The 144179-nt window shown below is 39.9% G+C and overlaps 1 long non-coding RNA gene across 1 annotated transcript; it reads right to left on the bottom strand.

Annotated features, from left to right (window-relative positions):
• Window positions 1-47806: 47806 nt before the first annotated feature.
• LOC139161116 (uncharacterized) lies at window positions 47807-140755 on the bottom strand. Its single transcript, XR_011558070.1, has 3 exons — window positions 140621-140755; window positions 51492-51553; window positions 47807-47988 (listed from the first exon to the last, which is right to left on the bottom strand). It is a non-coding gene; the product is annotated as an uncharacterized lncRNA (long non-coding RNA).
• Between the last annotated feature and the right edge of the window lie 3424 nt (window positions 140756-144179).

Below are 144179 nucleotides of genomic sequence, written 5' to 3'. Positions count from 1 at the left end.
ATATACTGTATAAATACAGCCTACAGCTTCAGTTACACCTCCAGAGTTATGATTTTTATTACCTCATCACCACAAATTTCAGGATGTCTGTCATTACTTTCTGGTGGTTTGAGGCATCCTTCCTTAACTTCTTATGGACATTGGGTGGTTTTCATTTAAGCACCTATTTTGGCTCAATTTCATCTTTGCTACTGATTGATATATACAAAGGGGTGTATTCCACCAATGAATCCATTGGTGAAAGAAGTTAAGATAATTAACTAAGGTTGATTATATAGTGTAAAAAGGATGGCAGGCAGGCAGAGATAGAAACAATGTTCTTAAAATATATAAATCAGATGTTAAGAGAGAAGCCTGGGTGCCCAAGGAGAGTCGAATAACACTGAAGGATTCCCAAATCACCAGTTTTGGGAATCTGACGTGGCCAAGATCCTTGGGTTATGAAATGGCTGAATTAAAGGGACCATTGGCCTTCATGGCTGAATTGAAGGGACTCTTGGTCTGATCCTCGGAAGACCCTTTGGTTATTGTCACAGCCAGATTTGCCACTCAGTCCTTCTCCGGGCAGGGATCCAATTTGTTGTGGCAAAACCAAAGCAGCCGATTAGGATTCTTCTGCGGGGCGGCTCTATGCAGTTGGCAGTGCCAAGGCCATTTCCTATTCTGCAATGGAAGAGAAGGGCCGGAGCCACGTCGGTGGCGGTTGATCTCACGTCGTTTGAATTGTTTGGCACACCGAGAAAGGAAAGCAAACCTTTCATTGGCAGGTTAGAGGGTCGGCGCTACAAAGCAGCTTTTATTTTCCCCTTAATTTAACACTATAACGCGGCCTTTTGCCGCGCGCCGTCGGGATGTTAGGAAGGGAGGGGGTAATTAAAACGCAGGAGGAGGAGCCCTCTCCTTCCTGCACCGTTCATTAGCGAAAGTGACATTGATGCAGACAGGCAGCCTAAAAAGGCAGCTAACCGCTCCCTCGTCTGGCAACCCCCGCCGCTGGTTTCCCTAGCAACGGCAGGCAGGAGGAGAGAGAAAAACGCCAGAATCCGTCAGATGGAAAATGTCAATTACGGCGCAGCGGCCCAGGCGGGCGGGAGAAAGAGGGAGGGGGGGAGGAGAGAAACAAACAGGGAGGAGGGGCGGCCAGCGGGAAGCATGCAGGGCCGGCGAGCGACCGGCGGTGCAGGCGATTTGGTGGGAGGAGGCGGCGGGAGCAGCCAATATGTTAAAAAAAAAAAAAGCGAGGCTGCGACGAAGCGGAATGAGGAAGGGCAGGGAGGGACAGGGACGCTGCAAAGGAGGAGGAGGAAGAGCGTTCGCCAACGAAGCCGACAGCAGCGTCTTCCCAAGGACGCGAGCGGGTTCTCAGTCCTTGACTCGGGCGGCCGCTCTTCCTTTCGGACGCAGCCCGTGCAGCAGAGGCACGGCGCCCCCACGGTTCAAAATGGCTTCTCCCTCTTTTTTTTTTTTTTAAAAAAATTCCTCCCGCCAAAAGGGCGGCCAAGGCAGCAGTCGTGACTTTCGGAGCGGTCGCGCCCTTGCTGGAGCTGGTGCCGAGGCGCGCGCTTGGCGTCCGCGGCGGCAACCCTGAGGGAGGGACGCGAGCGAAAGCCAGTCGCGAAGTGGCAGGGGGGGTTGTTTTGTTTGCGCGGTTCTTTCCGGAGGAGAACTTGACGCAGTCGAGCAAATCTCCTGCTCCATTGGTGGGGAAAGGGCAAGGCCGCCCCTTCCTAGGAAAGTAAAACCGAACCACCTCTTCCCCCCGCCCCACCCTCGGGCTTTGCTCCTGAGACAAAGGAGGGAAGGCAGATTAGGGCTGGAGACGGTGGAGGCTGAGGGTCTTTTTACTGCAGGCGCCCCCCTGGTTTTTTGTGGGTCACCCTGCTGTTTTTGCGCCCTCCTGTTCTCTCCCCCCTCCCCCCCTCAAGCTGTGCTTCCCACTTGGCAGTTGATACCTAGTGATATTTGCATGGCTTTACCTTGTCTTTTTGGGGTTCTGTGGATTTTAAGATTGGATTAATTTGACTGTTGTATCAGGTGTGACATGATAGCAGGGTTCCACTATTTTGAGGGGCTGTCCCGGAGAGGGAGGGGGCGTTCAACCTGTTTTATCCAAAAGCCAGACAAGGAACAATGGGTGGAAACTGAGTCAACCTAGAAATTAAGGAGAATATTTCTGACAGTGAAAACAATCCACCAGTGGAACAGCTTGCCTTGGGAAGTTGCAGGAGCTTCGCCATTTAAAGAGACTGGATAGCCACTTGTCAAAAATGATACAGAGCAATGGTGGTTAATCTTTGTTCTCTCGAGTGAAAGTGCACATGTGTGTGCTGTCGTAGCTGTCCGTGTGCCCATATCTATAATGCAATAATGCCCAGAGTCCGTAAGCAGCTGGGCGGCATACAAGTCGCAATAATAATAATAATAATAATAATAATAATAAATGCCACTCCTGTGCGTCCCTCCACCTGCAGATGCGAACTCAACCCCACTGAATGTGCACATGATCTCCCTATTTTTACTTCACATCCCAAAACAGTGCTGGGAGGGGGGGAAAGCCTCCCATCCCAAACAATGCTTGGAGGGAGTAAAAGGCTCCCATCCCCAAATGGCGCTGGAGCGGGGAATCTCCAAAGATCTGGGAAGGCACAGGGGGCAAAAAGTGAAGAGAAAAAGGTACCCCCTCCCATGCATGCATGCACATCTCCCACAAACAGGGCAGATCTGAAAATCAGCTGGCTGTTGGGAGGCGCTTGCATGTGTGGTGGAGATGAGCTGGAGGATGGGCTCACATGCCCACAGAGGGCTCCGTGTGCCATCTATGGTGTATGGGTCTCCTTGTTTGAGCAAGGGATTGGGCTAGATGACTTACAAGGTTCCGTCCAACTTTTATTCTGTATTCTGTACTCTTTCAGCCCTCAATCTGACTGGACCGGAATGTAGATTGACCCCTTTCAGTCTGCTGGCAACTGTATTGTCTTTCAGATTTACTGTCATAGCTTGGTTAGTACATTACTGATTCTTCTGTTGATTGCCTTGTTTCTGTGGGTATTCCTACAGCCTTTCAACTTGGTATGAACAGGTATGCTGATCTGACTTTCCATTTTTCTTTTTATAATTTGATGCTGCTCTACCTCATTTTAGCAATATTGTAATCAGTTTTATTTCTATGCATTCTTGTCTGGTGATGTCCATATATAGATTCATCGTTTTGGTTGAAGATAATGTTAGCTATAAAGTAATCACTGGAGTGGCAGAATGATTATGTCAGTCCCTTGCTTTATTTCAATTTCCTAAGCCATACAATCCAACTACATTTTCTTATTTAATATTTCCAACTTTGGCATTTCAATTTCCACCCACAAGCAACGCATCTTGCTTGGATATTATATTGATTTCAAATTGAATTGAATCATAAATCTCTTATTTTGCATTGATAGTTGCAGCATAAATGTGGATGATTAAAAATCATTTAAATGATTAAAAGGTTGTCCACAAAGTCTGTTCATTAGTATGTGGTCATTAATTATATTATAGGTAAGTAATATTCTTGCCCTACCCTTCCTAACCATCAAAGCATAATTTTTAGTTTTTCATGTCCCGAGTAATAAATAATGTGCCCTCCTGACTTTAAATGTCCAATCCCAGTACCTAAGATATCAATTTGTAGTCATTTCATTTAATCTTCCACTTTATTCAGGTTTTTGTATTTATACTTTTAACACTCAGTATTTCTACCACAATTCTGTCTTTGTAGCTTCAGATTTTCTTGTCTTGTATGGCAACATCAAAAACTAGGTACTCTAAAGTCTTTAGTCATGTCCTAGACATCATTGATGGTCCAAAGATCCTCAGTTCTTTCTCAATAGCATATTGAGTGCCGTTCAGCCTGAGGACTCCATCATTTGGCATTATATCATCAGTCATTTTATACTCTGCTCATGTGGTTTCCAAAAAAATTGGTTAGAAAAGACATGATATCTCAGAAAAACTCTAGTAGACTTTGTCTTACATCACCAGGCAATATGTCATATATAGAGTGAGAATTTGCATATGGTTGTAGGCCAAGGCAATGGCCTACAAGTCAGTCACTTTTAGTCATGCACACTTTTACCTGCCTTATGGGGATACAAACCTGCCTTACAGAGTGATGGTTTCTGGCAACAGATGTAAAAATTACAGCAAGGTAACACGTAAGCTATGCTTCATAAATCCAGTGTGCTTTATAAATTGACTTCATTCTTTCAGATACTTCTTACAGTTTTCTGCATGGAGATCTATCACTCAGCTGTGCGAGGTTGCTCACAAGGTAGCAATAAATATTGCCTGCTGGGCCCCTTATGTTCCCTTCCCAAATTTTAAATTGATGGCTCAGTTTCATTATGGGAACGTCATTAATAGGAGATTTCTATTATTACCCTATTTTCAGAGTATAAGACTTTTTTTCCTCCTAAAAGAGACTGAAAATTTGGGTGTGTTTTATACACCAAATGTAGCCCTGCTCAATTGTCAGCCCTTACCCTTCAGCCTCCATGTGCCCTTTTCTTGGCTGCAGAGATTGCCACTGATGATGGCTTGTGATTTTGGGCTCCGTGCATTTTGAGTCTCCAAATGCTCGTGTGATACCCAAAATGGCTACCTGGAACAATGGTCTTCTCTTATCCCTTCCCTGTTTTGCCTGCTTTACTTACTGGAGCTCCTCTGAGGATCAGATTTGCTTTTGAAGCTGTTTTAATTGTTTGGCAAAACACCCACACAAAGCAAACTGACACACGCCATAAACACATAGCCGGACCACAAACTTGGAGCCAAACCAAAACTCTGGATGTTACACCACAGACATACATTACAAAACAGCTGACTAATCTGCAAACATCAACTCCAACAAATACTCTGGATGTCACCCCTAATCTGCAAACATCAACTCCATTAACTATTCAAGATGTTCCCCCATCAACTAATCAAGATGTTACAACACATCCAATCAACCCACTTACAGCAATTAAGCCAACATTCCACACCCACCCACCAATATTTATAGAAAGATGGCACCTCCAACTACGTTTTGTTTGCCCTAGCACAAAGCTAAAAGCACTACCCTGAAGATGATGAGTGGGATCTCATCAAAATGTTGCCAAGATTCTATCAATCTTACATGAGAAAAGACCCCAATATGCCAAGAGCTATGTACCTATACCTGTGAAAATCTACAAAAACAAGTATATAATATGTGTTTATGTGTGTGTGCATATATAACAGGGTGTTCACCCTGGCACAAGGACAAAAGCACCAGCCTGAAGATGACAAGTGGGACCTCGTCAAAATGTTGCCAGAAATTTCTGAAACTTACATGGGAAGAAACCTGAATATGCCAAGACCTTCATATATGTAGGTATGGCTAGCTGATGAGGCCAAAATAAGGCCGAAATAGATCTATCCTAGTCTCCCTTAATTTTCAAATTCAGCAAAAAAACGTGACATGTGTATATATATATATGTATGTATGTATGTATGAATGAATATATATACACACACACACATATATATATATGTATACAGTATTCCTTCATACATACATATATACATACAGTGGTAACTTTACCTACGAACGCCTCTACTTATGTACTTTTCTAGATAAGAACCGGGTGTTCAAGATTTTTGTTTTTGCCTCTTCTCAAGAACCATTTTCCACTTACAAACCCAACTCTCCGAAACTGTAACCGGAAAAGGCAGGGAGAAGTCTCTGTGGGGCCTCTCTAGGAATCTCCTGGGAGGAAACAGGGCCGGAAAAGGCGGGGATAAGCCTCCATGGGGCCTCTCTAGAAATCTGGGAGGAAACAGGGCCTCCACCCTCCCTGTGGTTTCCCAAATTGCACGTATTATTTGCTTTTACATTGATTCCTATGGGAAAAATTGCTTTTTCTTACAAGCATTTCTACTTAAGAACCTGGTCACGGAACGAATTAAGTTCGTAAGTAGAGATACCACTGAACATACATACATGCATATTGACAAAGAAGCAAAGTTGAGCAGTATCCAGAGATAACTAAAAAAAATAGGAAAATAAAACAGTCTGCCAGGAAAACCAAACAGGCTATCTGTGCAAATTTGTTTTTTGAAGATTGTATCCTCTTTGTACCTTATGGGTTCAATACCATTTACGTTAAGGGTGAAGATAAAGCAGAGGCTGCAAAACCTGCAATTCTTATTTGTAAAAATGTATACTCAAAACAGAGAAGTATTGAGTTCAGAGGCCAAGGATAGTTAAGTTAAAGAAAAAAACACATTTCAGATTTAGATGAAGTTTAAGAATCTGTCCCAAACTCTTGTTGTCTACATGCACTTTTCAATATTAGCTAAGTGCTGCCATCTAGCTGGGTTAGTGACATATCTAGCACTTGGTATTAGTTGACATACTTATTGCCATAGGTGCAAGGGTCATCTAGGACCTGTGGAGTCATGTGGTATTTCTATTGAATGAATGAGCAGAAAAGTCATCGTTTTAATCTGTGACCATGAGGCAGTTTCTACCTTTCTGTTCTAGGGCTATTCTAACTTCAGCCAACCATCTCCACACAAATATTGTGTCTTTCCCTGTAGAGAACCCATACCAGAAGTTTGCATTGCATCACAATTTTGATTATTAGTTGAATGTGGAAGAAGCTGAGGAAACTGACTCATATGCCAGTTTTGATTAACTTTAAAATGGTCACTAAATGAATTGTTGCAAATCAAGGACCACCTGTACCTTTCCCTATACCTAAAGGAAGCATACATACTTTCAAATGAAAAGTCAATTTATTCAAACTGACCAAATTCATTTTTCAAATCTGAATCCCTAAATTCCACAAGGCATATTTGTGGCAAAATAAGAAATGTGCCAGTGTGGATACAAATCTCTTGTACCTTTGAAATATCTCCTCCCATCCAATATCTTGATGAAAGGTCTTGTGGAATTTCCTTATAAGATGCTCTGGACCTCCCCAAAGAAAAATATGAGAAGGATACACTAAATCTATCCCTAGGTCAACCACCGGCCATTCTGACTAGATATTTTGGACATTGCTGTCCAACATGTTGAAAGGCTTACTTTAAGAAAAGTGGCAATAATGTTGTTTTTCTGTCCCCGGATCTCATTAAGATAGGATTTCTTTTTAAAGGTCCTTTTAACTGAATTGTATGGATGCAGTATATCCATTTGTGAAATAATTTCTGGCCTTGTTTTTTCATGCATCCAACTTTATGTGACATAATTGCAGCTTTTGTTTCACTTCAAATACAATTCTCAATCAAAATGAAAAAATGTCATAATTTAGGTCCAGACTGATCTGACAAGGAAGCCCAAATGGCCTTTACTGTAAAATGAAGAGAGATTTAGTCCTGTCACAATAAAAGTGGCCCAGAACCTGAATAAGACACTTGTGTCAGGAAATTGAATAAAAGTGGTCCAGAGCAAAATTTGTTTGAGCTCTCTTCTTTTATGATCATATAATCAAAATTTCCTTCAAATCCTGGTTTGTATTCTACACTGTGACATGGGCAACTAAGGATAATAGCAAACAGCCATCACTGAAATAGTTTGAACTAGTGAGAGCAAAATAAGAAAGCCAAGCATCTTTGGTTCCTCAATTTGTTGTTAGTTTAAAACCAAATATCCCTCTCATCTCCTGGCCTCATATAAGGGCCGGACTGACAAATGCTGCAGATCAGCAACATCTGGAAGACCAGATACTCCACAGTTATGATTCAGTAGAGGCATCATGGTTTTAATCCATCTGAATCAATTTTTCATTCCACACCAATTATCCCACACATCTTTTTTAAAAACATACACATCAACCACTATTACCTGAAATAAATCAGCACTATACCAGGAGCTTGTAATCTGTAAAAAGTTTTCCCTCAACACTTGCTTTTAGCCTCTTATGTTAGATGTGGTACACTGAGAATATGGAATAGATACAAACCCATGTTGTGTCTAAAAAGACACTTTTGTGGCTCTGAACACAAAACCTTTTTATAGACGAGAAAAAACTAGGAAACACAAATGGCTAACTTATTGTGAGATAGTAGAATTTTGTCAAGGGGAATTTAAAATAGAATCAAGACAAGAACTGGGGCAGAGGAATATTATTGTCAGTGTTTTCTTATTTGCAATTATTAGATTTAAAGTAAAGAAATGCGTTTATGGTTTTGAACATTGCAAGATTCAGTTTGAAATAGAATTGTGTACAAATGATGAACATGTAATTGTTAAAAAGTCTAAACTTTTATTGAAATTCCAAAGCTTCTTGAAGAAGAAAAAACACGATAAAGTGAGCTAAAATACTTGTCATAATATGCAGATGGAAAATATGTGGTTGAGAGGATTGAAATTTATACTATGCTATAAATCTTAAAGACAATTTTTGTAAAATGATGTCATGTTAGGATATGTCACTAGAGAAATTATCTAGAATATGTAAATTTATGTTGGAAATGTGAATGAGGAGATAAATGTAATCATGTTTGGTAGACAGTTAAAAAATTGAAAATTTTGGATATTAATACATATAATGATTTGGAAGATTTTAAAGATTAATATATAAACTAGAAGATTTACCTTTGAGATTGATGGACAAACTATTGGAAAATAGTCATGGTACCGTACTTTGTTTTTTTCATGATAATTGCATGTACTGTATGTACAAAAATGGCAAGATTCAGCATTTCACTTCATGGAAGAATGGTTGCTAAAGATGATGAATCTTGCTGAAATGTCTAAATTGACCATTTTTTCTTTGATCAAGGAAAAAACAGGGTTTAAAAATATATTTATTACAGACTTGTTGCATTTATTATTTTTGCATAAAACAGAAAAAAAGTAACTTGGTTTATCTTTTTGATGATTAAGCAGGCTAATATAGAAAGAAGAAAGTTATGTTATAACTGGAGAGTAATTTGTAATTAAATTTGTAATTGTACTTTCAACTGCTATAAAGAAGAGTGGAAGCTATATCTTTGTATCTGTTTTTTTTCCTTTTTATTTTTCTTTCCCCCTTTATTGCACTTTCTGCTTTCTCTTTGTTTTCTTTCTTATTCTTTCCTCTACTTCATATTAGTCTAGATTAGCTTTTATGTTCTTTTTCTAAAATCTTTAAATTGCATACACAAATACATACACACTTGCTTTTAGCCTCCTGGTACCAATCACTAAGAAACTTTTAAAAAAATCATATTTTTATTTTTGCTTTTATTTTGGTTACCTTGAGTATCTGAAAGATGACACAAATTATAACTATGTACATAATAAATAAAAGAAAAAAAACCTGAGTGAGAAACTCATGGATATGCAGATATTTTTGATTTGCAACTCCCAGAGTTCTCTCAGTGCTGTACTATGGATACTGCAAGCTGCAATTCAGCAACATCAGACATTTTAACCATCATGGGCTTAAAAAAGAGACATAGGGTATAGAATAAGTAACAAAGCAATGGAATAAAAAACAAAAGTGATGGTTGGGGGGGGGGAGTAGGAGGTGCTTAGGAAAGAAAAACCAGAAGAAATATGGTTCAGAGGTCGAAGAAAACAAACAAAAGAGAGAAGAGTGAAAGATCATGAGCAACAGCCAAGATTTTTATTTCTTAGAGGAAGAAAACTGACATTCACAAATTGATTTGAACTACTTAATGAGAAGTAACATGAAATCCTCAGATACTATACAGAATAGAATAGAATAGAATTTTATTGGCCAAGTGTGATTGGACACACAAGGAATTTGTCTTGGTGCATATACTCTCAGTGTACATAAAAGAAAATCATAAATTTATCAAGAATCATGTGGTACATCACTTAATGATTGTCATAGAGGTCAAATAAACAATGAAGAAACAATCAATATTAACAAAACTTTCAGGATACAAGCAACAAGTTACAGTCATACAGTCCTAAGTGGGAGGAAAAGGATGATAAGAATGATGAGAAAAACTAGTAGAATAGAAGTGCAGATTTAGTAAAATGTCTGACAGTGTTGAGGGAATTATTTGTTTAGTAGAGTGATGGCATTCGGGGAAAAACTGTTCTTGTGTCTAGTTGTCTTGGTGTGCAGTGCTCTGTAGCGACGTTTTGAGGGTAGAAGTTGAAACAGTTTATGTCCAGGATGTGAGGGGTCAGTAAATATTTTCCCTGCCCTCTTTTTGACTCGTGCAGTATACAGGTCCTCAATGGAAGGCAGGTTGGATGCAATTGTTTTTTTGCAGTTCTGATTATCCTCTGAAGTCTGTGTTGGTCCTGTTGGGTTGCAGCATGAAACCAGACAGTTATAGAGATGCAGATGACAGACTCAATGATTCCTCTGTAGAACTGTATCAGCATCTCCTTGGGCAGTTTGAACTTCCTGAGCTGGCGCAGAAAGAACATTGTTGTGCTTTTTTGATGATGTTTTTGATGTTATGTGACCATTTTAGGTATTGAGATATGATAGAACCTAGAAATTTGAAGGTCTCTACTGTTGATACTGTGTTGTCTAGTATTGTGGAGGGTGGAAGGGTTTCTCTTAAAGTCTACCACCATTTCTACGGTTTTGAGTGTGTTCTGGTCACACCACAAGGATAGTTGTTCAACTTCCCATCTGTATGCGGATTCATCATTGTCTCGAATGAGTCCGATCACTGTTTTATCATCTGCAAACTTCAGTAGTTTAACAGATGGATCATTTGAGATGCAATCATTAGTGTATAGAGAGAAGAGAAGTGGTGAGAGTACACAGCCTTGGGGGGCACCTGTGCTAATCGTACATGTATCTGATGTGATTTTTCCTAGCTTCACCTGCTGCTTTCTGTCTGTTAGGAAGCTTGTGATCCACTTACAAGTGTGTTCAGGTACTGCTAGCTGATTTAGTTTGGTTAAGAGAATGTTCGGTATGATGGTATTGAATGCTTAAATGAAGTCTACAAAGAGGACCCTAGTGTAGGTCATTGGAGATTCAAGATGTTCAAGGATGTAGTGTAGAGCCATATTAACAGCATCATCTGTTGATCTATTTGCTCGGTATGCAAATTGCAAGAGGTCTAACAGTGGCTATGTGATGGTTTTCAAGTGGAACATCACTAGCCTTTCAAAGGTTTTCATAACTACAGATGTTTGAGCAACTGGTCTGTAGTCATTCAGTTCCTTGATGGAGGGCTTCGTCGGCAACGGGATGATAGTCAAGCATTTGAAGCATGAAGGAACATAGCACAACTCTAGTGATTTGTTGAAGATTTGGGTGAAGATGGAGGCCAATTGGTCAGCACAGACTTTTAAGCAAGAAGGAGTTATCTTGTCTGAGCCTGGTGCTTTTCCAGGCTTCTGTCTGTGAAATAGATCTTTCACTTCCTTTTCTGTGATCACTAGGGGTTATAAACCCAATGGGATGGGTTCAGTTGTAGAATATAGTTTCATTGTAGAATATAGTTTCATTATTGCAAACTTTCTTAAATACATTGTCTTTTACTGTATCCATCTTTTGCTAATGGTTTTGTTTTGACCTGAAGATTTGTGCATCACCAACCCAGTTTTATTTTTTTTCCACATTTTAGAAACTTTGAATATAACCACAACTGCAAGCTTTTCTTTGAATTGACTAGAAAATCTCCATGATCCTTCCAAAACTCTGTTATTCTGTAAATGGGGGGAAAAGTTACAAAATAACCTGCAAAATATTCTTTAACATTTCTATCTGCTAGGGCTACTATATCTGGGTGGAAAGAATCCAGACAACAAATAGATATTAGCAAAGAAGTACAAAAATTATACCCTCCATGGTATGCAAGATGATCAGTTTTCAGTAAAGTAAAGTTAATATAAAATAAAGTCAATATACTCATTGTTCACCTGGCTTTTAAAAAGGGTATCAAGCTAAACTTCAAAAAAATTCCTACTTTTCTTATACCTGTAATATATGAGAATTCACAATTACAATTTGCTTTTGTTTTGTCACTTTGAAATCAGAGCAGAGGCATCAAGTTGTGAGACATAAAAAAGCATTTTCCTTTGCAATTCTCTTGGTTTATGTTGAACTATATTCCCACCTACTCTTTGTAATCCAACACAGGACATCAGGCTAAGAGAGACAAAATTCCCCAAACTATTATCATATGACAGCATTAGAAAAGTTGTTATTGTATTTAAGGCTACCCATCTCACAGCAGTAAATCTGAGTGGTGTGCAAAATTAAAACAAAAAATTAAACCAATCATAATGATTAGTCTAAAGTTGCAAACAGAAAACTCCAACTTCCTACTACTGTATCCTGCATGAAAATACAATGATACACCATTTCAAATTTATTGGGGAAAAGGATGGGATATATATATTTTCTACTAATAGTATTTTTCATTACAAATTTAACAGATGCATAGAGATACAGTAAAAGGTGTCCACTCCTAGCATAGATGGGATGTCAAATTCTGCTCTGTTTTGAAAATAGCAGAGAAGAAATCCTTTCCTGTATTGTCAAAACCCAGTACAAAATTAAACTAAGAATAAGATCCAAAGAAGCTGAAGTAGAGGTTACATTGTGCAGAAGCAGAATGAGGAAAGCTTCTAAAATTGAAGATTTATTTGATGCATCCACTCCAATACAATAGAATTTCAAACTATTAGGAACAACAGCACAAACTAAAGAAAAAGAGAAATAAATGCTGAATTATTAGCAGTTGTCCACATTTTTTGGGAGACAGAGAATACAGTAAGTACTCTTTCTCACAGCTTAGGTGTCTAAATTCTGAATATTTAAGATGTTCAGAACATGGTTTTTCTTTTAAGGTGCATTACTGTATTCTTTTCAACAGTCCAGCATCCTGAATCAATCTCAGTTCATAAATATGTTGTGGCAACTATCCATAAATTTTTTTTTTCAGAGTACCAGTGTGAAAAGTGCTTCTCAGCATTGAGCTTGCATTTCTTGGTATTGGAATTAGGTGACTTTAATAGACCGTTTCTCTGCTTATTTGATTAATCTCTTTTAAATGCATGTATGCTGGCTGAATTCCATATCTTGATAATAATATACGGTATGTGAACAACTGCATCTCTTTGCTTGTTTGAACTTAATTTTTGATTCTCCTAATCAACTGGATGACCCCTAGCCATAATGTTTATAAGGTAAGAAATAATAACTTCTATTAATTCTTCCAAACACATTCCTAATTTTGTAAATCTCTGTGACATTCCCCTTTATGGTATTCATCTTTTATGGTTTCCTCTTATAAAAACCTTCCATTCCTTAAACTTCCCTTTACAAGAGAGTCCATGCCATGTCTTTTTTTTTTTTAGTATATTTTGGTGTATTTGAGGGCTACAATTTGAGGTTCACAGTTGGAATAGGCTATGGGAAAGGAAAGATTCCAGCTGGGACACTTCCCACACTCCTGGCTGTACATTCCATTGTATAATCAGACATCCAGGAAACCACAGTCTGGGCAGAACCTCTAGCCTTATTGAGAAGTCTTAGTACATCAAACAGAAAATGTCCAAACCTGCCAGAAGAAATCTTGATTTTTGCTTTGTTATGTAGAATTGTGGAATGTTCCAGAGAAGGGTAATATGGTAGCCTTATATATTAATAGCTGTTCATGATTTCCATTAACAAAGATGCCTTCTTTTTCCTTCTTTCAAGATCAGGCTACGAAAGTTTTTAAAAAAAAAAAAATCTTAGGAAGCCAACTGGAAAATATCTGTATCTGCTTCAGACAAGCAGTGCCTACTTTTGCTAATTTTTGAAGTAAGAAAAATGCCAAAGGAAGTGGTAACCCTAAGAAATATATTTGATGTAGTTTCTTAACAAGGGCTCCTAGTTTTGCTTATTATGTCTTCCTCTTCTTAACATATTATTTTTGAAGCAAACCTGGGGAAACAAGGGAAAGATTCCACAAAGGATATTAGTAGAAATACTTACATGAAGTGAATGAGGCAGAATGGTTGCAAACCCCCCCCCCCCCCAATTTTGGGAGGGGGAATAGGCTCATTTTGTCTGGCAGGCTTTGGGAAGCAGCTGGTTATCAAACTGGACAAAACTGAACTACGTATGGTAGTGTCATAGGTTCATAATAGGTTCCTATGTTCAGCATACTATGTATAATGCAACTTCTGCACACAATGTTCATAAGGCATTAATGAAAAACTTACCATTATAAGTAGCCCTTGACTCTTTCTGTTGTTAAGTGAGACTTTTGTTAATTGAGCTCTGCTCCATTTTATGGTTTTTCTTGCTACAGTTGTTAAGTGAATTATTGAAGATGATAAGTTGTTGTTGTTGTTATTATTATTATTATTATTATTATTATTATTATTATTATTATTATTTATTAGACTTGTATGCCGCCCCTCTCCGGAGACTCGGAGTGGCTCACCAGGAAGTGAGGAAAATTCCCCATCGACTGCTTGTTAGAAGGTCAGAAAAGGTGATCACACATGACCCTGGGACACAGCAAAGGTCCTAAATATGAATCTGTTGCCAAGCATCTGAATTTTGATCACATGATCATGATGCTGAAAAAGTTGTAACTAAAAAACTCAGTCACAATTTTCAATGTTGTAACTTTGAACTGTCCCTAAAATAAACTCTTGTAAGTCAAGGACTACCTATACTATTGTTGATTCAGTTCTAGCGTTGGAAGATTGGACAGTATGAAACTTTATCAGGAATCAGCAAACTTTGGCTAATCAGAAGAGGATTTTTTTTTTCAGTTGTTGGGGTTTTTGTTTTTTTTTGTGGTTAGGGAAGACAAGGACTTAAACAGGCAGGGCAATTATTTTGCCCAATAATAACATTTATGAATAAGTGGGACTTGGAGGACAAGTTATATTTTGAAGAGCGTTAGTCACTAATTGAAAAAAATTACAAGATATTTATTTGGATTAGAAGACCTCCAAGGTCTTTTCCAACTATTCTATTCTATTCTATTCTATTCTAGACATTTGCTGCTGAATTTTGGTGTTGCACTATCTGAGGCTTTCAAGGGCAACCTATAATATGTAGTTGCCTACCCTTAGTCTTTGCTGCAAGACAGCTTCAGATGAAAAAAGTATTTGATGTTGACTCTCTCCCAAGGTCCCTTTTAAAATAAAGTAAGCATTATGCAATGGGTACCAAAATATTTACAAACAACACTGCTAACCTATTAATTGGCACATTGACCAAAAACTAATATTGACAGACATTATTTAATTCTGCTTTATGGAACTAACTGTATTTAATCATTGTAGTATTTGTTATGATTCAATAAGCTGCAATTATTTTCATTGTGCAAGTTAATCTTGGGAAAACAATGGGTCTTTCTTCTCTACCAAGTTATAGCACAATCCTCCTATCCTTGAGTTGGCAGACACACACACACACACACACACACACACACACACACACAGGGGTGTGTGTTTCTATATAAATTTGATACCTCTGCTTTATTTATGCAATCATTTATGCATGCAAAGCAGAGCGTCAAACAATAGCAATGCTGTTTGGAAACTTTGACAATTCTAAGACCTTTCCCTGCTGCTTAATTGAACTGCTCTTTACCCATCTTTGAGCCTGAAAAACGATTCTACCGGCATGAAATTGATTATCCCTATTGTCAATCCCTTTTCTTGCCTTTGTTCCCAGCCACTGATAGTCACTAAATTCCTTCGGAGCTTAATAGATAACAAGTCCTAATGAATTTGAGGAGGCTCAGGGACCATAGCAGAACAAGGGAGAAAGTGTTACTTTTACAACTAAGGAAGTCTTAAATCTGAGCTGGGGATGAGATGAGAGCAATGTAATGGAGCAATGGCAGGGGAAAAAAAGCTACCTGGGCATGGTTAGGTACAAGTAGGAATGTGACTACAGCCTTAAAAGGCAGCAATGAAATTGATTTAAGTAAATAAAATATGCATGCACAAAATATATTTCTATGTCTATGTGCTTCCTATTTCTATGTGCTTCCTTAACAAAGTTTTCAAAAATAAAATGTAAGTGTTTAAAAACAATAAATGATAAAAACAATAATGATAACTGAGAAGAACATTACTATAATGAAATAATAAATAATAGTTTACATGCACTGTTATTGGTGGCATTTTCAGCAATGGTTGGCTTTCTCATCATTCCTATCACCATTTTTCTCCCACTTAGGACTGTATGAACGTAACTTGTTGCTTGTATTCTAAGATTTTTATTAATATTGATTGTTTCTTCATTGCTTATTTGAACTCTATGACAATCATTAAGTGTTGTACCACATGTATCTTTTTCTTTTATGTACACTGAGAGCATATGCACCAAGACAAATTCCTTTTGTGTCCAATCACACTCAGCCCATAAAGAATTATGTTCTGTTCTGTTCTGTTCTGCTCTACTCTATTCTATTCTACTCTACTCTATTCTACTGCCTTCTCCCTGGGGTTGAAAATGACTGGCCCAAGGTGACCCATGTGGCTTTCATATTCCTCCAAAGCAGTTCTAAAACTCAGATTTCCCTACTTGTAGTCTACCATTTAAACCATTAAAACAGCCTGGCTTGATTATAATCAATTAAGACATACAAATAAAGATAAATTTAGATGCTATGCTTTTTTAAAAAAAAAATTATGTATGAAACATTTCCATAGCATTTAATTGATATTTGACTGAAACAAATAAAAGTGGACAGGCTGTGGTAAACTAACATTATTTTTAAAATAATAAAATACAATAATTAAAGAGGTCCCTCTGTAATGGGAAGTAGGAATGACCTTGAGGAATAGGTGGAAGAGCTGTAACCAAATCAATGTCAGATAAAAGAAATTTGAGTCTGAGACAAAAAAATTGATTTGGGAAAACATTTCAGACTTGCTCATGAATATAAAGGACGAGAGGGAGGAACTGTACTCAAACTTGCAAGATTCTGTTTTTTATTAGTATTGCATTCATAACTTTGCCTTCCAATCCAGTCTATCTAAAATGCATTACATCCCAAGCATTCCAGAACCTGAGATGCATGCATGGCTGGTTGATTGGATGAATGGATGGACAGACAGATTTTTTAAAAATGGGAGAATGAAAATAATATTTATCTCCTGATATTGTTTTCAGTCAGAGTTTCACCTAGCAAAATGGCAAGAAATGGAATGGTTTCAAAGGAAGCACGGTCAACTGCACTAATAGAAAAATCCCAAAGGTCTCATAAATAATATCCTCATTTTTGTAAAAACTGGAATATGGAACAATGCTTTCCATGACATGCAGCTATGAGAATGCAATACAATCATATGAAAGGTAACTCAGAATCCCAAAGTAATACATTGCCTTGTAAATGGAAAGAACTTTGTGGGAATGTTACTGGTTAGTGTCATATAAGGAACAGGTGCAGTGGTCATCTAATTTAGTCACAACACAGGTAAGCATACTAATAGTTTTAGTAGACCTTTAGAGTGTTTGATGCAGTCTCTATAGACCTGATCTCTCATATATATATACAGTATATATATATATATATATATATATATATATATATATATATATATATATATATATACTGTATATATATATATATATATATACTGTATATATATATATGAGAGATCAGGTCTATAGAGACTGCATCAAACACTCTAAAGGTCTATATATATCAAGAATAGTCCTAAAAATGCGAGTTCCAGGTATATGTGTGAATGATGAGGCAGCAGCCATCTCGATCACCGGAACATAAAACTTTAATAAAACAACTTAGCTTTCGTTAGCATGCTGCTAACTTCGTCAGAGTATTAAAATGCCATGGGAGACAATCACATTTATAAAGCATTACTCAGTCTGCTCATAGCCCGCGTCACTGGGCCACACCCTTCCCTCCCCTCTGCAGCAAGCCTAATTGTAGGCTTAATCATGCTGGTTAAAGGGGGAACTACCGCTTTTACTCGTGTCTGTTGCCTATTTCCCTCCCCAAGGGAGGAGTTGGAGTTACGAGGCAATGCTTTGGAGGTATTTGATATTTCTTTCTTCCCCCAATTATCGTTGTTACTTTCTATGGTGGTACATGTCTGCTCTTGCAATTTTTTTGCCCATGCCCTCGTCCTAGGTCTGCACTGTTCTAATCCCCCCTTGTCCCCTGCGTTAAACCTGCATTGTGCCCCTCCCCCTCTACCTCCGTGTTGCTCCAGTATGTTCCCTTGTTTCCCACTAGGGGTTGCTCCACCCTCATTTAGCTGGTTTCTATGCCTGACCTGGAGAATTCTGTTAGGGGCTTTATCCAATCCTAATGACCTATCTCCTTTAAGTCGTTGTTGGTGCCTTAAAGCCTGGTATGCTGATGGCATATCAATATGTCTATTTAAAGAATTTTCGTTGGAGAACCAGGCTTCTTTTAGGAGGCGACCTCCCTTGGTTTCATCTCGCGCCAGAATCTCAGTTCCCTGGAAATCGAAGCCATGATCCTGCTCCTCCATGTGTGTCCAAATCTGGGAGCGTTGTTCCTGACGTCGGACCGCCAATTTGTGTTCGTGTATACGAGTTCTCAATCTTTTAGCCGTTTCACCCACATAGTGGTGAGCACAATTATTGCAGTTTATACGGTAAATTACTGAGGAGGACTCCTCCTTCACTAAGGTTTCCTTCGGGCGCATTACTGATTTTCTCAAAGTTTGATCCGGCCTATGCGCTACTTTGACCCCATGGGGTGCCAGTATGCGTGCGGCTGTTTCGGATACCCCTTGGATGTACCCCTTGGATGAGGAAGTGATAAGAAGGATCCGTCCGAAAGATTCAGCCATGGCACGATTCTATGGCTTACCCAAAATTCATAAGGCGGAGGTACCCTTACGCCCCATTGTTTCTCTCCGTGGTACCCCTACATTTGGTTTGGCCAAATGGCTACATGGCCAAATACAATGTCTGATTGAAGGGACCACCACCACCGTATGTTCGGCTACAGACTTTTTAGAACAGCTTAAAGGGGTGGTGGTGGAGGAAGATGAGGTAATGGTATCATTTGACGTTATTTCACTATTTACATCTATCCCCCAGGATCTAGCAATTCAAACTATTAACAATTTATTGGCAACAACAGAACCAAGACATTGTAAGGCCCCCAGCACGGATGACCTCATCCAGTTATTGAAATTCTGCCTAAAAACATACTTTACATTCAACGGCCAGATATACGAACAAGTAAAGGGCACACCGATGGGATCCCCAATTTCGGGCGTGATTGCAGAAGCAGTTCTCCAGCAATTGGAAAGAGAAGCCATGGAAATATACAAACCCAAGTTCTGGACACGCTACGTCGATGACACGTTTACCATCATTAAACAACGTGATAAAATTAGGTTCATGGGAATTCTCAATTCCATATATCCGGATATTCAGTTCACGATGGAGGAGGAGGCCAATGGTAAACTGGCCTTTCTGGATGTACAGATCAACCGGAACCCAGATGGAAGCATCGACACGGAGGTATACCGGAAGACCACCAGCACGGACCGCATGTTACACAACGAAAGCAATCACCCCAACGCACATAAAGTCAGCTGTATACGGACATTATTTAACAGAATCAATACTCACTGTAGCACACGGGCAGCCAAACAAAAAGAACGAGCGTATCTTTACCAAACTTTTATACGTCATGGCTACTCGAGAGCTTTTATTCAACGGTGCACCACACCCAGACCCCGACAACCTACTGAAAGCGCAAACGAAACATCAGCGTGGAGGGTACTCCCGTACATACAAGGGGTATCCGAAACAGCCGCACGCATACTGGCACCCCATGGGGTCAAAGTAGCGCATAGGCCGGATCAAACTTTGAGAAAATCAGTAATGCGCCCGAAGGAAACCTTAGTGAAGGAGGAGTCCTCCTCAGTAATTTACCGTATAAACTGCAATAATTGTGCTCACCACTATGTGGGTGAAACGGCTAAAAGATTGAGAACTCGTATACACGAACACAAATTGGCGGTCCGACGTCAGGAACAACGCTCCCAGATTTGGACACACATGGAGGAGCAGGATCATGGCTTCGATTTCCAGGGAACTGAGATTCTGGCGCGAGATGAAACCAAGGGAGGTCGCCTCCTAAAAGAAGCCTGGTTCTCCAACGAAAATTCTTTAAATAGACATATTGATATGCCATCAGCATACCAGGCTTTAAGGCACCAACAACGACTTAAAGGAGATAGGTCATTAGGATTGGATAAAGCCCCTAACAGAATTCTCCAGGTCAGGCATAGAAACCAGCTAAATGAGGGTGGAGCAACCCCTAGTGGGAAACAAGGGAACATACTGGAGCAACACGGAGGTAGAGGGGGAGGGGCACAATGCAGGTTTAACGCAGGGGACAAGGGGGGATTAGAACAGTGCAGACCTAGGACGAGGGCATGGGCAAAAAAATTGCAAGAGCAGACATGTACCACCATAGAAAGTAACAACGATAATTGGGGGAAGAAAGAAATATCAAATACCTCCAAAGCATTGCCTCGTAACTCCAACTCCTCCCTTGGGGAGGGAAATAGGCAACAGACACGAGTAAAAGCGGTAGTTCCCCCTTTAACCAGCATGATTAAGCCTACAATTAGGCTTGCTGCAGAGGGGAGGGAAGGGTGTGGCCCAGTGACGCGGGCTATGAGCAGACTGAGTAATGCTTTATAAATGTGATTGTCTCCCATGGCATTTTAATACTCTGACGAAGTTAGCAGCACGCTAACGAAAGCTAAGTTGTTTTATTAAAGTTTTATGTTCCGGTGATCGAGATGGCTGCTGCCTCATCATTCATATATATATATATATACATACATACATACATACATACATATATATACATACACACTGTATACATATATATATATACTGTATACATATATACATATACATATATATATATATTTCTTCCCGTGTAGGATTTGGAAATTTCTGGCGACGTTTCGACGAGGTCCCACTCGTCATCTTCAGGCTGGTGTTTCTGTCCTTGTTCTTGGGCGAACACAGCGAGACCTGAGCTGCCTTCCTTCTATAAATACTGGTGGCTGGGTGTGGTTTGATGGCTCAGCAATTGTCTGCTGTGTAGAAACTTCGCGGTGAGTAAGTGGGGTAACCCCTGGGGTCGTTGATGTAGCTGAGGTATGCTGATTAGTTAATGGTTGTAGATTAGGCGTGATATCCTGAGTAGTTGGAGCTTGCAGGCTACTTGATTGTTTTGCAATGTGTGTTCTGAGTCTGGTTTCTATGGCTGGGATACGTTTGAGGGCTGGTTTCCAGATGTCTGGTAGGCGGGAGGTATCATCCCGCTTGTTCATATTTTGGGGATGTTTTTCTATCTCGGCTTCCATGATTACACACACACATTTCTTTCTTTCTTTCTTTCTTTCTTTCTTTCTTTCTTTCTTTCTTTCTTTCTTTCTTTCTTTCTTTCTTTCTTTCTTTCTTTCTTTATTCTTTGTCCAATATACAATACATATGGAATGAAATAGACATTAAGTAGTATATATAGGGATAGTAAGTAAAAAAGAAGAGGAGTGGATGAGAGGAGAGAATATATAGGATATATGAGAAAAGGAAAGGTAATTGGACAGGGGACGTTAGGCACATCAGTGCACTTATGTACGCCCCTTACTGACCTCTTAGGAACCTGGAGAGGTCAATTGTGGAGAGTCTAAGGGAGAAATGTTGGGGGTTGGGAGTAGACAATATAGAGTCCGGTAATGAGTTCCACGCGTCAACGACTCGATTGTTAAAGTCATATTTTTTACAGTCAAGTTTGGAGCGGTTAATATTAAGTTTGAATCTGTTGCATGCTCTTGTGTTGTTGCGGTTGAAGGTGAAGTAGTCGTTGACCGGAAGGACATTGCAGCATATGATCTTGTGGGCAATACTTAAATCGTGTTTTAGGCGCTGCAATTCTAAGCTTTCAAGACCTAGCATAGTTAGTCTGTTTTCGTAAGGTATTCTGTTTCGAGTGGAGGAGTGAAGGGCTCTTCTGGTGAAATATCTTTGGACGTTTTCGATAGAGTTGATGTCTGAAATGTGGTGTGGGTTCCAGACAGATGAGCAGTATTCGAGGATGGGTCTGGCATAAGTTTTGTAGGCTCTAGTCAGTAGTGTGAGATTGCCAGAGCAGAAGCTACGTAGGATCAGGTTAACAACTCTGGAAGCCTTTTTGGCGATATAGTTGGAGTGGGCTTTAGCACTTAGGTCATTTGATATTAGTATTCCAAGGTCTTTTACTGAATGTGGGTTGGCTGTGAGGGTTTGTTTATTCAGTTCATATATGAGGTTTGGATTCTTTTTGCCAATGTGGAGGGTAGAGCATTTGTTGGTTGATATTTGAAGTTGCCAGGTGTTAGACCTCCCTCCCTCCCCCCTCTCTGTAGTATTAGAGTTGGAAGGGACCTTGTAGATCATCTAGGTCAACCCTTCCCCCCAAGAATTTCCTACACCATTTGAGACAGATGGCAGCCCAATCTCCCATTGAAGGTTGCAAGTGAATAAATCTTACTAAGTAAGGTTACTTTCTTCAGCCAAGAGGGCAAAGATTATTAATACATGTATATTTCTCTTTGTTTGAATCTTCTTCTAAATGTCAAGCAATCACAGAGTGAGAGGATTATGACAAAAACTAGCATATTAAATAATCAGGAGGTGTATAGACAATCTAATTAGATCTTTTTCCTGGACATTAAATGCATATAGATCTTCATTAATGGCAGCTAAACATCATTTCAAGATCAACAATGAAACTACCAAAATCACAATACAGTACTTGGATAGAGAAATGTCAAAACATACATTCAAGTTATTAACTACAGAGAGGGGCGGCATACAAATTTAATAAATAATAAAAAAAAAATAATAATAACCTGAGTGACAGTATTCCCCAACTTGGTTTCCAGATGTGCTGGCTGAGGATCATGGGAATTACGATACCAGTAAATCTGAAGATATCCAAGTTTTGAAAAATGTAATAACTGGCCTTTTTTGTGACTTCAGCACACATTTATGAACCAAAGGATTACAATTAGAGTATAAAATGGTTATGTCAACATTCTGGCTTTTAGTTCTAAAGCTCAGGTATATGCTGGTCTCAAAGGTATTTATTCTGGCACCTACCTTATCTGTATCCTTAAAAGTAAATATGTCCTTCACTTTTGTCACCTGCTGTATCAGACACTCCCATCAAATGAAGCTTGAAAACCCATAAATTACTGCACAAACCATTCCAAACAATAAAAGCAATTTTACTTACTGAACCATTAAATTTACATACTTAAATTAGACTCAACCAGACGTTGCAAGGGAATGTTTGCAGCCAGACAAACAATGAATTTAGAGAAAGAGCTGCTATGTACTTCCCCACCTCTCACATGAAATTAATGAGGTGCTTCAATTTAATTATCATTAAAATTACATCTTTATTTAGTTACCTAGCAGAGTTTGACTCTGTGGCATGCGACAGACTGTCTGGTTGCCCCTTTGATAATAATCTCTCTCATGGAATGGAGGGTTAGTTGGGTAACTGACATACTTGCCATCCCTTTGAACTTTGCATAGCATAGAAACATAGAAGACTGACGGCAGAAAAAGACCTCATGGTCCATCTAGTCTGCCCTAATACTATTTCCTGTATTTTATCTTACAATGGATATATGTTTATCCCAGGCATGTTTAAATTCGGTTACTGTGGATTTACCAACCACGTCTGCTGGAAGTTTGTTCCAAGGATCTACTACTCTTTCAGTAAAATAATATTTTCTCATGTTGCCTTTGATCTTTCCCCCAACTAACTTCAGATTGTGTCCCCTTGTTCTTGTGTTCACTTTCCTATTAAAAACACTTCCCTCCTGAACCCTATTTAACCCTTTAACATATTTAAATGTTTCGATCATGTCCCCCCTTTTCCTTCTGTCTTCCAGACTATACAGATTGAGTTCATTAAGTCTTTCCTGATACGTTTTATACTTAAGACCTTCCACCATTCTTGTAGCCCGTCTTTGGACCCGTTCAATTTTGTCAATATCTTTTTGTAGGTGAGGTCTCCAGAACTGAACACAGTACTCCAAATGTGGTCTCACCAGCGCTCTGTATAAGGGGATCACAATCTCCCTCTTCCTGCTTGTTATACCTCTAGCTATGCAGCCAAGCATTCTACTTGCTTTTCCTACCGCCTGACCACACTGCTCACCCATTTTGAGACTATCAGAAATCACTACCCTTAAATCCTTTTCTTCTGAAGTATTTGCTAACACAGAACTGCCAATACAGTAGTCAGATTGAGGATTCCTTTTCCCCAAGTGCATTATTTTACATTTGGAAACACTAAACTGCAGTTTCCATTGCTTTGACCATTTATCTAGTAAAGCTAAATCATTTACCATATTATAGACCCCTCCAGGAATATCAACCCTATTGCACACTTTAGAGCATAATTGTAAGAAAGTAGAAAAAAGTCAACTAAATATTTGAGAGGAAAACAGGACATGGAGGTTGGGAGAAAGAAAAAGAGTATTAACTTTTCCTAAATAACTTTTTTTTTCAAATTTATATCTGCTGAGAATATCAGAAAAATAAATCACAGAAGATGAATATAACCTTTGATATGAGAAGATTACCAAGTATATTTTGTAAAAATCAAATTTGTTTATCAGTTTTCTATGACATGATCTGCTTAAAAAAAGCTTTTGGAGTTTTGTTTTCTTTATAGATGATGTTAGACATAAAATTTTGGTGTCTGATTGAGAAGCATTTTTCTGTGATTTAAAGAACAAGCTTGACTAAATATTTAAAATATAAAATAAATAAAAATATAAAAATATATAAAACAAAAAGATGTAACCTGGGCAATGAGATATGATGATGTTCGAAAGTCGGAGACATTTCAAAGTACTTTGTAATATTTACAAGAAAAATGTGAAAGAAGAAATGTGAACATTTATGATAAGCTTAATTGGAATTTAAATCCCAAGAACTAAGAGACAAAGTTAGGTGGTATAGAGAAGATTGCATTTTAATTCTCTTTCCTGCAACAGGTTTATATAAGAGCTTCTTTATAAGTGGGGATATAAATAGAAATACCAAGCAAAGACTTAAATTCTTCTGCACTATTATTACTGAAGATGTCTATTCTCTTCTATATGTATTGTGTATTGGACAAAATAAATAAATAAATAAAAATAAATAAGATCAATTTATTTGCTCTGCATCTATAATATTTAAATAAATACCAGGCTAAGTTTACAATATTATGGATATTTACCATACCTCATTAAATAGAGAATAAATGATCTAAATCAGTTTTGTGTAACCTGTCCCCACCTCATCCAGATGAAGTGAATTTCTGCTTCTATATTCTCAGCCAGCACTGATTGTTTCTGGAATGCATCTATATGAGGAAGACTTCGCTAGAAGATCATTTAAGTCATTCACTGTTCAATTGTGAGGACATGGTTTTGGGACTGGATTACTGAGTTTGCTGGCTTTAGCTGCAAATTCTGGAGGAAACATTATCGTTTTCAAAATCAGTGGTCTAGCACTGAGGTTAAAATTTATCAATTACATATTTAAAGAGAGAAGCAAACATTTCAAAATCAAAATGTTCTATTTAACTTCATGTAAGACAGAAATAGTTTCTAAACTATTTAAAAATAATTACTATAATATAGTAGTTTTTCCTTTTTATGTACAGGTCATGAAAAGGGATGAGAAGCAAACTTGACACAAAATTGATAGATATAATTTATCTATTTTAAAAATGCAGTGTCAGCGGTTAGGGTCTCAGGAGGCTCAATTCATCAATTCCAGGGTTCACGTTGCTTGAAAGCTGTATAAAGGTTATACAAGCACATCACTGATATACTGTGTGTATTTAGCAGGGCTGGTCAACCAGTTTAAAATACACAGACACTCTGCCTTGGTAACTTTCTTCCAGGCTTCAGCTAAACGGAGAAATGAAATGTTATTAAGCAAGAAAAATAAGACCCTTCCTTCAAATAACTTCAGTTCATGCAAGCAACCTGTAGGGAAAAATAACCAAATGCCACAATTTGGGAAAGGGGGGATATTGAGTCATTCACATACATAATGATTAATGGCTGAATTCCCAAATGTAAAATATGTTCAGAAATCATATCTTTGTTACATGGCAGTGTTCCATGCCTTGCAAAGGTCATAGATGATAAGATTACAATAAGTAGCAGGTTCCTACCAGTACGAATAATTGCACGCAGCTTCATGTCTCTGGTGTGCACACATGCATCTCAATGAGATTTTGCTCCTGCGCATGAGCAGGAAGCAAAATGTCACAAGGGGACAGACGTGTACGTGAGATTTTGGTGATTTTTTTTTGCTTCCAGACATGCACAGAAGCAAAAAAATCTTGGGTGTGCGCATTCCCCCGTGAGACTTTGCTTCTTGCACATGCACAGAAGCAAAATCTCACTTGGACACACATTGGCATGCTGGAGACACAAAGCTGCATGCAATTATCTGTACCGGTATGAACCTGCTACTGAAATTGAACGGGTCCAAAGATGGGCTACAAGAATGGTGGAAGGTCTTAAGCATAAAACGTATCAGGAAAGACTGAATGAACTCAATCTGTATAGTCTGGAAGACAGAAGGAAAAGGGGGGACATGATCAAAACATTTAAATATGTTAAAGGGTTAAATAAGGTCCAGGAGGGAAGTGTTTTTAATAGGAAAGTGAACACAAGAACAAGGGGACACAATCTGAAGTTAGTTGGGGGAAAGATAAAAAGCAACATGAGAAAATATTATTTTACAGAAAGAGTAGTAGATCCTTGGAACAAACTTCCAGCAGACGTGGTTGGTAAATCCACAGTAACTGAATTTAAACATGCCTGGGATAAACATATATCCATTGTAAGATAAAATACAGGAAATAGTATAAGGGCAGACTAGATGGACCATGAGGTCTTTTTCTGCCGTCAATCTTCTATGTTTCTATGTTTCTATTACAATCCCGATTTCTTTAGTAAACATGCTTAACTTTGTAGAACACAGCTTGCCTCCAAGTTCATTGTTGCATCTCCAGCATTGCAATGTACGAAAATGCAGAGATCCTGTCAGCAACCAAAGAGCTCTCCAAGTTAGGAGACACCATTAGTTGCTTTCAATAGAGTTCCTAAAAAGTGCCCTCTTTCCTCAGAACTAAACCCCATAGTGTTTAATAGTGTTTACTCCCAGGAAAGGCATGCACAATGCTAGTGCTTTACATTATACATTTTTCTTGATTGTTACTATTTTTAGACAATTGGAATGTTTGAATGAAATTATGTAAAACAGGGGTGTCAAACTAAAAGCCTGCAGGCCAGATACGGCCCATAATGTGGTGAGATCCGTCCTGGTCTATCAAATGCAAAGAGGAAAGATCCAGCTAACATAGCTTCGACCTGGTCTACCCAGGCCAGTAGTTTGGGGAGTGGGGTCAAGCTGGCCATGCCCACCCAGTTGGCCACACCTACCCAGCCCCCTGAGGCCAACCACAGTCCTGATGCAGCCCTCACCGAAATTGACTTTGACACTCTTGATGTAAAGGGTCTGGGATTATGTTTACCCATCAACGAGATAGCTCTCCAAAAACTGAAGTGGCAGAAAAAAGAACAAAAAAAAATTGGAAATAGGCTGACTCAAACCAAGAGCTGCAGGAAAATAATAATAATCTGGCCCCTAACATGTCTGATATTACTACTCTGGAAAAATCTGGTTCATTGGTCTTGTCCCTACTCAAAGTCACTCATACCCTAGTCCAGGGGTAGGAAAGTTGGCTCTTCAATGACAGGTGAACTTCAACTCCCAGAATTCCTGAGCTAGCATGATTGGCTCAGGAATTCTGGGAGTTGAAGTCCACAAGTCATAGAAGAGCCAACTTTGCCTACTCCTGCCTAGTCCCTTCCCGACTTGACTATTGCAATACACTCTACATGGGGCTGCCCTTTAAGAGCATCCATAAGATCCAATTGGCCTGCATGGTTTTGTGCAGACCCTGGTGTGCACATGTATCACCTCTCCTGCAGGAACTGCATTGGTTGCTGATTTGTTTCCGGGTGCAATTCAAGGTGCTGATTGTCACCTTTAAAGCCCTTCATGGCTTAGGATCAGGTTATCCGAGGTACTGTCTCTTGCTGGTCACATCTACATGACCTATCAGAGCGGGGAGGCAGGAATGTTGCGGGTCCCATCTCCAAGGGAGATACATCTGGTGGGACCCAGAAGAAGGGCCTTCTCCATGGTGGCTCTCTCTCTGGAACATCACTCTGGAACAGACATTAGAATTGCCTTTTAGTACTCTTCTAACACTCTTCTAAAAGGCACTGAAAACCTGGTTTCTCCAGCAGGCCTGGGGAACCCAGAGCCGGATGGAGCCCATTAAATGATGTGATCTGCTGTTGCCGGGTGGGAGGTTGTAGGAGGAAAGTGATTTTGTTATATTACACTATATTAATTTATTTGATTCTTTTTGTTAGTTTTTATTGTTTTAAATGTGTTTTTTTTAAAAATTCTGTAAGCTGCCTTGAGTTGCCATGGGCGAATAGGCAGCAATATAAATTGAATAAATAAATAATAAATAAGCTCCGGCCCATCCTGCCTATTATACAAATGAATTAAGGCAGGTATTGAATGTTTTAGGCACACAACAGGCTGATTTTGCATTGGTGAGCGGGTTTTGTTGTTTTTACCAGCAAGAGTGCATATCATACTGAAAATATTTTGTTTAGCTATTCTCATACCATAAATCTAAAAAAAAATAAATAATAATCTTGAACTTTCATCAGTTAATTGATGAATAACTGCTATTCCAGCTTAGCACATACCAGATGGGAATGTTAAACTCATAAGAGGCCTGTAGTAATGGTCAGATAGATTTAATGCCTGGTGTGGTTTAGGCTTGTGGTTCCTTAGTACACTAGACATTTGTGTGATGGAAAGGGGTTTTGTTTGTTTGTTTGTTTACTGAGCACTTTATGGAAAGAGCTCAGAAGTGATGGTGCCAGAGCCAAGATATAAGGAAGGACTTGGACTTCTGAAGTAGTTTGAGAGTCAGGAAATCAGAAATGAAAAGAACATTTTATCCCAATGATGTGAACCATGATGACGAACCTCATACCTTGTGAGGCAAAAATAAGCAAAGGAGAGGTGAGAATTCTGTAGTTTTCCAGTTGTTGAATTAAGCTACAACCACCAGCATCCCACATAATTGGTCATGCTGATTGAAACTGCTGGAAATGTAATTCTTCAATATCTGGAGGTACCCAGGATTCTCCCTCTTAAATTAAGGGCAAAGGAGTATATATTCCATTTTGCTTTAAGGCTCTATCCCACCCTCAGATAACCAGGGAAAAGTGAGTGACCTTTATATGTATGTTTTAGTTTTACAAGAAAGCACCCATTTTTCTCCCTTCTTTTGACTGAAGAGAAATGAATGCTGGGTTCCAGTTCATAAGCATGCAAGAATGAGGCAGTCACATCTAGCTAAATGCCATTTGAAAATGAGGAGAGAGAATACCATTTAATTGCTGGAGTAACAACCAACAAAGCAATGCTAAATGCAGAGCTGGACTAGTGTCATCTGTTAGTGTCATTTTAAAAAAATGAATTTATACCAGTTTGGAATCTTGTTACATGTTATGCTATGTTATGCTATGCTATGCTATGCATTGCATTGCATTGCATTGCATTATATGTTATGTTATGTTACATTACATTACATTACAGTACATTATATTTATTTTATTATATTATTATTATAGATTTCATTCACTCATTGTTAAATTAAGTGCTTTTAATTTAATTTCATGTACTCTAAAGGCAATGCCTGTGCTCTGGAATGATGTGTCCCTCAACATCTGGATAGCCCCCCCTCTTGCATCTTATGGTGTTTCAAAGGGCCTTGAACACCCAGGCCTTTGGCAAGAATGATTGAAGCTCCCTTTGAATTGTGTGGGCCTTCTTTTTCAGTCTGGTTCTGGTTTTGTCATCTTTGTGATCTTTCACTGCTTTATTTCTGTTTATGATTTTTTTTAAAAAAAATGTTTTATTTTTTTTCCTGTCAACCACCCAGAGCAGTTGAATGGGTATATAAATCAATACATTAAATTATATATTTTAAAAACATTTTGTGAGTAGTTTAATCCACCTCTGCAACATCTGCAGCATACAAGTCCAATTAATAAAAATAATAAAATAGTGTCACTCACAAGGCCCCTAGAATTTCTCCAATCCACCTTCTCAATGTTACTTCTTCTTATAATCACTTCTTCCTCTATACTCTACTCTTTTAGGTCTTTGGGTGGATTGCAGCTCCCAAGGAATAGAAAATAAAAAGGCCTTTTAATTCTTGGAGTGATTTGAATCATTTTCAAGAGAGAGGACCTTAACCTCTTAAAACCACCTCTCTGCATACAAGTATGGAAATGGAAGAAGAAGCTGGACAAAGAATGGGGCATCAACCTTGAAAACAAAAGAAAGTGCTGGATCCTTGGGGCACAGCAAGAAGTATAGTATTTATTGTATCTCAGCTGTAGCAAATGCAGAATGCCAGCCGGCACCAGAAAAGCCACTTTTAAGGGCTTGCTTTGGAGGAGGCTGGCTTTTGACAGCCATTCAAAACTTCCACTCACAGCTGGGCCAATCAGCGAGCGACATGTAAATTTAGACTACTGTTAGTACTATGTACAAGACAATTGGGTTGACAATATATAAACAAGCTAACAATGAATGCTTGCATGCATTGAAGTACTATAGCTTTAAGAGGCAGTATTGCAAATTGCCATAAGAGGGAGCCAGAAAGCATGATTCGCTCTCTCTGTTCTTTCTGCTGATTCACTATGACTGATATAAGTTAGTTTGATGGATTTGTAATATGTAATGTATGTCTAACATGTAAGACAAAGACAGGCTTGTAATATTATTATATTGAGAGATATTGACTAACTTGACTGTGCTATTTCTAAAGTAAACAGTATTTTATACACTTTAATGTATTTGTCTTGTATGATTGAATAATTACTCATATCTCCTGGATATCTGCTAGAATCCCATGTTTTCCTCTGTGCATGTCCTTGATAACTCCAGGGTTCTGCACACTCCTTAATACATACCTCAGTATGTAACAAGTTTCATCTATAAATGCTAAGAGTAATAGGGAAACAATAGAGTTCTTACACGGGGCTCATTGATAGTGAAGCTGAAACATTTTGCCCTCCAGCGATCCCTTCAGGGGAAATTGCTGTGTATATTTAAATGTCTAAGAAAGGGAGACATAAGCAGATTGTCCCCTTCAGAGAGTATATGTGGGTGTTCAAGTAGCAAGTGTGGGTGTTCAGCTTCATCCCTGCCACTCCTTTCCCCTCGGTGCCCAAGAGTTCAGAGACCAGAAACAGGCTGGTGGCACCTTTTCAGACTAACACATTTAATTAATAGGCATGAGCTTTCATGAGCTACAGCTCCTTTCATCAGATGCAAGACATGGCTGACCTGATGTAGGATTTATCCACTCCACGCAACTGGCGAAGGGAGTTACAGTTCTCAAATCATTTAATAAAGTACCTTAGTCTGAAAAGTACTACTAGCCTGTTTGAATTAATGCCACCCAAACAATGTAAATGCATTGCACGGTCTTTATAGTCAGAAACAACATTCAGTTATAACACACAACTGGAAAAATTATCTGGAAAAATTATCACTGCCATTTTTTGTGATTTGGGAATCTGGAAGACTAAAAAGAAAAAAACCCACTGCTGTTGCTAATTACAAGGAAGCATCAAGCAAGACAAGCATTTCTCAGCACTGAATTTTGCTATGTTAATGAGAACCAAGTGAAATGTTGATATTTTATTTGGAAGAGAATATGTGTCAGGGAAACAAAGCCATATGCATTAATATTGACCAAAGTATTTTAAAATCTCAGTTCTTCTCTTTTAATTATTTGGCATGTTTTTCAGAGGCTTGGGTGTGCATTTCGTTTTGATTTTCCAAACCCCTGCCCCCCCACCCATCAGATAAATCATAAAGAAATGCAACAACATGAGAGAGCCTATTTTGTTCTAGCAATATCTCCTTCTCTGTCTCCCTCCCTCCCTCCCTCCCTCCCTCCCTCTCTCTCTCTCTCTCTGTATGGGGTGGGATGGGGAGAGAGTTTAAAACTTTGATGGAAAAAATCCTTACCTATCTCCTTGAAAAAAACATTATTCTGCTATTTGGGTGTCAAAGGCTCAAACCAAGACCTTAAAGAAAGTTTAAGTATTATATCTTAAATGGTAAGATAAAATGTCTCTCTAAAGTCAAACTTCTCTCTCAAGTCAAGACTCCTAATGACTAGCCAGACAGGTTCATATTGTTGTCATGGCAATGTTACAGGAGCAGTTTTTCTTCTTCTGAGATGTTTTTTGATTTCTCAATTTAATCATGATATGTCTTACGGCCTTCCATCAAGAACTAAGGCTGCCTTCAAGATGCATGTATTAAATTTTGTTGCAAAAATGATATCAAGTGGAAATAAAGATGTGGAAAGCATACCCCAGGTACTAAGACTATTGTAAATAAGCAGTGTGTGGGAATGAAAGAAATATTTCAAGTAGTGGATCGCATAGAACTGAAACTGGAAAATATAATGCAAAAAATAACAAAGGCAGTTCAGACAAAAGAGGAAAAGATGGAGAACTTTGAGGAGTGAAAGAAACAGAGGATTCAAGAAACCAGCCACAAGAAAGAAAATATAACAAGGGGATGATTGAAATACAAAGAGTGAAAAAGGTAGCAAAGCAGAAGGGGAAGATCTTTGGTATGGAAAAGATAAGGAAGGATCAGAAAACTAGAAGGGGAAAAGAAAGAAAACTAGAAAAAATGAAAGCAATATCAGACAACAAATAGAAAAAATAAAAGAGAGAAAAATAGACTCAAGGAGTTAAAGATAGAAAAGAGCAAAAATAATGTGGGGATATGAGACTGAAACTTTCAGATGCTAGGTTCCAGTATATACCTTAATTCACCTGAACTTCCTCCTTTTACTTGCCCATCTCTTGTGATCAATGAGGGAAGAGGGGAGTTTGGTATTATAGAATGGATTTGATTGGCTCAGTTTTCAGAACTTGGGCAAAAGCTGAGAAGGGAGGGAAAGAGAATCATTGGGAAAAAGTCTTTGGAAAAAGAAAAGTTGCAGTATAAGCCTTAGAGAAAAGAGAAGAAGGCATTTTGTGTAAGGGCATCAGGGAAGAGAAAACAAAGAGCCTAAATGCAAATAAAACATTGGTTTTCCAATAATGTATGTAAAGTATGGCAATCATCCATCCATCCATCCATCCATGAAATTCTTTCAAATGTTATTTCTAAATGCACAAAAAACAATTGATGAGCCATCTAGCTGGAGTATTTGGGCTGGGACTTGTACACATTTATACCCTCCTCGACAGGCATACAAGGTTTTAGCCTGACTGCATACAAAGCAGCCATGAATCATGATTGCCTAAGATCAGTACATTTGAACCTGAAATGTGCCTTGGCCTATCAGTGCACGATTCACCTTCTCAGATTAGGAATGCTGTTTCTTGTTTTGTGACCAGTTCATAGTATTACTAAGCACAGGGATGGACAGGTGCTTGTTCACATCAGAGGTAATGGTTCTAAGGTGTCTGTTTCTGATATCAGAGGATGTGAATTAAGTTCTGATTCACAGGTTAGCATTTCACTGGTGTGTCAAAACCAATTTCACAAATTTTCTACTTTCCGGGTTCCTCTTTTGTATTACCAATTTATTTAAAATATTTGTTCGGTGCCCTCCATATCAGAGATCCCAGGGTGCTGAGACAACAAATAGATCATAGAGTATTAAAATATGTAATACAGATATCAGATTAATGAGGTTTAGCAGAATATTTCAGAGAAAGGGCAAAACTGCTTGGTCAGGTTAGCAGAGCTCCAGCTAGAAAGAGGGACCAGGGAGGGAACCAAAAGGATTTTTGGATGAAACCATATTACCCAAATTTGGTAACTGGCACATAATTGGCAGAGTGATTGATCAGCTCTTCAGAGAAGAAGGTTAATCAAGTAATAGGCATGAAAGTGATAATGCTTACTTGTCCATGAATACCATTAATTAGTCCCTCCCCAGGCAGCTTAATGGGTGGGTCCACAAATGGCTAATTGGAAAACAAAGAGATGGGATAAATATTATTATTATTATTATTATTATTATTATTATTATTATTATTATTATTATTATTATTATTAATGTTTTTGTTGTTGTTTTGTTGTTATAATAATTATTATTATTATTCTTGTTATTGTTATTTATTAGATTTGTATGCCTCCCCTCTCCGAAGACTCTAAATATGTACCAACTCACCATGAATGGGACTGCACAAAAGCCACACCCACATTTAAGTAGTAAAGATTGAGCCAGTTCTTAGATGGAGCCATATTTCAACGAAAAGAGAAAGGGAGAAAGAATGCTGCCACGGAAAAGAAGCTGTCACATAAATAATACATACCAGGTTATATATAACTCCCTGGGTTATTCTATTGACTGGGCTACAAGTTATCTCTTCCTAACAGCACATTTATCACTTGCAACTGCAGATGGAAATCTCTATTCCTTCAGGGGCTTGTTTACACTGTCAGAGATCCCAGTTTGCAGGGAAGCTAATATCCCTGAATCAACAGTCTCCCAGGGCAAAGAGGAAGATGTGGCTGATTCCAAGGTAACAGCCCAAAGGATTGTCAAGCTACTGTAATAGGGTTGATTCAGGAATTCGGGGAGAGCTCCAGAGAGCAGCAACTGCAACTCAAGCCATCTGCCTCTGCCTGTTGTGTGGGAGTATAATAGCTGCCATGATTATACTGGTCCTAGGAAAGTAAGTGTGCGTGGAAGAGTGTCCCTCAAGGCAGTTGGCACAAAAAGCATCTGCTATGCAAGCTTGTCCCAACCATCTTCTAATACATGGACATGAATGCCCCTCTCCAAGCATGAGTCTACCTTTAGGTTTGTCTCCACTCCATTTTGCTAGGTTCAATATCCCAGGGGCATTCGCCAATTCAATTCGCTCTTTTTAATGTGACCTAACCTGAGAATTGAGCCTGTGCCTATTTGAGTGACAGACTCACGCATCTTTCTCTCTGTCTTTTTGCCACAGCTTCTCTTACTGCCTACTCCTCCTGACCCCATTTCCATCAAAAATATGTCCAGGGAAGTAAGCAGCTATCCTCTCTGCCTCTAAAAGGCAGCTTAAGGTCTTGCTCTTTCTATCTTGATATCAATCAGCATAAACAGGAGAGACAATCGCAAGAAGAGGATCACTTTGTCCTCCAGGGTCTATTCAATCACCCCAGCCTTCTTAATCGCAAACAGATTAAACACACACAGCCAGAGAAAGCTGAAATGAAGGGTAAGAAGGATGACAAAACACACACACACACACACACACACACACACACACACACAAATGCAGTGGATGTCAGCTTCTACTTATTTTTTAATTTCATCTTTTACAAGCCTTTTGCAAGCTAACATGATTAAGTTCTTCACACAATTCATTAGCATCATGTTGGAAATCCAGTACATATTATGCTCTCTGAGTAATCCAATTAGCAAAATGTATTTATTTAACTGGAATATTAGCAGATGAAGTCTAGCCCACCATCCCCGAGTTTCATTTTGCAACTCTGGGTCCCCCCCCCCCCTTTCTATAGAGAGATTTATACAGATACAAACAATGCTGGCATTCTTGCTTTAAACGAACAAAGGTGATGTGAAATTTTCTTCTCAAATACAGTTTCCAGCAACAGAATGGGTTATTGCTGGGAGACTGATTTTTGATCCCTCAGCTTTGAATACATTTGCTTCATAATCCTCCATTTTTTATATGCATATGCATGCTTGTCCATACATTGACAACTACATTTTAAGTGTTGCAAGGGCAGATTCTCTGCTTCATTGAAAAAAGTCATTTGTACACATGTCTTTTGGGTTATTCCATGTTGCACATCATTCACCAAGCATTGGCGGAATTTGCTAAATTACCATAAAATGAAAAATGCATTTTTCAGTTTTATTTAATTTTTACCATTTCCACCACATTCCATCTGTATTTAACAGATCTGGTGATGGTATCTTTTTAGGAAATAATGAAGATTTGAATCCCTTTAAGAAAAGAAAAAAAAGGTAGAATGGTAGCTGCTGTATATATGGTAATTTTCCTTTTGAGAAAACAGAAATGTTGCTGAGTCTTAGAGATACAGTGGCACCTCTACTTAAGAACGCCTCTACTTGAGAACTTTTCTAGATAAGAACTGAGTGTTCAAGATTTTTTTGCCTCTTCTTAAGAACCATTTTCTACTTAAGAACCCAAGCCCAGAAAAATTTCCCAGGAAATTTGAGAGAATTCCCAGGAAATTTGAGAGCGGCACAAAGGCCCGGCCAGTTTCCTGCCATTCCTCCTTTAATCCCGGCCAGCTTTTCTGGGCTGCCAGAGGAGCCTTTTGGTGGTGCTTAAGGTGGCTTTGGCAGTCCAGAGCGAACGAAGCATTTTCCTTTCTCTGGGCGGTTGGAGAGGGAATAAACCTCTGCCAGCGCCCAGAGGAAAAAAACGCTCCTTTCACTCTGGTTTCTCTCTCTGGCACACTGTATGGGGGGCAGCCTCGCACCGGGTGTATGGGAGGTGCATGCTCCTCCTTGCCGCCTCAAAGTCCCTCTTTTTTTAAGCCTTAAAGTTTTGGATTTTTTTTTATTCCCCTCACCTCACCTTCTTCCTTCGGCAGCGACTGTCCTCCTCCTCTTCTTCCTCCTCCTCCTCCTCTCATCTAAATTCCGAGCTTTTATTTCTTCCCTAATAGGTTTGCATGCATTATTTGCTTTTATATTAGTTCCTATGGGAAAAAAGTGCTTCTACTTACAAACTTTTCTACTTAAGAACCTGGTCATGGAACTAATTAAGTTCTTAAGCAGAGGCACCATGCAGAGTTTCTTGGCCATAGTAGAGAAGTAGGCTTTTTCTGGGCTGATTTACAATCTCCCACTCTAGTCTTTGCCAGAGATGTCCTTAAAGTATGATTTTTTTAGAAAAATCAAGATTGCAGCTGCAATAGGGCAATTAAAGCTTTGACTATTTTATTATGCTGATTCAATTACCCATCATGGCTAACATATTGGCTTTTTTATATACTTTTTTTTGGTAGTATAAGAGGCACCTTTTTACCCCCAAAAGAGGATGAAAACATGGGTCTGTCTTATACATCGAATGTAGCCCACCCAGCCACCCCCACCCTTTGGTCTCTGCCTCCCAGCAATTTACCTCCTTGTAGCAAGCAGCCCAGAACCTGATTAGCACAAGCCACTGATTATATGCCTCTTGATGCTGAGCTGATTGGTTGAAGCTGCAGGCAAGCCCACATGCTAATATGAAAGTGAAACTAAAGCTGCACTAAGGCAAATTGCTGGCAGGGAGAGACAAGGCAGAATGTTATTTTCTCAAGCTAATCAGACTGTGCTGAAACTGGCTGTTTGTTGTTTGCTACAAGAAAGTAAGTCAATAACTATAAATTCCTATAGAATGTTCAAATCATTAACTTATTTTTAAAAGAGTACTTTATTTTTGTTCTAGACAACTTAACAAAATGAAGAAGCTTTTTAAAATAAGTGCTTGATCTGAAGAAGCCCAGTGTTATTGTATCTTCTTTTAAATAGTAGGCAATAACTATACTTCCAGAAAGCTGGATCAATTTTAACAGCATCTATACAAGTATAGTCTGAAATGTAGCAGATCTTTCAGCAAATAGCCAAATGTACATGAAGTACACTTAGAGGCGGAAGTAGGTATCACTCAGCGGTGGGTTCTGGATTCTTCTACTGCCGGTTTGTTTAGGAATGAACTGCGCAGGCACAGGCAGCTGCACGCACAGTACTAAAAAACCAAGATGGCACCACCTATGGCGCCACCAAGAGAACCAGCTTGGGGGCATGGCAGGCCTGGGTGGCTGCCATTTCCAGTGACCCAGGCATCCAAGTTACTAACAGTTCTAGAGAACTGGTCTGAACTGGTAGGAACCCACCTCTAGTATTACTGTGTTTTCCTGAAAATAAGACCTCAAAAATAAGCACTAGCATAATTTTTTTTCAGGATCCTCGTAATAGAAGCCCTATCCCCAAAGTAAGCCCCAGTTAAGATTGTCAGCCAGACGTATGCATTTAGCGGTGTATTTCCCCCAAAATAAGACCTAACTGGAAAATAAGCCCTAATACAGAGGCCAAGGTGAATCTCAACATCAAGCACTAGCGAGCAGTGTTTCAAGCTGCTGATCTCAATTCTTGCCTAAAATCCTAACGACTCTACTAGCTGCAGATATAAAATCCTGAGGTTTAACCCTTTTCTCTCCATCCTTTGCAATGCCTTCAGGTCTCCTGCTGACATATTGCGGCCTCTAGGGGCAATTAGCAGATGTCAATTAATGGCTGAAGAATGGGATGGCCGGGAGGCAAGCAATCTCCCATTTTTCATTAAATGGGGACATGTGGGAGTGTTTATCAGAGTGTCTTCATTTCAACCAAGGCCCCCAATATTGGTAGAGAAGGGAACTTCCTTTCGCTGGGCTTTTGAATAAACCAGCCAACTAAAACTAGCTGAGCCTGGAATAGTTAACTCATTTTCCTCCATCCTTAATGACTCCGATTAATTTCTTTCCTCCTTTAAAGAAGCCCTGGAATTAGCAATATGCTTGCATACCTCTCTCTCTCTCCCCCCTCCTTCTTGATATTTGCAGATCAGGAAATTAATTTCCCCACTCTGAGCTGCCCTATTCAGCAGCCAGGCAAACTGTCAGAGAGTCCAACTTCCCTTCTTTATGGCAACATGGCAAGGCTCTGGAAGATAAAGAAAGCCATCTTGCTATTGTCTTCTTGCTCATATTTGCAGCTCAGGGACATTTTTTGTTTTATTCCCCCTTTTTATTATCATTAGGCGAGGGATTTTTTTTCACCCCCTCCTCTGTCCTCCCCCGTTTTCCTCCCTGGAACTGCCAGCGAGACCACGAGCCAGGCCTGATTTATGGTTATTAAAACCAGACAGTCTTTGGCAGAAGGCAAGGGAAGAACAATGTGAACACGCTTCCCCGTTGACGAATACGCAGGGTGCGCTTCCCTTAATACCGCTGGTCTCTTTCTCTCTCTCCACCCCTCCCAAATCACCACCGCAACGTCAAAAGCAAAATGTAGGGATGGTGAGTGTTTGTGCGGCTTTCTGTAGGTCTGCCCTCCCCTCCTGCCTGGAGGGAGTTCTGCCTATTCTGCATATCCATTTTCCTCGCTGCTGCCCTGCTCTGAAATCTGCAAATGCAGCAGAGGGGAGGCAGAAAGCAGACGGGGAGTCTCTAAGCTCAACCTGGGAGGTTCAGCTCTCCTTGCACTCCAACCCCCACTTCGCCTCCCTTCCCGTGGCTAATGGGCATTGCAGTAGGATCACACATCAAATGGGAGGAAGCTGGGGGGGGGTGTCTCTCCCAACTCCCCGCCTCATTGTTTCTTCTCATTCTGCCTTCTTCCCTCTTGCCCTTCCCCTTCCTGGGCTTTCACTGCACTTCAACAATGTCTCTCTCCATCCCTTTCCTTAACTTCTTTTTCGGCTGCTTCTGTGTCCCCTTGAGACCCCCGAGAGAGAAAAATGTTTCAGTCCTAGCCTTTCCCCATCCATCAGCCTGGGATCGTGGTCTACTGAGTTGCAGTGCAAGAATGTTGTACTCTGAAGGTATTTCTCTCCATTTTAAGAATTGTACACATTTACTTTCAGGCTTCTCTAAAAAAAAAAAAAAAAAAGCCTCATTCCCCGGAATATATTTACTATCGGGTGCTAAAGATTCTAATTTCTAATCTTCTGCTACTATGCAGTTAAAAAGGCAATTACTACTAAGAAGCATTAATTAAACATTTTAAAACCATTGGAATTGCGCAGGAAGAGCTGTTGAAATGACTTGTATCACCTGCCCTGTCATGTGTTAATAGTGCATTAAGCTCCATGAGCTACCAATTACTGGCCAGCAGCATCTTCCAAGATTCAAGGGAATTTGTCTCCCCCCAACACACATACACACTCTTTGCAATCACAAATATTGCTCGGAGCCAACCAACTTGCTCATTCAGCTATTGTATTCCAGTTATCCATGTAGGCAGGATTGTTAGGTTGTTGGGCCTCCCAAGTGAAAAGCTAACTACACGTTGAATGAAAACACATTACAAAGACTCGATAGTTTATTAAAAGGGAGGGGGTGGAAGTTTTGGCTAAAGAAGAAGGAAGAAGCCGCTTTATTTTTCTGACATTTCATGTTGCAAAATGAGAACAATAGCTTTATGCCTTTAGAATTCTAAATATATCAATTGGTTTATTGGAGATGCTGGGTTAAAATCTGACATATAACCTTAGAGCTGCTGCGCTTTAGCAGGCAGGTTGTATAATTTCAGTGGTGAAATATCTAACTAATGCTTCTTTTATCCTATTCACTCTTTCCTCTTCACTTCAATAGCAATAGCACTCAGACTTATATACTGCTTCCCAGTGTTTTACATCCCTCTCTAAGCGGTTTACATATTTACCATATTTACCCAACAATCTGGGTCCAAACCTCTGGTGAAATCCAATTTTTTTTTACTACCAATTTCATGGATGTGACTTGGTGGGCATGGCTGGGAAAGGATACTGCAAAATCCGCATTCCTTTCCCACCCCTGGGGGAAGGATATTGTAAAATTTCCATTCCTACCCCATTCTGGTGCCATCCAGAGGTGCTGTTTGCTGGTTCTCGGAACTACTCCAAATTTCCGCTACCGGTTCTCCAGAACCTGTCAGAACCTGCTGCATTTCACCTGTAGTCCAAACATTTTACCATGTTTCAACAATCCCTCATCTGCTTTAAAACAATTCTTTCTTTTATTAATTAAATTTATTTACTTAACATCTTCCTGTCCCTGTTCTGACTCTCTTAGAAACAACATCAAATTGTGGCAGTAAAACAACTGGGTTTTTTTAAAATCACATGTTTCAGCTCAAACTAAGTAATTCAAGGCTCTTCTGAAAGCAGCCCAAATGTCTCAGAACTGAACTCAATTGTTATGGTTTACATGTTGTTTACTTATGGTTTTTTAAATTTTTTTTGAATGGGCTACTAAAGAATAGGTAAAAAATGATGGAGACTGATATTTCCTGCTCCTCATTTAATTGACTGGCTGGAATTTATTCTTCCACTTTAGCAAAGCCAAACATGACATTTTGGTACCTGATTCAATGGACAAGTGAATAGGGAATAACTTTGACTTCCTAGTTATGACAATCATCAAGTGTTGTACCATATGATTCTTGACAAATGTATTTTTTTCCTTTATGTACGCTGTACATAAAGTGTGTCCTATCACACTTGGCCAATTAAAAAAATTCAATGAAATTCCAGGTAGGTTTCAGGGTAGACATAGATATTGCTATAATAATTTCTTATGGCATGATACGTGTCATCTAAGGCAGTGTTTCCCAACCTTTTTTGAGCCGCGGCACATTATTCACACTTACAAAATCCTGGGGAACATTGAGCGCGGGGGGGGGGGGGGTAAAATGTTTGGACAAAAAATCCCTCTCTTCCTCCCTTTCGCCCTATTTCTCTCCCCCTCTTTCTTTCCCTCTCTCTCCATCCCTCTTTCTTTCTTCCTTCCTTCCTCTCTCTTTTGCTCTTTCTCTCGCCCTCCTTCCCTCCCTCTTTCTCGCTTTCTCTCTCTTGCATTTTTTCTCTCTCTCCGTCTCTCTATCTATCTCTTTTATTCTTTCTTTCTCTCTCCCTTGCTTTCTCTCTCTCTTTCTCTCTCTCGCTTTCCTTCTCTCTTCCTCTTTCTCTCTTGCTTTCTTTCTCTCTCTCTCTTGCTTTCTCTCTTTCTCTCTCTCTTCCTCTCCCTATTTCTTGCTGTCTTTCTCTCTCTTGCTTTCTCTCTCAGACACACTCTTTCTCTTTCTGTCTCCCTTGCTTTCTCTCTCTCTTGCTTTCTCTCTCTCTTTCTCACTCTTGCTTTCCTTCTCTTTCTCTCCTGCTTTCTCTCTCTCTCTTTCTCTCTTCCTCTCTCTCTCTTTCTCTCTTTCTTTTTTCTTTCTTCCTTGCTTTCTCTCTTTCTCTCTCTTGCTTTCCTTCTCTCTCTCTCTTTCTCTCTCGTGCACCCCGCCGGCAACATAGAGAGAAAGAGAGAGCGGAGAGAGAGTGGAGGGCGGCTTGCCGGTCCGCGTCCTCCTGGATCAGCAGCCCCACATGGCCCCAGCGCAAACTCCGTCGTTGCCTTCGCCTCCGCCTAAGAGGCAGCAGCCACATCCAACCCTTCGCCCTCCCAGGTGTCTATAGTGCTCAGCGCCCGGCCTTTTAAATGCGGCGCTTTCCCAGGCAGCCGGCTTGCTGGCCGGAGAAGCGAGCGATCCGGGACTGCATGGCTTTGCGCCGTGATGACAACGGTGCCGTGGTGGCCTCCAAGTGCCGCCCTTCGTGGCACCCCACCACCCGTTCCTGCAGGTAGAAGTCGGGCGGGGGTACCGGGAGGCAGAGGCGGTGTGTGGCCGGGCGCTGAGCGCCATAGACACCTGGGAGGGCGAAGGGTTGGATGTGGCTGCTGCCTCTTAGGCGGAGGCGAAGGCAACGGTGGAGTTTGCGCTGGCTTTTCAAATGCGGCGCTTTCCCGGGCAGCTGACTTTGCTGGCCAGAGAAGGGAGCGATTCAGGACTGCGTGGCTTTGCGCTAATTCAAAAATTTCTGCGGGGGTTTTTTTTCCTAATGACTGTGCGGGCGCACGCCCACACAGTTTAGAAGCAACAGTGGCCGGCGCCCTCCCACCAAGCTCCAAAAGCTCACTTCCCGTCACCGCCAGGGAAGCTCCAGCCAGGCCGGGCTCGCGGCACACCTGACCATGTCCCGTGGCACACTAGTGTGCCGCGGCACACTGGTTGGGAAACACTGATCTAAGGCAGGAGTGGGTTCCACTTACTTTCGCCACCAGTTCGCATCATGATGGTTTGTGTGTGTATGCATCCACCCATGAAATTTTGCATCCATGCATGTTCTGTAGTATGAATCAGCTTGAAACACAGTTGAGGAGCTGATCAGCTGTGCTTCCAGTGAAGGTCAGTATAAATCTAGAGTCAGGTGGGAGGGCCATTTTACAAGCAGCAGAACATGAAAACACTTCATAACAGTAAAAAGAATTGCTAAAAATTCAAGAAAAGAGAGAGAGATGGTAGCGTTTACAGACTGGCATCGGCTGATCCAGTTAAGTGACGTCACCAGCAGGTCACTACTGAGTTCGGGCAGTGTTGAGTCTCGGTGGCCGGTGAGGTCCCATAGAGTCGGCCTTCTCCAGGAACCATCAATTAGACAATGTTGCTTGGCAGGGCCTAGGGGAAGAGCCTTCTCTGTGGGGGCCCTGGCCCTCTGGGATCAGCTCCCCCCAGAAATTTGTACTGCCCCCACCCTCCTTGCCTTCTGCAAGAGTCTCAAGACTCATTTATGCTACCAGGCTTGGGGCCATTAGACCTATCCCCCTGGCCAAACAAATGTAGTGTATGTTTGTTGTGTGAATGGCATTGACTGAATTTTAATACTATTGGGGGTTTAGATTAACTGTTTTAAATTAATTGGATTATGATGTCTGCATTGGTTGCCGATCAATTTCCGGTCACAATTCAAAGTGTTGGTTATGACCTATAAAGCCCTTCATGGCATCGGACCAGAATGCCGCACGAATCCCAGCGACCGGTTAGGTCCCACAGAGTTGGCCTTCTCCGGGTCCCGTCAACTAAACAATGTTGTTTGACGGTACCCAGGAGAAGAACCTTCTCTGTGGTGGCCCTGACCCTCTGGAACCAGCTCCCCCCGGAGATTAGAACTGCCCCCACCCTCCTTGCCTTTCGTAAAGTTCTTAAGACCCATCTCTGCCGTCAGGCATGGGGGAACTGAGACATCTCCCCCGGGCCTATACAGTTTATACATGGTATGTTTGTTTGTGTGTATGTTTGCTTTTAATAATGGGGTTTTTAGTGTTTTTTAAATTATTAGATTTGTTCTTACATTGTTCTTGTTATTGTTGTGAGCCGTCCCGAGTCTACGGAGAGGGGCGGCATACAAATCTAATTAATAATAATAATAATAATAATAATAATAATAATTGTTTTCCTATATTGTAAGCCATCCGAGTCCTCAGAGAGTGGCAGCATATAAATCCAATAAATAGATAAATAAATTTTGGAGGAACCCACCCCTGATCTAAGGCAGCTATCTATTTCCACCTAAAATACTAGATTGCAATACATTTACTGAATACCCTCCATTCTCCCCGTGAAAGAATGAAGAAAGTAAACATCATTGGCCAATCTGTCACATGACCTCCCAGATACAAAAACTACTTAAAGGAGGCAACCTAAGTTTTCAAAAGAACAAAAATAAGTTTTATATACAGAAGGTATGTCATTGAGTCAAAGAAGTTGAAAATGAACTAAAAAGCTAGTAAAATAAAGGGGGAAAATCCCGGTGGGAATTAGGCAGTCCTTGATTACTGAAGACATACAGATTTCAAGATGAAACGAGTGATTTTAAACCACCAACGAGATACTGGCACAGAGGTCATAATATAAGACAGATGACAGTTTGAGATCAGTCTACCTTGTGCAGATATTCAAGGGGAAAAAAGAGGATCTGAAGATGCTGGAATGAAAATCCTGGTTTTGCTAGCCATGACAGCTTGCCAACTTACTTTTAATTGGAACCCTTGATTAACTCTTTGGGGAATTTAATTGCGGCTACGTTTTAGGATAGGCACACTGTCATTTTAGCAGAGTTGCTATTATTGCAAGTGGGGAGAGAATTAATCTTGGAGTGGTAGAGCAATTAGGTCACAAAGAAACTGGCCACTTTCTATCTTCCTGTGAAGGAGACAATGGAAGTGGGGAAAGGGACAGAGAACAGTATGCCTGTTTGTATGCATTAATGGCATTACTTAATTATCAAACTGGAAAAACCAGTCATTCAAACACTAACACTAACAACAACAACAACAACAACAATAACAATAATAATAATTTATTAGATTTGTATGCCACCCCTCTCTGAAGACTCGGGGCGCCTCACAACATAATACACAATGTACAATTGCAATATTAAAAACAGAATAAAACCCTTATCATAAAAAATTAATCACACAATACAAGCAAACCAAACATAAATCATAGTAGCTAAGGGGCATGTCAACTTCCCCATGCCTGGCGACATAGGTGGGTTTTTAGGAGCTTGCGAAAGGTAAGGAAGGTGAGGGCAGTTCTAATCTCCGGGGGGAGTTGATTCCAGAGGGCCGGGGCCGCCACAGAGAAGGCTCTTCCCCTTGGTCCCGCCAGACGGCATTGCTTAGTCGACGGGACCCAGAGAAGGCCAACTCTGTGGGACCTAATCGATTGCTGGGACTCCTGTGGCAGAAGGCCTTTCTCTTCTCTTTTCTACTACTAATAAAGGAAAAAGTCCATACAAGTCACTAGAAGACCACTGTTATTACACACACACACACACAATTCTGAAAACTCATGATATTGCCCTTCATGTTTAAAGAAACCAGGCTTCTTTTAAAATACTAGTAAATCACAGAGATAGGCTATACAATGATTCGATTAGATCCATTGACCACAAAGTTCATCATGGGAACAACATAAAATAGCTGTACCGGAATGAAATTTGCATGCAAGATCAAGATGCATGAATGAATGAAGCCACAGAAGTCAATGCTTCGTTTTAACCATTGCTTTAAAAACTATTTTATTTTATTCCCCTCCTCCTCTCAAATAGCCAGTCATTATAGTTCTGGGAAGGTATATCATATTCTGAGATTTGCAACTGTTTCTGTAGCATTCAATAGATGTAGTGGTGGGGGAAATGCAAACCTGCTGAGAGGAATTGACCAGAGTAATCTTTTTAGGGTGACTGGTGGCATATACATTTAATAAATACATAAATTGCATAAAGAAAGGCTTTATAGAGAGCCAATAGGGTGTAGTGGTTAAGATATCAGGCTAGAAACCAGCAGATTGTGAGTTCTAGTCTTCCCTTAGGCATGGAGCCAGATGGGTAACCTTGGGCCACACTTTCTCAGCCCTAGGTAGCAGGCAAGGGCAAATCTCCCCCCCACACACACACACCCCAAATGAAATGAAATGGAAAACCTCAGCAAGGAAAATTGCAGGGATTTGTCCAAACAGTGATGGGAGTCAATACTAAATAAACACAAATAATGATTTTTATAAAGAAACCTTCCTCAATGCAATAAAATTGATCAGCTGTGTGTTTGAAAAGGAAGTACAAAGGATTATTTCATTGGCATTTTTCATAATGGAAATAACTATTTAGATCAGGGCAATAGCCACACAACTACTCAGAATGAGGGAGCACTAAAATCAAGGGGGTAGCTAATAGTTCAGGATCACTCTGATTTGAGGCACTTCCTTTTGGTCTCTCCTGATTCCCAACAGGTTCACTGAAGTCAATGTAGCACTGTAGCTCACCTCCAGATTCCCACAAATACACACTTTTAAAAATTCTTGTATCACTTATTAAATTAATTCTACCTTGAATATAATGGGAAGTCCATGGATGTCAAGTTTGGAAACTTCAGATCGTGCAGAATGCAGCCACAAGAGCCATTGTGGGGTTACCCAGGTTTGCCCATGTTTCTTCAATACTCCGTGGCTTGCATTGGCTGCTGATCAGTTTCCGATCACAATTCAAAGTGTTGGTAATGAGCTATAAAGCCCTACATGGCATCGGATCAGAATATCTCCGGGATCATCTTCTGGCGCACGAATCCCAGCGGCCGATAAGGTCCCACAGAGTTGGCCTTCTCCGGGTCCCTTTGACTAAACAATGTCATCTGACGGGCCTTCTCTGTGGCAGCCTCGGCCCTCTGGAACCAACTCCCCCCAGAGATCAGAACTGCCCCCACCCTCCTTGCCTTTCGTAAATTGCTTAAAACCCACCTATATCGCCAGGCATGGGGGAATTGAGACATCTCCCCCGGGCTTATATAGCTTATGCATGGTATGCTTGTGTTGTATGATTTTTAAATGATGGGTTTTTTAAAGATAATTTTTAATATTAGATTTGTTACATTGTATACTGTTAATATTATTGTTGTGAGCCGCCCAGAGTCTGCAGAGAGGGGCAGCATACAAATCTAATAAAACTTATAAACTTATAGTACGCCTGCTTAATTTTTGTATTCTGGGAAATATTGAATTGAAATATTATTATATATATATAATATACATATATATGTCACATGGTTTTTTTGCTGAATTTGAAAATTAAGGGAGACTAGGATAGATCTATTTCCGCCTTATTTTGGCTTCATCAGCTAGCCAAACCCACTGGGACTTGAACCTGCAACCTTTGCCTTGTAAGGCAGAGAATTATCCTCTAGGCTACAGTATCCAATCCCTTCAGCTCTGCACCAGGGAAGGGTTACATATTTTTGTGTCGAATCACCCTGGTGTATTGAAGGAACATCACAGCTCCTTATTTGCCTGTCGGCCGAACCCAGGGCCATTTCCAAGGCAGTTAATTTTATTGATAGCCGACAATTCTATCTGTATGTGTCACATGTTTTTTTGCCAGAAATTTCTGAATCCTACACTGAAAGAAACCCGAATATGCCAAGACCGTCATACCTGTACCTGTGAAAATCTACGAAAACACACACACACATACACATATATATTTCTGTTGGATATATATATCCTAATATTGTTTTATATCATTTATAAATTTTATTTAGACATTATTTCATTTGTACTGTAGTGTAGTTTAGTGTACTGTAGTATTGTATATATATATAAAAATATGTAACAAATATTTTTAAAACATTGGAGTAGTTTGCCTTGTCAGCTGAGAGAAGCCTAACACTGGCTCCCCGACCCATCTAGAGAAGAATTCGTCTTTTCAGATAATCCTTGGCATGAAAGAAGGCACCATTTTCTTTCCTAGCATTGCAAAAACAGAAAAGAGGAATTCGTTGGAAGTTGAAACATTGTTTATGTGCATGTGAATGTTCCTAAGAGCAGGAATCTGACCTAAGCAATCATTAGTGAAGAAAGAAGGCTTATTTACAGGCAACATATTATAGGGTTATGTGAAGGTAGGTAAGAAATGCCACGTTCTTTGTGCTCTGTGTGTGTTTGTGTCAGGGGTGGGTTCTGGATTCTTTTGCTACCAGTTTGCTCAGGGTTGTGCTGTGAGCGCAGGCTTGTAGCAATCAAAAAATAGATCCAAGATGGCAGCGCCCACAGAGACACCAACAGAAACAGCTCCATGATGTAATCACTAAGTTACTAACGGTTCTAAAGAACCAGTTAGAACTGGTAGGAACCCACCTCTGGTTTGTGTGCATGTGCCTGGGAAGGAAGGCAGAAAGAAACTATGTCAGTAGGTCGTTTCTCATCAGTTTCTTTGACAAAGAGCAAGCAGAGTCTTAAATAAAGAGGGGGGTTGCACAGAATAAACTCTGAACTCTCTGTCTATCCCCTAGTATTCCCCTGTGGTCACTAGATCATGAGATGTTGAGGAGTCAGTGTTATTAGCCTAAGAAAGCCACTCGAGACTCAATTTCCTCATTCATTAGTCAGTATAAGGTAAATATTCATGTTTCCGCTAAAGCACCTTCTCCAGTCAAGCCAGAGGTTTCTGTTAAGATATTTTTTCCCCAGCATTGAGATTGTGGGTTTCTGGTCAAGTACCAACCAAGTCCAAAATGATTTAGTTTTTTCAGCATCAGCCAACATCTGGAATTGTCATCTCCATTCTGCTGGGAAAAATGTTATTATAACCATAATATTAATAACGAGTACTTGATATTGTAATGGGCCACTCAAAGAATATCTGGCCACAGCATAAATCTTAGCAACTTGCAAAAATGGAAAATCATTTAAGTCTGACAAACTTTACCCATGCCAGTAAAAGCATTTGCTGCAGCACTAAACTATTTAATTTATTATCAGTGCACCAATGTAAAACTATTATTGTTGCCATGTCACTAAATCTGTGGTGTTTTTACTGCAGCGTGTAAGTAGTTTGTTACCTTTGGATTCTTCACAGCTGGCCAGGGAAAAGAAATACAAATCTATAACATTCATTGCTGACATGAACCTTGCTCATTGTTACAAAGATAAAAAGAACATTGGCTTTTCACACAACAGAGTACTGTGTTTGCACATATAAATGGCAATTACAAGGTGACAGAAATTATCTCTTCCTTCAATATTACAGTGAAATCATTGTTCCTTTCTCCACAACTATGTGATCAGCCATACTTACCCAGCAGCATAACTAAAGAATTAAAAACCAGTCAAGTACCTGTCCCTCCATGTGATCAGTAATCAGAACCTCAAGCTAAGAGACATTTATTCCAGAACAATACTGCAAGTGGGATAGGATGCCAATTTTCCCTTTGAAGCAGAACTAAAGGTGAGCTAAGCCCCTCTAGTTAGGTCAAGCACAGTTTTCACCCTTCAGATTCATATCTGAAATCAGTCATCAGCTCAAATCCTTGAAGCTTTTCCACAGACAGTGCTGAAGAATCACTTATTTCTCATCATTCTCTTTCTCTCTTTTACAATAGATTTCACTACAAAAATCTTGTTATTTAGCAGCTCCCACTCCGTGGATATCTATCCCCTCCCCTCAATGTTTTTCATACTTCAGTTCTAAAGTTGACCTGGATGTAGGCTGTTTTTCTTCTTTTCTGCACTAAGTTTCATAATTTCAATTGCCTGCAAAATAGTAACACTTTCTCCCTCAGTATGAGAGCTGGAAACTTGATTTTCACAATGGAATATTAAAAATCACTCTAATGTCACGTCACAGAATATGAATAGACCTGGAATGGATTCAACTCCACAGAACCAGCTCTATTCATGGCCTAGTGAAGAACCAAAATCTATGCAAAGAGCAAATGTATATGCAGATATAATTTCAGATCTATTTATTATTTGATTCATCGCAATAATTTCTATGCCTAAGTGACTCTTGGATGAGTCATTCAAATACAGACATGACTGAAGTGTTGAATTAAAACAGACCACACTCAACAGCTTATATTTTTTAAAGTGCATGCTTCTCTCTGCAAAGGAAAAAGATGCCTGCAAAGCTAACAAAGGAAGTCTGCTGCTCCGAAAAATTTCTCTTAACCCTTGGCTCAGTTAGAATGACGCAATTTAGATAAGCAAGTACTAAAAGGAACCTAAGAGAAAGAGATCTCCACAGAAACACAAATGAGATGCTGAAAAACATTGGAGAAAAAAGTAGCATTTCCCCCCAGATTTTTTGAGGAAGAAACCCCTAAATTGGACAAAATTTGTGCCCCAATAACTTGTTGTCCAAAGCAGTCTTGTCCAGTCACAAATTAGAGAGAAGTGGTCACATTTCTAAAAAGAGCAGTAAACACAGCTATACGGAATGCAGATTTATTATTTGGGCATGATCGAAACGAATTGCCTTAATTTTGGCTGTCTTCCTCTCCATTTAAGAGAAACAAAACTAACCTTTTACTGAGATTCCATGAATTCTTATTTGCCCAGGGACACAATTTATAGGAACGCTCTGGAAAAGTTTGAAGTTGGGTGAACGCCAAGTCTTAGATTTATGGAATTCCTTCTGCATATGGAATGCTCATCTTGAACTTTTCCCTGTCCAAACTCTTAGGGGGAACCAAACTTCTGTACAGCATCTAGGCCAGTGATGGCAAACCTTTTTTTTTTGCTCGGGTATCCAAAGGGCATGCTTGCCCCCAATAGCGCGCATGTATCGGCCCATTGCACCCATAATGCAATGCCCTCCTCCCACGCATGCATGCACACACTCCCGCTACCTTATGACACCTCACTGAAGCCTCTAGAGCCTCTGGGTGGCCAAAAACGGGTGAAATGGACCTACTGAAAGTTCATTTCTGAAACTTTTGATAGACCTGTTGTGCCATTTTTCACCTTCCCAGGCTTCAGGAGGCTTTCTTGAAGCCTGGAGAAGATGAAAACAGCCTCCCGCCATCCTCCAGAAAGTCAAAAATCAGCTGGCCAGCACAAACATTTGTGCTGGAGCTGACATAGTGCAACACCCCTCTTGCTCTCAGATATGGCTCCACATGCCATCCATGGAATCCATGCCATAGGTTCGCCTAGGACCTCTTCCTGACACTGTCTCTTATCTACAGACCCAAACACATAACATTAATGACTCAGTGCACTTTAAAATATGAATGAGAAGTCTCGCAACTCATATGCTGTGCTAGATAGATCCCCCCCCCCCTTGCTTAAATTTCCCATTAGGCCAGCAGCAGCCCTTTATCTTGATTCAAAATGATCCACCTTACAGGCAAAACCATGATGAGAAATTACACCGTATGACAGGACAAAGACGTTCTTGAGCCCCTGTGTCATCGTAAAACACACAAGCATTCTTGTCACTTTGATGTTACACTCAGCGAAATCCCTACCTGCTCTTGACTCCTTCAAAGGCTACCTTCTGGCAAGGACATAGCTGACAGTTTATTCGCTGCTGAAAGATAGAGGGAAAGGAAAATGAAACATTGAACTCACACAAAGAAAGACAGTTTACTCCAATGTAAATATTGGGAATGTTTTTTTTTTTAAAAAAATGTGGACAAGGCAATATATGAGGGTAACGAGCTCAACATTTTAAAAACAAATACAATGTGGCACAAACCATCATGTGTATAACAGTATTTTAATGTATGAATTGTGTAAATTGTGTCACCATTTGCATAATAGGATTAGGATGCCTATGATGTCACTTTCTATCCTCTCCCCCATCTTTGAAATCTCTTCTAGGAAACCTGATTCCTTCACTCCATTCTCCATATACAGTGATACCTCGTCTTACGAACTTAATTCGTTCCGTGACCAGGTTCGTAAGATGAAATGTTCGTAAGATGAAACAATTTCCCCGATAGGAATCAATGTAAAAGCAAATAATGTGTGCAACCCCATCCCAAAAGTCATCCCTTCCCTTCATTTTTGCTGGTGCTGCTTTGAATCCCAGCGAGGGAAGCCTCAGGGGAATTCCCGCACTTCAGCTGACAATGGAAGTCCAGAGGTGGGGTTTCCCAGTGAGGAGACCCTCAGGAGAATCCCTGCGCTTCGGCTGATAATGGAAGTCCGGAAGCGGGGCATCCCAGTGCCAGCGGCTCAGGTTCGTAAGGTGAAAATAGTTCGGAAGAAGAGGCAAAAATAATCTTAAGCACCGGGTTCATATCATGAAAAGTTCGTATGAAGAGGGGTTCGTAAGATGAGGTATCACTGTATAGCTCCATCAAGAAATGAGGAGTGTTTATTCATAAAGGTCTAAATTAGCCAGAACAATAATTCTATTTTCAGATGATAGTTCAATTGAGTTGAACTTGGTCAAGCTGAATCTGGCAATTTTAACCGATAAAATGGGATATTCTATTCCTTTTGGAATAATTCCCTAGTTTTTAATCCTCAATTCAATTCACTAGCATGTTCATGCAAAGACAAGCTTGCCCAAACCTTAAAAAATATATTACTGGACCTCTTAGATTTCTCCAGCCATCATGAAAACTGGAGCCTCATTATTGTAGCTAATCTAGAGTCTTTAATATGAACTTGTTTTCAAATGTATTCGTTCGTTCGTTCGTTCGTTCATTCATTCATTCATTCATTCATTCATTCATTCATTCATTCATTGGATTTGTATGCCACCCCTCTCCATGGACTCGGGGCGGCTCACAACAAATTTAGATTTAGTTGTTGATCACTTATTTCCACAAAGAATTTGGGACACTCTTTGGGTAGCCTTAGAATTACCAGCCCCATATGCTTTCAAAATAATAACAATAATACATTTAATATATTAAATAACATCTGCCTAGATAAAAGGTGGATAAAAATGTCAAATCCAGTCTAAAACATTTGACTGTGTAGCCAATAACTACAATACTAAATCTAGAGCCTTCTTGAAAGCAAATGATTTCCTATCTCAAGAGGCAGGGGATCACAAAGGGCAGCTGTGAGTTGCTCCCGTTTTGGCCTGGTTCTATGTACCAGTAGCAGTGGGGGTGGGAGGCTCCGTCCACCCACACAGGACAGTTCTGTGCATGTGAGGAACTGTTGCACATGTGAATGAACATGCATGTAAACCTCACTTCTCATTGGTTGTGGATCTAACCATTCTTTCCCTCCAAGATTACATAGGCTAACTGCATTGGGGCAGAAAAAGTGATCAGGTAGATTTTTCCAAGCTACTGAAGCTTTTGGGTCATTTTAAAAGGCAGCACCATGCAGAACCTGTTAGTTCTTTTAAAAAAAATCCAGACAAGAAACACAACTAGGAATACTAACTCTATTTTTATTGTAAGGTTATATGAAAAGAATCATGCAAGATTTAAAGTATTTTCCCTCTTCCTCTCCTTTTACTTCCTGGAAACTTGGGAAGGTTCCTTCTGAAATGCTTCCTCTATGGGCTAGATACATAATGTTGTCCAGTCTGTGGCTGATCCTCCTGCCTCCCAAGGTCATTCCCACATATCATGAAAGTTGCAACAGTCTACATATGACATGAGATATTCTTGGCAGAGCATCCTGTGTCAGGAAAGCGTGCAACTGATGGACCAGCATCTCTGTCTATTGTTCCTGTTGTAACAGAAGCCATGAATCCAATAGGACTCTAAATTGTCAACCTACTTCTTTGGAAGGAGTGAAATGCAGAATCAAAGTTCAGGTAAGATTGATCACTGACCAAAAGCAGTTCTGTTTGAACATTATTTTTATTAATATTTTTTTTACTAATCTAGATTTACAGCCTTTACACATGCAACCAGGATTGTGACATCACTTCTGCCAGGCCTGGAACTGGGTATCATCAGCATAACTGGGTATCATCAGCAAATGGAAAAATTCTATTCCTTATTTTTAGTGGGTTGAAACTATTTTATTCAAAAGTGCATAATGTTCATTGTGATAATTTTTAGCATGTACTTTAAATAACATATGAATTCCTATCCTTATCCATTCTCTGCCAATATATAGAATTATAGCATTCAACCTAATTCTTATTAATTCATGAAGTCTTATATGAAGTGCTTTCTTTATGAGATACTAGAAAATTACCAGAGGGTAATTCAAAACTGATTTAAATAAAACAGTCTTCGAAAAGGGGCAGCATACAAATCTAATAAATTATTATTATTATTATTATTATTATTATTATTATTATTATTATTATTATACTAACAGTGAACATTGCTTTGGGAGGGTGGCACAATAAAGCATCTAAAAGCTTGAATCAAAATAAATCAATGTCAAAGTTTAGTAAGATATTACCAAGATATTGGTGGGAAAACATGTTTACAGAAGTTACAAAACAAGTAGTTTCTACTGGAAATAAATTGATAGAATATAACAAACTGGGACTTTTTTGGTCACTTGTGTCAAGATATAGTATATCAAATGTATGAAACCAATGGTTGAATTCTGTTAGCTGTTTCAGGTAAGACCAGGTCAAGAAACAGACACTATTAGAACACTACTATATTGATATAGACCAAGATAACAAATTCTTTAAAAATATCCCTCATATGTTAAAGAGATGTGGTAGAGCTGGGGCTACCTTGATCGTCCTTCTTAACCCCTCATGTCTTTCTGGGCTAACAGCTGCTACATATCTGCTTTAAGTCTATCTCCATAATGTTCTACAGGTTTATGATCTGTCAGCCACAAATAACCAGGGGCATTTATTGAGTTCAAAGCAAGAAGAGTTTATTATTGTTAGCTATATATAAGAGTATAGTCAACTAATGGTCAAAACTTAACTGGTGCTAGATAAGGGTCAATTGAATTCACAGGAGCTGGACTTGGGTCTCTTATGGTAATGCAATGACTTTAAATCAATGATACATATAACTCTACCTTTCAGTTCAACTTGCTTTTTTCCTATAATATCATGCTAAACCATAGTATGATTTGTTTGATTACACTTAACAGGGTGTGTGAATTCAGCCACTGTGTATAATTACCGTATGTAATAAAAATATCCAAATGGACAATATTGGGAATATTCATAAAGTAATATCAAGAATATAAGAATCTAATAAAGTATTGACTGTAAGAAACCGTATAGTAACTATGGATTGGAAAGGTCCAGTGAAACCATTAAATGGAATTTGGAGCAACAATATTTGGAATCAAGTTAAAATGGAAAAGATAACCAGTCCATGCTCAATAATATAATATGATATGATATGAAAATAATGTATGATTTTTAAATGATTGAAAATTGACTGAGCTCTGCTATAGTGTGAAGTATTGTTATATATGCCTAAAATATTTCTGTAAATAAATATGCTAAAAGTTTTAGAAAAGACCACTTTATGTATCATTAGATGGACTAAAATTACATTAAATAAGTGGGATTAAGGTTATTAACAATTAATGTTATTAAAATAAATATTGCTCTCCAACTGGTTTATGTTTAAGGTTTAATCCAAATATGTAATTTTCTTTAAGAGATTTCCCCCTAAATCTCCAAACACACACAAACACATAAATATAGAGATTCTTTTTAAAAGTCACAGCTCAGAGGACCAGCCATATGAGTTAATGACCCTTCATATTGTTTACATTCCTAACAGAGAAAATCTGACATCCATCCTTTCCACTATATTCTTTGGGGTGTCCAATTTTTAGTACAGAATCTTTTGATGATTCATTATCAATCTTAAATGCAATGAGACCTGTTTAACATTTTTAAAGATTTGAAACCCTTGATGTTGGTTATTTCAACCTTTATGTCAAGGATTTCAACATTTTAAATATTGCTCAATTTTTTATCCAAGTAACGGATAGATTTGATTTCAGAAATTAATCCATCAGAAAGATAAGCAGATCAGATTTAAAAACAGATTTCTTTGAAGCAGCTAAAGGCTAGGTCCATACTGAATGGTCATGGTATGGTTACCTGAAATAAGACTCTGAAATCTCTTATTGGTTTCAAAATGTCAATATTATGTTGAAAATCACTCCAAACTTTAGGGATTTGACTGTTTTTGTGAACTATGGCTATGTCAGGTATAGGGAATAGCTAAGAGAATTATTTTAAGAAATTAGAAAAAATATTACTCTGGGTATTATGAATTCAGCATATTATCAATGTTTGAAAAGTCAATGATACACTGTGTTTCCCTTGACAAACAAATTCACAATATTTAAATGAAGTCTAAGTGGTATTATAATTTTCTTTTTCTTTTTATTCTGTATTTAATAGAGATTGGCATTTTTGGTGATGGAGTAGGGGAGTTTAGTCAACCAGCTACACAAACATACCAAAACAAATCCTAGGAATGCTTGGTTTAAGGTGCTACAATTATTCAGGTGCCATAAATTTGTTCATATAATTGTTCATCCTGGCTGTTATTCCTAGAATTACTCAGAAACCAACCCAAAGGTGATTTTTCAAGAGGCAATCAAAAAGTCCAATTGCCCCTCGAAAAAGTACCTTTGGGACAACCATGACCTGGATGACTGAGAATCCCCATAGACATTCCAAAACCAATCTATCATGTAGGGATGGAGGAAACCAGAGGTGGGCTTCTAAGATGGAACGGTGACGTGTGCTTGCCCCAGTGTAGCAGAATTGCACTGGACTCCGCTAGCACTTAGAGACATAGGGGTGAGCAAACGTCACCGTTCCACCTTAGCAGCCCACCTCTGGGGGAAAGTAAGTGCTGCTATGTGTGTCAACTGCCAGCAATGAATGACTCACAGTATTTTAATCAGTGGTGATAGTTTCTTACATAAGTATACATTAATTCTGCTAGCAGGCCAAGATGATATCAGGAACAATGTTTCCATTCAGGTAATCAGGAATATTTTGGCATAGAAATTGTCTTTCTCTCTCTCTCTCTCTCTCTCCCCCCCTTCATTTTTGCACCAGATGGCTCTCTAGTACTAGGTAAATCCAGCTCTCTTAGGCTTTAACACAAAGAGGATTAAAATTAATTAGTAGCTCTATTTTAAAAAAAATACAAAGCAGTTGCTGTGATAAAAAGAAGTGTGACAAAGGAGACTGATTATGATTTTTTCTGTGCTTTTAGGCCAAAGGGATGAATTATAGCTTACAAAAGAGGTGATTTTTATTCCATGGAGAGGTTAAAGGTATTTACAAGCTGGTGCTTTGATGCTGCTTTGTTTTAAGGCATTTGCAGAGCTGTTTCAGATTCAGACAGATTCAGCAGCATCACTTGGAATTCAGTCTTCTCCAGAATGAAAATTAGAAGAAAATTGGTTTTCTCACCAGAATAATCAACAAGAAGTCAGGCAGTTTATGGTTGCCTGGTGACCAGGAAAAGAGCCATTTTCCTTATTCAGGATCAGTTTTGAGCTGGCATATCATGCTCCATGTTAAAGCTAAATGCAACAGGAAAGGTGAATTCAATGGGATTCAGCAGTTCAAGAACAAGCATTCCGGAAAGTTGCATTGATCCCTTTAAGCACAAAGAAAACATCATTGGAGATTATGGCTCATAATCTTTTATTGCTCACACATCAGTCAAATTATGCCACATTATTCTAGTTGGGATCATTGAAAACAAGCTCTTTTTACCTGGTTGGGTAAGAAATTACCCAAGAAATAGAGGAACAAAAACCAGCTCGAACTGACAAGATGATTTTGGAAAACCAGCAAGAGAAAGAAGACAATTTCAATGTAGCTTGAACTGATTACAAGAAATCATTCAACTCCTTGCTCCATGATTAGATAATCAAGTGCCTATAAATCAGTGTTTCCCAACTTTGGCAACTTGAAGATATCTGGACTTCAATTCCCTGAATTCACCAGCCAGCATTTGCTGGCTGGGGAATTCTGGGAGTTGAAGTCCAAATATCTTCAAGTTGCCAAGGTTGGAAAACACTGCTATAAATGACAGGAGTCAGTAGAACCATTGAAAACATTGTGCAAAGATTATTAATATGGAAGACACAGTGCTGGTAGATGCTGATAGATTAGGAGAGGTTAATCTTTCAAGGAGACTCACTATCACTACTACTGTTTATTATTGCACTGATTCCTCTGTCAACAATACTCAACAAGTGAGGCTATGACTACCAAGCATAAAAATCACCTGCCACCATTTCACTTCCTTCACGTGGACAATTGGAAACTATATGGATAAACACCACCTAAAATAGAATTGCTGTTCTACAACTGTCCATTTACACAGTCAAGATATTGCCAAGGGGTTTTGACTGCCACCGTCATCATCAACAGGGGAAAAACAATGAAAACTGAAGGAATAAGAATGCCTATGGAAATAATATCAAGAGTCTGGATGATCACTACACATATTTGGGCATCAAGCATGGGTTCCATTTAACTTCATCATTGGTTCACATTGCGATGTTTTGCGCACACATCCCCTCGTGCAATTTCATTTCTGTGCATGCTCAGAATGTGGATTTAGAATGAAACACAGCTGAGGAGCTGCTCAGCTATGCTTTGGGTGAAGAAATAAAGGTCGGTATTAACCCAGAGGTGGGCAGAAGGGCTTTTTCCCAAGCAGAGGATGAGGATCACAGAAAAATTCGCTGGAAATTCAGAAAAAAAGATAGCGGCACCCATGGACCAGCATCGCCCGAACTGGATCTATGATGCCATTGTCACGTCACTAGTAGATCGCTAACGATTTGGACGATCTGGTCCAAACTGGGAGGAACTCACCCCTGCTGGGCATCCTTCAAGCTGACAATCTCAAGCACATTGAAGTCAAGGATAATATTTTAAGTGAATACATCATGAAAGCAAAGAAGATCTTAAAGTCCAAATCCAGTGGATGAAATTTTATCACAGCAATTGACGCCTGGGGAATTCCAGATATTAGATGCCCTGGTGGAATGGTGGCCCAAAACTAAAGCAGGACTAGAAGCTCTGTATAGGAAAACCAGAAAATTAATGACAATGAATCATGCCATTCATCCATGCAGCAATGTTGACAAACTTTACTTATCAAGGAATGTAGGTGAAAATGGAATGTTGCAAACACATCTGATAATTGGGGGAAAACAGGCATTGGAAGAATATCTAAAGGATGTGGGTTTCCCCTTACGTTTTCTCATGTTGCTCTGCCAGGCCTGTGATGGGTCTAAGAAAAGCACTAAATCTGTGTTCAGAAACAGCTTGATTGACAGGTAGCAGCACACAACAATCTGACTTGGGCAGCTAGGCAGATTGTTAAATCAGCCATTCTGTGTATCTGGTTTTTATAACACTCAGACACCAAAAGGAATAACCAATGCTTATTTTTCCTGCTATAAGTGGCACCACATTCTCAGTGGGGGAAGAAAGAGGAATCTACTAATCACTTTCCTCCACGTGTCACACAATAACACAGTGAAAACACATTTTTACTGGCTCACAGACCAGAGGAAAGTATTTTCATGCAGCCATCTGGCTACGCCCACAGAGAAGGTATAGAAAGACAGTAGAGCAGTTGTTTGGGAGGCATCCTCCTCACATGTCTTTTCTGAGAGGCATCCTTTTTCCCTTGTAATGTCCAGTTAATTCAGTCCAGCTACCTTCTTGTCTACTTTAATGTTTTGTCATATACAATCTGACGATTAGGTAAAATATTTCAGCAGAACTGCTGAGCTGGGATTTTTTAAGGGCATTCCCACCTGGTGTTTGGCACTATACCAACTCCCTGGGTTTTCCCACCATTGTTTGCATTGAGCAGCTGAGCGGATTTATCCTTGGTGCCGCTCTAGCATAGGAGACCCTGGAAATCTTCTGCTTGACTAAGTCACAGACACACAGAGAATCTGGGAGAACATTGCCTTCTGAATCCTGAACTCTTCCCCCTGCCAAAGGGCAGATTCAGTCCCCCTCTTCATTTTTATTCAGCACAAAATCTCACATAATCAGAGGGGAGCGAGGCGGGGAGGCGCTTCTGTACTGTTGAGGCTTGCTATCCACATGACAAGAACTAGGTGGGTTCTACTTATCTTCATCAGCGGTTTGCATCGTGATATTTCACACAAGTAAACTTATTTAAACTTTATATTAACTGCTCCAAACTTGACTGTAAAAGATATGAGTTCAGTAACCGAGTTGTCGAAGCGGGGAACTCATTACTGGACTCCATAGTGTCATCCCCAAACCCCCAACACTTTACCCTTGGATTATCCACGGTTGACCTATCCAGATTCCTAAGAGGTCAGTAAGGGGCGAGAACAAGTGCACTAGAGTGCCCTCCATCCCCTGTCCTATTGCTCTCCTATATCTCCTATACCTTTCTTCTATTCCTATATCTTTTCTTCTATTCTTTCATTGATATGTTCTATTACTATATCTTCTTTTCTATTATTTCATATATATATGAAATATATATATTTGTTTTCGTAGATTTTCACGGGTACAGGTATGACGGTCTTGGTATATTCGGGTTTCTTCCAAATCCTACACGGGAAGAAACCCGAATATACCAAGACCGTCATATATATATATATATATATATATACCCACTAAAACTCCTCATTGTGTATTGGACAAAACAAACAAAACAAACAAACAAATAATAAATAAATAAATAAATAAATTGCTCTGCTTATGTGCACACGTCCCTTCATGCTAATTCAGTTTTACGCATGCCTGAAACACTGAAGATCAGCTGTGTTTTGGGTGAAGAAAGCAGAGGATGAGGAGAAGCCAACCAAACATCAAACAGAAAAATCACCGAAAATTCTGAAAAAACGATGGCGGTGTGCGCTGACCAGCACAGACAGAACTGGACCCATGACGCCATCTTCACATCACCAGCAGGTTGCTAATGGCTCAGGTGATCTGGTCCAAACCAGGAGGAACCCAGCCCTGAAGGGAACTCAAAAAGCAAGTTGTGGGGAAGTGGCACTTGGTTTTGAATATTTAGGAAATCCAGATAGAAGTGACTTAGGTCTTGCAAAATGCATAGTCAGAACTCCAGGATAAAAGGACCTACAGAGCCCTACATGGCATCGGGCCAGATTATCTCCAAGACCGCTTTCTGCCGCACAAATCGCAGCACCCAGTCAGGTCCCATAGAGTCGGCCTCCTCAGGGTCCCATCAACCAGACAATGTCATTTGGTGGGGCCTAGAGGAAGAGCCTTCTCTGTGGGGGGCCTGGCCCTCTGGAATCAGCTCCCCCTGGAGATTCACACTGGACCCACCCTCCTTGCATTCCGTAAAAGTTTAAAGACCTATTTATGCTGCTAGGCTTGCTCCATTAGATATTAGCCCCCTAACCAACAAGTGTTTTAGTATGTTCTGTTGTATGAAAGTTGATGAATGCGTTTAAACTATATTGGAGTTTTTAAAGTCTTTTTAATCATATTAATTGGATTTTTAGATGTATTTGCTATGTTCTTTTGATATGTTGTGAGCCGGCCCGAGTCCTCGGAGAGGGGCAGCATACAAATCCAATCAATCAATCAATCAATCAATCAATCAATCAATAACTGTACACTGTCTTGAATCTCCCTGCTCTCTCTCTCTCTTTCTCTCTTGGACAATGCTTTGTCATCTAAAAGGGGATCCTGGAATAACTCTGGAATAGGTTTCTGATAAATGGTAATATGCTTCTTTCGCACACATGCACACTTATATTGATGCAAGCATTAGGCAATTTTCCCATTGATATTCTTAGAACATAGTGTCTACAATCAGGTCTTTGCAGTACTGGAGTACTGGATTTCAAGGAAGGAAGGGAGGGAGGGAGGAGGGGAAGGGGAGGAGGAAAGGAAATGATTTAAATAGGTAGTTCCTGCTTGTGAGTTAAAGCTAATTTGCAGATGTTGCCTGAGAGGTAAATAGTAAATTGCTTATGGATATTTCCTACAGAATGAAGGCAAATCCTTCAAACAAATTTTGATATGAATTTTGTCTTTAGCTCTAGGGAACCAGATAAGATTCTGAGTTATTAGATATCAGCCCAGAGCATTCTGATAACATTAGATATTATTTATCATTAAACCCGAGCAGGAGAAAAAGCCATTTTCTTCTGCAGGAGAACAACATGCATTTGGAATAAGAAAAAGGCAGAATTGGGGGCTGGGAAGAAGAATCACACACAGCCCTAAAGTGAAAACTTCCAGTAGCATTCCCCATTTCATTGCTTGAGCCCAGAATGAAATTAAGACATTTCGTGTTCAAGAGCAATATACAGTATTAAAGCAGACCTTCTTATCTTTGATAAAAGACCTAGGAATTTTAAGATAAGACGTGAGAAACAATGCATTTTTAAAAAGAATAAAACTAAAAATAGGCTGTATTAATCTGTGGGTCATGGATCCAAGGAAACCCCCCTCCCCCAACGAAAGAAAACGCTGATGCTTGAATTTCCTCAAAGTTCCATTTTATTAGACATGTCATATTGGCACATTTGGGAAAAGCTGAATCTGAAAGTTTCTGTTTTCCACACCCCAAAGAAAGTTCAAGTCCCTGTCCAGCACCCACATGGAGATGCCTCCCAGGAACACCCCTCTATGTGCAGGGCATGATGACCTTGACTCTCGTAGAAAGGAATGTTATTTTGACTATATCTCCCCAATCACACAATTCCTCCCCCCCCCCACGCCCCAGTTTCCCACAGTACTAAAAGTGGCAGGCCTAAAGATCCAGGGCTCAAGATGGCTTCCAGGCCTGGCACTGTGTGCATAAATGATGTTTTATTTCATCAGAGATCATTCATGTGTAGCTAAAATAATTTGAATGGTACGGACTACTCTAAATGTTAAACAACAAACCAGGAAATTACAAACTTTAGGGGCCAGAACAGCTACTTAAAATGGGGGATAGGTGGAAGAGAAAGGCCATGATAGGAGCTACAGTTAGTGGGGCAATGATATAAAATGGGCAGGATTTTTTTCCATTGAATTTTTGATCAAGGAAGTACCTTGATCAATCCCACAGTTAGGACTGAATTTTTGATTGCTAAGAAATGTGGTTGTTACACAAATCATCCCACAATCAGACCTGATTTTACAACCATTGTGAATCATGTGATCGCTTGGTGAGTCCAAGCTTCCCAATTGACTTTGCTGGCTGGGAAGATCCCAAATTGCAAATCAAGTGATGGCTAGACACTGCGACATTCTAAATGTGAGCTGGTTTCCAAATGTTAATATTGAAACCATGGAGGTGTCCAACAGTCACAACCTCAAGTATGTAAGGGGTATTAGCCACTTTTTATGATACTGTCATAACTCTGAACTATTGTTAAATGAATAGTTGTAAATCAAAAACTACTTGTGAATTGTCTCCTGCATACCAGGAAAGTCCTGTAGATTTGAGGAAACAGGACTCAAATTCCTTGGAGGAGAACGGGCAGAGAAATAGCACAAAGAAATTGTCCAATCTTACCACATACCAACAAACTCTTAAGAATGAAATTTCTGAGATTTATAGGAAAAGGGCATCGCAATATAGTCTTTCTCCTAACTGTAATTAGATCTGGGGAGATGTGGAAACAAAGTTCAGCTTGCGTTGGATTCAGAAGAACTCAACAGGGTCTTTTGCATGCATACACAATACCGGTCATCCTTGACTTATGACCACAATTGAGCCCAACATTTCTGTTGCTAAGTGAAACAGTTATTAATAGTGATGGGCGAACCGATCCGGGTCCATACCGAATTTTGTGGTGTTCAGTATGCCAAACACGAATCTGAAATTTTTTGAAACTTTGGGCAAAGTTCGGGGTTGCGTTTGGCGTTCGGAGCTTTGACGTCAGTGGCAGGTTGCTAAGGACGCCAAGGTGATCACTTCCTGTATTCCATGGAATCCAGGAAGTGATCACCTTGGCATCCTTAGCAACCTGCCAGTGACATCAAGGCTCCGCCCCCAGAATCTCTTCATGGTAGGGATTCCCCAGCTCCTTCAAAGGGAGGTCTTCATGTAAAAATAAACATTGTTATTTTTACGTGAAAGGACACCGCAGCGGCACTGCAAGCAAAGGGCGGTCCTTTCACATAAAAATTTGGCCGAACCCGAACGGGGAATCCCACCAAGAGACGTTTATTAAAAATAAACATGTTTATTTTTACGTAAAAGGACCGCCCTTTGCTTGCAGCGCCGCTGCGGCATCCTTTTTCGTAAAAATAACAATGTATATTTTTACATGAAGACCATCTGGGACTCGACCAACTAGTAACTAAAAATACCAGACATGATAACTGTCTGGATCTCATCTTCTGTAACAGCAAAAGTACAATATATGGCTTACAAATAACAGAACCATTTTCCAACAGCGACCACAGCATGATAAACTTCAGTCTCAACTTAAGCCACACTATGAACCACCAAAATAATACAACACCAAAATTCAATTTCAAAAAAGCGAACTATGAACTCATTGAAGCCCACCTCTCAACATTAAACTGGAAAACTCTATTCTCTGAATGCTACACTGCTGATGACCTCTACAACACATTCCTACTCGAAATGAAAATTATCGTCAGACTTCATGTACCTCTAACATGTACCATAAACAAAAAAAATAACCTCCCCATCTCAATAAGAAAATTACAAACAAGAAAAAAATCTCTCTGGAGGAAAAACAAAAAAGGACAAGTTTCCAACTTCAAAAGCCGATATAAAAGCATTTGCAATCAAATAAAAGCAGAATGCCTTAACTACTACAGCAAACAAGAGGAAAACCTCCTACGCACCAAATCTAATAGAGCTTTCTACAACTTTGTCAACAATAAACTCAAAGACTCTAGACCAATCCCACCTCTCAAAGGACCCAAAAACAAAGAATACCATGATGATTCATCCAAAGCCAACCTCTTCAACTCTTTCTTTGGCTCTGTCTTTGTTAACAGCAATGGCTCATCCCCCAATTTCATCAATCGCACCTCAAACTCCCTCAACGACTTAACCCAAGTAGACTTCACTAAAGACCAAGTTGAAAAAGCATTACGTGACCTTAAACCTTCTCTATCAGTCGGACCAGATGGTCTATGTGCATACTTCCTAAAAAAGCTCTCCTCTGCCATAGCTGAACCACTAAGCATAATTTTTGAAAAATCCTTCAGAACTAGCACACTTCCTAAGCTATGGTCGAAAGCAATGGTCATCCCCATCTTCAAAAAAGGAGACCCCTCTCTTGTAGATAACTACAGACTAATTTCACTATGCTGCGTCCCATGCAAAGTCATGGAATCAATTATAAACAAATCAATTACTCTCCATTTAGAAACTAATAATTTGCTCTCTAACAAGCAATTTGGTTTCAGAAAAAAACTATCCTGCAACCTGCAGCTCCTCCACTGCAAAAATATATGGACAACTCATCTAGATCAAGGGAAATCTACAGATGCAATTTATATTGACTTCTGCAAAGCCTTTGATTCAGTGGTCCACGACAAACTACTCCTAAAACTCAAATCCTATGGCATCTCAGGATCCCTCCACAGATGGTTTACAGCATTCCTGTCAAACAGACAACAAGTGGTCAAAATAGGAAGCACCATATCTACCCCTGTCCCAGTTAAAAGCAGTGTTCCCCAAGGTAGTGTACTGGGACCAGCGCTCTTCATTCTCTACATCAATGACCTTTGCGATTACATCACAAGCAACTGTGTCCTCTTCGCCGATGATGTAAAACTCTTCAACACCACCGATAACACAACTACTCTCCAAAAAGACCTTGACGCTGTTTCTGAGTGGTCTAACACATGGCAACTCCAAATCTCAACTAGCAAATGCTCTGTCCTACACATTGGGAAGAAGAATCTGAACACCAAATATGAACTGAATAATCAAATTATCACAGATAATCCCCACTCGGTTAAAGACCTTGGTATACTAATAACAAAAGATTTAAGTGCCAAAGCCCACTGCAACAATATAGCCAAGAAGGCTTCAAGAATTGTAAACCTAATCATACGTAGCTTCTGCTCTGGAAATCTCACACTACTTACTAGAGCTTACAAAACTTTTGCCAGACCCATCCTCGAATACAGCTCATCTGTTTGGAACCCATATCGCATCTCAGACATTAACACTCTTGAAAATGTTCAAAGATACTTCACCAGAAGAGCCCTTCACTCCTCCACTCGAAATAGAATACCCTATGAGACTAGACTTTCAATCCTGGGCCTAGAAAGTTTAGAACAAAGATGCCTTAAACAAGATCTAAGTATTGCCCACAAGATCATATGCTGCAACGTCCTGCTTGTCGGCGACTACTTCAGCTTCAACCACAACAACACAAGAGCACACAACAGATTTAAACTTAATATTAACCGCTCCAAACTTGACTGTAAAAAATATGACTTCAGTAACAGAGTTGTCGAAGCATGGAACTCATTACCGGACTCCATAGTGTCATCCCCAAACCCCCAACACTTTACCCTTAGATTATCTACGGTTGACCTATCCAGATTCCTAAGAGGTCAGTAAGGGGCGAGTACAAGTGCACTAGAGTGCCTTCCGTCCCCTGTCCTATTACTCTCCTATATCTCCTATATCTCTTCTTCTATTCTTTCATGATATACTCTATTCCTATATATATATATATGTATATGTATATATATATGTATATATATATGTATATGTATGTGTATGTATATATATATATATATATATATATATATGTATATATGTATGTGTGTGTGTATATGTATATATGTATGTGTATATATATATGTATATATGTATGTATGTATGTGTGTATATATATATATATATATATATATATATATATATATATATATATATATATATATATATTCTGTTACTATATTCTATATATTCTATATATTCTATTCCTATATATTCTATTCCTATATCTTCTTTTCTATTCTTTCTTAGATATATTTTACTATGAGTATCTCCTCTATAAACTTCATCATGTATTTTACTATGTGTATATTGATATATACTCACTAAAACCCTCATTGTGTATTGGACAAAATAAATAAGTAAATAAATAAAAATAAATAAATCCCTCCCACGAACAGATTCCGGGGGTGGAGTATTGACGTCACCGGCAGGTTGCTAAGGATGCCAAGGTGATCACTTCCTGGTTTTCCATGGAATACAGGAAGTGATCACCTTGGTGTCCTTAGCAACCTGCCGGTATACGTGATGTCAAAGCTCCGCCCCCAGAATCTCTTGGTGGGATTCCCCATTTGGGTTCGGGTTCGGCCAAATTTTGCATAAAGTTTGTCTGAAATTGCCAAACCCGAACACCATTGGGTTCGCCCATCACTAGTTATTAAAATAATTTTGTGAACCATTTCGAAAATCACCTTTTTTGCCCCAGTGGTTAAACAAATCACTGTAGTTGTTAAGGTAGTAAAACAATTATTAAGTGAATCTGGGTTCCCCATTGACTTTTGTTTATCAGAAGGTTGCAAAAGGTGCAAAACATGACCCTGGGACAATGCAATTATCATAAATATAGATCAGCATGTGTCTCTTTGCAAAATTTTGCTTCCTGCACATGCACAAAAGCAAAATCTTGAATGTGCGTGCATGCACGCCAGAGATGCAGACCTGTGCACACAGCTCAATTTTTGCTACCGGTGGCATCAACCACATTGGTAGAAATCTGCTACTGGCGCTGGTCCACTTCGCTTCTGCCTGATCTATCCAGTGTGAAGAGTAAACATGCCAGCAGCTCGGGGAGTGGCATCAAGTTGCCCGCGCCCACCCAATTGGCCACACCCACCCAGTCAGACACGCCTACCTGGTTCCCTGAGGTCAACCAGAGCCCTCATGTGAAATTCAATTTGACACCCCTGCTATAGGTTTTTGCACTCTTGTATCACTACCCATCAGCTTCATTTCATTCTGAGTATTTTTTCCCCCAAATCTTTTTATTGTTTTATAGATACATATATCACAATTTGTTTATACAGTTTACAGGTCTTATCCAACTTTTTTACCGGTTACAGTTGTTATATAGATAACATTAACTTAATACTATGCAATGCAAAACATGGTAAAAACATTCAAATGGTATTTTCATTTTTTTTAAGGTTTGTACTGCTATTTTGTATAGAATTATACAAATCTTTTCCTTTGAATCCACTCGTGCCAATTGTTCCACATGCTTTTAGTTTCATTGATTCTGTTTCCCTTAAGTAGGTTTGTCATCTCGTCCATTTCTGCACATGTATATATCTTGTCTATTATTAAATTTACATTGGGAGTCTGTTCGTTCTTCCATGTTTGCGCTATTGCAATTCTTGTAGCTGTGTTTATGTGAGTCAATAAAAAAAGGGTTTGTTTAGAGTATGATCTTTTCCAAATTCCAAGGAGCATCCCCTCCGGTGAGTACTCTATTTCCTCCTTCCTAATTTCCTTTAACCATTTGTAAATTGTTTCCCAAATTTTTTGAATTTTAGAGCAGGACCACCACATATGGAAGAAAGTTCCTTTTTCTTTATTGCATTTCCAGCATACGTTTTGTAGTGCTGGGTAAATTTTGGCAAGTCTTGCCGGTTGTAGATACCACCTGTAAAATAATTTGTAATAGTTTTCTTTATAGGCTGATGATAGGGTGATTTTAGTTATTGTATTCCATGTTTTCTCCCATTCTGCTATATGGATTTCCCTTTGTATATTTTTCTCCCAGGCTACCATTGGATTTTTAATCATCTCTTTTTCTTTCTCCTGTTCTAGTAAAATCTGGTACAGTTTGGTTATCTGTTTTTCCACATTTCCTGTTAAGATCTTGTCCAGAGTTTGGGTGGAATTTGCTATACCTGGTGTTTGTTTATCCTTATTATAACTGGATTTTATTTGTATATATGTCCACTCGTCCATCCTATAGTTTTATAATTCCAATTCTTGTTTAGTTTTAAGTTCTCCATTTGGGTGTAAGATATCTTTATATTTTATGGTCTTGGTTGGGTCTATCAAATTCGGATATACTATGGCTTCCATAGTAGATAGCCATCTAGGAATTTTGTTATAAAATTTTCTTTTAGTCTCATACCAGGTTTTAAGGAGAGATTTTCTTATCATGTGTTTATTAAAGGCAGTTTGTTTTTGTTTATCGTCTCTCCATAAATAGGCGTGCCACCCCATCTGTAGATCATGGCCCTCAAGTACCAGTACAGTAGTCCCTCACCTATCGCTGGTGTTATGTTCCAGACCTGGCCGCGATAGGTGAAATCCGCGATGGGGAATTAATCGACTGATAGTACTTATTTAAGTATTTATATTGTAATTGTTTGGTAAGTTTTCATTGTTTTAAGTGTTTGTAAACCCTCCCCACACAGTATTTATTTTAGATACAGTATTTAAATACAGTATTTACAATTTTAGATATATATTTTTTTTGAAAAACCTGCCGATCAAGTTCGGCGGGCTGTTTAAATCTGCCAATCGGCTTCCTCAGAAACCCGCAATGAAGTGAAGCCGCAGTAGGTGAAGCGCGGTATAGCGAGGGACTACTGTATTCTTTTATTAGTGAGATTAATCCACTCTTTTAGCCATGTTAGGCACGCTGCGGTGTAATACTGTTTCAAATCGGGGAGTCCTAATCCTCCTCTGTTTTTGGTGTCTTGGAGGTATCTGAATTGAATTCTGGGTTTTTTATTTTGCCAAATGAATTTTGAAAAAGTATTCTGAGTATTTTTAAAGCAAGAACGTAAATACTAGGACTGTTCACTTAATATCTAGCAAAGGCAAACAGTCAGGAACCCAGGCATTGACGGATACAAAGCCTGAAATTTAGACAAACGATTTATTCCAACACGTTTGCAGACTTTTCACAGCACAATAGTAAGCAGTTGCCTGGTAATTGAGGAGGACACATCCTTTTTATGATATTGAGTCTACTGTGAATGATGATGATGGCAAGTTAATTAATTATCTCCGGCATTGGTTTATTTGAACGTTTTCTTTTTCTCTGCCAGCTTTTTAAAAGAAGCCCAATAGAGGGCTTGATTAGGGGGATAATGAAGGAAATTTTCCATAGATTATATCATTTTTCATCTATTTGCAGCCATTGTTAACATGGATTGCTCGCTCCGTGCTAAGCTTCATGCCAAGAAAATTTCAAAAGCATGTAAATCTGTGTTAAATGGGATATTTAAGGATAAATTCAAATAATTGCATGTTTATCATAATTCTGTCAAAGTGATAGGAAAGAGATTCTTCAGCAAGAGGGGTTATTTTATGTGCCCAATTCCCTTTTGGGCCATCTATGATATGGAATATTTTTTTTAAAAAAAAATGTTTTAAAAGGAAATGTTTTCCTATCATTAAAAGATACTTTGCTACATTTGCTTTGGCAAATATGGAAAGTAAATAACCTCAACAATGTGATACTGATCTATGCTTTCAAGACCTTTTCAGACAAATCCTGTATCTGGGGAGGTGGGGAAGGTACCCCTATAAGTCCTTGTTTCAAGCCTGCTACATTCCTATTCTTGTCCCCCCCCCCTTTTTTTAAAAAAAAACAAAGACGGTCCATGCATAAGAAAGTTGGACTTCAGGGCTAGGCTTCTCTTCAAAAACCAGGCAGAAAAGTTCTTTTTAAAAAATGTAGGTGGTAAAGTGTGGCACCATTTTACAATCCTTTCAACTGAGTATTTCCCTAGGATTGTCTGCCTTTATTAAGCTTTATATGGGTAGGACTATGACTAAAACCATAGCCCACCTAAAGCGCTAGGCCAGATGTATTGAAAGCCAACTCCTTTGGCTGCGAGTAGTTTTGTAGTTGAGGATTGCTAGCCAAATTAAACTGGTTTCTTGACTTTCAGTTTCCATTATTTTGATATACAAATGCATTTGATCTTAAAAACAACTTTTCATATTCTAGTATTCTCCAATAGCAAAATTATCCTGGATCAGAATTACATAATTTGCAAAGAGCAACTATTCTAACTTCTCTTTCCCTAATGCAGGGCCCAATATGATAGCAGTATTGGTGAGAGAGTTATAAATAGAAGGTGGTGTTACCTGGTAATCTTTCCCTGTAGTAGCATGTGGAAGCCCATTGCATTTCAATTAGCATAGTTACATCTTTTGGTTTCTCCTTCTAGAGAATTCTAAAAGTTTAGAAATTATTCTGAGTTACAAAAATGTTTTAACTTCTTTGTTTTACAGTCTTGCTTGGTTAAAAAAAAAAGGAAAGGGAGGAATCTTCACACAGGAGTAAAAAAACTCAAGATTATTTAGGTTGGCATCTCAGGGTTTTGTCAATTTGCATGATAAACAAATGCATTATCTAGTCAAGGTCGGGTCCTGCAATCTCATTACCATGGAAACAAAGTCATGAGGTTTCGATATCAGGTTTTGATAAATGCCTGGTATTCCCCTTTGAGTTGGGAGCTTCGATACTCACCTAGTGCTCAGTAACTTGGATGCTTTGGGGTCTCTGTGGTGATTCACTGGGGCTCCCAATAGCTGACTAGAAATTTGTTATCATCTTCTTGGCAAATCTTTCTGTGTCTGTTTAAGTTTGTCTGATAAAGTTAATACTAGTGCTTAAAATCTTCTTGCTTGTTGGTGTTTTATTGTCTCTAGATCCTCAAACAACCATCTTATCTGAGTCCCGGCCATCACTTGACATTTAGCAATATACTCCCATCTGTCTGTGAATGAGGCCAGAAAACTACAAACAAGCTTTATCTTATTTTCAGATGTGAGGTTTTTTCTATCCTGTTGCCCTTCATGAGGAACAAGTAGGTCAGGTCCAGCACTAGCAAAAACCTTTTTTCTAAGTGGTAGAAAATCTTAGAGTTGACTGGACCTCAGTATGAATAGAGTCATTCAGCCGATGTGAAGTATAAAACATTGGGAAATTATTATCTCAAAGTGAATATTTAAATAGAGTAGCTGAATTAACTACCACAGCAAAAAAAACCCAAACAATTAATGTATGCATTGTGGTATGATTAAAGTATGAACTATAATAAATTATAGCCATCAGATCAATTTTTGGATGAATGGCAGTCAGATAACATGCCTGTCAATAATAATAATAATAATAATAATAATAATAATAATAATAATAATAATAACAATAATAATAATAAAAAATTAGATTTGTATGCCGCCCCTCTCCGCAGACTCGGGGCGGCTCACAACAACAACAACAAAACAATATATAACAAATCTAATAATTAAAAATCACCAAAACCCCCTTATTAAAAAGAAAACATACACACAAACATACCATGCATAAACTGTATAGGCCCGGGGGAGATGTCTCAGTTCCCCCATGCCTGGCGGCAGAGGTGGGTTTTAAGGAGTTTATGAAAGACAAAGAGGGTGGGGGCAATTCTAATCTCCAGGGGAGCTGGTTCCATAGGGTCTGGGCCGCCACAGAGAAGGCTCTTCCCCTGGGTCCCGCCAGACGACATTGTTTAACCGACGGGACCCGGAGAAGGCCAATTGCCCCCGGAGGCGGAGTAAAGACGCTGAGACATGGATTGTGGATTAATTAAGAGTCATTTATTAATTAACATATTTAAATAACTTTAAATAACTTTAAATAAATTTGAATAAATAAATTGAATATTTAATTCAAAACAAACTAAGGACCTGCAGAGCCAAAACTAACGGGGCGGAAATTCCTACCATAAAATTCTTTGGCAACATTGGGCAATAACTCCTTGCTGAACCAGGTGAAGGTACCACCTTCACCTGGATCCTAGCCACGCCCCTGCGTGTGGGAGGAGATCACCCTCCAATCCCCGTGGGACATTGGATCCGGTGATTCCCATGGACATCCTCTCTCCAATCCCCGACGTTGCTCGAACCTCTAGTTCCTGGAGAGAGGCGGTCCATCACCCTTTAATGATGGCCGAAAGGAGCATGCGCAGTTGCTTCTAATTGCCCATTTCCGCCCCAAACCTGCCAAACCCCAATGACCAAAGGGAGGCCTATTTATTATCTAAATGCGCCACACCCCCTAACCAATCCAATCCGCACCTGTCAGTGTGGAATAGGTGAAAAAACGGCTGCCTCTAAAGGGGAGGCCGCAAAAAATTCCTATTCGGCCCCGAGGCGACCTCTGGAGGACACACCGGTGATAGCGGAGGGTGGGCGGGTGTTCGCTTTAAAAAACAATGTGGTTCCAATGCAGATCACCCTTAAATAGGGCGATCTGTGGACCCGCCTCAGCAAACCGGCAGCGCACTCTCATTGGCGTGCTGCCAAAAGCCGAACTTCCGGTTTCCAAAGAACCCGGAAGTTCGCAGCTCGAAAGAGCTGATTCACCGTCACCCCCGCCCCTGAGGCAATTTTGGCCGACGGCTAAAAAACCGTTGGCCGGGTATCTCTGTGGAAACTAACCGGTCGCTGGGATTCGTGCGGCTGAAGGCGGTCTCTGAGATATTCTGGCCCGATGCCATGAAGAGCTTTATAGGTCATAACCAACACTTTGAATTGTGACCGGAAACTGATCGGCAACCAATGCAGACTGCGGAGTGTTGGTGTAACATGGGCATACCTAGGGAAGCCCATGATTGCTCTCGCAATGTTTCCAGCAGGATATAATGAAACATTCACCATTATTAAAAGTCAACAAGATACATCCAAAATGGGTATTTGTCTAAGGGAAGAATTTTTTTGGAAAAATGCATTTGCTTATATAAAAGCTTGACTTACCTCAAAATTATGACAATAAACATGATCTTTTCCCTTTTAATTTAGCTATATTCCATGTGAAGTGAAATATGCACATCAGCCCACTCTAAAGGACAATATGATTAGATTATGTTTGCTGCAAAAGGTGAATCTAACCAGTTCTGATTTAAGCAAAATGTAGTTTACATACTTAACTTGCATATCATATTAAACCTTTTTGTTTAATCATGATTTGTTGCTTGAGAAAGGCACAATTACCTGGGTTTGTACATACAAGTAATTTACAAATTATGAGGATTAGATTCATGCCAGATGCTGAACCAAACCCAAGCCACAGTTTGGCTTACCATAATATGTAGGGTGAGTTTTCTCTTTTCACTTTCATTTTGCTGTGGCTCTCTAATATATATTCCATAAATGTTAAGAACATAAGAAGAGCCGTGCTGAATCAGGCCAAAGCCCATCGAGTCCAGCATTCTGTGTCACACAGTGGCCCACCAAATGTCCATGGGGATCTTGAGCAGAAAGAGAAGGCAAGGCCCTCCCTTTCCCTTGACCCCCAACAAGAGGTACTCAAGGGAAATATAATGCTACAGCATAATTATTTTGCTTATAGGTACAGCCTCTTTTTGATACCTCCAATAGGCAAGGCTAGTGGTTAGCAGAAATGAATTCCTTTTAGCCATGACACATTGTGAACTCTGATATATGCATACTAGAACTAGGGCATGGTAGCTCTCTAGCTGTTGGAGATATAAGATGTTAAGGTTTCCTGGATATATTAAGATACATATTAAAAGTTTTACTTGATGCCATATATACTTATTTTGTACTGCTTTGTTTTCATTATTTTTATGTTTTATGAAGTACACCACCCAGAGTTACTTTTTAAGATGGACAGCTATAGAAATCTAATAGTCTATATCAGTGATGGTGAACCTATGGCATGGTTGCCACAGGTGGCACGTGGAGCCATATCCACTGGCACATGAGCCATTGCCCTAGCTCAGCTCCAATGTGCATGTATGTGCTGGCCAGCTGATTTTTGGCTCTCACAGAGGCTCTAGGAGGGTGTTTTTGGCTTCCAGAGAGCCTCCGGTGGGATGGGGGAGGCTGTTTTACCCTTCCCAAGCTCCAGGGAAGCCTTTGGAGCCTGGGGAGGGTGAAACATGAGCCTAATGGGCCCATAAGGAGTTGGGAAACAGGCCCTTTCTGGCTACCAGATGGCCTCCATGGGGCGGGGGAAGCTGTTTTCACCCTCCCCAGGCATTGAATTATGGGTGTGGGCACTTCCGCATGCACGGTAGCAAGTGCCCACTCTCTTTCGGCACCCAAGGGAGAAAAGGTTTGCCATCACTGGTCTATACTATATGGCTAGAATGCCATGTGGAAAATATACCTAGATGCCTGCAGGGTCATCCAATCTGCAATGGATCTTCTTCCCAATTTTTAAAAATATGATTCTGTGTATTTCCTAATTTAGGAAACTCTGAAGAGGACTAGCCATCTCAAAAAGTGTTTTAAATTTAAATATTATGATGAATCACTTGCTAGCTGACAAAGCTGCCTATTGGGCAAATTGCCACTAAACTATAAATAAATAAATGATTTCAGATCATATATGGACATTTGATGATAATTTCTTAGCAAGTCATAAAGAATTATAAAGTGGGCATAATCAGTTTTACAATGCTAAATATTTTTCTTGTTGTTGCCTATGAGTTATCAGGGACCTGGGAAATGGAGGGAAAGCTATATTACAAAGGTTAGAAAGAGATAAAGAAAGTGGAAGAACCAACTACATATGTTCTCTTTGAGTCTGGAATCCCATCTATTAGTAGTAATTCCAAGAAACGCTTAGATGAAATCTGATCTTGTTTTAATGGCGAAGGAATGGGGGAGATTCAAATCTTTGTACTTCTGCAAGATAACTGAATTGTCCAGTTTTTTATCACTGACTGATCTATGAGCAATTGTATTAGAAAATGACTAGACTAGAAATGGGAAAGGGGAAAATGTTAAATGTCCCTGCCTAAAGGAAAGCAGTTTCTTCTGTTCTTCTGCCATTTTCTCCCAAAGACTTATCATCTCCAGATGGGATAAAATAAAGCTCTATTTAATTGAGATCCATTTAAACTGAATCATGCTAACAAGATTACTTAACCAAGGCTAATTCTATATTTACACAAGTGTCACATCCAGGGAGAATGCTCCATGTGCTTTGGTTGTAACAGATCTACACTCTGTTTGATCGATGCCATAAGGCTATAAAGCATTAGCTGTTTCCCATGATCTCCACTGTTTTTAAATACACTTTCAGAAAGAACTTTGATGCTGTCCATTGAATCTTTGGGAGAAGAATTCTTTAGATCAGGGCTGTCAAACTCATGACCTGCAGGCTGGATTTGTCACGCACTGGCCATGCCCATGCCCAGTTTAGCAAAGGAGAAAAAAGTCCCGATACATCACATGATGGCACCATGATGGCAGGAGTTTGACACCCCTGCTTTGGATAGAGAGGCAGTGAATTAATAGAAGTCCTCTAGGTTTGCTTACTAATCAACTGAACATTAAAATACAACATAATATCTTAAGAATGCTTAAACTCAAACACAGAATTTAAAAACTCATTTTAAAGCTTGTCTTCTAAAGTCTCGTCTTCAAGAGTGCCTCCCATTTGCATGAAAAAGAGACATAGGCTTCTACTATTACCGTGTTTTCCCAAAAATAAGACCCTACCTTATATTTTTTTTGAACCTTGAAACAAACACTTGGCCTTATTGCCAAGCACTCAAAAGCCCAATTGGGCTTATTATCCGCGGATGTCTTATTTGGGGGGAAACAGGGTATCAGACAGATAGTTCAGATTGCTTTATTGAAGTGCTAGATGTAAGAACAAAAGGACCATCTGAATAAGATTTTCTAATCCTGCATCCTGAATCTCAGAATTGCCATCCAAATCCCTCTAAAAAGTGTGTAAAAAAACAAAACATGGAAGTAGTTTAGAAGGCTCTTCAACAGCTAGTGTTCATTTGCATACCATCTGTAGAATCTTTATAGCCTATGTTAGAACTATTCTTTGTACATTTCTCTAATTCCATTTTTAAGCCATATAAAGGCCATCATTACAGCTTATAGCAGAGAATTTAATGAATTAATTATATGTATAAAGACTGTTCTGAATCTTTTTTCTAGATGACACTAATTTCCAGTATTGTTAGCTAATTTCCCTTTTTAAAGCTGAAAATGTACTTGCAGCTATTGACATACATGTGCAATTAAGTAATGTATAAATATATTAATATATAATAATGTGTGCATACACACACACACACACACACACACACCTAAGAGAATACCTACCACTCTTAAATTTACATATAAATTCTGATATGTAGATTAATCTTAGAAATTGAATTAACTAAAAATAAACTAAGATAATATTGGTAATATTTCAAGGCAAGTTCTGACTGAGACGTTTTCATGTTATACTATATATCAATATATGATCTGTTTTACACAGTACTCTAATCTAAATTGTTGTTTTCAGATTAAGGTGTAACAGCAGGGTGTCAAACTCATGGCGTCGTCATGTGACATATTGAGACTTCCCCCACTTTGCTAAATCAGGAGTGGGCATGATGGAGTTTGACAGCCCTATGAACCCATTGATTGGGATTTATAAGTCATAGTTTATGGTTCAACCTTTAATGCAAACCTGGGTAATTGTGGTTTATTTGAGAATCCATTACTAAACAAAACATTGCTGAAAGAAAAATATAATCCTATTTGGTTCTGGCTTAAAATGATATTCAAATAGTAATCAAGTAAAAGTTAAAGATTTTTAAGAAAAATACTACAATGCAGGTTTATTTTCTTTATTTAGTAAAGTTTTCTCACATTTCTACATTTGGCTCATCTTCTGACTATTGGGCAAAGGCATGATAAAAACCATTGTGATATCTAGTAGAGACACTGGCAATAATCTACAGTGTATTTGCATATCCTGAAATAATGACATCATCCTTCAAGTGATGCAATGGTATAATATGCAGCAAATTATACAATTTTTGTCATGAGGAATGATTAAAATTTGTGTGAATATCTCTAAATTTTCAATGTATCGAGAATGTATTTATTTATACAATTCAATGTATAAATAAATACACATGGTAAATATGTATTTACCAATATGGTAAATGATTTAGTTTTACTAGATAAATGGTCAAAGCAATGGAAACTGCAGTTTAATGTTTCCAAATGTAAAATAATGCACTTGGGGAAAAGGAATCATCAATCTGAGTATTGTATTGGCAGTTCTGTGTTAGCAAAAACTTCAGAAGAAAAGGATTTAGGGGTAGTGATTTCTGACACTCTCAAAATGGGTGAACAGTGCAGTCAGGTGGTGGGGAAAGCAAGTAGGATGCTTGGCTGCATAGCTAGAGGTATAACAAGCAGGAAGAGGGAGATTATGATCCCGCTATACAGAGTGCTGGTGAGACCACATTTGGAATACTGTGTTCAGTTCTGGAGACCTCACCTACAAAAACAAAATTGAACGGGTCCAAAGACGGGCTACAAGAATGGTGGAAGGTCTTAAACATAAAACGTATAAGGAAAGACTTAATGAACTCAATCTGTATAGTCTGGAGGACAGAAGGAAAATGGGGGACATGATCAAAACATTTAAATATGTTAAAGGGTTAAATAAGGTCTAGGAGGGAAGTGTTTTTAATAGGAAAGTGAACACAAGAACAAGGGGACACAATCTGAAGTTAGTTGAGGGAAAGATCAAAAGCAACATGAGAAAACATTATTTTACTGAAAGAGTAGTAGATCCTTGGAACAAACTTCCAGCAGACGTGGTAGATAAATCCACAGTAACTGAATTTAAACATGCCTGGGATAAACATATATCCATCCTAAGATAAAATACAGAAAATAGTATAAGGGCAGACTAGATGGACCATGAGGTCTTTTTCTGCCGTCAGACTTCTATGTTTCTATGTTTCTAATGTATATACAATTTGGTGAAGGAGAAAAACAAGCGAGGACAATTGTTCTACTTGCAGAATTCTAAACCATTTTGAGATCAAGGCCTTTAATGAGGATGGGATTCCAACGTCAGTAAAGCAAGTTCTCTAATGGAAGATTGTCATTTTCCTCCGTAGGCAAATGAGCTCTATTTTTGATGCCAGAGGTTTAGCAATCAAACTTCAAAATTGTTCAGCAGCTGGACTTATTTTGTAATGACTTCAAACTTACATCTCAAAAGAGCCAGCTGGTTCAAACTAGATAAGCTATTATGGAAAAGAGATTAACATCTGGATGCATATTCAGAAACAAAGCCCATAATATATGTTCATTCAGACTTCCTGGCAAAGTTCCATTTTACTAGATCCCTTAGGAGAAACTACCCTGACTAGCGTTAGAATATCGGGATACATAATATTAGATTTAAAAATGACCAGTTACCAATATAATTATTCAATTTTGAACTCTCCCTACCCATCTCTCATATAATTAAACATTGGCAACTTTACTACTGATTATTGAAGAACATTTGCAGACATTCCGCTTCTGTCAGCTCTCTGCTGCCAAAATTTACAACACTATCACACTTATAAAGACACGCCAAGAGGAATCGTTCTAACTTCCCTTTTCTGCATAAGGCCTGGCATATTCCAGTAGATTATTTATTATTCTATGGCTAGGCTTAATTAGTTTGTTATGTTTTCTTAAATCTTGCCAGATTTGGAGTGTCTGCTATTTTGAAAGGGATTTTTGGGGTGAGGGAAAGAGCAAGTCATTTTAATGATAGCTTCATTTTTCTTTAAGGCACCCACATACTGTATTGAAAAATTCTCAATATTCAAAAAAAAGCTAATGCTGAGATCTGGAATTATTTTACAGCTGGTCATTGTTATTATCAGATCTATTTTTAGTTTTCTAAATAAATCATCTGTTTCACAGACAGGCAACCTAATGGCCTCCAAGAATATTGCACTTCAGCGTCCATCAGGCCCAGGAAGGTTGACAACAGTTTTAATTCAAAATATTGAAGTCGAAGCTTTGAATATCAAAAGGAATCATATCACGCACCTCTTCCTCCTTTTCTATTCATGTAAACTGTGTAAGAAATTATTTGCAGGAGCCTGATTGTTGGGGAAATACTAACGTTTCCCCTAACAGTGAGAAACAATGTGTTGTGATGTTTTGATTTGGGGTGATCCTAGCACCCCTACTTTATTATCATTCCTATTCTAGATGTTTCCCATGGCCAGATTTACAATTAAAATTAAGCGCTAATGTGGTTTGTTTGATTTGGCTTCACTTATTCACTTTTAAACTCAGCCATTGTGATTTGTTTATGACCTAATGTGCAATATCAAAACAGCCAATTGCAGCTTATTCAACAAGGAAATGGTGAAATAAGCCATAAGTTAAGACTTTTTCAAGTTGACTTTTAACCCTGGTAATCACATGGATACATCCAAGTGAACTTCTTAGCACCAATATGGAAATGGCTCATTATTGTCATTTTCTGGGACTTTTATTCTTTTGAAATATATATATTTTAGTTTACTCTACAGCCCTGATATTTACTTATTTAATTTATATCATAAATTAAAGCTGGGGTGGTGCAGTGATTAGAGTGCAGCACTGCAGGCTACTTCAGCTAACTGCTAGCTGTAGTTCAGCAATTCAAATCTCAAGTTGACTCAGCTTTCCATCCTTCCTAGGTGGGTGAAATGAGGACCCAGATTGTTGGGGGCAATATGTTGATTCTGTAAACAGCTTAGAGAGAGCTGTAAAAGCACTGTGAAGCAGTATATAAGTCTAAATGCTATTGCTATCATGTGCCTTTATTATTTTTATAAACAACTGAAGGCAATAAACATATATATATTGCTATTTCTTCCTCCGCAACAATAACCCTACAAAGTAAGGTCTGGTTGAGAAAGAATAACTGGCCCAAGGTCACCCAGCAGGCTTTCACTGCTATGGTGGGATTTGAACTCACAATCTCCCACTCAAACTCCTGCCATCATGGTGCCTTAACCACTAGACCAACCTAGCTTCCTATCCAAATAGCAACCAGATCCAACAATGATTATTTTCCAGTAATATTTTCCATGGTTGACTTCTCCAGATTCCTTAGAGGTCAGTAAGGGGCGAGCATAAGTGCACTAGTGTGCCTTCTGTCCCCTGTCCAATCGTCTCTCCTATATTTTATATATCTTTTCTCCCATCCATATATCCTTTCCTCTACTCTTCATTGATGTATTCTATTCTCATATCTCTTCTTCTATCCCTTCCCTGATATTTACTACTACAGTGTTCCCTCGATTTTCGCGGGTTCAAACTTCACAAAACGTCTATACCACGGTTTTTCAAAAATATTAATTAAAAAATACTTTGCGGTTTTTTCCTCGATACCACAGTTTTTCCTGCCCGATGACGTCATACGCCATCGCCAAACTTTCATCCACCTTTAATAAATATTTTTTTAAATAAACTTTAATAAATAAACATGGTGAGTAATAATCTAAATGGTTGCTAAGGGAATGGGAAATTGCAATTTAGGGGTTTAAAGTGTTAAGGGAAGGCTTGTGATACTGTTCATAGCCAAAAATAGTGTGTTTACTTCCGCATCTCTACTTCGCGGAAATTCGACTTTCGCGGGCGGTCTCAGAATGCATCCCCCGCGAAAATTGAGGGAACACTGTACACGTTTTTATTCTCTTTAACTTTCAATTTGTATTGGACAAAATAAATAAATAAATAAATAAATTGGCACATTTTATGAACTCAGCCATCATCAGCAAACATAAGGTTCCATTTCCCCCCCTTCTCTCCAGTAGCACAAAACAACATGAGGGTTCACCTTTGAAGGAGAGAGAATCACACATCTGTCACTGGATCCTGGCTATTGTGAATACCGCACTCAATTGCAAACCTGGAAACAATATCAAATTATTTCCTTTTGGAGCAGAAAGGCAGCGAATCACTAATCACTTGCCATCCTGTAGTCTCATAAACTGTAATGGGATACGCCAGCAAAGTGGATAAGTAAGCTGCTCCCCAGCCTTCTTGTAGATTTGACTGACAGGAAAACCATATTTAGTAACAGGGCGATTAAAATGAGAATTGCAGAAGCATGAAGTCTTGTTATCTGTGCGTCTTTCCCCAGCTGAGCCTCGAGACACACACTGATTGGTAATTCAGATCATGAAGTTTGTCCCCGTGGAGCTTCCATATGTTTCTCCCCCTGGAGGAGCTATGAATGTCAATGCACCCCTCAGGGTCTTCAATATCTGAAAATTCTCCAGGGGAAGAAATGAGAACTGACATTAATCTGCCACAGGTGGCCTTTGCAACTTTTGAGCATTTCCCGATTTCTTGCAAATCCCGAGAAAGGAAGCTGATCCCACGCATGTACACACATGCACACCTCACCTTGAAATACATAATGCATATTAAAAGATTTACTGAGTTGAACTGGAAGGCTAATCACAAGTGATTTCTGTAAGGAAAACATTCTGAGAGTTACAGGACTATTTTTCTTAACTCAAGACTTGTCACAAATATCCACGCGCACAATGGTTGTTTCAGCTACTCAGCATAATTCTGATTCATACGTATCTGTAGAGAAGCAAGAGGTATAAGGACATCCGCATTGTGACATTAGGCAAACATAACAAATTATAAACTTGCATCAGATTGCATGATGTTATGACCTATAAAACCCTTCATGGCATCGGACCAGAATATCTCCGGGCCAGCCTTCTGATGCACGAATCCCAGCGACCAGTTAGGTCCCACAGAGTTGGCCTTCTCCGGGTCTCGTCGACTAAATAATGTCATCTGGTGGGACCCAGGGGAAGAGCCTTCTCCGTGGCGGCCCCGACCCTCTGGAACCAGCTCCCCCCAGAGATTAGGATTGCCCCCACCCTCCTTGCCTTTCATAAACTTCTGAAAACCCACCTCTGCCATCAGACATGGGGGAATTGAGACATCTGCCCTGGCCTATATAATTTTATGTATGGTATGTTTGTGTGTATGTCTTGCTTTTTAAATAAGGGGTTTTTTTTAGAGATTTTTAATATAAGATTTGTGATACATTGTTTCTTATTGTTGTAGTGAGCCACCCCGAGAGTGCGCTGAGATGCGTGATCTAAGCGTTGCCCCCTCAGCGGTGTCCTTAAGGCCAATCAGTCACCGTCTGGGGTCACCACTTGACGAGACGCGATCCCTGCTGGACGGGGGTCTCGACAACCCTGTGATGGTTCACTTTACGAGGCCCGATCCTGAAACCATTACTAGTGCTTACCAATGAAACACGGAGTCAATGGTCTGGGTAAAGTGACAAAGCTTTATTGTTACAAATATGCCTCTTTTATACCCTTCATATGCAAATGAAGGGGTTTCAACTAGTAATTTTCTATTGGCTAAATACAAGTCTAATTTTTCCTAATATACGTTTCTTATAGGCTACAAATATAAGGTTTTTCAAATCTATAGGCTAATAATAAAACTTTTGAATATGCAAGTTTTCATAGGCTATATCTATATGCAAAATTAAGGCTTCTGAGTACCCAACTGTTCATAGGCTATTTCTATTAAGCTTCTAATTGGTTATAAAAGGTATCATCTACAGCTTATGATAGGCTACTAAATTCTCACTTTATGCACCTATCGGTAGCTGAGTTGCCAGCCAATCACACCGTTAGTGCCTTATCTCGTGCCAGGAGCACTGTTGAGGGATTCTTCTTACTCTGTCCAAAGTTCATGGCTATTGTATGAGTCACTGTCTATGGGCAAATTTTCACCATGCTATTTCAGATAACTGTTTCTGTGTATATCCTAGAGCATAGCTAATATTTGGCTTACACAATCCCTACAGGGCGCCATACAAATCTAATTAATAATAATAATAATAATAATAATAATAATAATAATAATAATAATAATAATAATAATAATATGACTGATATAATCATGCTGCATGATATATACATGATACTGTATAATCATATAATCAAGATATTGATAAATTGAACGGGTCCAAAGACGGTCTACAAAAATGGTGGAAGGTCTTTTAAGCATAAAACTTATCAGGAAAGACTTAATGAACTCAATATGTATAGTCTGGAGGACAGAAGGGAAAGGGGGGGCATGATCGAAACATTTAAATATGTTAAAGGGTTAAATAAGGTTCAGGAGGGAAGTGTTTTTAATAGGAAAGTGAACACAAGAACAAGGGGGCACAATCTGAGGTTAGTTAGGGGGAAAGATTAGAAGTAACATGAGAAGATATTATTTTACTGAAAGAGTAGTAGATGCTTGGAACAAACTTCCAGCAGACGTGGTTGGTAAATCCACAGTAACTGAATTTAAACATGCCTGGGATAAACATATATCCATTGTAAGATAAAATACAGGAAATAGTATAAGGGCAGACTAGATGAATCATGAGGTCTTTTTCTGCTGTCAATCTTCTATGTTTCTATGTTTCTATGCCATTATCAGAATGACATCATGACCCATATGTCATCATTTTATGTCATTGTCGCTTACAATAGAGGATTAGGGCTCAGCGTACTTATCTTCTACATGTACACATAGCCCCACAGACAGGCTGCAGTGTGTTCATGAAAAAGAGTGAAATAATGCAAAAAGTGGAAAGGGTTGGTGGGGGGTGTTCCATCACTTTTTTCCTGGGCTATTAACTAATGGAATACAGCTGAGAATATGGCTGGCAGCTGGAATGGAATACCCTTTCATGTTTCTTCCATTCACCCAGTTATAAAATTCTGCAGCCTTTTTGGGAAGAAAATTATTCTCATATGTTGCCAGGCAAAGAACTCCGTTTCTTGACTTAGCTCAAAGCATTAAAGCTCTTTCACAGTCCCTTGCTAAGAGCAACTTCATGCATTGTTTCTCATCAAAAGAGGAGGTGTGGGATATCTCCTCATTTTAGCAATCTTTCTGGTAGGAACATACCTATCTTCTGTTTGCTGGCTCTGACTATATTCTTAATGTGGGAGGCATGCTGGAGAGGGTTCTGGAGGAAATAAAACTTGCAGACTGCATTGAGTGACATATAATAATATGTAAAAATGTAAATGTATACCTTATCTTTTCATAGTAGTGAGAGGAGAATAGGAACTGATTTTAAAAAGCTATATGTCTGTTGTGGTTACCTCTGGCCCAGCTCTTGCCCCAAGAAATGTGCAGGTGGATGTGGGGGAAACATCCACATGCCGCAGGCCTGTTTTGCTCACAGTAGAATCTGTCGACGAAGCCTCCTCTGACCAAGGAAGCGTGAGCGACAGGGAAGAGGGGAGTTTGGCAGACAGCCCAGGAGGAGATCAATCATCTGTATCATCCCTGGTTTCTGAACAAGAATTAATGACACATCCACGCATGCGTAGAGTGATGCATAGGAGACAAGAACTGAAGGATTATTACAAGAGAAAATGAGGCCACCTGTGGTTGGGTGGGGCTGCTGTGATTAGTGCTAAAGATAAAAGTGCATCCTGGTGTTTAAGCCTCATGGCAGTTTATCTGATTCATTGTTTCGTCAAAATCATGGTTTTTGTGCTGTTCATGATTGTGTGTGGACTCTCTGGACTTTAGAATTGGACTCAATTTCCCAGTTATTGGGTAAGCAATTGGATTGCATTTAACCTGTGCCTTGTGTGTACCAGAAAATCCCTTTGACATTTAAAAAGGGAGCTGTTTCTGTTTTTCTGTTTATAAAAACTTTTGGGTTTTCCTTTTATCGTGTGGTGTGTGTCTTCCTGGACTAATTCCCCTGTAATTATAGGCGGTTGAAACACGCTGGCAGAACAATGTCCCTTCCAGCATTATAGTAATCCATCTGAGCTCAAATTCATTACAATTTCATAGCACCTCAGAAGGGGAGGACCACTGAGATGGCAGATGTTGTAGGATAGCTGTGGTATCGCAATCTGTCTTTCCTCTGGAGCCTTCTAGCTATTTCTCTTATTGGAAGGAAAAAATAATGCTTCCAGCCATTGTCAGAATTCGTTTTCCTACTGCAGTGTTTCCCAACCTTGGCAACTTGAAGATATCTGGACTTCAACTCCCAGAATTCCCCAGCCAGCATTTGCTGGCTGGGGAATTCTGGGAGTTGAAGTCCAGATATCTTCAAGTTGCCAAGGTTGGGAAACACTGGCCTACTGTATCCTTCTCAGGTACCAAGATGTCACTGGCTGATTCCGACTAGGAATTATTTTTTCCAGATTCCTGTAATGATAACTCCTATTCTTCAAGTCCATTTGATGATATTTATGCTTAAATTGGCATATTGATAATACAGAAGTATGCATTCTAACTACTGCGCCACCAGGGCTTTGGGTATGACTTTCATGCAGGGGTGGGCTACTACCTGGATGGGGGGTGGGACGCAGTGGGAAAGCAAAAATGGAGCTCCACCCCAGAGCACCCAATTTGCACTGAAATATGTGGAAAGAAAATGCAGGGTGTCCTGCATAAGCCACGCCCACAGTGTGGTAGTAAAAATTTTAGTAGCCCTTCACTGCTTTCATGCATTGGATGATCCTGTTCAGAGGATATATTTTTGGCATACACTCCTAGCAGTCCTCACAATACATTTTTGGAACAACCCCTCCACCGATGGCAATAAAGCAGAATTTCAGGAGGTGTTTGGTTTACCAGGGAGCTATGAGGCTATAATGTTCAAAATCTTTTCATATACAGTAATACCTCATGATACGAACTTAATTGGTGCCAGGAGGAGGTTCGTAAGGTGAAAAGTTCGTAAGACAAAACAAAGTTTCCCATAGGAATCAATGGAAAAACGATTAATGCGTGCAAGCCCAAAATTCACCCCTTTTGCCTCATTTCTGCCGGCATTCGGATTTTGTTCAGGTGTGGGTGGAGGGGGGGAGACAGGGGAGACAGCGCAGGCTGCCCAGAGGGAGCCTCGTGGGTGGATTAACGGAAAAGTCAACAGTTATTCTCCGGCTTGCAATGACTGGAAGGGAAGGGAGGGAAACGCACAGGCGGTTTGTACGTGCATCTTCTCTGATTTCCTCCCTCCCTCCTTCCCCCTCTCCCTCCTGGCCTCCCTCCTCCTCCTCCTCCTGTATTCAGCCTCCCTCCCAGCCTCTGGGCCACATTCTCCGCGCCGCCGGCCGGCTGTCATCTTCTAAAGAAGCAAGAAGAGGAGGAGGAGCTGGGCGCCTTCTTCCACCACCACCGGCGCCCAGCTCCTCCTCCTCTTCTTGCTTCTTTAGAAGATGACAGCCAACCGGCGGCGCGGAGGCTGGAGATGGTGTGCGTGTGTGGAAAGGGTCAGTGAGAAAACTGGGGGGAGCCGTGGCCACTGCCCCGTGGAAAGGACCCGGCTGGGAAGCTCCCGAAGGTGTGGGCTGAGGTCTTACCGGGAGAGCAAGCAGCAGGCGTGGGCTGGGGTCCCCCCAGTTCTCCCGCGGACCTCTTCCACACATCCCGACTCCTGCAGCCTCCACGTTTTTATTTCGGCTTCGAGCTGGACAGGAGGAGCTAAGCCAGCCCAGCGGCTTTTTACATTGGGGAGATGTTGCCAGCCCAGCGGCATTGATTCCTCCGGCCGCTTAGCTCCTCCCATCCATCCATAAGCCGAAAGTTCTGGCCTTTGTTCAGCAGCCTCCACGTTTTTCTTTTGGCTTCAGGCTGGACAGGAGGAGCTAAGCCAGCCCAGCGTTAACCATTTGTTCACCAGCCTCCATGTTTTTCAGGTCTGCATCCTGGGCGGGTGGGCGGGTGGCGGGCAAAGAGGCACGACCGAGCGGGCCCGGCTCAGGCTCCGGCTAGGACGGGGCGGGCAGCGGCTGGGCGCGGCAGCGAGGGTGCGTCCGACTCGGGGCTGGCGGTGCCCGCCCACCCGCCCAGGATGCAGACCTGCTGCCTCTCCCCGCGCCCGCCGCCGGCCCGATCCTGCGCCTCCTGCTTCCCCCCCCCAGCCAAAAATACAAAGGCGGTCTGCCGCCGCCCACGGAGCAATGGGAAGCTGAAGCCGCTGGCGGTTTCAGACTCCCTTTGCTCCATGCTGCTCCGCCCTGCCTGTCATGCGGCGGCAGACCGTCTTTGTGTTTTTCGCTGAGGGGGGAGCAGGAGGACCTTCCTGACTCCCTCTCCCAGCGCCGGACCTCCTGCCCTCCCTCCCAGCCAAAAACCCAAAGCGGCCTCCTGAACGTTTTCCGTCTTACCAACCTGCCGCCGCTGCCGCCGAGAAGCCCCGCCGCCCGGCTGTCACCTTTTAAAACAGCCGGGTGGCTTCCCAGCAGCCTCCTGAAGCCGAACACCAAACCCGAACTTCCGGGTTCGGCTTCGGGAGGCTGATGGGAAGCCCCCCGGCTGTTTTAAAAGGTGACAGCCGGGCTGCAGGGCTTCCCAGCAGCCTCCGGAATGCCCAAACCGGAAGTTCGGGTTTGGCGTTCGTAAGATGAAAAAAGTTTGTAAGAAGAGGCAAAAATATTCTGAACCCCGGGTTCCTATCTCGGGTTGTTCGTAAGACGAGGGGTTCGTATCTTGAGGTACCACTGTACACTACTATGAAGCCAGGTATCCCCATATCCTACACATCTTTATTAGATTATTATCTCTTCCACCCAAATTTATTCCATCTGCAAATTCAAGAAACATTTTTCCACTTTGTCATCTAGGTCAGTAAAGAAAGTATTGAAGAGTACTAGGGCGAGGACCAAACCCTATGCCACTCAATTTTATTCCAGTTTAATGTATAATTGTTGATCAGCACGCCTTGAAGAAAGCTTGGAGTTGGTTCTGGATTTACTTAAAAGCCATTCTATTCATTACACACTTAATAAACAGTCTGTTAGTCAGAGATCTACGGAGTGCTTTTTAAAAAATCCTTTGCTTTAAGTCAAATTCTTTTCCCCCCACCCAATATTTTTTTATTAATTTTCTTAAAATTAACACACAGACTTACAAACATTCAACATAAAATGTGGGGATGTATCTTCCCCACTTTTCTCAAAAGTATAAATGCAGATACAGAAAAAGGAATACATAGTTAAATACATAATTCAATACTACTAATGCAAAAATATCTAATAAGGAAAAATTAATATTATAAAAAAGAAAGATAGTTGTAACTAATATAAAACCAAACAGTCTTATCAATTCTATATATATAAACTAATTCTAGTATTATTCTTAAGAAGAAAAAGGAAAATTTAAACCAAAACATCTATATTTATTTTTAATTTTCTATTATTATTATTTTCTTATCTATCCATACATAAACTTTGTTCCATGTTTCATAAAATTTCGTTTCTTCTTGATCGTTTAAGCATCTTGTCATCATATCCATTTCCGCGCAATCTAATATTTTTGTAATAACTTCCTCTTCTTTGGGGATATTTTCCCCTTTCCAGTTTTGCACGTAAATAATCCTTGCCGCTGTAAAAATATGTATAATTAAATATAAAATTTCTTTTTTGTAATTTTGGTTAGTGATTCCTAGTAAACAGAACTCCGGGGTAATTTCTATGTTTTGCTTTACTATCTCTTTTGTCATTTTCTCTATCATTCTCCAGTACATTTTAGCTTTGTTACATGTCCACCATTGATGGTAGTAGGATCCTATTTCTTTCTTACATTTCCAACACAAAGGTGATGTCTTGGGAAACATTTTTGCTATTCTACTTGGTGGGAGATGCCATCTATAAAACATTTTAATTTGATTTTCTTTTAAAGAAACTGATTTTGTCATTTTCCAGTTGTGCATCCAAACTTTCTCCCATGTGTCTATATCTATTTCTTTGCCTATATTTCTACACCACTGTATCATACTGTCTTTTAAAGTTAAATCAATATTCTTGTGAGCAATCAAGTATTTGTATATTTTCCCAATTACTCTGTTTTGATTTATAGTAATTAAGTTACTTAATAAATTTTTATTTTCATTAAATATATAAAGTATGCTGTCTTTCTGGTATCTAGATCTAATCTGTGCATAGTGCCACCAATCAATTTGTATCCCTTCCTCTTGTAATTTAATTCTAGTTTTTAATTTCATTTGATCGTCTAATAAGTCTTTATATCTTATTATTCTTGTGTCCTTGATAGAATTTGGATGTATTATTGCATCTAATGGGGCAACCCAATCCGGAATTGTTAAAAAGTGGTTTTTCTTTATATCTTTCCATACATCAAATAAATATTTTCTTAGTGTATGTCTTTTAAAATAAGAATGGTTTTTATCTTTATCATACCATACGAAGGCATGCCAGCCAAGCATAAGGTCATGTCCTTCTAATTTTAATGTTCTCTTATCCTCTAAGGTTATCCAATTTTTAATCCATGTTAAGGCGGCTGCCTGATAATATAATTTCCAATTTGGGAGGGCAAAACCTCCCCTCTCTTTTATATCTTCTAACATATTTATCTTAATTCTTGCCTTTTTACCTTGCCATAGAAATTTTCTAACCACATTTGTTAGATTTTTTTAAAAAAAATTGCCCCTGGATTTATTGGGATCACTTGAAATAAAAATAAGACCTTGGGTAAGATATTCATCTTAATTGTGGCAATTCTTCCCAGAAAGGATATTTTTAAGTTATTCCATATTTCCAAATCTTTTTTGATTTCATTAATTAATTTTATATAATTATCATTTTTTAATGTTATTGTTTTAGCTGTTAACCATATTCCCAAATACTTTACTTTTTTAACTATTTGTATTCCAGAGATACATTCTAAATTGCTTTCTTGTGCTTTATTCATGTTTTTTGTTATAAATTGTGTTTTATTTTTATTTATTTTCAGACCTGCTACCTTACCATATTGTTCTATTGTCTGGATTAATCTTGGTGCTGTAACTATCGGATCTTCCATTATAAAGGTCAGATCATCTGCAAAGGCCTGAACTTTATATATCTCTTTTCCAACGGTTAACCCTTTTATCTTTGAGTCTGCTCTTATTTTTATCAATAGTGTTTCTAAGGTCATAATGAACAGGAGGGGTGAAATAGGACATCCTTGTCGAACTCCTTTATTTATTTTAAACGCTTCCAATTGCTCATTGTTTAATATGATTTTTGTTGTTTGTTCTGAATAAATAGCATCTATTAAATTGACAAATTTGGGGCCAAATCTCATTTTATTTAGTTGCATTTTTATAAATGTCCAATTAACGTTATCAAAGGCTTTTTGAGCATCTAAAAACATTAATGATAATGTTTTATCTGGATGTTGTTCATAATATTCTAATACATTAATAATTGTTCTAAGGTTATTTTTAATCTGTCTACCTGACAGGAAACCATTTTGGTCTGAGTGAATTTTACTATTTATAACCGTTTTCAACCTATCTGCATATATTGCAATAAATATTTTATAATCCACGTTTAATAATGATATTGGTCTATAATTTTTAATTTTTTCCATTGCTGTATCCGATTTGTGAATTAAAGTTATCAAAGATTCAGACCATGATTTAGGAATTTTACCATCTAACCTGCATTCATTAAAGATTTGCAGCATATTATTTCTTAATGTTTCATTTTCTATTTTATACCACTCTGCTGGAATAGCGTCTGGTCCTGTGGCTTTGTTATTTTTTTGCTTCTTAATAGTTATAAGGAGTTCTTCCATTGTTATGGGACTCTCCATCCTCTCCTGTTGTTCTTCTGTTAATTGAGGTAATTCTGAACTTTCTAAATATTTAAATACTTCCTCTTCATCAATATTATCATTTTTATACAATTCTTTAAAAAAAAAATTGTAGTATATTTGCTTTTCCTTCTGTGTCATATTTTGTTGTTCCATCGTTGTCTTCTAGTTGTTTAATTAATTTAGATTGTCTCTGTTTTCTCAGTTTATATGCTAACCATCTACCTGGTTTATTAGCATGTTCAAAATATTGTTGCTTAGCTCTTTTTATTTTTTCCAGCATTTGATTTTGTTCTTCCAATCTAATTTTATGTTTAATTAAATTTATTTTTTTTCCAAATCCTTATTTTTCATGTTTTGTTGTGATATAAATTCTAATTGTTTTAATTCATTCGTTAATTGTTCATATTTTCTTTTTTTTTCTTTGTTATATTTTGCTGTGTAAGATATTGTTAATCCTCTTATGTACGCTTTAGTTGCATCCCATAAGTTTTGGGGAGTAGTATCTGTATTTTTATTAATTTCAAAAAATGTTTTTAATTCCTTCTCAATCCATTCTTTATATTCTTTCTCTTTCAGAATGTTTCTATTCATTTGCCAATTATAATGCTTTTTACTATTTCTCATATAAACTATAACTGGGTTATGATCCGCCCATGTGTTAACATCTATTTCCACCTCTTGTATATATTCTGCTGTTATTTTAGGAGCCCACACCATATCTATTCTAGTCCAAATTTTGTGGGGGTTTGAGTAAAAAGTATATTGCCTTTTTTGAGGGTGTCTTTCCCTCCAAATATCATTCAATAGTAATTCTGCTTTCATTTTCTGAAAAGTGGAGGGTAATAAATTCTTTTTTTTCTTTTTACTATTTTTCTTCTCCCCCGAGTGGTCTAATTGCCTATTTGTTATCGCATTAAAATCTCCAATGATTAACATATTTTCCAAATTTAACTCTATAATTTTTTGATGTAATTTTTTATAAAATGTAATTTGATCATCATTTGGGGCATATGTAGAAACAATAGCAAGAGGTCTGGGTTCAATATTAACTTGGACAATCAAAATTCTACCTTCGTTATCACTAAATAATTGTTTGGAATTTATAGAACTCTCAACATACATTGCTACTCCTCTTTTCCTTTGATCTGCTAATGCAGCATACATATTTCCAATTTTATTATTTAGCAATAAATTCTGATTACTTTTTTTTATATGTACTTCTTGAAGTATAACAATTTGAGCCTTTTGGTTCTTAATTTTAGAAAATATTTGTTTTCTTTTTTTTTTTTTTGGTTCATTTAGTCCATTAACATTTACTGAGAAAATTTTTAAGTCTCTCTTATTGTACTTTTTGGTTTCCCGCTGAGGTTGCTTTCTTCTGGCCCCGTGGTCCTGCTCCTCCACTTGTGCAGATGCCCCCATGGCTTCCGCCTGCATTACTTCCAATTCTCTTGTTAGCTGTTCCATTTCGCTTATTCCACTATTTTCATAAAAGTCTCTTGCTTGATCTAAATTCTCCAGCTTATATCTTGTAGATTTCCATGTCAGTGACAGTCCTTGTGGAATAAGCCAGTGAAAAGTTATGTTCTCTTTGATCAAGATTTTGGTCAAAAAGTGGTAATCTCTTCTGTTCTCCCTAACACTTCTTGGAATTTGTTTTAATATTTTTATTTCTTTACCTTTGTGTTGTAACTGACCAGTTCTTGACCAGTGCAGTATATCATCTCTCAAAGTTTTTCTTACAAATTTGATGTGAATCTCTCGTGGAAGGTTGAAACGACATATGTAGCTATTCGAAATTCTGTAAACTTCATCGATTTCTTTTATTATTTCTAGTGGGTCTATCTTGAGGATTTTCCCAATAATTTCAGCCATAGTGGCCTTTAAATCTTCATCCTTCTCTTCTATTATATTTTGAAATCGTAGCCCATATGACGCACGTTGCATTTCCAGATGTCTAATTGATTCATCATATCTTCTGTAGCGTGAATCCGCTCTGTCCTCAAGGTAGTCAATTCTTTTCTCCATTTTCTCCGTCTTTTCTTCAGCTGCTTTCATTCGGTCTTCGCTGTCTTTCATGGTTTGTTTAATCTCCTTCATCTGGTCTTTCATCTCTCCTGTATCTACTTTCATTTCAGCCATCTCTGCTTTTATTTCATCTCTCTGCTGAGTTGCATCAGTTGAGATTGAAGCATAAAGTCATTTAATGCAGTTAGTGTCTCTTGGATTGAGGCAAGTGAAGGTTGTTGTGATTTCTCTTTCTCCTTCTCCTTGGTAAACATGGTTACTGATAACGCCGGCTGTGCGGGGGAGGGATGAGGCGAGCCTTGGGGGGACGATGCAGCAGATGTTTGCTTCTTAATTGTTTTGGTATAGGTAGAAGTACTTGACATTTTGAAATTTAAAGTTAGTATTATTTTATATTAGCAGTATGTAAAGAATTGCTATAAATTCCAAACCTACACAATTAATTGCCCTAGGCAAACCACAGTAAAGATTCAAATACACACTGAAAATTGAGGTATAGTTCAAGTACAAATACTATTAGAATTCAATATTCAAAATATGACTCGTTAATTCTTATTACTATAAGTCCAAAATTATATCAAGAAAAAAGAAATTGATTCGGCACAGCTGGAAAAGAGAGGGGGGAAAAGGAAAACCAAAGGAGAAGGAAGAAAGAAGAAAATAGAAAGGAGAAATAGAGGATAAAAGGAAGAGGGCAATCTAAGCAAAAAGAAGAGATATAATTCAGTTAAGGAGGAGCAGGAAACCAAGGATTGTTAACAGTGCATATACAAAACCCAAATGATTATAATATAATATAGGTTTAAAATTCAAAACTTAAAATTGAAGGAAGGAAAAAGCAAAAATCAATTATTAATATTCCTCTTATAATAAAATAAAATAATTTTGTTGATTGAAGATCTAATCTGTTTTAAAAGAGACTTTTAGTATAGGTTAAAATAAGGTCCCGTTGATTTAAAGAGTAAAAACAGTAAAATTTAATCTTCTCAAAATTTATAAAATCTCAGTTTTCCAAACGATTTCAATTTAATTATCCAATGTTAGAATGGAGTCGATCCGTCTCTCGCAGCTTAAAGGAAAATGTAAAGCCTCTCCGCTACGAATCCGACAGAACAGCCGTTAATCCAAACGAAATGATCCAACGAAGTAATCCAAATAGGGTCAATCAAATAATCCAAATGTAAAAAATCCAAAATAAGAAGAAAAATATTTTTTATATATTTATTCCAGTTTGTGACTAGATAGTAAGCAGTCTTAATCCTTCCGCCAAAAAAATCCGAGCCCGGACTTCATTTTCTAGTATTTTTTGTAACCAATTGCTTCAAAAAAGGAGAAAAATATTCAGCCAAATAATGTCATTTTATATGTTAAACCTTTTAGTGTCTCATTTTAAAATCCTTAAAATTCCCCTTGTTTTCAAACTTTTGACAGTTCAAGTCCAAATTCGAAACAATAAGTGAAAGTAGTGAAAGTAAGTTCCGGCTGTTGTTTTGTGCCTGGATACAATGTTTTTAGACAACTTTCTCTTTCGCCTTCTTTTAAGACTTTTTTATTTCTCCACTTTCTTTTACTCCGATCTTCTTATTTAGCATGAAACATAGGGAAAAAAAACTTTTTACCTTGGTTGTGCTTTCTTTAGTGTACAGTGGTACCTCGAGATACGAGTTTAATTCGTTCCGGACCTGGGCTCTTAAGTCGAGCAGCTCTTATCTCGAACGACTTTTCCCCATAGGAATTAATGTAAATAATTTTAATTGGTTCCAGCCCTCAAAAAACTCACAAAGTTAGTCTAAATTATGCAGAAAGACATGTTTTTAATGAAGAAATGTACATGTACATATAAATGAATAATGAAGTTTCTTTCACTTAACTTGTAAACTTTCTTAAACTTTTAAATTTACATATGTTCAACTTCTCTGCCACCCAATCCTGTAGGACAGAGGTCCCCAACCCTTTTTGCACCAGGGACCGGCTTTAAGCGATCAAGAGAGGAATGGGTGAATGAATGGACGGAGGGTGGGAAGGAAGGAAGGAAAGAGGGAAGGGACAGGAACAGAGGAAGGAAGCAAGGAAACTTATGAAAGGGGAGAGTAAGAGAGGAATGAGTGAAGGGAGGGAGGGAGGGAAGAAGGTGGGAAGGAGAAAGAAAAGAAGAAATAGAGGAAGGGAAGGTAAAAGAGAGAAAGAAAAAGAGCAAGAAAGCAAGAAAGAAAGAAAGAAAGAAAGAAAGAAAGAAAGAAAGGGGGAAGGGACAGGAACAGAGGAAGGAAGCAAGGAAACTTATGAAAGGGGAGAGTAAGAGAGGAATGAGTGAAAGGAGGGAGGGAGGGAAGAAGGTGGGAAGGAGAAAGAAAAGAAGAAATAGAGGAAGGGAAGGTAAAAGAGAGAAAGAAAAAGAGCAAGAAAGAAAGCTGCAAGCACCCCCCCGAGCCCCCCAGGCCGGCTGCAACCTTTTAAAACATGCGCGCCGCTTCGCAGCTGTCTCCTGAAGCCGAACGCGGAAGTTAGCGTTTGGCTTCAGGAGACAGCTCCTTGGCGCTTGTATCTCGAATTTGGGCTTGTAAGTAGAACAAAAATATCTCTCCCCTCCCAGCTCTTATCTCGAGTTGCTCTTAAGTAGAGCAGCTCTTATGTCGGGGTTCCACTGTATTCCTTTTTCAATAAAAGTAGCTTTAATCTCTGCTTTCACTTTTCTGATTCTTTCTTGCTTCCCGCTGGTTTGGTGGGATCGCAATGGCCGCATCCTCTTGCGAGAGGACCGGTGCTCCCTGATCCAGAGCTGCAGGACAGACCCCCTGCCTCCGGAGCCTCGGCGACGGCCCCTCGGACAGAGGGAAATCCCCTGTTCTAGGATCGAGCCATCCGGACTCAATCCGATCGCGTTGGGGCGACCTCTGGAAGGGTGGAAGGAGTCTCAAGGCAGAGCCCTGCCAAGAGACTCTGCTGCGGTCCTCGACGAAACCGGAAGTCTCGCTGAAGTCAAATTCTATTAGTATCATTACCATTCCCATAATTGGGCTAAGGGAAATTGCCTGACCAAATAGTGAAGTAATCAGACCTGTTTTTTTTTTTTTTTAATTCATACTGATGTATAGGAACCGTGCACTGCTTTCAGGAGGCTTACAGATTAAATGTGTTATGGTCCATTGTAGAATGGGCCTATGACAATTTGCCATGGCCAACACACCATGGCCATCTTGCCATGATCAAATTGCCATAGCCAACTTCCCACAGCCAACTCACTGCGTGATAACTCGCTATGGCCTACATTAATTCCATTATTTATTTATTTATTTATTAGATTTGTATGCCGCCCCTCTCCGTAGACTCAGGGCGGCTCACAACACAATAAAACAGTTCATGACAAATCTAATAATTTACAATTTAAAATATTTTTAAAAACCCCATTATTAAGCAGACATACATACAAACATACCATACATACCATACATATCCCTGTGTTGCTGGGGAGAGGCAGATATGGCAGGGGCCACAGAGCTAGCCATTCCAGGGGAACGAGAGACCGTTGCTTAATAACGGTCCCTTGTTCTGGCTCTGTGAGCCCAACCTTGGGTACTGGTGATGAGTGTAACTCTGGCCCTGGACTCAGGTTGCTGCTGCTCAACGCCAGGTCGGTGGTAAATAAAGCTCTCCTCATCCGGGACCTGATCCTGGATGAGGAGGCCGACCTGGCTTGTATTACTGAAACCTGGCTGGGCCCAGAGGGAGGTGTTCCTCTCTCTGAAATTTGCCCAGCCGGGTTTCAGATATGGCATCAACCTCGACCCCAGGGAAGGGGGGGAGGAGTGGCTATTGTAGCCAGGGAGAGCCTTTGCCTGCGTAGGCTCATTGCTCCGGAAATTGCGGGTTGCGAGTCTCTCTTGCTGAAGTTGGACTTAGGGGTTCAGGTGGGCTTATTTCTCACGTACCTGCCTCCCAGCTGCGTGTCAAAAGCCCTGCCTGTGCTACTCGAGGAGGTAGCCGGGTTGGCGGTGGAGTTTCCCGGACTTATTGTCCTGGGGGACTTCAATCTGCCGTCGCTCGACGAAACCTCTGGGTTGGCACAGGAGTTCATGGCCACCATGACAGCCATGGACCTGACTCAAGTAGTACAGGGTCCGACTCACGAGGGAGGGCACGCACCTGACATGGTATTCCTTTCCGAGCAATTGAGTAATGGTCTGAGATTAAGGGGCTTAGAACCATTGCCTTTGTCTTGGTCAGACCATTTCCTACTACGGCTCGACTTCCTGGCTCCAATCCTTCCCCGCAGGGAGGCGGAACCAATGAAGATGTTCCGCCCCAGACGCCTGATGGACCCAGAGGGCTTTCAGACGGCGCTTGGGGTTATCCCAGAGGCACTTGTCCACAGTTCGGCGGAGTCTCTTGCGGAGGCCTGGAATACGGATGCTGCGGAGGCTCTTGACCGGATTGCGCCTTTGCGACCTCTCCGTGGCGCTAGACCCCGTAGAGCCCCATGGTTCAACGAGGAGCTCCGGGAGTTGAAACGCCAAAAGAGACGTCTAGAGAAGCGATGGAGGAAGAGTAGGTCTGAATCTGATCGAACACTTGTAAGAGCTTTTATTAAGACTTACAAAGTGGCGCTCAAGGCGGCAAGATGCGCGTACCATGCCGCCTTGATTGCATCAGCGGAATCCCGCCCGGCCGCTCTGTTTAGGGTGACCCGCTCCCTTCTTAACCAGGGGGGAGTTGGGGAGCCCTTGCAGAGTAGTGCCGAGGAGTTTAACACGTTTTTCGCTGATAAAGTCGCTCAGATCCGGGCCGACCTCGACTCCAATTGTAAAACAGTGTCGACTGACAACGAGTCAGTCGAGGTGACTGGGGCACGTACTTGTCCACCTGTCTGGGAAGAGTTTGATCTGGTGACACCTGATGAAGTGGACAAGGCCATTGGAGCTGTGAGCTCCGCCACCTGTTTACTGGATCCGTGTCCCTCCTGGTTGGTCTCGGCCAGCAGGGAGGTGACACGGAGCTGGGCCCAGGAGATTACCAACGCTTCCTTGGGGAGGGGAGTTTTTCCATCACTCTATAAAGAAGCGCTTGTGCGCCCCCTCCTCAAGAAGCCCTCCCTGGACCCAGCCGTACTTAACAACTATCGTCCAGTCTCCAACCTTCCCTTTATGGGGAAGGTTGTCGAGAAGGTGGTGGCACTCCAGCTCCAGCGGTCCTTGGAAGAAGCTGATTATCTAGGTCCCCAGCAGTCGGGTTTCAGGCCCGGTTACAGCACGGAAACCGCTTTGGTCGCGTTGATGGATGATCTCTGGCGGGCCCGGGACAGGGGTTTATCCTCTGTCCTGGTGCTCCTCGATCTCTCAGCGGCTTTCGATACCATCGACCATGGTATCCTTCTGCACCGGTTGGAGGGGCTGGTGGTGGGAGGCACTGTGCTCCAGTGGTTCTCCTCCTACCTCTCTGGCCGGTCGCAGTCGGTGTTAGTGGGGGGTCAGAGGTCGGCTCCGAGGTCTCTCCCTTGTGGGGTGCCTCAGGGGTCGGTCCTCTCCCCCTTGCTATTTAACATCTACATGAAACCGCTGGGTGAGATCATCCAAGGACATGGGGTGAGGTATCATCAATATGCCGATGATACCCAGCTTTACATCTCCACCCCATGCCCAGTCAACGAAGCGGTGGAAATGATGTGCCGGTGCCTGGAGGCTGTTGGGGCCTGGATGGGTGTCAACAGACTCAAAGTCAACCCGGATAAGACGGAGTGGCTGTGGGTTCTGCCTCCCAAGGACAATCCCATCTGTCCGTCCATCACCCTGGGGGGGGGAATTATTGACCCCCTCAGAGAGGGTCCGCAACTTGGGCGTCCTCCTCGATCCACAGCTCACATTAGAAAACCATCTCTCAGCTGTGGCGAAGGGGGGCGTTTGCCCAGGTTCGCCTGGTGCACCAGTTGCGGCCCTATCTGGACCGGGACTCATTGCTCACAGTCACTCATGCCCTCATCACCTCGAGGTTTGACTACTGTAATGCTCTCTACATGGGGCTACCTTTGAAAAGTGTTCGGAAACTTCAGATCGTGCAGAATGCAACTGCGAGAGCAGTCATGGGCTTACCCAGGTATGCCCATGTTTCACCATCACTCCGCAGTCTGCATTGGCTGCCGATCAATTTCCGGTCCCAATTCAAAGTGTTGGTTATGACCTTTAAAGCCCTTCATGGCACTGGACCAGAATATCTCCGAGACCGCCTACTGCCGCACGAATCCCAGCGACCAATTAGGTCCCACAGAGTGGGCCTTCTCCGGGTCCCGTCAACTAAACAATGTCGGTTGGCGGGCCCCAGGGGAAGAGCCTTCTCTGTGGCGGCACCGACTCTCTGGAACCAACTCCCCCCAGAGATTAGAACTGCCCCTACTCTCCCTGCCTTCCGTAAACTCCTTAAAACCCACCTCTGCCGTCAGGCATGGGGGAACTGAAACACCTCCCCCAGGCATGTTTAATTTATGCATGGTATGTTTGTGTGTGCGTCTGTTAGTTTATGGGGTTCTTTTAAATCTTGTATAAATTTTAAAGTTTTCTGATTATTTATGATTTGTTCTATTCTGTTGTGAGCCGCCCCGAGTCTTCGGAGAGGGGCGGCATACAAATCTAAATAATAAATAAAAATAAATAAAATAAATTATATAGGCCCGGGGGAAATATCTCAGTTCCCCCATGCCTGACGACAAAGGTGGGTTTTGAGGAGTTTACAAAAGGCAAGGAGGGTAGGGGCAGTTCTAATCTCTGGGGGGAGCTGGTTCCAGAGAGTCAGAGCCGCCACAGAGCAGGCTCTTCCCCTGGGGCCCGCCAACCGACATTGTTTAGTTGACGGGACCCGGAGAAGGCCCACTCTGTGGGACCTAATCGGTCGCTGGGATTCTATCAAAGAAATGATAGAATATAATCATTAAATAAAGGATGCAAAAGGAGGAACAGAATGAATGAAATGTGAATGATAAAATTAAAACAATTCTTAATTTATTTTAAATCATTAAATTAAATTGTTACATTTAATTTAATTAAATTTAAAGCCCCATAGCGAGTTGCTCCACAGAGAGTTGGCCCTGGCAAGTTGGCGGCAGCGAGCTGGATGTGGTGAGGTAGCCCATTCCATTGTGAATTGCCCCAATTATTAACATCAGTTTAATTAACTTTAAGATCCTTCTTTCTCCCATTTTTTTTTTAAATAGGGAGAACATTTGCTCACCTTCAGTATTCTGATACTTCATCTGATATTCATCTACTATAACCTCTCTGGAGTTTCTCAAAGGTAAATAGAAAGGTGGTTTGACAAGACCACCAGCAAATTCTTTTGAGTTGTTTCTGTAAAGCATGAGTAGCAATCCTGCTCCTTCAATCAGCTCTTTATAACGGCCTTGAAAATTGAATCCAAACTGGAACTGAGTAGCTGCAATCTTTCTTTGTTATTTGTTACCCTTTAGCCATCTTCAGTGAGCAGCTAGTAGACCATATATTTCTTTTAGTTTGAGCTTGTCTAAGGAAGCTCTGTCTTTTTTTGTTATTCTTACAATCTACTGTGAACTTCAGAGCCACTTGATCTTCTTATAAGGTGGCACTTGTATCTCTTCCACTCTTTAGGCCTCAGGTTTTCTAATTCCTGTTCATCCCGGTCTCTTATGAAGAGTCTATAGTGAGCAGAGTGGGTGATGAGTAGAGGAGAGACTTAAGCATTATTTTGAATTTCAGCTGTGGGGTATATTTTCCATTTGTTTCCTGTGTCCCTCTATAGTGTATAGTGGTTTTGTTCCTTTTCCTTGGGGGCCACTTCATTCTCTGCCTGTTCCTGTTGTAAGAATTCCTTTCTTAGATCAAATAAATATTTATTTCGTTTGTGAAAAGAGGTGGGGATACTTACTGTTCTAATCATCTTTATTTTTTCTTCTAGTACTGGTACACGCCTGTATCTCTTGAAACAAAAAATACACCAAGATGCTACCGGAAGGAACACAAAAAGGCCCACCAGGTCACAGCTGCAGAGTTTGTCCATTCATCTTCACTTCTGTTCCTTAAGATAGCACTGGGGGAAGAGTTTGTATGTTTCTTTGTTTACTTTTCAGTCCCTTGCCTAAGGCAAATTGTCATTAGAATGAGAAATTGTTGGGGACTTCCCCTTGTACGTCCCCATTCCATTTCAATAATGGGATGAAAACTATAGGGAGAAAAAAGATACTTCTTAAATTTGCTTTCCAGAAAAAGAGAAATGAAGTACAGCCAAGTAAGAGAAGGTCCCTAGTAAGGGCAGAGATTCACTCCTTAGGCAAGAATAGAAAAAAGAAAAAAGAAAACTGGAATGATATTTAATTTTTTACTGCCAGGTTCTTTCTCATCTATGGCAATACTGAGCAGCCTGTAGGCATATAACTCTCTGGTGATCGAGTCTAAGAATGCTGTGTGTGTGTGTGTGAGAGAGAGAGAGAGAGAGAGAGAGAAAGAAAGAAAGAAAGAAAGAAAGAAAGAAAGAAAGAAAGAAAGAAAGAAAGAAAGAAAGAAAGAAAGAAAGGTGGTTTATGTTTAAACAAAAAAATGTAAGGGATTGGATGTAAGGGAACAAAGCCTAAGTACATCACTAGTTTTTGGGTGGATAAAAGGAATGCCCTTCAATACTAAGACTGGAAAGTGAGGTCTGGTTTGTAAGTTTCATTGTTTCAAATTTTGCTTTTGATCAACCAGATTGTTCTTTTGCTACAGTTGAAAGAACGTGGGAGAGAGGGCATATGACAATGTTGAGTGTTAAGCCCACACAATTACCATAGCCTTCTGCTACAACTTCTTTCAGGTAAATATACCCTTTAACTCAACTCCCAGTTAATAAATGAACAGGTGATTTCCCATTGGCTTCCTATTGGTTACCTTTCAGGATGTTCTCCCTCCCCCTTTCTCCCTACCTCCCCCCTCTCTCTTCAGAAGCCATTTGGGACTGGTATGATCTTGGACTGGTATGATTGGCCCAAGCTGGCGTCATGCCTAAAATGGACTAGAATTTAGAGTCTCCCACTTTTTAGCTTGGTGTCTTAGCAAACTATGGCTTTATAGACTAGCTTGGTAACCAGAATCAATCTTGTTTAGCTTCAAAGTCCAGGAAAAAAATCAACCAAGTGCTACCATCTATTGAGATCCATAGGTTAGTACTAACAATTACTTGCAACTCTTTCATGATTTTACCCACTATCTTTTAGGAAAACCTTAGGGAGGGGGGGTGTCATATAACATAACCTGCAGAATAATATAATAAAGATATCAATTCTGCCTTCCCTTAATCTCTTATGTGACTTGGTTATCAGACTGAAAAAGGTCCTTAATCATCTCTCTACCCCCCACCCCCCAAATCCTGCTCCTACCAATGAGAAATGAAAAGCCCATTTATTTTATTTTATTTTTCTTAAGTAAGATCTTTTGGTGACATTGGAGGACCCCTTTTATACACGACAATTACTGGTAAAAAAACGTTTTGTGTCTGACTCCAGCAAATCTGTGAATTGACTTTAAAGCTATATAAAAAATGAAAAAAACCCCATCCTATCTCCCTGGAAACTCACTATTTTGTCTCTCTGTATGTGTGCTTTGCCATCTACATAATGCCCCAAAGAACAAAACAGCATGTCAGCAAAGAAAGGTCCCCCCCCTCCCATCCCCTTCACTTCACAGCCAGGCAGCTTGATTTTATTTATTGTTATTGACAATTTCAGCAACTATTTCTCAATCATAAAAAGCAAAAAGCATAGGCTGAGCAAGTCAGACCATCATTCATATTTTGCTTTTATTGGGATGGGAGAGCTCGTTTGCCGAGACACCCTAGTGGCAGCATCACATTATTCAAATGGCTAAAATAAGCCTCCTGCACATAGTTCATACAAATCCCCTCCATCCTGCCCCCTCTGCAAACAATGAATCACACCAACGACTCCATTAGATATAATACAGGTGCCCCCGTGTTGTTCTGTCTGGGTGCCCCCAGACTTCAACACCAACTGGAAAAAGCAGCCAGACACGCTGGTAAAAGCAAAAGCACTTTATAGTTTGAAAAATAAACACAGAGAAAAACCTGTTCTTCCCAACAGGCAGGCTATGAGACTTCCCAGCAGAATCCTGATGGCCAGACAATACAGCAGACTTCTTGCTGGCACACCCACCACTGTAGAGAATAAGACCCACACCTTTTTCCCCCAAGGTTTCAGTATTCAAAGTCACAAACCAGAATTCCAAGACGCCAAAGATCACAGCCAGGTCCCAGGACTCCCAAAGATAATACTCCACAAGCCAGGAAGGGTGGGTCTGCCTTTTCAGCCTTTCCAGAGAGCACCACACCCAAACCCAGCTGTTGCCTCTTTAGTGCTGAAAGTACCTGGCTAATTGTCCCCTTCGTTGTGTTGCTCTTCTCTGCCGGAGATCGATTATTGCTTGTGCATTTTCATCTAAGGAATCCAGGCTGCTTGCTGGGGAGAGCTCCCTCTCGGGGGACTCTGGCTGTCCTCCCTCTCCCTCAGCCTGAGATTCCTCCTCCCCGTCTGCCTGAACCTCCTGTTCCTCATCCTCCCCCTCTGAGCAGGAAGCCGGCAGAGGATCAGCCGTTCCCTGAGGGGCCTCAGACGGAATCACAACACGTGTGCATATCTAACTTTGCTTTATGTCTGCCAGAACAAAATTTCCAACACAAAGAGCAATTCAGACATGTCATACAAGAACAACAACAAGCTTCCCTGTTTGGAATGAAGTCTTGGAAATTCAAAGTTTTCAAAGTCTGGACCCTTTAGACTGTTGGATCACAAACCACAACATTCAGATTAGAGACCGGTTGGCAAACTTAGCTTAGAGGATCAAGTTTGCTTTTCCCTAAATGCCCAGTGCCTTACAGAGAGCCAAATATAATTGGTTAGGAAGAACATAATTATTATAAGGCAGGGATGTTACCTGTGGTGGCACAAACACTCTTTAATTGATATTGATGGTTTCCTCATTGCTTATTTGTCCTCTATAATCATTAAGTGTTGTACCACATGATTCTTGACAAATGTATCTTTTATGTACACTGAGAGCATATGAACCTACACAAATTCCTTGTGTGTCCAATCACACTTGGCCAATAAAAAAATTATTCTATTCTGTTCTGTTCTTCCTATGCTTCTGTTCTTCCTAGCTCTGTTTTTGGCTGTGACAGCCTCCTGCAACCCTCTGCCAGTGAAAATGGAGCTTGGGAGGGCTGTGGGTGGCCCTCCCAAGCTCCGTTTTTGCTGGCAGAGGCACTGCAGGTCGGCCCTTCACTGTTAGCAGGGCAGCCCTGTGGACCAGATCTAAGCACTCCAAGGCTGCAACTGGTCTTGGGCATAGTTCCCTCTAAGCTGAGCAGTGAACAATCGCTCACTTAAAAATCATCATCAACTCAGAGTTTTCCAAACCTGCCCAGAAGCCGAGAGGGAAAGAGTGAGAGGGAAGGAGAGAGAGAGGAAGAGAGGAAGAGAGAGAAACAGATAGAAAAAAGAGAGGAAGGAAAAGCGAAAGAAAAAGAATGGGAGTAAGGAAGAGAGGAAGAAAATCAAAATCTAGTTTGAAACTAGCTCAACTATTTAAGTGGCATTTTGATATTGATAGAGTTGCCCTATTATGAGTTCACTGTTATAGACATACAGTACAGTATTTTATTTTGAAATTCTCTGAGGCAAAACAGGGTGGGTTATTTGTTTGTTTGTTTGTTTGTTTGTTTGTTTATTTATTTATTTATTTATTTATTTATTTATTTATTTATTTATTTATTTATTTATTTATTTATTTATTTATTTATTTATTTATTTATTTATTTATTCATTCATTCTGTGCCGCCCAGTCCCGAAGGGACTGCCGCTCAGACACTATACTTTTCCGCCCACCCACCCCAAAAATTAGAGGGAACACTGGTCTTGGGCCTTGAGTTTGACATCTCTGTTATAAGAAATGTAGTGCCTCTAGAATAAGCCAGGAAAACGAGCTCATAGTAGTCCTATCACGCAGAAACTAGCTAGGGTTTTCTAGGGTTTTCCTTCTTTCAATTAAGATGTTAATATAGCCAAAAGAACAAGAATATTATACACCCCTGGTGCAATCCATTCTTAGATGAACAATAATGTTCCCAGAACTTCCTTTTGTTAGTACAATTGTCTCAGAATTGAACATCTGGCATACTCCTAGGAGGTAATTGTTTTAGAGAGCAAAAAAATTGAGGCGATGAATAAAGCATATAACAGAAGTCAGTATTGAACTTTGTGGCTGCAGTTTTTTGAAGTCTATATGTAAATTCTGGTCTGAATTAGATACAGAATAAGTAAAAACAATCCATGGCAGCAGTATTACAGAACACATATGACCTAGGTAAATATACTGAAATACGTAGGATTACAGACCTCATCAACTCCTGCCTCACTACCCACTATCAAATAGGGAAATCAGAGGAACCCCCATAGGATCATCACTCTCAGGACTCATCGCAGAGACTGTGATGCATTACCATATACACTACTCAAAATATAGATCCTGTGGGTAGACAACACCTTCATCAGAATAAGAAAATAACTGCTAGAGAAGACATATTAAACAATCAACAATATCTTTAGAAGAATCACATTCATAAGGAAAGAGGAAAACCACAACACACCACCCTTCCTGAATGGTCCTGTTAGCAGAGGAAACAATGGCAAGTTGCAGTCTATCAAAAAACAACCCCCACTGACCAAGTGATCTATTATCAAACCCAACCTTTCACAAGGTTACAACAAGCTATATAAGAGCATTATTCAGATGAACAAATGCACTGCAGCAATCCAGAAAACCACTTATACTACAACATCTTCTAATAAAATATATACACAGGCAACTTTTTTCATAACATAAAACTCCATTTCATTATGCATTTGTTATTACATTTCTAGCCTGTTTTGCAAGATTGAAATAATAAATTTGGATGATTAGGGTGTATGTGTCTTATTTCTTATTTCATCCTCGAAATAGCAATCCTCGTAGTTTGGATAAAGAGATTTTAATACATCTGAGATCACTCTATGATCTATTAGAGTAAATGGGGACTCACATTGGCATAATACCTGAATTATTGTATTACAATATGTCACATACATCAATACTTTAGCTGCATTAAGTCTACTGCCACTTGCTTTTGGAAATGAGAAAGCAGATTTACAAACTCCTGCATGGCACCTATTTTTTTTAAAAAAACTGGGAACTGAATATTTTTCCATAAGTTCAAATTGGCTCACTTGAAGCACCTGTTTAGTATGTAAGAGGGGAAAGGCATATTTCATAACAGGAAGGTTATTATTGGTAAAGGAAATGGAAACAAAATGTGAAATCAGAATCACCTGGAAATATTGTGTAAATAACTGATGCCCTATTTCAAACTAAGAGGTCCATAGGATGAAGAATGGTGCAAAAAACCCATATGATCAATGGATTATATTATCTTTCCTTGAAGAAAAGGCTAAATCACTAAAGAAAGTAACTACAGAGGATGTTACTTCATTGAGCAACTCAGAGAAGTTACTTCACTGAAGCCTAAGAATGGGGAGAGAAAAATAGTTCATGTCAACTAGGAAATATACTGCCTGAAGAAGTGGTGTTGCCCATTAGCCTTGATGGCTTTAAAAAGATTTGTTGAACAGCGATATGATATACCGATATATCTCAGTGGACAGTCCTTTTAGCTAATGAAACACCCAGTGTCCAATTTAGTTTATAAGTAAATTAATATTTGTCTTGGCTGGCAGAAAAGTCTTGGTTAAACCTTTGCTCTCCCCAGGTCTGATTGATATCCAACCTGTCCAAGATCCTTAGAGCTATGGCTACTGTAAAACAGTAGAATATATCATTACCTTCCTACATTCCTAAGAGTTGAATGCTGTTTTGTTGTGGATGGAGCAATTGATTGATCAACATTAGACTGATGGATTGATCCATTCTGACATGCCAGCCCAAAAGTCTGAATCTAGCAGACAAGAAACCCCATGCTCAAATTGTGTCAGAGATTAAAAGCTGCAGTCAAGAACATGACTGGACTCTTAATAATTGGTTAATATTAGTACTGACTTTGTCCATAGATCTTGTGTTGCTGCATCTAGATTTCTAATGAATTGAGCAAAGGAGTACTGATATTGTTTTTGCACTATAATGCAAAAAATAAAGTATCCAAGAATTAAGGTCAGTGTCCTTCTCACATCCCTGCCATCCTAGTATGATATTAAAAAAACATATGCAATGAAGCTATACCTATCAATAATTCTGAAAGGTTTGCTACTAACTCCCTAATGGAAAAACCTTTTATATGGCTTGCTGGCTGTGCTTCACAGTTAAGCATTATCTGCAAAGATGCAGACTATTGATTTGTGGGTATCGTAAGCTCAAGATGCAGAATATAAAAGAAATGGTTAGATGGTTGTAGTACAGCAGGCCAGTAAGCGCAGGTAGGGGGAAAACAGGAGGCTGTGCATAAGGCAGAAATCTGGGATTATCCAAACCTTGAAGAGGAACTAATTCCAGAAATGCAACTCGTTTTGCATAGGAACGGGCTAGGTGGATAAAAGAAATCCTAGCTTAAACTTAATTACAAATTTCATTCACCCTAGTCGCCATATTCAGAAAAATACAGCAACAATAAGAAATCCTTCTGAATGGCAATATCCAGTATTCATTACAGACCTATGAGAGAAACACAACTCATTACTGGGTTCTTCACCTCTACCCTTGATAATGGTTATTTACATAATAACCTGACCTGCAGGTTACCATTCATTAACAAACACATGTGAAAACATTGAGGCAGCTGGCTACCACTCATAAATATAGATTGTTAACCTTGGCTTATAAGCCTTAAACTCACTGATGGCAAAAAGGAGACCTTGTTTTGCATAACTGTTATGTCGTACCCTCTAGGCCAAATACAATAAACCGCTGGCCTAAAGGGAGGGTCTCAAAATGTTGCTTCTCACGTTGGCAGCACCCTTTAAAAACATCAAGCCCCTGCGAATGGTAGAAGTACATTTACAGGAAATGTAAAAAAAACCCATGATAGCTCATGTTCTTATATTGGCATTTGCCATTTTTTCCATTTGTCCTTACAATTGAAATCCATCGATATTTATCTTTCCAGGATACATCCTGTCTTCCTTGCAAGAGAAATGACCTTAAGATTTTTACTTATACAGTGATACCTTGTCTTACAAACTTAATTGGTTCCGGGACGAGGTTCTTAAGGTGAACAGTTTGTAAGACAAAACAGTGTTTCCCATAGGAATCAATGGAAAAGCGATTAATGCGTGCAAGCCCAAAATTCACCTTTTGCCAGCCGAAGTGCCCGTTTTTGCGCTGCTGGGATTCCCCTGAGGCTCCCCTCCATGGGAAACCCTACCTCCAGACCTCTGTGTTTTTGTGATGCTGCAGGGGAATCCTAGCATCACAAAAACGAGTGCTTCATTGGCAACGTTGTTTTTATTACTGTCGTTGTTTTTATTACTGTCGCACTTTGTTTTTATTACTGTTGTTAGCTGCCCCGAGTCTACGGAGAGGGGTGGCATACAAATCCAATAAAATGAAATGAAACAAAAGTCCGGAGGTGGGGTCCCCCAGCGAAGGGAGCATCAGTGAAATTGCAGCATCGCAAAAACACCAAAGTCCTCGAAACCCAATTCCAGACCTCTGTGTTTTTGTGATGCTGTGATTTCACTGAGGCTCCCCTCGCTGGGAAACCCCACCTCCGGACTTTCGTTGCCAGTGAAGCACCTGTTTTTGTGATGCTGGATTCCCCTGCTGGGATTCCCTTGCAGTATCACAAAAACACGGAAGTCCAGAGGTGGGGTTTTCCATGGAGGGGAGCCTCAGGGCAATCCCAGCAGCGCAAAAACAGGTGCTTTGCTGGCAATGGAAGTCTGGAGGCAGGGTATCCCAGCAGTGGCGGTGGGTTTGTAAGGTGAAAATAGTTTGTAAGAAGAGGCAAAAAAATCTTAAACCCCGGGTTTGTATCTCGAAAAGTTTGTAAGACGAGACATTTGTAAGACAAGGTATCACTGTATATGCTTTTTTTGGCTTTATCTTCTAAAGGGATAGTCTTTACAAAAGAGGCAGAAGTAATTTCTATAAATCACCACCTTCGTCAGTTCTGTGACCCATATTGTTTGAGGGACAACAAAAGCTAATCCCACATGCAAGGAAAACTTTTAAAAAAATGAACATAAAGAAACCACAGATCATTGTCTAGCTTCTTGAGAAAGATTTCAACTGAAGTAGAAATTTTTATCACTTAGTACAATATTGTTGCAAATATAGGGCAGCCTCAAATCTCTTGGCATTTTGCAGGACCCTAAAGTGCCTTTCATTTTAGAGGTGGCATACAAATTTATAGTGACTTTATATTATTTAACACAGTCTTTTTGATGGCAGAATTATTAAGACATAAAAGACAAGGTTAAGGCGATTATCACCATGGAGCACATCTATCTATTTGGTCACTAAGAATTGACACCAGCTAGGTGGCATATAATCAATCTTCTTGGTAGGGGCCATTTGTGATTCACTGATGATGATTTTCTCTTGTAACAATCCTTGATGTGACAGTTGTGATCAAAACCTCATGTGTGATCACTGGAAAGCAAAAGCCAAGACTTGTGGAAGTAAAAGTCACCAAAATCTATTCAATAGATAGAAACATAGAAAATATAGAAGTCTGACGGCAGAAAAAGACCTCATGGTCCATCTAGTCTGCCCTTATACTATTTTCTGTATTCTATCTTAGGATGGATATATGTTTATCCCAGGCATGTTTAAATTCAGTTACTGTGGATTTATCTACCACGTCTGCTGGAAGTTTGTTCCAAGGATCTACTTCTCTTTCAGTAAAATAATATTTTCTCATGTTGCTTTTGATCTTTCCCCCAACTAACTTCAGATTGTGTCCCCTTGTTCTTGTGTTCACTTTCCTATTAAAACACTTCCCTCCTGCACCTGATTTAACCCTTTAACATATTTAAATGTTTCGATCATGTCCCCCCTTTTCCTTCTGTCCTCCAGACTATACAGATTGAGTTCGTTAAGTCTTTCCTGATACGTGCTATTTACATTTTGTATTTTTTGAATTCAAGGAGGTGGGGCAGATATTACTGGCTGTAAGGGACAATTTTATTGGCAGTTTGTGTTCAAGCTGTAAGGGACAATTTTATTGGCAGTTTGTGTTCAAGCACAGACCACTCACAGATTAGGCTGGGGTGGGACTATGTGGTTTATGTATTTTCTATGGCATATGAAGAGTGTTTGGAGACTCCAAATGGTCCAGAATGCAGCCATGCGATCTGTACACCCATATAACATCTATGCTCCGCAAGCTGCACTGGCTTCCTATTAGCCTCCGGGCACAATTCAAGGTGTTGGTTATTACCTATAAATCCCTATATGGCTCAGGGCCAGACTATTTATGGGACCATCTCCTGCCACATACCTTCCAGAGACCTATAAGAACACACAGAGTTGGCCTCCTCCGCATCCCACCGACCAAGCAATGCAGGTTGGCAGGGCCGGGTGGGGGATTCTCTGTTGTTGCCCCAGCTCTATGGAACCAATTCTCCCCCCCTTGCCCAGGTCCATACTGCTCTCACCATATTGGTTTTTCATAAGGCCACTAAGACCTGGCTTTGCTGGCAGGCCTGGGACCCATGAATTTAACAACTATCATAGCCATTTGTGTGAATGTTATGTGTTCTGCCGGCGTGTTTCAACCGCCCGTACTTACAGGGTAATTAGTCCAGGAAGACACACACACACGATAAAAGGAAAACCCAAAAGGTTTTATAAACAGAAAAACAGAAACAGCTCCCTTTTTAAATGTCAAAGGGGTTTTCTGGTACGCACAAGGCATAGGTTAAATGCAATCCAATTGCTCACCCAATAACTGGGAAATTGAGTCCAATTCTATAGTCCAGAGAGTCCACACACAATCTTGAACAGCACAAAAACCACGATCTTGATGAAACAATGAATCAGATAAACTGCCATGAGGCTCAAACACCAGGCTGCACTTTTATCTGTAGCACTAATTACTAATTACAGCAACCCCACCCAACCACAGGTGGCCTCATTTTCTCTTGTAATAATCCTTCAGTTGTTGTCTGCTATGCATCACTCTATGCATGTGTGGATGTGTCATTAATTCTTGTTCAGAATCCAGGGATGATACAGATGATTGATCTCCTCCTGGGCTGTCTGCCAAACTCCCCTCTTCCCTGTCACTCACGCTTCCTTGGTCAGAGGAGGCTTCGTCAGCAGATTCCATCGGGAGCAAAACAGGCCTGTGGCATGTGGATGTTTCCCCCACATCCACCTGCACATTCCTTGGGGCAGGACCTGGGCCAGAGCCAACCACAACAGTTATGTATGCATGTTAATGGGACGATGTTTTTAAATTAAGATTTTATAGTTTACTTGTTATATTTGACTTCTTTTTACTGCCTTTGTAATTTTTATACTGCGGTAAGATGCCCCGAGTCCTTTGGGATTGGGCGGCATAGAAGTCAAATAAATAAATAAAATAAAATAAAATAAATAAATATATAACTTGAACACTTGGTATATAAGCAGTGGTGAGTTCCTACTGGTTCAGCCCAGTTCAGGCGAACCAGTAGCAGCTGCAGTGGGAGGCTCCGCCCACCCAGCAGAATGTCATCATGGAGCTTTGGAGCATCTGCAGAAGCATTGCAGGCATGTTCCCTCACACTCCCATTCCCAAACCAATAGCAAAGGTAAGTGAAACCCACTACTGTATATATGTATATTTATGTGGGGTCTGACTACATTGAATATATTATATTTGCTATATATTATATTCAATATTCAATATTATATATATTTCCTAATACAGGTAGTCCTCACGTTATGACCATAACTGAGCCTGGAAATTATGGTGGTAAATAATGAGAACTGTAAAGTGGGTCATCACGTGACCAGATTTGATTTTATGACCTTTATTATGGCAATCATTAAGTGAATAATTAAGCAATCATGTTATTTAGTATGGGCTCATTTTTGCTGGATACTAGAAGTCATATTACCATATTAATTTATGGCACCCTTGCCAAGTGTTTAAGTGTATATAAACTTTATTCACATAGGGGGAATTTTTGTATACGGTAAGTCCATTGAGCAAATCGCTATGGAAACCAATGTCAGAAAGAAGATATCAGAGGTATAAAGGTGTTAAGAAAGTACACCCTAAAGATTTAATGCACTGACTGCATTTGTGATATGTCATTGTTGAACTAAATAATTTACCATTCAGTAGCTATTTTTATTTTCATGTTTCAACAAACTTTCTATAACAAACAATTTTCCACAAGCTTTTTTTCCAGGCTAGCCAGCTATAAGAGTAGAATCTAATTAAAGCTTTGTTGGCTGACAGGATTAATTAGGCTGGATGGCTTTTGGAGTGAGAAGTGAGAGTAAGAGAGGGCTAAGAAGACATTTATTACAATCCAAATCCTAATCTAATTGTATATGCATAAATTATTATTATTATTATTAATTATATTTTTATTCCCCTGACCGCCCCTATAAGGCAACTCAATACCATTTACTAACATACAGTATATGTACAGAATATATAATATAAAATGCATAGGTACAGTATATATGGTACCATGTTCAACAGTAGTAACTGTGAGAGGGACCTTGGAGTCCTACTGGACAATGATTTAAATATGAGCCAGCAGTGTACAGCAGCTGCCAAAAAAGCCAACATATTGTATTTTTGGAGTATAAGACGCACCTTTTTCCTCTCTCAAAGAGGCTGATAATTTGGGTGTATCTTATACTCTGAATGTAGTCCCTCCCCCAGCCCGAACTAGCTGTTAACGATCTTCCCAGCTCTTACCTTGCAGGATCTTTCATTGTTTCTCTCTGCAAAGAATATTTTCCAAGCCCTAAGACTTTGCAGGGTTTTTTTCATTGCTCTAACTTGCTCTGAATAAGTTTCTTACCAGCCCTAACCAGGTGCTAATAATGTTCCCACTCTTATCAGCTTGCAAGCTCTTTCGTTGTTACTCTCTGCTAAGAATGTTTTGCAAACCCTATCCTTGTAGGTTTTTTAAATTGATCTAACTTACTCCAAATGTTTCTTTCCAGCCCTAACCAGGTGCTAACGATATTCCCAACTCTTACTAGCTTGCAAGATCCTTCATTATTACTCTCTCCGAATAATTTTTTTAAAGCCCTAACCAGGGGATAAATGTGTGAAAGCTGACCAGACTAAGGATGCTAGCCAGATGGTAAGCAGATTCTCTTCCCCATTATCCTCCCCAAAAAAATGGTGCGTCTTATATTCCGAAAAATAGAGTAGTTCTATGCTGCATTAACAAAGGGATAGAATCAAGATCATGTGAAGTGTTAATACCAAAACTGCCTGCATTCAGTTTTGGTCACCACAATGCAAAAAGGAAGCTGAGACTCTAGAAAAAGTGCAGAGAAGAACAACAAAAATGATTAGGGTACTGGAGACTAAAACATATAAAGTACAGTTGGAGGAACTGGGTATGTCTAGTTTAATGAAAAGAAGGACTAGGGGAGACATGATAGCAGTGTTCCGATATTTCAGGGCTTGTCACAGAGAAAAGGGAGTCAAACTATTCTTCAAAGCACCTGAGGGTAGAACAAGAAGCAATGGATGGAAACAAATCAAGGAGAGAAGTAACCTAGAACTAAGGAGAAATTTCCTGACAGTTAGAACAATTAATCAACAAAACAACTTGCCTCCAGAAGTTGTGAATGCTCCAACACCGGAAGTTTTTAAGAAGTGGTTTGAAGGGTTTCCTGCCTAAGCAATTGGTTGGATTAGAAGACCTCCAAAGTCCCTTACAACTCTGTTATTCTATATATTTGTATAGGTAAATCCATTATCTTCCACTAAGAGACCAATAACCTACTCTCAAACAAGCAGTTTGGCTTCAGAAAAATATTTTCCTGCAATCTGCAACTCTTACACTGCAAAAACATATGTACCTCTCAACGTGACCAGTGTAAAGCAATAGATACAATTTATATAGACTTCTATAAAGCCTTTGATTCATTAGTATACAACAAACTACTTCTAAAATTAAAATCTTATGGCATTACTGGATTCCTGCATAAGTGGATGACTGTATTCCTATCAAGCAGGCAACAAGCAGTCAAAATAGGGAATGCTTATCAAATCCTGCGCCAGTTAATAGTGGTGTCTACCAAGGAAACATTTTAGGACTGATGCACCCAACCTAAGTCAACCTACAACATCAAAGTAGAGTTTCCTCTTATCCTAATACATTCTAAGGATAATCTTGAGGCATATGAAATCTGGAGGGCACCCATTATTTTGAGTCCTTTGGGATTGGGCGGCATAGAAGTCAAATAAATAATAAATTTTGAAGGAGCATCAGAGAAGTGAGTTGAAATATTAGTCACAGCAGCAATGGGGCCACTCAATGTTAGATTATCACTATTTTCTCCTGACTCAGAGGAAACTTCCCCAAGCTAAGCTGCAGTACCATCCTTGAGGGCATGTTTGTGCTGTGGTTAAGTGCAAATAGAAAAGGTACAAAGATGAATGGATGGCACTTCAATTCAGCAACTAGAAGGGTCCTTAGAGGCACAAAGTATTGTAGTTTATGACTATAACAACCTACTTGTTGCCTGCTGAGTTTTCCTAATCTTTATGGTGTTTACACTCTGCAGACTAAAATTAATAGCTTTTGAAACAAACAATGGTAATGAAAGAAAGCAAACTACCAACACAGGGAATCTGTGCATATAATCATTAGAAATGGCTTTTTATTTTTATTTACAAACAAGGCAACATTGGAAATGCATATGAATAATCAGAAAAGACTACCTTTAAAATCAATTTCCTTAAAATATTCACACCAATTACTGCTTCAACTTTTGCAAAGCCACCTGACTGTGAGTTTTAGGCAGAGATAGCATTCACTTTTGCTATCAACCCTATATATGATTTATTTAGTAGAAAGCATATGAAGTGACTTTTTCTTTTTAGCTTGAGGGACACCACAGGCAACCACAAACATTCCTTGAGGTGAGTTAATATTTGCCAGTTTAAGCAACGTTTTATTCTATCTCAATAATTGGATTTAGCACACAAAACCTTATATAGAGTGAAAAAAAATACCTTATTTAAAAAGCTAAATATTTAGGTTGATCCTGTTTTGTCTGGTGGACTTGTTTCCAAAACAACTGAAATGAATTCTGAACAATTAAATTTCAAAACAGAAAGAGCTAGGCATATTCCAAAACTAAGAAAATCCAGCCACAATCTATTTTCCTTGCCATTCATTGGAAACACTGAAATGAGGGGACCCAATTGTTTCTTCTATCCAAATCCATCATATGATGGTAAACTTGTTGCTTGGATGTATTCAAAAGCTTGTTTTTGCTAGATAGAAGTAAAGCCATAAAATCATCTCAGCTCCTTCTAACCTCATCAACAGAAGTGTCTGTTGTTTTCTTGGCATCAACGTCAAAATAATTTGCCAATGCTTTAGAAGGCTTCCTTGTGTCTTATTTTAACCTCTCAACCTCAATTATAGAATTTCCTTATGACTTCTAGGTATTAACTAGCTTCATACCTTGCATCCAGTATGGCCCTCAAGCAGTGAAGGGCTGCAAAAAATTTTACTACTACTTTGTGAGTGTGGCTTATTGTGTGGGTGTGGATTGATGGTCCTGTGACTGGGTAGGAGTGGCTTGCTGGCCATGTGACCAGGTAGGAGTGGTTTGACAATCATATGAATGGGTGGTGGTGGCTTAAATGTCATGTGACTGGGTGGGAGTGGCTTACCAACCAAGATAAGTTTTCAAATAGGTGCTTTTTTCAGTTGATTAATTCACATTATTTGAATAGCCACAAAAAAGGACAAATGATAGACAGCACTATTTGTTGAGGAGCACAGTAACATTTTAAGATTTTGTACTAAACTCACAAGGTATGATAACAGATTAGCAAGTAGCAATTTTCTTTAATTGTTCTAAAAGTTCAGTTCTAGGTAATGATTAAAATGATTAAAACATTTATGGGTAGAAACATGCTATTTAATTGTTTCCTATTTTTAAAGTAATTAAGGATCATACTAAGGTACTAGAGAAGGAAGGACAATAAAAAAAGTATTAAGTATTCAATAAATAGTGCATAAACTTACTATCCCCACTGCATCCCACTCCCCCGTGGAGGTAACAGCCCATTACTGCCCTCAAGTCTAAAAATGTTGCCCACTTCTGATCTAAAATAAAGGGAATTGAAATGCAACTTTGCGCTAGCAAAGAAACCTCACAAGTTTTATCAAATTAACAGAATGGGCTACTTATAGTGGACAACAAGGAAACAGCAGGATATAGCTCTGGGTAAGCCAAGCTCTTGAAAGCTGGAGGAAAAAAGAGTGTTGAGACAAGAACAGGAATTAAAATTTGTTAGATGTTCTCCGAAATTTGAACTTTTAAATTGAGTGGATGTTATTTCTGCACTACAATTACATTGCCCGCTAATAATAGAGATTTGAGCATAATATTTCAGAACTGCTATTTGAAAATGGCATGTGGTGACATAGCTACTCAAACCTAACCTTTTTTTTTCAGTGGTGGTCTTTAGACTGCAACTACTCTTTCCCCATTTATAGCTAATGGCAGGCCAAAATTAAACAGTCATGGTACTTATAAATCCAACTTGGAAAATGCCATCATGTATTTTTAATCTAGCTACCTCATCACTGAATAATAAAATGAAAGGATTGCTGAGTTTGACTGGCATTTGTAAGTAGCATATGAAAGAAGCTAATAGAGGGAGAAAATTAGTTGCATTTATCATCTTAACTACATTCATATTACACTCACGATTCAATTGTTTAAAAATTAATCCTTAAGAATAGCTTTTTTAAGTTTAAGCATTCCAAACAATTGTAATTTATTCTCTGAACAAATGCTATTTGTAAAAGATTAAAAAAAAAACCTTCCACACACTGAATGAAATAAATGACCTATTCTTCAAGTATTTGAAATAAGTAGCATTTAATACCTCCATGTGTATAACACAAGAGTGGGGAATCCTGTAAGCTAATACAGAATCCCAAATGTATACAATCTGTCTTGAAGGCAGTTTTATGGATATAACATATTTTACTATTTTGGAAAGAACTAAGGCTTGTATTAACATAAATCAATTTACTCTGCTGGAGATGTCAGTCTAAAGTCACTCCAAGTTAGTGCTTGTCAAGCACTGCAGTGATCTTCATTTTTGACAGTGAACCAACTAAATATTATCTAGATCAGTTTTCTGTAAATGAATAGTGTTCTATGACTTTCACGCTACAGGCAAAAAAAAAATAATTGCCTATAATGGCTAAGATTTCTTTCCTATATCACTTATGGCTACTCTTGGACTCTGTTGCCAAGTAGTATACTTTAGAGTGACCTGCTAAGGGGGAGGAAAGAAATTTCTTGTAAAAATGAACAGTGGTTGAGGAAGGGAGAACCGACATCTCCGGTTTCCTGATACCTGATTTTTCTAAACATACTTCCAGGAGATCCTTTCCAGCTGCCTTAGCCAAAGCAAGGGGGACTGAAGGATGGGCAAGCTGAGGCTGACATCACTGTCCTGCCTAACCAGTTGTGGGGAGTTCAAACGAATTGTAGAAGGAAGAGCTGAAATGGGACCTAACAATGGTATTGCATCTTTTGTCAAACTTAGGGAAAGTTGGGCATGAGGGAAACAGAATGCCTTAAGGAAACAGAAGGACAATGAGCTTCTGGGACAGACTTGGCCATGTGAACACTGCTACTTAAGCTGTTTTACTATCTCCTCCAGAATCTTTCATACAGGTTCTCATAAGCAGTGGCTAAATGGGGACTCTTGGCATACATTTGTCTATTCTTTCCCTAGCTTTGTGAATTATGGCTATGTATTGCAAGGAAGTTGGTTCTGGTTTCTGTGCCAGATGAGTCACGTGTTAGAGTAGTGTTTTGCGAAAGATGTGTAGCCCAAACAGCCAGCCACAAAGCAAGATTGAAGTCTTGAATAAATACAATGTAGCAGGAGTTCTTGAGAAAATATTCTTTGTAGCAAAAACTATTCTATCTATTTACATTCTACACTATCTTACAATTTACAACAAAACACCCCCTACAACAAAACACCCACAATAAGCCACAAGCCACACCTGTGCAAAGGTGCATTACATTTTATACATTTATCCACCAGTCAGATTGTGGCATATTCTGTAGATTCACAGTGACTCAGCATTCTTAACTTGTTATATATTAATTACAATCCTTCTTCCTGCATTGGGATATTACGTCAGGTCAGTACTGATCCTGACATCAAGCTCCATCCATGACAACTCCTGGAGGCTCAAATCCTAAACTTTTACGATTCTTCAAAATCATAAACTTTTATGATTCTCAATTGGAAATTAAACTGGAGAACACCCAGGGGTGGGCAGCAGGCAGGACGGGGTGGAACACAGTTTCACCGGCGGAAATGAAGATGCGTGCACAGCTCCAGCTGATTGATGGCTGTTACTTCCTGGATTACTGGTCTTGGCTCAGCTCTCCTTTTCCCCCTGCTGCTGTGTCTGCGCTCCTTGCTTTTTTCCTCTTTCTTCCTTCCTGGCCTCGGACGAGCTTCCCTCTCTCCTCCCCATCTCCCCTCCAGCCTCACACGGCCATCTCCCACCTGAGATGCAAGCAGAAGGCGTGGGTGGAAGTGGTGCTGGCAGCATTTATGCTTCTGGCAACACCCGTTCACCTAGCTACCCAGCCTGAGGCAGGTGTGTGTGTGACCCAAGAAGGAGAGCGTGGGAAACGCGAAGCAAATTGTCACCCCAGTGAGCGACATTGGTAAGGTTGTAAGTCGAGGATTTAACAGTTCACTTGAATGATGATGATTGTTCAAGCCACTTCCACCTGATCACATGGCCAGCAAGCCACTCCTACTCAGTCACATGACCATTAAGCCACACCCACAAAATAAGCCACACCTACAGTGTGGCAGTAAAACTTTTTGCTGCCCATTATTGAGAACACCACATGAAAATTGTTTTTCCTCTACTTTCTCTGTTTGACAAGGTATTTACTTAATACCATGGCTTAAACCCTGGCTTCTATTAACAATACTCTGAAGTTAAATGATATTGGCAGGATTAATAACCTTTTAAGTGATGGTGAGATATGCCAAACTGAAGACAGAACATGTCTCCCCCCACCTTGCAAGAGAACTGACAATGTATTTTTTTTTAATTTATATCAAAAACTGGAAATACTTCTCAGGCATTCAAGAAGGTAAATCCTGCTAAGTTTCAGATTATTACATTGAAGAATTTAATGTTGTTGTTTAACAACCACCAAGCCAAAGCCCTGGTGTTATGAAGAGTGCTGCTAGGTAAGTGGTAAAAATGAAATAATAGGAAAGGAACGGTGCTTGTAGCAGTAAAGTTCTAACAAGGGCATGCTTAATAGCGCACCAGAATACTCTCTATTTCTGACTCCTTAGAGACAGACTTGTATCAATGTGTGAAAAGACTATCAGGGATGCAACCTTCAGGCTAATGAATTAGACTTCATACCATCCTGGTCATGATTTGAGTTTGAGGGTCCTGAACTGTATATACCAGTGATATAAGAGACCATAGGACAAGTCCCTCTGTCTCTGTGCAAAGGTAAGAATGATTCAGGTGCTGATGCTTCCTGTCATCCATCAGACTGAATACAATCTGCCAGCCACATAGCATAAGTGATGGACAAAACAATTGCATGTTCACACACATTGGTTTTGCAGTATTAGGCAGGCAACAAAGCATGCCATGTATCAAGCATCTGCCGGTTCACCACATCTGGCTGACAGGCTGGTTGGCTGAGTCACCATTTGTGGCATTGCCTGTTTCCATCACACTGTCCTTGCCCTGGGTTTGGCTGAACTTAAAATGGACAACTGTGAACCTGCTTAAGTTGTAATTGCAAGCGAAAGAGGAGACGACAACACACACACACAATTATAATTGTGACACTTTCCCCAAATATCTGCTGTGGGGAAGCCCTTTTTGCCAAGGCAATTACAGATTGTGTTATTGGCAGGCGGTGGAATTCCTGATTGCCCTTTCCCCACCGACTCTGATGCTCTCCATTCACACAGCGGAAAAGCCAGCCTGTTTCTCTAATTAAGCTGCTTGAACAACAGTTGTAAGAGAACAATTAGCCATGAGTCATACTGGCATCCAGCTCTCCCTCCACCTGCTGCCAAGCACTCGAGTGACACATAGAGCCGTCAGTTGCTCACTCGGTGGAGCTCAGCTTTACACGTTGGGTCGGTGGGAGGAGCCGCTGACCCTCCTGGTAATTACTCAGTCTAACAGCTTAAGTAACATGCAAATTCCTCCGTTGAATGACAGGGAGGCAGTGTGAGGCCCTGGACTTCAGCTAGCAGAGGGGAGGAGGAAAATAAGAGTGGGTGGGTGCTGACAAAGATGTAAGAACGGGTATCAATTGCAGCTCTAGCAGAGCTTCGAAGTATGACATGATTCATTAGCTTCCTTTCATGCTGGGGTAACAAAGTTGTGGTTGCTGTGTTAATTAAAAGAGGAAGGAACTGGGTGGTACTTGGCAGGCAAGTCAATGGGTCTGGCAGGCAGTTCCCAAAGGGCAGGGGCTGCTCCAAATCATAGACTTCACAGTTCTCGCCAGAATTTGCATCTCCATTCTGAGCACGGGAAGCAGAAAAGGAAGTCAAATGTTTGCAGTGCTTCACTTAATCTAAAGTATGTTGAGGGTGGAAAGGTTTGTCGTCAAAATCAAACAAAATCATTTTTATAAGGATAGAGGCGCTCAATATACTGTCTCTTTTTTCAATGTTGGCTGAGTAGGGATGAAGCAAATTTTAGGTGACTGGGGGCTACAGTTATTTTTTGAGGGGAGGGGTGTTGGCAAGGGTTTTAATTGGGATGTTAGCAGTGAAAGGATGCCATAATAATTCAACATAGGCATTTGGGGGCATTTTCAAAGTAGCGTAGGCTGTTTCTAGATTCCCACTTCTGGAAAACCTGACAATGGACTGAGGGTGAATCCTCAGTACAATGTCAAACCCAGTGATGGTGAACCTACGGCACGAGGGCCACAGGTGCTCTGCAATCTCACACTACTTACCAGAGCTTACAAAACTTTTGCCAGACCCATCCTCGAATACAGCTCATCTGATTGGAACCCATATCGCATCTCAGACATTAACACCCTTGAAAATGTCCAAAGATACTTCACCAGAAGAGCCCTTCACTCCTCCACTGGAAATAGAATACCCTATGAGACTAGAATTTCAATCCTGGGCCTAGAAAGTTTAGAACTAAGACGCCTTAAACAAAATCTAAGTATTGCCCACAAGATCATATGCTGCAACGTCCTGCCTGTCGGCGACTACTTCAGCTTCAACCACAACAACACAAGAGCACACAACAGATTTAAACTTAATATTAACTGCTCCAAACTTGACTGTAAAAAATATGACTTCAGTAACCGAGTTGTAGAAGTGTGGAACTCATTACCGGACTCCATAGTGTCATCCCCAAACCCCCAACACTTTACCCTTAGATTATCTGCGGTTGACCTATCCAGATTCCTAAGAGGTCAATAAGGAGCGAGTACAAGTGCACTAGTGTGCCTTCCGTCCCCTGTCCTATTGCTCTCCTATATCTCCTATATCTTTCTTCTATTCCTATATCTCTTCTTCTATTCTTTCATTGATATGTTCTATTACTATACCTTCTTTTCTATTATTTCTTAGATATATTTTACTATGAGTATCTCCTCTATAACCTTCATCATATATTTTACTATGTGTATATAGATATATACCCACTAAAACCCTCATTGTGTATTGGACAAAATAAATAAATAAAATAAATAAATGGAACCATATTGGCTGGCACGCGAGCCGTTGCCTAGCTCAGCTTCAACATGCATGTGTGTGCCGGCCAACTGATTTTTGGCTTACATAGAAGCTCTGGGAGGGCATTTTGGCTTCCAGAGAGACTCCATGGGGATGTGGAAGGGCATTTTTACCCTCTCCTGGCTCCAGGGAAACATTTGGAGCCTGGAGAGGGCAAAACAGGAGTCTATTGGGCCCACCAGAAGTTGGAAAACAGGCAATTTCCAGCCTCCAGATGGCCTCCAAGGGGCAAGGGAACCTTTTTTGCCCTCCCCAGGCATTGGATCATGGGTGTGGGCACTCGCACATGCACAATAGTGCTCATACACACTCTTTTGGCACCCAAGGAAAAAAAGGTTCACCATCACTGTTCTAACCTAAATTAAGGTAGGAGAATCTGATTTCTGAGAAATCTGACATTTAATTGCTTCTAGGCTTACTACAATCAGCAATAGATCTAGCACCCATTTGGAAACAAATCTAAAGTTTTCCTCATGCCTTTCCTCTTTCCTCAACCCAGTATTCAACTGTACTGAATCTGTAGTGAACTACAGTATATATCCCAGCACAACAGAAACATAATTCTAAAATCCAAGATGCTAAGAAACCACTGTGGATAATAATACTGAACCTTTATGCTAAAATATACACTAATCTAATTCTGTCTTCCTACCCCCAAAAGACAAAGGACGAATAGTTGGGTTTATTGTAGGGCGGACATAAATCATGCAATCTATTTAATTTTTACTTACTTACTGATGTTGTGGTGGTTTTTGGTGTTATATTGCAGAGTTAGTAAAACACTAAACCCTGGACTGAATACTTTTTATGAGATAGCACCCAATTCTCCATCAAGAAATATGGATGGACTAAGAAAACAAATTACATTTAAAATGAAGTAGGAAAGTCCTATTCCTATTGAGGTGTTATTTTATTCCACACTGCCTCTGCATTTATAAATAATAATCATGATGACTTTATTTTATTTTCCTCACATCAATAAAAAGTGGAAGGAAGCTATTTTCTCACCAAGCAGGGCATGTTTGAACAAGAATCCATTAAAAAAAAAAAGGATATTGGGAATCAGAATTATTATTCATTGCATAGGGGCTTTTCTTTATCTGCGAACATCTATGAATGATAGTGGACAAATACAGAACAGTTTAATGCAATCATCCTATATACAGAACCTTTATTTGGGCAGGAAAAAGAGCTTTAAACAGGAAATTTCATTTTATTTGTATATATAATGTATATTAAAACAATTGTGCTACTTGTTTATCCAAACTATTTCTGAATTCAGTGTTCAGTGTTATGTAGCAGTTAAAGTATTTAGAATAACATTATCGGGGAGGCAGTTTTTAATTAAATGTTTCATGCAAAGGTTATAGAAGAGAAGATAGTTCGAGACAGCATCTCAGCATCTTAGAAGTTGTGGGGAAGAGTGAAACTAAAGGGAATCTGCTATATTGAAGATAATCTGTTCTTATTATTCTTTCCAACCCAGTGGAACATGGGAAAGAAATTATGTGAAGGGACTCAGTCTCCCTGCCTCCGCATCACTGGGATATCTCTCAAAAATTAAAAGAGAATAGGATCAAATTTTGTTCATTAGAGAAGCTGACAAATGAGAGATTGAATTGAACAATGGATTAATCTCCTTGGGGACTGCAGAAAAATAGCATTCAAGAAACACATTCTTCTAGTCTAGTGTATCAGAATGCTAACTCCTCCATTCCATCCTTCCTCCTCTTCTTGGTCATATGAGGTCAGAGAGGGACATATTAGGCCTTCAGTGTTTTCCAGCACATGCAAATACAACATACTATTTCGCTACCAAGAAAAAACTATAGAGTTCTTCTGTGGCTCTAAAGAGGCTGGAAGAACACAAGAACCCGTGTTCTGTATGCTTCTCCTGTCTTGTTTGGGACTTAATCGGTTTACATAGTTCAAGGGCAGACCATGATGGGCTCCTACGGGCATGGTCAGGAACGCAGTACCAGTAGCAAAATTTGGAGCTCCACCCCAGAGCACCCAATTTGCACTGAAAGATGTTGAAACAAAATGCATAAGCCACACCCACAGTGTGGTAGTAAACATTTTGGTAGCCAACACTGGGGCAGACTTAACATGCAATTCTGTAACTAGTACCAAATTTCTGACTGTTGAAAGCAATTTATTTTATCCAGTCAGTATCTTCTGAGCTATTTTTCTTTCCTGCTAGCCTTCTTAATAGACAGCTGTTCATAGATTATATCTAAATTCCAAGTCACTTATGGATTATTATCAGTCTTCCCCAGTCTGCTTCTGAAAATATATTCAATAGTATAAAAATTAATGGGCCTCCATAGGGAAGCAAATCAACTTATGGCCAGGAGCAACTGGTATAGGAAAAATAAAATGGAAACAAAAATATCACTGAAGTCAATGATACCTCCAGTTGTATATAAACTGTAAAACATAATTCTACCGTGGCCTCCAATATCCAATATTCACTTTTGTCTGAATGGAACTACTCAGCTTTTATCCACACAACTTTCAAAAATAATGTTTTCTGATTTCATTCTCTCATATTCACAAAAACGTGGAAGATCCTCAACTGACTACTAAATTGGAACAGGCAGTATTGGCTGAAATACAAATAAAAAAGCCAATACAATCCTAAGCTGCATCAACAGGGGAATACACTCCAAGACCAGGGAAGTCTTAATACCACTCTACTACGTCCTGGTCAGACCACACCTGGAGTACTGTGTTCAGTTCTGGTCACCACACTTCAAAAATGACATTGAAACTCTGGAGAAGGCGCAGAAAAGAGCAACCAAAATGATCAGGGGTCTAGAAACCAAGACTTACGAAGAGAGACTGTGGGAACTGGGCATGGATAGCCTAGAGAAAAGGAGGGCCAGAGTGGACATGACAGCAGTCTACAGGTATACGAGGGGTTGCCACAGAGAGGAGGGGATCACTTTATTCTTCAGGGCACTGGAGGGCCGGATGAGGAACAACGGCTGGAAGCTGACCAGGGAGAGATTCAACCTGGAAATAAGGAAGAACTTCCTGATGGTCAGAATGATCAACCAGTGGAACAACCTACCAGCGGACGTTGTGAACTCCAATACTCTGGACATTTTAAAGAGGAAATTGGACTGCCATTTGGCTGGGATGCTATAGGGTTCCTGCTTAGGCAGGGGGTTGGACTTGATGATCCGCATGGTCCCTTCCAACTCTAACAATAAATAAATAAATAAAAATGGTGAAAATTGCTGACCTCACTGTAATAATGAATTTTAAAATCCTTTGCTAGGGATTCTTCATTTGATGCATCCTAGAACTTTGCAGCTGCCATGACAAATGACTGATTTTTGTCAAGAAAAGTTCTTTGATTGAAAAATTACAATTCCTTTACAATATTGTTGTATGGTTTGTTTATCTGATGGCCATCAAAATACTCCTGTCAATCCTAAAACTGACCTTACTGGAACCATATTGGAGCTTTAGTGTTGACACACTGGAGCTGATGGACAGGAGGATGGGGTTTAGAGATAGAGAAGTTTATGTAGCCAAAATAAAATATTTTCTCTTGAGAACAAAGGACACCTGGACAATGGAAGGAGGAGGGAGGTCTCCAGACAACCAGGCAGCATCTTAATTGGACCGTGTGACTGATTGTTTGGGGTTTGGGAAAAACTTCCTTTTTTTTAACTAGATGAAAGCTATGGGAACCTTTAAAGCCCATTTTCACCAGATATATACCAATATGATTTTTTTCCAGTAAAATTATCCTTTGAGGAATTTGCCTGCCTCAGACTTTTGCTTGCTATGGATCTAATACTTGGAACCCTGACAACTCCCTTATAATGCTTTAATTACATTCAACTACATTTGAACACATGTTTATGTATCTTTCCAAAAGGCACAATGGTTTTCAAGAAACGAGAGACAAGATAGTTTCTTGTTGTAATAATGGAGTCTGGGTAGGACGCATTAAGCCATGTTTCACAGACAAAGATAATATCAAAGACTGAGGAGTCAAGAAGGAGGAGGAATTCTGACATCTTATTGATTATACTTCTAGCATTTAATAATTTGCATTTCAGATTGGTTTTGTGTTGGGAGTAAGTTTTGGGTTGGTTAGAGGTAGTAAAGGGCGCACTTTCCTAGTCTTTGTTTGTGGTGTTAGGGATGACATTTTGTTTTTGTTGTTGTGGTTCTGGTTGATAGGTGTCGATTTATTGTTGTGAGCTGGTTGGTTGGAAGAAGTAGGGTGGTTGATGAGAGATGTTAGGCTGGAAGATGTAGGGAGGATTTGATGCATTCTGTGCGAAAGTCGGTGTATAAAAGTAGAATAGAACTGTGAGGGAACCTAGTTCAGTTTGGCACAGAACAAGGGAAATTAAAAGCATTATAAAAAGCCAATCTGTGACTCCAGTGCTGCAAACAGCTTCTAAACCTATTTTTGTACTCCCGAATCCAATCCAGCCACAACTGCCATTTAAATAGTATAAGCCTTAGCCTGTTGAGCTATTGTTTCAGACATATTTCCTTGTCTAAACAGAAAAACAATATAATCATGGTCAGGCAAAAAAAGCAGTGAGAAAGGGAGTAACTTCTTACTTCCTACCATTGACTTTCCTTGTAGGAAAGTGGCATGGAGCATTGGAAATAACATTTGTGTGACTGCGGCTGATCTTGGCAGCATGGCAGAGAAGGAGCATGTCAGAACTTAAGAGCCACAATCATGCCAATCCCGCAGGAGTCACGGCGGGTACCATATTTTGGGCACATTCTGCATTTGAGGTACGTTGATTCAACCATTGTTGCCTTATGATGATGAAATGGAATGAGCTAGGGGGACAAGAGAAAGAGATGTTGACCAGGTAAAAAAATCAGACAAGAAGAGTGAATGCCATTCAAAGGCTTAATCAGTAGTGGATTGTTCCTAGTTCAGACTGATTCGGAACGGTTCTTAGAAGAGTCTGAACTGGGAGGCTCTGCCCACCCACCAGGAATGCTTCTGTGCATGTGCAGAAGTGTTGCACATGTGCGTGAGCATGAGCTGGTAGCAACAATATTTACAACCCACCACTGGGCTTAATGGTCAGACGAAGGAACTTAAGAAGGACCCTCCCCCATTGATCAGATGGTTAAAAGTGGCAATGGGAAGTTTGTACCTTCAGGCTTGCAAGATTCTGTTACTGTAGCCTTACAATGAAGTACAGTGATCCCTCGATTATCGCGAGGGTTCCGTTCCAAGACCCCTCGCGATAATCGATTTTTCGCGATGTAGGGTTGCAGAAGTAAAAACACCATCTGCGCATGCGCGCCCTTTTTTTCATGGCCGCGCATGCGCAGATGGTGGAGTTTGCGTGGGCGGCGGGGAAGACCCAGGGAAGGTTCCTTCGGCCGCCCAGCAGCTGATCTGCTCGGCAGCGCAGCAGCAGCGAGCAGACGAAGATCGGGGTTTCCCCTTTGCGTGGGCGGCGGGGAAACCCCGATCTTCGTCTGTTCGCTGCTGCTGCGGCCGCCCAGCAGCTGATCTGCTCGGCAGCACAGCAGCAGCAAGCAGACGAAGATCGAGGTTTCCCCGCCGCCCACGCAAAGGGGAAACCCCGATTCGGCTCCTCGCTGCTGCTGCGCTGCCGAGCAGATCATCTGCTGGGCGGCCGAAGGAACCTTCCCTGAGTCTTCCTTGCTGATGCCCCCGCCCGCCCGCCGCCCGCCGCCCACCAGCAAGAGGGGGAGAGATAGAGAAAGAGAGAGAAGGAAAGAAAAAGATGAGAGAGGGAGGAAGAGAGTGTGAGAGAGGAAGAAGCAAGATAGAGAAAGAGAGAGAGAAAGAAAGATGAGAAAGGAAGGAAGAGAGTGACGTCTTTGGGTGGGAAAAATTGCGATATAGCGTTTCGCGAAGAACGAGATCGCGAAAATCGAGGGATCACTGTATATTTAGCTCTTCTAGTCTGGTTTCCTATTTGCTTCACCAAAGGGGACTGAGAAAGGCGCCATTTTATTCAATTGAGGGTTACAGACAATAAAATAGTAGTATGTAGTATTTTAGTACTATACAGTTGACAGCATTGTAAGCCCTACAATTTATTTGTATATAGTATTTTAGTACTATATAGTTGACAGCATTGTAAGCCCTACAATTTATTTGCTTTTTCAAAACAAACAAATGTGGGATCCTTGGCGCTCTCTACAATGATACAGGCTCAAAGAAAAGAACTCCAAACTTGACTGTAGGAAATAGGACTTTAGCAACTGAATGATTAATGCTTGGAACTCACTACCTGACTCTGTAGTTTCGTCACCAAACCCCCAAAACTTTACCCTTAGACTGTCCACTGTTCACTTCACCTGATTCCTAAGAGGTCATTAAGGGGTGTGTATAAGTGCACCAGTGTGCCTACCATCCCTGACCTAATGTTTCCCTCTTATTAGTACCCATCTTATGTATATAAACAGCATTATATCTATTACCAATATGTACTTGACCCCCACCCCCCAAAAAAAATCTGGTAGGAAAAATGCCTTCCAAAGCAGATGCCAAACCACTCAAGTTGGAATTGGGGCATCCGAATAAAATGGAATGAAATTCAGCAAGTGGATCAGGCTGCTCTGTAGGTATTAATAGAGGTGGCCAGTAGTGATGGGTGAACTGAACCCGCACAATTCGGGGCCATACCGAATTTTGTGGTGTTTGGTATGCCGAACCCGAACCCGAAATTTTTTCAAACTTCGGGCAAAGTTCGGGGTCGTGTTCGGCGTTCGGAGCGTTGATGTCACTGGCAGGTTGCTAAGGACGCCAAGGTGATCACTTCCTGGATTCCATGGAATCCAGGAAGTGATCACCTTGTCATCCTTAGCAACCTGTCAGTGACGTCAAAGCTGCGCCCCCGGAATCTCTTCGTGGGAAGGATTCCCTGTTCGGGTTCGAGTTCGGGTTCGGTTCGGGTTCGGCCAAATTTTGCGTAAAGTTTTTCCAAACTTGCCGAACCCGAACACCGTTGGGTTCGCACATCACTAGTGGCCAGCAGTGGGAACACTATATTTTTTTTAATATAATGCAAGAAAACTTGGGCGGAGGAGGTCATCTTCACATCAGGCTAGGACGGACTGAGGATGTGATCTATTCCTGATTTCCTATATAGCCCTCCTGACATTGGGATAAGCAGGAAAAACAGACCAGTTGCCTCCCCACCCTTAATGTGGATAAGTACTTTAACCAGAATGTTCAGCTGCTATAAAGGCTCATTGATATTCCTCAATGTTGTCTATTCTGCTTTTTCAGAGCCTGGTACACAGACTAGATTACTGCCAGGGTTTAATACCCAGATATCTAAATGGGAAAGGTTGACAAATTGAGTCGCCCAATTCAAAGTTTGGAAAATTCCAATCTAATATCAAGAGGAAAGCATTCAATGTACTTCGCTATCATTCAAGGTGTTTATTCCAGCCTTTGCTAAAGGCATTTCTTTCTTTTAAAGAGCCTTCATGAACACCTGTTCAATGTTTTGGTACAAAAAGTAGATATGAAGTTGGCTGAAGTGAGGGGGATGGAAAACGAGCCCATTGTTTTGCTAGACTTAAAGACTTGTTTTCATTTCAATATTATTTTTTAAAACAATAACAACAATCTCCCAGCATTAGTTTCTTGCACCCAAGTCTGCTTCCAGCTCCCCTCCCCCATGCAAAAAAAAAATTCCCCAGCTATTATTCTCAGGCCATTTGGTAGTGGTTGCTATGGAGATCAAAAGGAAAATAGCATGCAAATCAACACAAGCCTTAGTGTTCAATAACAACCTTAAAAGGACAGCTGGATAAGGCAACTGAAATCACTTGAAATGCTTCAACCTGCTCTGCTCGCTGTGATTAGATCTAAAACGAAAAGAAAAGTACTCTAATGGATTTGAGAGCAGATGGGAAAAAAGTCTATCAGCAATGGGGTGTAACCTTCCTGATTATTATACACACATACATACTTTCACATTACACCCTAGATTCACACTGGAAGGAGAAAGGTGTGTGTGTAAAGGTTACAGGGCTGGTCATATCACCCTCCTAAATATATGCAATATTTTTATGTTTTTCCCATTCCAGAACTAAAGTTTTTGAAAATTCTGCTATTGATTAAAAATACTCTTTAGGGGAGGATGTAGATAATTTTAAAGTCAATCATATTATGAAAGCTGTTGGTGGATATTTGTTCTGCACCTGGGAAATATACTTTCATTGTCTAAACTTTAGTTGGTAGAAGAAAACGTTTGATTTCTATTTTCTAAATACCTGGTTATACCTTGGATTGTGGGAGGAATATTCCCTAGATTTGTGATTAGGGAAATAGTAAAGATTTAGTAAAGGTTTTCAAAAGCATTTGGTATTACCCCACAGTTCTTACATTAAATGAAAATTGGATTTCACATACACACAGTCCAAAGAAAAGCAGGGTTTACATCAGAGAAGATTAGAGCACTTTAGGGCTACCGTGTTATATATATACATATGGTGTGCATGAGAATATTCCATTCTGAGTTGGCATCATGTATATTGAAAAATCTGAGAATGGAGTGTTAGTAAAAATGCCCCTTGCTTGGCTTTAGGGTTATCATTACAGAATGTTTAATGTTGTAAGGCGAGTAAGCAGTTAAATCAAGGTTACAACAAGAATATGGGAAAGGTGTGGCTACATCGGGCCAAACTTTATTGCATGATGGCCAACTGGATACTCCCAAACCTGAATTGGATTGTCAGATATTATTTAATTTTTCTCTCATATATCTGTTCCTACTCTTCATTCCAAGCTGAAGAACCCCAACCATAACACTCATATAACTGTTTTGACTCATGCTTTTGGTTTCCTTCTTTGCACTGCATAATAGTCTTCTTAAGGCCATGATGGTGAACCTATGGTATGCGTGCCACACGGAGCCATATCTGCTGGCACATGAGCCATTGCCCTAGCTCAGTTCCAGTGCACCAGCTAGCTGATTTCCAGCTTATGTGGAGGCTCTAGGGGGGTAATTTTGGCCTCAGAGGCCTGGGGGTTGTTTTTGCCTTCCCCAGGCTCTAACGGGCCCACCGGAAGTCAGGAAATGGGGTCGTGCCTCCGGGGAATCTCCGGGGGTGGGTAGGTAGGGAGGCTGTTTTAACTCTCCCCAGACTCCAGGAGTCTGGAGCTTGGGGAGGGTGAAAACTGGACCTACCAGGCACACTGGAAGTTGGGAAATGGGAGAGGTGGGGGGTAGAGCAGTGGGGAGGAGGGGGTCACACATGCATGTGCAGGAGGCATGGCGCATGGAGAGGTATTGAATTATGGGTGTTGGCACTCAGGTAAATAGCATGTGTGCGCGTGCTTTTGGCACCAGAGGGGGCCTTCTCTGTGGCGGCCCCAACTCTCTGGAACCAACTCCCCCCAGAAATTAGAACTGCCCCCACCCTCCTTGCCTTTCATAAACTCCTCAAAACCCACCTTTGCCGTCAGGCATGGGGGAACTGAGATATCTCCCCCGGGCCTATACAATTTATGTATGGTATGTTTGTACGTATGTCTGCTTAATAATGGGTTTTTTTAAATATTTTAAATTGTAAATTATTAGATTTGTTATGAACTGTTTTATTCTGTTGTGATCCACCCCGAGTCTATGGAGAGGGGTGGCATACAAATCAAATAAACAAACAAATTAAATAAATTAAATAAATTAAATAAATTAAATAAATTAAATAAATTAAATAAATTAAATAAATTAAATAAATTAAATAAATTAAATAAATTAAATAAATTAAATAAATTAAATAAATTAAATAAATTAAATAAATTAAATAAATTAAATAAATTAAAAGTTTCTCCATCACTGCCTTAAGGTATCCAGAAATGTATACAATATTCCCGGGTGTAGTCCTGCCATAGATTTGTACAAGAACTTTGCTATACTGGCAATGCTTTGACTCTTTCTATTTTCTACTTTTTAACCTATTGTCAATCCATCAATATACCTGATCCCAAGAGAGGAATTTGGCCAGTTCTTTCTAAAAGTGCAAGTATACAATATTGATTAGTGACCTTTGCTGACAGGCTTTCTGTTCTCCTCAAAACGTAGAAGGAAGAAAAAGAGATAAGACATATCTTTGAAGAAAATCATGGTGCATTCTTTGCAGGAAGATTCATTCTTTTATTTATTTGGGTTTTTTAAACACCTTTCAATAATTTGCCCGGCATAGAAGTTCATTTAATTGGACATTAATTTCTCTTATTGCCCTAGATCCTTTGTAAAAATTGTGGACATCACAACTATTTTCCAGACCTTAGGAACAGATGTTGACGCTAAAAAGAAATTGCATATTTTTTTGTAAAAAGATCAGTTATTTCAACATATTTAAGTTATTTAAGAATTCTTGGATGGATACCATCTGGTCTTGGGGATTTATTCATTTTTACTTTGTCAGTTTGGCTAATAATGTCATCTTCGTTATTTCTATTTATCTCTGTGCATCCAATTCTCCTCCTAAAAAAGCCATCACAGGCCTGGGCATCTGTCCTAACTCATCAGAAGCAAAAAATTAATTTCTCTGCCATTTGCCTATCTTATTTTAGATCCCATGGTACAGTTCTGGTTCTTGGCTCTATTTTAAACATATTTAAAGATTTAGAACAATGTTTCTCTTCATATTCTTTACTGTGTGTTCCTCGGAGTATTTTATTTTTCAATTTTTTTACCAATTGAATGCATCTTTTGTCAGCTTTTATGTTCTGTTTTGCATTTATTTGGCCAAGATTTCATATTTTGAATGAAGCCCTACTGCTCTTAATAATGTCTGTCCACCTGTCTCTATCTTTCACTTTCTCTCTTTCAACCCCCCATCCCCAATATACCAGTCTGGAGTCCTCTTAGACTCCAAAACAAAGAAGTCCCCTTACTAGTTTACAGTATGGCCTGAAGGTTGTTGCAAGGGGATTGCAAACTAGAGAAACCATAGGTTTCCATCCTTCATCAGCTGAAGACCTCAGCTGATGAAGCTCCTCAGCTCTGCTGCCTATTTTGCTTAACAACAGAACCAAACTGGTCTAGTATTTAAGGCCCAAGGCTAGAAACCTAGAGAAGACTGTGACTTCTAGCCCTGCCTTAGGCATGAATGCCATTTTGGTGACTTTGTGTTGTCACTTTCTCAGTCCAACTCATTGGTTTAATTATGTTAATTATTGGCCTTGAGATTAAGGTGACCAGGCGTCCCGCATTCAGTGGGACAGTCACACTTTTTAGCAATTTGTCCTGTGTCCCGGGACATTTTTAAAAAGTCTTGATTCCCCCTCTTTTATTTTTCTTTCCTTCTTTCTTTTTATTTGCTCACTCCCCCCCTTCCTCTTCCACTGTTGCTCGCTCCTCGGCCCCGACTCGACACCTTCCTGTGGCCACCGCCATGGGGCTGAACCGCCCAGGCAGGAGGGCTCACTGGCCATTACAGCAAAGGTGGGGGAAGGAAAGGAAAGTCCATCCAATGTGTTCGCCCCCCCCTGCTGCTTTTACAGCCCATCCACTGTGCTTGGGGGTGGGCGGAAGGATGGAGCAGCATTTGTGTCAAGCGGGAAATCCCATCTGCTCACCAGCTCGTCTGGCGAATAAAGGTGAATCCATCTTGGCCCGGCTTTTTTCATTGCCTTTGCCCCAGCACCGTGAGTGGAGAGACTGAGGGTGCTCTCTCATTGATCGGGGGAGAGAGAGAGAAAGAGACAGAGAAAGAGAGAAAGAGAAAGAGTTAGAAAGAGAGAGCAAGAGAGAGAGAGAGAAAGAGGGAGAAAGAAAGAGTGAGAGAGAAAGAAAGCAAGAGACAGAAAGAGAAAGAGAGAAAAAGAGAGAGAAAGAGACAGAGAGAGCAAGAGAGAGAGAAAGAGAGAGAGTGTGTGTGTGAAAAAAAGAGAGAGAAACAGAGAGAGAAAGAGAGAGAAATAGATGGGGGAGAGAAAGAGAGAGATAGCAAGAGACAGAGAGAAAGATAGAGAGAAAGAAAGAGAGAGAAAGAAAGCAAGAGAGAGAGAGAAGAGCAAGTGACAGAGAGAGCAAGAGAGAGAGAGAGAGAGAGCAAAAGACAGACAGAGAGCAAGAGAGAGAGAGGGGTGAGAGAAAAAGAGAGAGGGAGAAATAGAGAGAGAGAATGAGAGAGAGAGAGAGCAAGAGGGGAGAAAGCAAGAGAGAAAGCAAGAGAGAGAATTTCTTTGGTTATTTTTTTGGCTAAACTTTTTTCCCTCACCAAAAACTACCTTCTTTTACAAAGACACAACACATCATTCAAATTTCATGTCAGGTCAAAGACAAACAGTTCAATTTTGTAATTTCAAATATGGGGGAATTTTAAATATATTTGATCAATTGCTTCAGTACAGAAACTTTTTAGTTTCATATCTGGAGTTTTTATGGACTAATAGAGACACATGTCTTATGGTGTAATATAGTCCTTCTCTCAACTTGTTTTGCTAAGAACTGAAAGAGATTTTATTTATTTATTTATTTTAATAAATAAATGAAGGAGACTTACAAAGAGCTGTAAAACCTGTCTATAATAGCTGAAAAGCAGTTAACAAGCAATTCAAAAAAGTGATTTAAAAAAGGAAGTATGCTTTACAGGCTCCTCATGAGGAGAAAGTTATGGACAATCTCTAGTCCTCCCCTTGTCTCCTTGCAAAGCTCTTCATTTCACCACAGTCATCAGTTCTGCTTTTGATGGAGTCGTTTCCAGTTCATCATTTCTTTCCTGAAAGCCTTGTCAAAAAAGTTCTTTAAAAAATTCTGCAATGTAATTATTAATCCATATCCCTTAAATACTTCTGGAAGACCTCCAGCAATAGAATATTTTACTTCTTCCTATCCTTTCTGTTTATTTATCTACTCAAACCTTCTGCACTGTACAGGAAAATCAAGTGACATACTTAAGAGGTGATTATCCAAAAGCCTCAAGAAATAGTGAACCCGCAACGCCTAGAGGTAAACTAGCACACTGTTATTCAAATATTGTTGACAGGAAGACTTAATATTTAAACAACACCTAGAAGTTGCAACTAATAGCTTTACTTGTGATCCGAGTTTCTGTGGCAATGAAAAATAGTTCAGCACCCTCTTCCCTCTGGTACCTTTTATCTGAAACTTACTAGGATGTTTTCCTTTGGACTTGTTCTCAAATTTCTGCATCATTCTTACTGTCCTACTCTGAAACTAATCTAATTTGTTAATATCCTTCTGAAGACGGTGCTATTCAGGACTGTGACCAGTATAGCAGTGGCATCATCAGTGCAGAATAGAGGGGACTCCATATGTTTCTGATACAATCCTTTCCTAATGTAACCCAGTAGTGTACTAACACTTTCAGCTATGCACTTTGGCAGTACATATATTATTCTACCAGGTGTTTCACATATCGCTGCCTCAGGTTCATCTAATTGTCAATGACCACACTCAAGTCTTTCTCTGATGCAGTCTCTCTCTAAGCTATGGACCCTACAACTACAACTACATCAGTTGTAGTTAAAATGATGGAGACTCTACTCAAAAAGAGGATAAATCAGCACCTAAAAAACAATAACTTATTGGACCCAAATCAGCATGGCTTTAATGAAGGCAAATCATGTCAGACTAATCTCATTGATTTCTTTGACTATGTCATAAAGGTATTGGATCAAGGTGGTGCCATGGATATTGCCTACCTGGACTTCAGCAAAGCTTTTGATATAGTTCCACATAAAGAGCTGATAGATAAATTAGTGAAGATTGGACTTAATCCCTGGATAGTTCAATGGATTTGCAGCTGGCTGAAGCATACACATCAGAGAGTTATTGTTAATGGCGAGTATTCTGAGCAGGGACAGGTTACAAGCGGTGTGCCACAAGGGTCTGTTCTGGGTCCTATTCTTTTTAATATGTTTGTGAGTGACATAGGGGAAGGTTTGGTAGGGAAGGTTTGCCTATTTGCCGATAACTCTAAAGTGTGCAATAGGGTTGATATTCCTGGATGCGTCTGTAATATGGTAAATGATTTAGCTTTACTAGATAAATGGTCAAAGCAATGGAAACTGCAGTTTAATGTTTCCAAATGTAAAATAATGCACTTGGGGAAAAAGAATCCTTAATCTGAGTATTGTATTGGCAGTTCTGTGTTAGCAAAAACTTCAGAAGAAAAGGATTTAAGGGTAGTGATTTCAGACAGTCTCAAAATGGGTGAACAGTTCAGTCAGGCGGTAGGGAAAGCAAGTAGGATGCTTGGCTGCATAGCTGGAGGCATAACAAGCAGGAAGAGGGAGATTATGATCCCGCTATATAGAGTGCTGGTGAGACCACATTTGGAATACTGTGTTCAGTTCTAGAGACCTCACCTACAAAAAGATATTGACAAAATTGAACGGGTCCAAAGAGGGGCTACAAGAATGGTGGAAGGTCTTAAGCATAAAATGTATCAGGAAAGACTTAATGAACTCAATCTGTATAGTCTGGAGGACAGAAGGAAAAGGGGGGACATGATTGAAACATTTAAATATGTTAAAGGGTTAAATAAGTTCCAGGAGGGAAGTGTTTTTAATAGGAAAGTGAACACAAGAACAAGGGGACACAATCTGAAGTTAGTTGGGGGAAAGATCAAAAGCAACATGAGAAAATATTATTTTACTGAAAGAGTAGTAGATCCTTGGAACAAACTTCCAACAGACGTGGTACATAAATCCACAGTAACTGAATTTAAACATGCCTGGGATAAACATATATCCATCCTAAGATAAAATACAGAAAATAGTATAAGGGCAGACTAGATGGACCATGAGGTCTTTTTCTGCTGTCAGACTTCTATGTTTCTATGTTTCTCCTATGCATGCACTGTATTTTTCATTCCCAAACAGTCATATTTTATATTTCTCCTTGCTGAAGGATAACTTATTGCTCTCAGTCTTGCAGCCTGTCCAGATTAGATTGCAATCATATTTTGGCATCCTAGTAAAGTAAGATGGACATACTTTATATCATCTGCAAATATGATAAGCAACCCATCAATCCTCTTATCAATGTCATTAATAAAAATGCTGAATAATGGAATTTGTTTGAAATGACATATTTGCAACAAAGCCATTCTAACCCCTAGCAATTATGGCATTGTCTTCAAGGTGTTTACAAATAGCCTGTTTTATTATCTGCTCTAACATATTTCCAAATATTGATTTTAGACTTATTGATTGAGCAATACTGGGACCATCTCCCCCTCTCCTCTTTTTTAAAGAGTAGGACAATGATTCTTTTCTAGCCCTCCCTAGGACACTTTAAAGAGAATTGAGAGAGGTCCTAGGACTAGTTTTCAACTAGTTTTTTTTCAACATTCTAGGTCCATGATGGTGAATCTATGACATGCATGCCACAAGTGGCACGCAGATCCATATTGGTGGGCACACAAGTTCAGGTCCGGAGCACATGTGCATGCCAGCCAGATGATTTTCAAGTCTTCTGGGACCACTAGGAGTCAAGAAACAGACTGTTTTCAGCCTCCAGAGATGGTGGGAAAGGCCCATTTTTTGTTCTCCCCAAGTTCCAGAGCCTTGGGAGGGTGAAAATGGCCTCCTGCCTAGAGCTCCTCCAAAGGTTGGAAACATTCCATTTGCCAACTTCAGGTTGAACCAGAAGTTCTGGGGGGGTTTTCTCCCCCAGGCTTCAGAGCCTTTCTAGGAGCCTGAGGTGGGTGAAAACAGCCTTCCCCACTCTCCCCCTGGAGGCCCTCCGGAGGCCAAAAATGGCCCATTTCCCAACTTGATTGAAGAGGCCATTTTCGCCCTCCCCAGGCTCCTATACAGGCTCTGAAACCTGAGGAGAGTGAAAAATGGGTGTGCCGTTGCATGCCTGGAGTGGGGGAGTGTCATGCACACGTGTGCAGGGCCCCCTGCAGGGCCCCCTGCAGGGAATTATGGGTGTGGGCATGCACTCAAGCCCCCCTCCCACCCCTGCTTTTTGGCATGCAAACCAAAAATGGTTCACTATCACTGTTCGCTAGGATATATTTTGTAAGGATCTGTGGACTGATAAACTTGAATTCAGTTCAAAGGTCCTTTACCAGAACCTTACTTTATGCTTGCTGTTTTTGTTCCCAGGTTATTCAAATTCCTTTGAGTGTGAAGACAGAGGCAAAGCAGGAGTTGAATTCCTCTGCGTTCACTTTGTATCCTATTAAGAAGTAAACCACAGTGCGGCTGACTCTCCTTTCGTCTCTGGTTACTAATATACTTGGAGAAATCCTTCAAAACCCTTCTTGTTTAATTTGATTTCTGTAAGATTTCATTTATTTTTCTCTCTTTGCCTTTCTGACCTTATTCATACATGCAGAGCTGAAGTTTTGTAGGTGTGCTTAGTCATTAGGTTTCTTCCAGTAGTGGGTTCTAAATCCCATTGCTACTGGTTTGCTCATGCGCAGAAGCGTCCCAGGCGAGTGGGCGGAGCGTCCCGGTGGGTCGGTGGAGCCTTCTGCCACTATCAGTTCACAAAACCGGGCCAAACCAGAAGCTACCCACCACTGGTTTCTTCCATTTTGGGTAAGCATTCTCCTTTAATCTGAGCTACATTAGGAGTTACATATTCAATTACATTAATTTCTTTTGTTGTCTCCTAGTTTTCTTCTTCATTTGCATGGTTGAGACTGCGCTATCTTTCATGTCCTTTTCAGGAAGTTCCAACCAGCAACAATTTTCTTTCCATGCATCTTCCTTATCATTCCTCTTCATCTATTAAAATTAGTCTTTCTAAAATTCACGGTTTGTGTTTTTGTTTTACCAGTTACACACTATATTGGCTCACTATAATGCACACTGACTGACCCCTTCCAACTTCAGTTGGATAATTGCGCTGTTCCTTTTGGCATAGAATGTCTGATTTCCTTGTAAAAACATTGTTAACATTGTCCATTAACTATCCCTGCGTTAACTAGATGTCCAGTTAATAATCAGATTCAGTGATGTTTCTAAATGGGAGCAAGTAGTTGGATGTAATTCACAATTGTGTACTTGACAACAATAAAACCTTGGAGACAGCGCGATATATGCAACCATGGGAAAGCAGATGCAGGGTGTTTGTATATGAGTCTGTGGGTGCATGTGTAGAGTAACAATTATTCTGGAACACAGGAACAGAAAGAAAAAGGAATAAGTTGGAGTCCTGTGACTTAGCTTAAAACCGTGTTTCTCTGCAGGAGCAGAGCAACATCTTAGCTCTGCCATAAAGGTAGAAGCAGTGAAGGGCTACCAAAATTTTTACTACTCCACTGTGGGCATGGCTTATGCAGGGTGCCCTGCATTTTCTTTCAACATCTTTCAGTACAAATTGGGTGCTCTGGGGTGGAGCTCCATTTTTGCTACCCTACTGCGTCCCCCCCTGGTCCAGGCAGTAGCCCACTAGTGCCAATTATATATCCTCATTTATACTCTGTAATTTTAAAAGGTAAGCAGAGCAAAGCAACTGGATGGCCTCAGGAGCTTTTTCCTAAGAATACTTGCAATCCTAGTTATGCTTATTTGAGAACCAAATGCACACTTACATGTGAATTTAAAAAATATGTCAAAATTGCAAAGTGCTTCATTGACTGTAGAAAAGCCTTTGATTGCAACATATATGCCAAGATGTAGAATATAAAAATGGAAATTCCAGAACATCTCATTCATTGTCATCATAAGAAACGTAATGTGCAGGTAGGGGAAACCACAGTCAGAGAAAACATGGTGAAATGGACTGGCTCCAGGCTGGCAAAAAAGTGCACAGCTATATGCAGAATAAACATTAAAGGAAACTGGATTGGAAGAAGGTCATGAATGTGGTTTTAAAACTGGAGGAAGAAACACCAATAAACTGAATGATCCTGATGACATTATTCTCAAGGCTGAAAATGCAAAAGATCTAAAAACACTAGTAAAAAAACCACGGGACTAATATTAAATATAAAGAAGACCAAATTAAGGACAACAGGTAGATCTACCAGCCATAGAATTAGCAAATAATATGTTGTCTGGAAGAAAAATGTATTTTAAAAGATTTCTTAGTACTGAAAACAAACATTTGAAAAATATTGTTTTAAGCTGATAAATTGGTTAAAGAAAGAATGGGGACACTTCTGTCTTCCAGATATTTTGAATATATTGAATATAATATTTTGAATATTATATGTAGTTGCCACTGTTGCAAATTGATTATCAAAACATTTGGAAAGGGTCACGTTGTCCAACCCCCTTTACAGTAACATTAAAACAGTTCTGACATATAAAACATAGGGTTTTTCTTAATCTTAAGAATATGTTTGAAGAAATTAATTCTCACCTCTAGGTAAACAGAGACATTTCCAGCTTCACCTGTTCGATGGGCTGTACCTATTGAAGGAAAATTTTCTCCCCAACATTCTTATTTTTAAATAAGGATCTGTTTCCCCCTATAGTGTTAGCTACTGCATGAACCTTCCACTTGTCTCCATGGCTGCACTATGGAGTGAGTTAATTGCTCACCTACTCAGAGTTCCAACCTCTTGCTGAAGCTCAGCTGTAGCTCACACACCCTCCTAATTACATTTATTCACAGAAATCAAAAGAAGAGGGACAGAGTTCAGTAAAGGTCACATTAATAATACAGGCTGAAAGAAAGCTGTGGATATGTATTTTTCATTAAAGGCACATTTGACTGAAGGGGCAATTCTTTTAGGATTGGCAATAATTCTCAAGGAGGTGGGAAAAGAAGGAGGGAGTGCAAGAGGGGGAGAACAATTTTTTGGTCATTGTTTGTTGTCTGCTCCAAATCAGAAGAAATAACAAGGGAAGTTAATCATGTTGCTCACAGCTGGAATCACCTGAGATCACAGACTTCAAACCAAGAGGCTTTGCGCCCTCTACAAGTTCAAGAAGTACACACACTTGGAGTTCTGTTCATATTCAGGGCCTCCTGAAGAGGCAATCAATGACTGGGAATAAAGGAGTGTCCTGTTTTGTTAGGTCCAAGCGGAAAGCAAAATCTGTAGCTAATCTGGAATCATAATTCAAGAATCACATTTATTTTGCTTATGCACAACTTTCTAATGCTCTGTTTCCTGAAGTCCAGCAACTATGTCCTCAAAATGTTATTTGCATCCACTTCATTCAGAATTGACATTGTTAATGTAGTTTTAAACTGCACGGTATGTTTAGTGAATCCCAAGATACTGTAAATATTTCTGACTGAAACTAACCCTGTCTGGTTCAATTATTTTAGTCAATTATATAATTAATTGGTTTAGATAGGTGTGCATATCTGCCCCCCCCCAATTCCCAAAGGTTTTACAGAATGAAATAGAGTATGGATATCTTAAATTGTATATTGTTTTCATATGATTTAAGCCACCCAGAGTCCTCAGAGAGGGCCAGCATATAAATCCAATAAACAAACAAACAAACAAACAAACATTCACTTCTCCCAAGCTATCAGAGGAAAAGATAGTGGACTGAAGATAGTTCCAGAACTGGCAACCACATTGGAATGAAGAGCCTGTATGTAAATGAGAGGACTTGAGATTGCCCACAAGCGCTCAGACAGCTTCTCCTCACAAGAAGGCTGCAAGATAGTAGTCTCTGTGGTGTTAGAGCTCTCTGGGAAATGAGGGAAGATCAAATAGAGTTACAAAGGGCTACAAGAATGGAAAAAGATATTACACTGGACTTATAAAAGTCACCAGCTGATGTCTTCATCAATGTACCCTCTAATTTTTTTTCCGGTGTGGGCGGAAAAGTATAGTGTCTGAGCGACAGTCCCTTTGGGACTGGGCGGCATAGAAGAATAAATAAATAAATAAATAAATAAGAAAAAAATCCCTTCTTTTTTATTAAAAGAAATTAATAATTTAAAAAAACCAAAATCCATTACTATTAAAACTAAATCAACCAGCAAAACCAAAAACATAACTATTAATAAAAACAGGTGAGGGCTGGGGTTTTTTTCTGTTATTATTTAAGTGCTTTTACCATATGCTTTAAATCAAGAGTCACTTCTCTCTCTGTTTTTCTCTCTTTCCTGTCATTCTCTGCCTCAATCATTTTCTCATTTCTCCTTTCTCCCCTTTTTTCTATCATTTCTCTCTCTCTCTTCCTTCCACTCTTCTCTCTCTCTCTCTTCCTTCCTCTCATCTCTCTCTTTCTTTCTCTCTCTCTCTTTCCCTCTCTCCCCCCCTCTTTCTCTCTCTTTTTCTCACTTTCCCTCTCGTTTTCTTTCTCTCTCACTCACTCTTTCTCTCTTGTTTTCTTTCTCACACTCTTTCTCTCTCTTGTTCTCTCTCTCTTGCTATCTCTTTCTCTCCCCCCTTTCTCTCTCTCTCTCTTTCTCACTTTCTATCTTGCTGTCTGTTGCTCTCACTGTCTCTCGTTCTCTCTCCGTTCTTCTCAGTGGAGGCCGGCGAAGGTGATATTCAATGTCGGGGGGTGCGGGCGTTTGCGCGCGCTCCAAATCCCCCTGCTAGCCCCCCGGAACATTCAAAATAAGAAAAGCCTTCGCCGGCGAAGGCTTTTCTTATTTTGAATATTCCGAGCGGGCTAGCAGGGGGATAGGGAGCACGCGCAACCGATCGCGCCCCCCCGACATTGAATATCACCTTCGCCGGCCTCCGCTGAGAGAATGCCTGCTCCGCCTCTCCTGCAATCCCCTTGCCGAGAGCCCGGGACAAAAGTGCTCTCGGCAAAGGTGAGACGGGCAGGGTGTGTGTTCCGGGTGCGGGAGGAGCCGCGCCAAAAGGCAGGAGGCGGCGGAGGAGCAGAGGGGGCGGGCGGGGGGCAGCGCCGAAAGGCCGAGGGGCCGGAGGAACTGTGGGGAGGCAGGGGCGGCCGCGGCTCCCTTCCCTTCTGCTGCCGGCGCCTATCCCCCCCGCGGCTGGCATGGGGATGGGGAGCGCGCGGCCGTGAAAAAGGCTGCGCGGGAGTGTATTTTGGGGGTGCGTGCGCGCGCATGCGCAGCTTTTGGGGAATGGTGGTCTTCATAACTAAAAAGGCATGTGCAAAAATACCCCAAAAGGTGTACCTGGATATTTTTTCCATATTGGATTTATTTAAAAAAGCTTGTTAAACTTCTCAATAATTTTGAGAGAAGGTACAAAAAATGAAACTAAATCAAGTGGTAGATCGTTGCTTGAAAGGCTGAGACAGTAATAAAAGGAAGGAATATAAATTTGGTTTATTTGATCAAGTTTAGAGTAGATATTATCTCTGGTAACCCTTAATGGAATATTGCTAACACTAAGACTGAAATGATGATGTGTTACAGTTTTGTTCACAGATGAGAGATGAGAATGGGAAAAGGGATCATTTGTTCTATTTTAAGAAGTGGTGATGTTACTAAAATTTATACTTGTAATGAAGATGGGATCTCACAGAATGTATCAGTATAGTTACAAATTAACCGTTTAAGTGGACAATGCTAGTGGAACATGGGGTAAAGTTTAAACATTGTAAGCCACCTAGAATTACCCTGCAGTAAGATGGGCAGTCAACAAATTTCATAAAATTTATAAAAGAACAAACAAATAAATGTGGAAAGCCGTCCTTTGGACATATGGAGGGTCTTAATCTTAGTAGCCTTTTGGAAGGCTGTGCAAATCTAGCTCTCAACTCAGATATTAGGATTACAGTGTGAAGTAATGAACTCTGCCATGAATACATATAAGGTGTACTGTATATCTTGAGATTCTTTGTGGGGTAGAGTGCAATTTGTTTTTTCTTTGTGTTCAGTACCCAGAGTTTATTGGATAGATGGGTGGCCATAAAAATCAGGTAGGTAGGTAGGTAGATAAGCCATGAGGAAGAACCCAGAAGCAACATTTTATGTGCTTGATCAGCTAGGAAAGTCAGCTTCAACTGTTGTCATTCTTACA

Source organism: Erythrolamprus reginae, chromosome 2 (genome assembly GCF_031021105.1).
Source record: "Erythrolamprus reginae isolate rEryReg1 chromosome 2, rEryReg1.hap1, whole genome shotgun sequence".
In the NCBI taxonomy this organism is placed as follows: Eukaryota; Metazoa; Chordata; class Lepidosauria; order Squamata; family Dipsadidae; genus Erythrolamprus; species Erythrolamprus reginae.
This window is presented reverse-complemented; position numbering and strand designations above follow the sequence as displayed.